Source organism: Bufo bufo, chromosome 10, assembly GCF_905171765.1.
Source record: "Bufo bufo chromosome 10, aBufBuf1.1, whole genome shotgun sequence".
Taxonomy (NCBI): Eukaryota; Metazoa; Chordata; class Amphibia; order Anura; family Bufonidae; genus Bufo; species Bufo bufo.
In genome coordinates this window covers 19322738-19444633 of record NC_053398.1, presented here as the reverse complement: position 1 = coordinate 19444633, position 121896 = coordinate 19322738, and the positions used below count along the sequence as shown (strand labels likewise).

At 45.8% G+C, this 121896-nt stretch overlaps 3 protein-coding genes and 1 long non-coding RNA gene across 4 annotated transcripts; all 4 read left to right on the top strand.

Annotated features, from left to right (window-relative positions):
* Positions 1-201: 201 nt before the first annotated feature.
* On the top strand, positions 202-18167 carry NADSYN1 (NAD synthetase 1). The gene is made up of 21 exons (XM_040410131.1): positions 202-364; positions 1213-1273; positions 4539-4655; positions 5376-5429; positions 6696-6785; positions 7490-7541; positions 8033-8121; positions 8441-8558; positions 9143-9274; positions 10261-10335; positions 10589-10713; positions 10802-10850; positions 11172-11274; positions 11362-11530; positions 13210-13345; positions 13871-13977; positions 15474-15605; positions 15687-15756; positions 16133-16258; positions 17203-17379; positions 17557-18167. Exons 1-21 carry the CDS (start codon positions 280-282, stop codon positions 17608-17610), a joined length of 2121 nt encoding a protein of 706 aa, XP_040266065.1. The 5' UTR covers positions 202-279; the 3' UTR covers positions 17611-18167.
* Positions 18168-22524: 4357 nt separating this feature from the next.
* On the top strand, positions 22525-59124 carry TPCN2 (two pore segment channel 2). Its single transcript, XM_040409518.1, has 25 exons — positions 22525-22693; positions 25961-26022; positions 31890-31966; positions 33376-33553; positions 34773-34889; positions 36114-36220; positions 36906-36978; positions 39235-39334; positions 42505-42570; positions 42689-42753; positions 43685-43788; positions 45320-45401; positions 45494-45580; positions 46853-46972; positions 47376-47435; positions 47512-47640; positions 49061-49110; positions 49712-49811; positions 50418-50489; positions 50903-50976; positions 55744-55822; positions 55899-55981; positions 56631-56712; positions 58313-58410; positions 59002-59124. The coding sequence occupies exons 1-25, from the start codon at positions 22525-22527 to the stop codon at positions 59078-59080; spliced, it is 2313 nt and encodes a 770-aa protein (XP_040265452.1). The 3' UTR covers positions 59081-59124.
* A 759-nt stretch (positions 59125-59883) lies between these two features.
* On the top strand, positions 59884-77521 carry LOC120980415. Its single transcript, XR_005774523.1, has 3 exons — positions 59884-61960; positions 65878-65885; positions 77511-77521. It is a non-coding gene; the product is annotated as an uncharacterized LOC120980415 (long non-coding RNA).
* Positions 77522-79347: 1826 nt separating this feature from the next.
* Positions 79348-80826, top strand: SMIM38 (small integral membrane protein 38). The gene is made up of 3 exons (XM_040410675.1): positions 79348-79444; positions 79711-79816; positions 80423-80826. Exon 3 carries the CDS (start codon positions 80596-80598, stop codon positions 80743-80745), a length of 150 nt encoding a protein of 49 aa, XP_040266609.1. The 5' UTR covers positions 79348-79444; positions 79711-79816; positions 80423-80595; the 3' UTR covers positions 80746-80826.
* The last annotated feature ends 41070 nt before the right edge of the window (positions 80827-121896 follow it).

Below are 121896 nucleotides of genomic sequence, written 5' to 3'. Positions count from 1 at the left end.
GCAGTGAATCCCAAGCTGTTGCAGAACTATAACTCCCAGCATGCTCTGACAGCCCTGCTGGGAGCTGTAGTTCCATAGCAGCTGGCTACAATGCACAGTGAAGAAATACGCGGGGCATACTGAAAGAGTCTATGGGAGGAAGTGATGTGAGTGCTGCAGGGAGGTGCCAGGGTCAGGAGGAAGTGCTGGGGCTGCAGCTGTCACACAGAAGATACAAGGTATCAGCCCGAATAGTCCTGCTGCAGAACCTGCTCCTGAGCCTGCTGCTGCTGCTGCACTATGGGCAGGAAGGTCACACTGGCCACCTGCTCCCTAAACCAATGGGCTCTGGATTTTGATGGGAATCTCCAGCGAATCTTACAGAGTAAGTGACATGGGACAAGCATTGCCTGCGTGATATGCAGCGACCCTCTGCTCACAGAACCTCCTTGTTTTACCATAGATATGCATAAGTGTTACATAGTTACAGGACACATAAACAGCAAAGCCTATTCTTCTTATTGAATGACAGCAAGCAGAGATCTTGAAAAACTGGAGGAATGACTATACAAAGAATAACCCCGATAACGGCAGCAAGAATAATGTCAAACAGGATTTTTTTGTATATTTTTTTTTTGAGGGGGGGTTGGTGATTGAACTCATTTGCAGTTTTGCTTGACCAAGAAAGAAATTGGAGAGACCCCCCCCCCCACGTCCAAATATAATCAAAATTTTGCTTCCACTGAATGACTGTGGAAAGGACCCCCTGATCCCCTATCAGTCCTTCTGCCCTACCATACCCGAAAAAGAAAAAAAAAGTAAAAACTATCCATAAACCAAAAATTATCCCTGTTCCGGATGCTGTAACACAGGGGTAGGCAACCTCCGGCGCTCCAGCTGTTGTGAAACTACAACTCCCAGCATGCACACTTGCTCTGCTCTTCTAAGAACTCTCCTAGAAATGAAAGGAGCATGCTGGGAATTGTAGTTTCACAACAGTTGGAGGTGCCGAAGGTTGCTGATCCTGGCACAGAATCGAGCTAATGCACCCACTGATCGTCTGCAGACTGGGCCATGTGACCCCCGAGCACCCCTTCTGGACTCCCCTCCCCCCAAAGAAAAACAGACAAAAAAATTATCCTGAAAATCGTACCACGTGGGAATCACAAGGAGTTCAGTCTTGTAAACTGTAACTTATTATTATTATTATTATTATTATTTTTTTTTTTGCAGGTATTAAAATTGCAAAGGAGAAGAGCGCTCGGTATCGCCTGGGTCCAGAGCTGGAAATCTGGTGAGGGTTTTAGTCCTTTGAAAAAGCTGCTTGATCCGCCATGCTTGTGCTTCTTTCCCAATCCCCTCCACCTCGGTAAATAAGGACGTTTGGCTACAGGTCAAAGGTCCCGTCTATGGACGTTTGTTACATTGTTTACGTCACATTTTTGATTAAAAGGCATTTTTTTCACTTTAATGGGTCCGCGATACGGCCGTTCTGCAAAAAGGTAGGACATGTTCTATCTTTTTGCGGAACGGAAGTACGGGACGAAACCCCGCGGAAGCACTCCGTAGTGCTCCCGTAGGGTTCCGTTCCGCACCATTCCGCATCTCCGGATTTGCGGACCCATTGAAGTGAATGGGTCCGCATCCGTTATGCGGAATGCACATGGAACGGTGCCCGTGTATTGCGGTTCCGCAAATGCGGTCTGCAATACGGCCACGGAGCGCACACGTTCATGTGAAAGAGGCCTAAGGCCTCTTGCACACAAACCTTTTTTTTTTCCGTTTACATTCCGTTTTTTGCGTTCTATATACGGAACCATTCATTTCAATAGATCCACACAAAAAACGGAAGGTACTCTGTATGCATTCCGTTTTTTCGTATTTCGGTTCCGTTCAAAGATAGAACATGTCCTATTATTATCCGCATACCGGACAAGGATAGGACTGTTCTATCAGGGGCCAGCTGTTCCGTTCCGCACAAAACGGAATGCACACTGACGTCATCTGTATTTTTGTGGATCCGTTTTATGCGGACTGCAAAATACTGAAAAAGCCATACGGTCGTGTGCAATAGCCCCAGTGTCAGTGTCACGTCCGTGAAAAATAGCATCCGTATTTCATCCGTGAAGGATCTGTGGTTGGTCCGTGTGTCTGTTTTTTACCATCTGTGTGTCATCCGTAATTCACGGACGTTGCTCAGCTGAAAATTACAGACGCAATACAGATGCCATCCGTGTTGTGTCCGTGATTTTCACGGACCCGTAGACTTGGTCTTGCGTTTGGTCCGCATCACGTATCATAGTAGTGCATGTCTCCGTGATTTTTTTTAATGACTGTTAATGAACAGACACATTTAAATCAATGGCTACGTCTGCTGTCCGTGGAAAATCCGGACAGCACACATCAGTAAAAAACGGAATATGTAGGTTATGACCGGTTTAGTTGGCCACTATTTTAATTATCCGCCATATTCCATATCCTAGTAGGACTACATTCACACGACCGTAGCGTCCCATCTGCAATTTTTGCACATCGCGCGTGAACTCAAAAAACGTTGACAGCACACGGAGGTCATCTGTGTGCTATCCACCTCCATGCAGCCACTCCGCAAATTATAGAAGCGTTTCTTTAATAGGACTCGCGGAAAGTGCGGGATGTACATGGCCCGTATCCGTATTTTGCGGCCTGCACAATGGATGCGGACGGCTGTGTGAATATAGCCTGACAGTCATATATGTATATGTTTGGCTATTGATGCAGATGGTGATTTGACTCCGCGCCATGCTCCTATAAGAAGGGTGAAAAGAGCCGCAGACAGGAGGTGTTGTCATAGGGACGTGGCAGTAGAGTATCTCAAAGCTTTGCATTTTGGAAGAGCCGCTTTTAGAACAGCCATGGTGCCTATAGATAATGTGTTCATTATTTATCTATATACACTGCTCAAAAAAATAAAGGGAACACTTAAACAACACAATGTAACTCCAAGTCAATGACACTTCTGTGAAATCAAACTGTCCACTTAGGAAGCAACACTGAGTGACAATCAATTTCACATGCTGTTGTGCAAATGGGATAGACAACAGGTGGAAATTATAGCCAATTAGCAAGACACCCCCAATAAAGGAGTGGTTATGCAGGTGGTGACCACAGACCACTTCTCAGTTCCCATGCTTCCTGGCTGATGTTTTGGTCACTTTTGAATGCTGGCGGTGCTTTCACTCTAGTGGTAGCATGAGACGGAGTCTACAACCCACACAAGTGGCTCAGGTAGTGCAGCTTATCCAGGATGGCACATCAATGCGAGCTGTGGCAAGAAGGTTTGCTGTGTCTGTCAGCGTAGTGTCCAGAGCATGGAGGCGCTACCAGGAGACAGGCCAGTACATCAGGAGACGTGGAGGAGGCCGTAGGAGGGCAACAACCCAGCAGCAGGACTGCTACCTCCGCCTTTGTGCAAGAAGGAGCAGGAGGAGCACTGCCAGAGCCCTGCAAAATGACCTCCAGCAGGCCACAAATGTGCATGTGTCTGCTCAAACGGTCAGAAACAGACTCCATGAGGGTGATATGATGGCCCGACGTCCACAGGTGGGGGTTGTGCTTACAGCCCAACACCGTGCAGGACGTTTGGCATTTGCCAGAGAACACCAAGATTGGCAAATTCGCCACTGGCGCCCTGTGCTCTTCACAGATGAAAGCAGGTTCACGCTGAGCACATGTGACAGACGTGACAGAGTCTGGAGACGCCGTGGAGAACGTTCTGCTGCCTGCAACATCCTCCAGCATGACCGGTTTGGCATTGGGTCAGTAATGGTGTGGGGTGGCATTTCTTTGGAGGGCCGCACAGCCCTCCATGTGCTCGCCAGAGGTAGCCTGACTGCCATTAGGTACCGAGATGAGATCCTCAGACCCCTTGTGAGACCATATGCTGGTGCGGTTGGCCCTGGGTTCCTCCTAATGCAAGACAATGCTAGACCTCATGTGGCTGGAGTGTGTCAGCAGTTCCTGCAAGACGAAGGCATTAATGCTATGGACTGGCCCGCCCGTTTCTCAGACCTGAATCCAATTGAGCACATCTGGGACATCATGTCTCGCTCTATCCACCAACGTCACGTTGCACCACAGACTGTCCAGGAGTTGGCAGATGCTTTAGTCCAGATCTGGGAGGAGATCCCTCAGGAGACCGTCCGCCACCTCATCAGGAGCATGCACAGGCGTTGTAGGGAGGTCATACAGGCACGTGGAGGCCACACACACTACTGAGCCTCAATTTGACTTGTTTTAAAGACATTACATCAAAGTTGGATCAGCCTGTAGTGTGTTTTTCCACTTTAATTTTGAGGGTGACTCCAAATCCAGACCTCCATGGGTTAAAAAATTTGATTTCCATTTTTTTATTTTTATGTGATTTTGTTGTCAGCACATTCAACTATGTAAAGAACAAAGTATTTCAGAAGAATATTTAATTAATTCAGATCTAGGATGTGTTATTTTTGTGTTCCCTTTATTTTTTTGAGATATATATATATATGCTATTATTTATTTATTTCCTTTTTTCCATACAGCGGATATGGCTGCTCGGATCATTTCTTTGAATCTGATACCATACTGCATTCATTTCAAGTTCTGGCTAAACTCCTGGAGTCTCCTATAACTACTGACCTCATCTGCGATGTGGGAATGTGAGTATGAGTTTCTTCTCTCTACCTATTCAGGACACATGCATGCCTGGCCGAGCCCAGTGTGCATGTGTTTGGGAGGGGGTCAGCCAACATCTAATATGTATAGCAAATGGATCAAAGTAGAGTTGAGTGTACAGGTTATTTTTTTTTGGAGTGCACAAGTGTTTACCAGACACAGTGCCACACTTTTAGTAGTGGCTGTGTCTGGTATTGCAGCTCATACCCATTCAAGGGACTGGACTGGACTGATCGACGCGGGGGTGTGCAGAGTCAGACACCCCCCCCCCACCTGATATTGATGGTCTGTCCTATCAGTTCTGTAGTCCTTTAGAACTGTGTTAATCTTCCTTGAGGTTCAAGACGCAGACAACAGATATTGCAGGATGACTTGTAATCCGTGGTTTGTGGCAGCCCCTCCGATAAGAAGAAAGGATTGGGACGTAGGTAAGGTGCCAATAACAATAACCAAAATCTATAGAAGTCCCTGTGCTACAATGTTTCGTACATGTGTTTCTTAATGGAACAAACTGATACAATGTATACTGGTGTAGAGTCCGAGGGGCGGAGCATGACACCGGTATTCTCACTGGTGTTATTTGAATTCCAGCCTCATGTGCCGACCCCTCAGGCCCTGCACTAAGCATAACACAATATATTGGGGCCGACTATACGTGTAATCTGCTTGCATATAATGTAATGAATGCTTTCTGTTTATTACAGGCCGGTGATGCACAAAAATGTCCGATACAACTGCAGAGTCATATTCCTCAACAGGTAATTCCCTTTTACATGGTTCAAAAGGAAATAACCAAGTAACGCCTAAGGATGGAACTGATCCCTTATTTTTACTTTAAGACATATGACGCATCATTTTCTTGCTGTGGACAGAGCTTAGTTGTCACATGACTTGGCGCACCTGCTGTGTAGAGAGAATTAAAGGAGTTGTCCACATTTTTTATATTGATGGACCCATCCTCAGGATAGGTCATCCATATCAGAACGGTGGGGGTCCAACAGCTGACACTCCCTCCGGAAGAGGCCGCGGCGCGTCAGGGAGGTCTACGGCCTCCTCCTAGGCCGGTGATGTCACGTTCTTCGGTCACATGGCTTAGGCAAGTGAATGGGGCTGAGCTGCAATACCAAGCGCAGCCACTATCTGATGGGCGGCGCTGTACTTGGTAAGCCGGGGGGGTCGCAGCACAATGCCCTCCTGAAATAGCTGGTGCGGGAAAAGAGGCGTCATGTAGATAAAGCTGCGTTTTTTTCTGCTTTTGAAATGCAAAGAAAGTTGCAAAATTGATCGCATTTGTACTACAAACTGAAGCAGTTTGTGATTCGGTTATTGGCCGGACATTTTTAAAAGCAAAAAACATACTTTAACATGTTTTACCCGTAAAAGCGAACAGCCAATAAATGCAGAGCAAGCTGCGCTAAAATACATTCCTTTTTTTTTTTTTAGGTGTTTTTCCTTGCATTAAAAAAATAAATGTAAAAAAAAGGCAAGAAAAACTCCAGCATGTGAACCCAGCCTCACCGCACCACACTGTAACAGGGACCACACTGCCTCCACACAGTCCTATGTACAAGCTACAGGGGTGTCTCACCATATCTACAGGATAGGTGATAAATGTATGATCGCTACTCGCCCCACCACTGGGACCCCCACTCTGATGATCTTTATCAGCATGACAGCATTAAAGGGGTTGGCTCATCTCAGACTCTGATGGCATATTGCTAGGGTGTGAGCACGCTTGGTTATTTCTGGAAATCCCATAGCTGTAAATGGAGAGCGCACTGCGCAAGCGCGGACACCGCTCCGTCCAGCGCTATGGAACTGCCAGAAATAGCTCAGCTGGTGCTCGGCTGTTTTTGGAACCTAAAACAAAACAAAAACCTTCTGGGGTTACCGGCTCCACTGCCGTAGTCCTGCCCATTGGTACCGCCAAGGGTAAATAAACCCCATAACTTCAGCGCAGCATATACCAGGTCAGAGCATTGTTGCCCAGTGTATTTTTTATTGAACTGATGTATATTTTGCAGAAAAATACTTCTTATTCGACCAAAAATGGTGCTGGCTAATGAAGGGAATTACCGGGAGCTGCGGTGGTTCACACCATGGAATAAGTCAAGGTAAAGTCCTACAGTAATATGTATGTACAAGTGATGTGCTGTATTACACATAGCCTAACCTGTGAGATGTATCACGTAAATCACATGGTGGTGGATGGAGATGACATGGTGGTAGATAAAGATGTCATGGTGGTGAATGGAGATGACATGATGGTTGGTGGTGGATGGAGTTGACATGGTGGGTGGTGGATGGAGATGACATGGTGGTTGGTGATGGATGGAGATGACGTGGCGGTGAATGGAGGTGACATGGTGGTTGGTGGTGGATGGAGGTGACATGGTGGTTGGTGGTGGATGGAGGTGGTTGATGGAGGTGTTGAATGGAGATAACATGGTGGTTGGTGGTGGATGGAGGTGACACAGTGGTGGATAGAGATGGTGAAAGATGCAGTTTACATGGTGGTGGATGGAGGTTACAGATGATGACGCATTAGTAGGAGGGTATGACAATTGTTTTCTAAATCATATTGCTGATCAGTTCTGTGCAAATTACAAATTTGGACCACAAAAGGGGTGGAGTTTATGCATGTGTTGCCCTTAAGGGGTTTTTCTACCGTTTTGGGGGCATTTCAGTTAGAAATGAGGTGGGGCTTACAAATGATCCAGAGTTTAGGATTCCAATTTTAGTAAACATACACATTTGTTGCTTCATGTGACATGACACATTTCATGAATGCCGTGTTAACCTTTTTCTTGCCTTCTAGAGAAATCGAGGATCACTTTCTTCCAAGGACTATCCAGAAGATCACAGGACAGGTCTGATCTCTACTGCTTTACCTATAAAGAATGCCTTCAGTGCAGATGTCCACATGAGCCTGCAGTATAAAAAGGGTTAAAGAAGACCAATTCTGGAGCATCTTCTCCAATAACTCTGTTTTGTGTTGTTCCTCTGTTATTCCTCCTAGAAATGTACAAATAAATTGACCACTGGGTGGTACCAGTGAAAGGGAGGAGGGTGTCCCTGCACAGTCTGACATTATCCAACCAGTGCTGCCAGTATCAGACTGTGCAGGGACACATGGTAACACCCAGCAGCTAATTTATCCGACATTTCCAGTAGGAATAACAGAGGGATATGGCACAATACAGAATGATTACATCATGGTGAATACAAATCTTTTCTAAAACAGACTTGTCAGGAGAGCAGACAGGCCATACATAAAGTGAGAGGGGACAGAATAAGTAATACATGTCCAAATGTCCCGTTTCCAGTGTCAATGGGATAAACTGGTTTCATCACCTTGTAGGACACGGTACCGTTTGGAGATGCAGTCCTGGCGACCAAAGACACTTGCCTGGGGTCTGAGATCTGTGAAGAGCTGTGGGCGCCCAATAGGTAAAATATTATCCTGTAGGCAGTTGAATTTTTCCTATCAAATATAGAAGAGAGGGGCCCCGATGCCAAAGTTCAAAATGGGCCCCTCATCATGGTGCTGGGGTTGGACATCCAGTATAGACGGTACTGATATTTATTTCAACTTTCTGACCCATTTCCAACATGCTTGGGGCAAACAGTGCCCATTTGGGAATAGGACCCATCACAATTGGGCCCCTTCTCTCTAGGGGCCACATGGTCTGTCTCTATGGTATGTACACCCTTGCTTTCATGACCGTTGTGCAATGAGACGCGTCTATCCTTCTCTCCTCTTCTGCAGTCCTCACATCGAAATGGGCCTGGACGGGGTGGAGATATTCACGAATGGTTCTGGGAGTCACCACGAATTGAGGAAAGCCCACCTGAGAGTTGATCTGGTCAAGTCTACAACTACTAAGGTACCGTACAGGCCACCCCTGATTTTCTTGTTTTCTATAGGTGCCTGACACTGGTTTTATTTTATCTATATAAGGCCTCTTGCACACGACCGTATGGCTTTTTCAGTCTTTTGCGGCCCGCAAAAAAAACAGATCCGCAACAAATACGGATGACGTCCGCGTGCATTCCGTCTTTTGTGGAATGGAACAGCTGTCCCCTGATAGAACAGTACTATCCTTGTCCGTTATGCGGACAATAATAGGACATGTTCTATCTTTGAACGGAAATACGGAAATGGAAGGCATACGGAGTGCCTTCCGTTTTTTTTGCGGATCCATTGAAATGAATGGTTCCGTATACGGAACGCAAAAACGGAATGTAAACGGAAAAAAAAACGTTCGTGTGCAGGAGGCCTAGTAGAAGGAGGAGGTCGGACCTCTGCTTCTCCCCTATGGAACTACAATTTTCCTGCTCCTCCACTAGGTGGCGCGGACAGATGAAGGAATCCTACCGATCCATTTGCGTTTGGACTTTTTTTTATTTTTTACAATTGCCTTTTACACAGAGCATTATTCCTCTTTCTTTGCATTTACTTGTTTTGCAGAATGGCGGCATTTATCTTCTCTCCAATCTGAGAGGCTGCGACGCCGACCGACTGTATTACGATGGCTGCTCAATGATCTCCATCAATGGAGACATCGTAGTGCAAGGGTCACAGTTTTCTCTTGAAAATGTGGTAAGGTCCTCTTGATATTTCTGCAGTAAATGACTCTCATCTATTAGTCTGAGCAGAAAGCAAATAGAAAGAGGGTCTCTCCCTCTGGAGGATCCCTTATGTCCGTGCATTACATTGAGTTCAATGGCCACTGTGTAATGCTTCACTTCCCCAGTGGTGGCGCTGCAAGGAGATTTTCATGCTACCGGATTCCACGATAGATTACAGCTGACCGTTGTGGGATGCAGCTGCAAGACAGTGGGATTGTCCAAAATGGACAGCCCCTTTAAGGATAAATATATAGATAGATTTGAGATAGAGAAATAAATAAACAAACAAACAAACAAAAACATAAATATAAATAAAGCATAATAACAATAATGATAGCAAAAACAAGCTATAATTACTCTATATACTGAGAAAAATTAAAGGGGGTTGTAGAGAACTAGAAAAAGATGTCTGCTTTCTTCCCAAAACAGCACCACCCCTGTCCACAGGCTGTGTACGGTATTACAGTTCAGCCCCATTTACTTCAATGGAGCTGAGCTGTAATACCAGGACAACCTGTGGACAGGGGTGGTGCTGTTTTTGGAATACAGCAGCCAAGTTTTTCTAATCCTGGACAACCCCTTTCATAACATGTAGCGTTAGACACAATTCACGCTTTTTTTTTTTTATAACTAAAAGCAGGAATGGAGCCCTAGAAGGGCATGTAGAACCCCAATGTTTGATCATGGGGGATCTGACTCTTGAGATGGGGGAGGGATGACCTCTTGCCCAAATGTGACAAAGCTGCAGTACCAGGTACAGCCATAACTGAGTGCACTGCTCTGGAAATACAGGGACGCACCCCCTACATTCTATGGACTGGTAAGGGTCCCTCTTATTGGACGCTGACCAACCAATTTTTATGACCCATCAATAATAAATTCCTAGAAAACACTTTAAAAAAACTGCATGACACCCCAGTGTGAACTGGATCTTATCACTCATTTTCTTGCCCACAGGAGGTTCTTACGGCCACTTTAGACTTGGAGGATGTCCGCAGTTACCGGGCTCACACGTCTTCACGCTGCATTTCTGTAAGGCACTTTTCAGCTCAGATCTTAAAAACAAAGAGTTACATTTAGAATTTTTTTTCTTTTTATCGTGATACATTTCATGCAGACGATCATATATTCTAGCTGAGCTTAATTTACTTGTATGAGCCAGAGATGCAATACTAGGCACAGCCCCATATGGATAAGAGTATCGCTGTGTTCAGAAAAATCAGCCGACCTGCTTTTGTAAAAACTAAAATATTAATTCATTAATATTAATGTTGTTTTTTTGTAGGCAAGCAGGGTGCCCCCATTTTACAGAGTACATGTGGACTTCTCTCTGTCCTCATTTGATGATGTGTACACCCCGACGTCTGAGCCAATCCAGTGGAAGTACCACACCCCCGCGGAAGAAATAAGGTAATGAGAACAGATTTACTTCGGGTGGGAAGATTAGATATAAAATGTAGTCATTTGTAATATCTCACCATTATGCTTGTGATTACAGCCTTGGACCTGCATGCTGGCTCTGGGACTATCTACGACGCAGTAAACAGGTAGAGTGCTTGGACCCGCACAGCGCCCCCTATAACAGCAGTCTGCATGTGTAGTCTGGAGCGCCCCCTATAACAGCAGTCTGGATGTGCGGTCTGGAGCGCCCCCTATAACAACAGTCTGGATGTGTAGTCTGGAGCGCCCCCTATAACAGCAGTCTGGATGTGCAGTCTGGAGCGCCCCCTATAACAGCAGTCTGAATGTGTAGTCTGGAGCACCCCCTATAACAGCAGTCTGGATGTGTAGTCTGGAACGCCCCCTATAACAGCAGTCTGGATGTGTAGTCTGGAACGCCCCCAATAATATCTAACCTTGTGTTTCAGGGGGGCTTCCTCCTTCCGCTCAGCGGGGGCGTGGACAGCTCTGCAGTGGCTTGTATTGTATACTCCATGTGTCGTCTGGTGTGTCAGGCCGTAAATTCGGGCAGTAAGTGACATTCATAGAAACTTTCCATTACTTTCTGTAAGTCTGTTCTCGGTACCGACCCGAATATCTGCTTTATAATTTTGTAAGATGAAGATGTTCTAAACGATGTGCGTCAAATCATCGGAGATGCGTCGTACGTGCCCAGCATGCCGCAGGAACTGTGCCCCCATCTTTTAACCACCTGCTACATGGCAACAGAGAACTCTTCACATGAAACCAGGGAGCGGGCCAGGATGTTATCAGAACAAATAGGCAGGTACTTTTGGGCTTTCACATGTTGATATTATCATCCAAGGTGCAATTTAAAGGGGTTGTCCTGTTTAGAAATTACATTTGCATACCCCCGATTAGGGACTTCTGAGTTAACAGAGGTGAGGGGGTCCTCTGTTCAGGATCAGAGTGGGGAGCGGGTATGAAAGGCATTTCTCACTCTGGAGGACCTGTCCTGCGTCACATCCATTGATTTGAATGGGAGCTGTGTAATACTTCATTTCACCTCCAGAGGAGCTGCAGGAAAAACGTACTGGTCAGATTTTACCATGGATTACAGCTGTTGGCTGGGGATCCCACTAGGAGAACATTTTAGGAGTAGCTTTGTATTATCGTGAGATCGGAAGTTCGGGGAAAAAAAAGACTTAAGGGGGGGTTGTCCAGGTTCACAGCTGAACCCAGACATATTCCCTTCTTGGCTCAAGCAGCCCCTCAGGCTTTATCGTGCAGGGCGAGGCCTTTTTTGTTTACATTTTTACACTGCTAGGCAGAGGCTTTTGCCTAGCAGTGTTGCCGGTGACGTCACCGGCACTGATAGACGGGCTTTAGCGCTGCCCTAGCCGTTTTACAGGCTAGGGCAGTGCTAAAGCCCGCCCATTAGTGCCAGTGACGCCACCGGGAACACTGCTAGGTGGAAGCCTCCGCCTAGCAGGGACCCGGTACCTCACCGAATGTGCAGAAAAAGCTCTGATGCTCATCTCAGAGGGGCTGCCTGGGTAAAGAAAGGGATATGTCCGGGTTCAGCTTTGAATCCGGACAACCCCTTTAACACGAATTAGGTGCATAAACCTAAAGGTATGTTTCAGGCGGTCAGTAATTTGCGATCAGTATTTGTAAGCCAAAACCAGAAGTGGAACCTACAGAGAAAAGGTATCATAGAAATATTTGTGCCTCTTCTGTGTTTTGGACCCACTCCTGATTTTGGCTCACAAAAATACTGGCCGAATACTGACTGTGTGAAAGAGGCCAAACTATGATAAAAGATATATACAAAGATAAAGATTAAGTAAAGTAACACCCAGAGTCGTCAACAAATGGGCGGGCTCCATCAACCATTGCCCAACATGGTACTTGGCTGATGCCCCTAGGATACAAAGAGAGGTGATGATAGCAAGACACATCTACCCTGAGGATGTCTTCCATGGAGCTGCGCTCTCTCTTCCAAAATTAAGGGGGTCATTTACTAACTAATATACACCGGTTTTCTAGAGTATTTGTGTCGCAGATTGTGATGCAGAGGTTATTTGCACCGCAATCTGTGACTCCACCCCAGGTCTAAAAAAGTGGGCGGGCCATCAGGCCCCTCTCATTTACCATTTTCTAGGCCTGTTTTAGGCGTAGAAAATGTTCTAAATCTACGGCAGCAAGGAAACTGGTGTAGATTTAGACCGGCGGTGCAGCCACCGCCAGAGCAGGGGTTATTAAGACCGGCGTCTTAATGACCCAATGGACATCACTAAAAAACTTCATGAAGTTTAAGGGGAAAGAAGCAATTAAAAACCTCGCTGTGTAAGTATGTTGTCAAGAGAGCCCTCTAACAAGTAGGGATTGTCCAGAGAGGAGATCCTCTTAACCCAGCCCTGCTAGGAATTTACTGTGCACTCGTATGGCGGATTTATTAGTGAGCCTGGATTACAGTGGGTGATTTTTTTCTTGTATCTTTAGCTATCACCTGACCCCAAATATCGATGCAGCTGTTAAAGCGGTCATCGGGATATTTACAATGGTGACTGGTAAAGTTCCACAGTTCCGTGTCCATGGAGGAAGCGGCCCAGAGAATCTCGCTCTTCAGAATGTTCAGGTAATGGATAGAGGAACTAACAGAAATCATAAATCCCTTATTACCCTCTTCTTCAATCATCTGTCAGCAGACTTGTACACTGTCTGACCGCTTGGCAGCTGAAGGCATCTGTGTTAGTCCTATGTTCATATGTGCCCGCATTGCTGAGAAAATGATATTTTAATATATGCAAATGAGCCTCTAGGAGCAATGGGGGCGTTGCCTTTGCACCTAGAGGCTCAGCTTTCTCTGCAACTGCCACACCCTCTGCACTTTCACACTGCCTGGCCCTGTCAGAGTACAGATGGCACAGTGGTTGCAGAGAGAGAGAGCAGAGCCTCTAGGTGTAATGGTAACGCCCCGGTTGCTCCTAGAGGCTCATTTGCATATAATAAAACATCATTTTTCTCAGCAATGCGGACACATATGAACATGGGACCAACACAGACGCCTTCAGCTGCCAAGCGCACATGTAACAGGTCAGCCAGTGTCATAGGGACAAAACTGCTGACAGATGCCCTTTAATAACCCCTCTCGTCTCTCCAGGCTAGGATACGAATGGTGGTCGCCTACTTGTTTGCCCAGCTAAGTCTTTGGACACGTGGCTTGGCCGGTGGTCTGCTGGTTCTGGGCTCAGCTAACGTCGATGAAAGGTATTTAACCTTGACCCCCCCAACCCAACAATCCTAAGAAATGGGGACAAATGTTGTATGAGATCTCAAAAACATGGCTTATTTCTTCCCAAAACAGCGCCTCTCTTGTCTATAGGCTGTGCTCAGTATTGCAGCTCAACCCCTTTCATTTTAATGGGTGGCAGTTGCTGTGTCAGACTCAGGGCATAGAAAAGATTTCAGAGGATTTCTAAATATTAAAAAGGGGTATTCCCATCCCAGACATTCCTAGCAATACGCCATCGATGTCATGGGGTCTCACCTCTGGTACCTGATCCTGTCTCCAGAATGGGGCTCCTGATGTGAAGAAGGTGCACCGTATAGGAGCAGTGTGCTCTCCATTCACTGCTATGGGAGTTCCGAAAATATCCAAGCAAGCGCGCTTGGATATTTTTGGAACTCCCATGGCGGTGAATGGAGGGCAGCCATTCTTGGGTTCTTTATTCTTGCGCTCTACTTCACTTCGAAGGGCCCGTTCTGGAAAGGTAGGTAGGTGAGACCCACACCTACCTGACATTGACGGCATATTGCTAGGAAAGTCAGAAATGGGAATACCCCTTTTAATAAGAAGATGTAAAATTTTTAAAGGTGTTCTGTATGTTATAAAAATTCTTAGATCCTTCCATTTTAATTAAGGATATTGACTCCTAACAGACACTTTATCACCTCCGTATGTTTTTTCTCTCCTCCAGATCTCATTACTTCTGCAGCAATGTGAATGTTTTTCTTTTTTCCTTAGGCTGCCATGTTAACAGACTTCTCTATTGGAACTTCCTGCCATGTGACCTCCACTTCCAGCATGGAGGTCACATGACAGGAAGTCTGTGCACATAAGGCTTTTGAAGCTACCATGGCGACCTCAGAGCGAGTTAAATATTTTGATCACTGCCGCACTTAGGAGATTAGGAGAGACGAAATGTCCTCACCAGTGGCATTCATAACGTACCCTTATCGTTCAATGCCAACCTAAGATAGGGTGGAGACCCTTTTAAATTTCCTACGGGGAAATATAAGCCTTGGGTTCAGTGAATTGAAACTCCCAGCCTCCAGGGATCCCCAAAAATTGTTCTAAGATTCCCCAGGGTTCCACACAAGCCCCATGCCTGCTACTGGGCCTATGCAAAAACTAGACCTGACTCAACGACCTTGCCTTAGTGGAGGACAGCAAGGTCTTCTGTCCTGTAAGCAGAGGTGCACCTAGCCTTTTTGCTGCCTGAGGCGAGAACTGAAACAGCGACCCCCCCCCCCCCTCCCCAATGCCAATTTCTTAACCTAACCACTTCACTTCAGCCCATGGCCCTTTGGCTGCCCCCCTCTTGCGTCTACCTGGTGCTGCCTGAGGCGATCGCCTCACCTGGCCTCATTGGTGGTGCACCTCTTCTTGTAAGCAATGGGACGGGGAATGGGGCCCTCGGGGAGACCATTTTAATAGGTGCTCTCTACAAATGTAACCCTCCTGCCATTCTTGTCTTCTACAGTCTTCGAGGATATCTCACCAAGTATGACTGCTCAAGCGCCGATATCAACCCCATTGGTGGCATTAGTAAGACAGACCTGAGAGGTTTCATCCAGTATTGTATAGACAGCTTTCAGCTCACCGCACTGACCAGGTGGGTAGTCACCCATGTTCTGGCCCTATTACCGTCACTTATGATTGGATCCCTTTAACCGGTGGTCTTCTTCCGTTTCAGCATCTTATCTGCCCCACCCACGGCAGAACTGGAGCCTCTTAAGGATGGACAAGTGTCCCAGACAGATGAGGTAATATGCCCAAAATCCCACTGGGGATGCTCTCTACGCAAGTGTTAATACCCCCCTATCCCGCCAGCAGTCAAAATGGGGCCACAAGTGGTATTTCTATGTAGCTTTGTTCATAGGGGGCAGTGTTGTAAATAGGTCCAATTCTAATGCCATGCCAAACTAATTCTCTTATAGCAGGAATCGCGGCACTCCAGCTGTGGTGGAAGTACGACTCCCAGCATGCACACTTGCTTGGCTGTTCTCTTCCGAAGAAGTGAATGGAGCATGCTAGGAGTTGTAGTTTCACAAGAGGTCGCTGAACCCCTGACTTATGGTATGTAATGCTAGGACATTGTAGTTTTATCTATTTTATGATTCTCAATTCTTCCCCCCGCAGGATGATATGGGGATGACATATAACGAGCTGTCTGTATACGGGAAATTGCGGAAAGTTGTGAAAACCGGGCCCTATAGTATGTTCTGTAAACTGTTGCTCCTGTGGAGGATAATTTCACCAAGACAGGTAAGTAAAGCCGGGATCTTCCTTTATATGTCCTGCAGTTATGAAAATAAAGCAAGCCTGCGAATAGTCTTTAGATTAAATGTCTCCTGCCGTTTTATGTACACAGTTCCGGTGCAGACCTATGTGCAGCAAGGTGGCTGCTACTCCAAGGAAACCATTTACAACCAAGTACTGCATAGCATGAGCTAGTTTTCTTCTGCCTCCTGCTTTTTGCTAATCTACAGACTTTCTGTGGCGCATAGATCTGCACGAGAGCTGCATACACAGTAAAAATAGGATGTTTTCTATCCAAAATTTGGTGGCAAAATGAATGAAGCCCTTAGGCTGTGTTCACAATGCATTGTAGCTGCGGTGTGTTTTCTATTTGCAGTGTTTTTTCCAAAATTGCAACCAAATATGCTGTGTTTTTGCCACAACTTTGTAAAACCACGTCAAAAACTGCACGGCAGCTGTAATGTGTGAACAACACCCAAATACCACTATGTTCTATTGTGTGCAGAGGATATAATAGAGAAACCTCTTTAGGTTATTCCCTGGAGCTCCACCGGGAGGTATCTGAAGATACAGTAATTTTTTCGCTTTCTGGACGGTATGGGTAACAGATATACACAGGGACGTAGCTATAGGGGAAGCGGCTGCTTTGGGGCCTGAACTCACAAGGGGCCCCCACAGGAGGAGGACTAAAAGATGCTATTGTCAGGACCCCCTCAATAGTATTATACAGTGACATTATATACAGTGACATTATATACAGTGACACTGTAGGAAACGGACTGAGAGGGCTTCTGTAAGAACAATCCTGACTAGCCACATGAGTTGGGGTTGCAAAGAAGTTGCTGGGGAGAGGGGGGGGGGGGTACGTTTAAAAATTTGCTGTGGAGCCCGGTCAGTTCTAGTTGCGTCACTGGATATACATTTACTGTATTTGTACATTTTACCGTCAGGTCGCTGAGAAGGTGAAGCACTTCTTTCGCATGTACTCCATTAACAGACACAAGATGACCACGCTGACACCTTCTTACCATGCCGAGAGCTACAGCCCTGACGACAACCGCTTCGACCTGCGGCCGTTCCTGTACAATGCAGCGTGGACGTGGCAGTTCCGTTGTATTGATGAACAGGTAATACTAGATTTGTAGAACTATCTATCTCATATCTACTGTATCCATCTATCTCCTATCTATCTATCTATCTATCTCATATCTACTGTATCCATCTATCTCATATCAAGACTTTTTCTTGAACATATGAACTTGTGGATCTAACGTGGCTTTACTTCTCAATGTTTTTCATTTCAGGTATCCTGCCTGGAGGACAGTAAGAAGGGGGCGCTGTGTGAAGAAGTAGATTGACACTCATCTCCTTAAAGTGTAACTGCCATTTATTTCATTTTATTTTTTCCAACGTGTAAGGCCGGTGGTCAGAAATGTTAAATGTTCTTAAAAGCTATGTACACCTTTAGGGGCAATTTTCTTTTTATTATTGCATTGTACTCATTTTGAGCTAAAAATACAATTTAAATTGGTCTTTATTAAAAATATGGAGCCCTTTTTTCTGTACAGAACTAAGATGCTCAAGTGTCAGCCTCTGGATTTTCTGTCTTCTGTCAGACCAGGAGCTGACAGACTCCTTATCTCTGCTCTCTGACATTATAAACACTCATTATAGCTCAAGCATTACCTTACTGATAAGCATGTGGCCTAAATAAGTGTTTATGTCCTCTTAGACCCCTGTCTCCCTGTGGACTTGCAGCAAGGCACCCGGAGTGAACTCCTATTACTGCCGGGATCGTTATAGCATTATACTGATTTATGATGCTATGTAACCCTTAGGTCCCTTTCAGACGGGCGAGATTTCCGCGTGGATGCGATGCGTGAGGTGAATGCATTGCACCCGCACTGAATCCGGACCTATTCATTTCTATGGGGCTGTGCACAGGAGCGGTGATTTTCACGCATCACTTGTGCGTTGCGTGAAAATCGCAGCATGCTCCTCTTTGTGCGTTTTTCTCGTAACGGTTATAAGGGAAAATAATTGCATTCTGAATACAGAATGCATAGTACAATAGCGCTGGAGGGGTTAAAAAATAAATAAATAAATAATTTAACTCACCTTAATCCACTTGTTTGCGCAGCCGGCATCTCTTCTGTCTTCTTATGTAAGGAAAAGGACCTGTGGTGATGTCACTGCGCTCCTCACATGGTCCGTCACATGATCCATCACCATGGACGCATCCAGAGCCAAAACGTGACGCCCGTGTGAAAGAGGCCTTACAGTTCTGGAATGTATTAGATGACACTGACATAATGCTGTCAAAGTATACTTTTTTTTTTACCATTTTAAAAAACAAAAAAGTATATGATGCTAACATATAATTCTAATGGAGGCATAAAATGTGAAGTGATCCCACCGTTAGCGACCTTCATTTAAGGGGAAAGTTTATAGTAAGTTGTTTTTACATAAAAATGTAAAAAAAACTCTGTAAATAAAGTGTATTAGGAAAACATTTCTGATCATCAGCCTTATACATGAGAAAATAATAAATAAATAAATGGCAGTTACACGTTAATACATTTCAATATATGGCTTTCAATTAGCAAATGATTGTTTTGGTAAACTCAATATAATCTGATTATTAACCAAAATAAAATGACTTTCCTTTTTTACTTAATGTGTGAGCCGTGTCATTTAGTAACAAGAGTTATTTTTTTGGAAATGAGGTTTAGAAATTTTCACGGTCACATTCAGTGGGGCAGGAGCCTCTGCGGTGGAGCGGCAGTGAATAGGTGAGTGCCTTTTTTTATTTATGTTAAATGGGGATTTGTGAGACTTGTATACTGATGACCTATTGTCTGGATAGGTCATCAGTATCTGATCGGTGGAGGTCTGGACACCTAGGACCCTCACCTATCAGCTGTTTGAGAAGACACCGGCGCTCGCAGTAGCGCTGCGGCCTTCTTGCTGCTTTTCTTTGGCCAGTGACGACACATTCATCGGTCACGTGGTCCAGGAGCAGCTCAGCTAACCGCGATACCAAGCACGGCCGCTATACGATGTATGGCGCTGTGATTGGTGAGCACGGAGAAGGCCGTAGCGCTCACTGCCTTCTCAAACAGCTGATCGGTGGGGGTCCCAGGTGTCGGACCCCCCCCCCCCCCCCCCCCCCGATCAGATCAGATACTAATCACCTATCCTGAGGATAGGTCATCAGTTGTAAAGTCTTGAAAAACCATCTTAAAAAAATGAATTGGTTTTGGGGTCGGACCACCCCTTTAGGACTGACAATCTAACGTGTATGGAGAGCTTCCAACTCTCCCCCATAAGATGATCAGAGAAGAAACCAGCAGGATTTCTTGCCACTGTCATGTCTTGGTGGCACAACTTGTGGACTGCAACTCCATCCCGTTCACTTACTTGTGATTCACATAGCGAAAAGTTACCACATAGTCCCAGCCTTTGGCGTTTCAAAGACCAGTCTTAAAGGGGTTGTCTAGGATGTTCATTTTGATGACCTATTTTTGGGACAATCCCACCCCCCCACATCCCAACTAAAACAAGTAGGAATTAGATGCATAAATCTTAGAACGTAAGGTCCGCAATGCATGGGCACCAACCGCGGGGCAGCCGCATGCGGATCATGGACCCATTCGCTTGAATGGGGTCCGCGATCTGCATCCAACGGTCCGCACCGCAAAAAGGTAGTGCATGCACTACTTTATTGCGGTGCGGAGGCACGGCCAGAAACACCACGGAAGCACTCCGTACTGCTTCCGTGGGGTTCCGATCCGTGCTTCCGTTCCACACCGCATCTCCTGGATTGCGGACCCATTCAAGTGAACGGGTCCGCATCCGTGATGCAGGGTGCACACGGCCGGTGCCCCGTGTATTGTGGACCCGCCGTATGCAACGGCCGTCTGCATGAGCCCTTATTAGGAGTCCCCTATCTCTACCGCATCTTGCAAAATTTACGGCTGCTAGGATCCTCCATTTCTAGCATAAATGATAGCAAATCTGAAGGTCCAAACCACGCCAATCTTTTCATCACTTTTCCAAATGACGAGTGACGCATAAAAACAGCAAAAGTGGCAAATTATTGCATAAATTGTGGCATGTCTTCATTTTTGACTTCTCAAAGCCAGACTTGTACCATACACAGAGCCACTGACCCCAAAAAATGCACCAAAAGTGAAAAACATCCAAAGAAACCCGTGCTGTTTGTCGTGCATTTTATCTTGCCTAATGACTTGCACCAAGTATCTGGCCTAGGGCTTCACACGAGCGAGTTTTCCGTCTGGTTATGATGCGTGAAGCAATCGCATAGCACCCGGACTGAATCCCGACCCATTCATCTCATTTTTCACGCGTCTTCTCTGCGTTCAGGAAAAATTGCAGCATGTTCTATATTGTGTGTTTTTCACACATCCCAGACTCCATAGAAGTCAATGGGGCTTGTGCGAAAAACAGAATCCAGATACAATGTGTTTTCCACTGATAATTGCTGGAGATATAGATCATTATTCTTCAGTCTTTCTTGACGCACGTGAAAAATGCATCAAAAAACGGATTGCCTGGAAAAAACACTGAACGCAGTCGCGGATTGAACTTAAACAAAAAACCATCAGTGTTGGGGCTCGTTCACGCGACCGTGTGAAGCCCGTGCTGTGGACCGCAAATTGTGTTCCCCCAATGCACGGGCATCGACGGTGGCCCAGCCGCATGGGGGTTGGCGATCCCTTCGTTCCGCAAAAAGATAGAGCAAGCTCTATCTTTTTGCTGTGTCGGAGGCGCGGAACGGAACCCCAGAAAGCACTCCATAGTGCTTCGTTCCGTGCTTCGGTTCCGCATCTTCGGGTTTGCGGACCCATTGAAGTGAATGGGTCCGCATCCGTGAGGGGGAATGCACACGGAACGATGCCCGTGTATTGTTGATTCGCAAATGCAGTCCGCAACACGGCAACGGGCAGCACACGCCCTTATACTGGACAGACCCTGGACAGAATCCGAATCGCTTGTGTGAAAGAGGCCTTAGGGTGGTGTCATATGTATTTTCATTATTTTGCTGGGCTCAGAGGTAGTTTTTGCATTTTTTGTGCTGTTTTTTTTGCATTTATAATGCCAGCTGCGGATGTTGGATGAAGGTCTATGGGAAATATGTTATACAGGACAGACAACCGTTTTGTTTGTTTTTTTGCTACTGGAGTTTTTGTTAATTAGGAGCAGTTTTTGAGCCTTTTTTTTTTTAGCAGTGTGTTCAAGTTTTGGCATTTTTTTTGTATTTTGGCATCCCCTTTTCTATAGAGAACAAACAACATGGTTTACACAGTTGATGAGAAAAAAAGTCCCTAAAAAAACATAAAAACCACACTCGATATGAAAAAACACAGGCGGTTTATATATATATATATAAACTGCTACAGCAAAACTGCATGTATGGGCCCTTCCAGCGTTTTTTGCAAGCAATTTTTCCACCTATAGTGTATTTTTGAGGCGTTCGTCTTCATTTACGTTGCGTTTTTTGTGGTCCATGACACAGCCCGCTCTGGGTATGGCGTATCTTTTTTTTCCATACTTTTTACTACACACATTTCTATAGGGGAAAAAAAAAAACAGAAAAAAAACTTTAAGACCAAACCAGACACAAGGAAAAAAAAAAATATCTTGTAAAATAAAAAAAAACGCATGAATTTGATGGTCCCCCAAAAATGCTGCAAAAGATTTTTTTTAAAACTGCGTGAAGAGCCTATGGGCTGTGATGGTTAACCTCTGGCACTCCAGCTGTGGTAAAACTACAACTCCCAAGATGCACACTTGCTTCACTGTTCTCAGAACTCCATAGAAATGAATGGGGCATGCTGGGAGTCGTAGTTTCACCACAGCTGGAGGTGCCGGAGGTTAGCCTTCATCACAGGGCCTGTGGTGTTCTGTTCTTACAAGTCATATTATCAAAACTGAGCTGTTCATGAGAGGACCACCACCTTTCTTGAACGTAACAAGTGTGGTGTCTTTTCTCAATAAAACTTAATCAATTCAAAACCACAGTGACCCCTGGGAAATGTAGTTCGGTCTATAGCGAAGGCCGACGCTCTGCGTGGCAGTTTTGACTACAGCTCCCGGCGTGCACCGCGCGAGTCTCATGTTCCGTGTTTCTGGCAGCCGGACAAGTGGCTGTGCTGCTGTGAGAGTTTAGTTTGCTGCTGTGAGTTTTACGTTTTACAGATTATTATTTCGGTCTTTTCCGGGGTGGTCGGCCGTGTCCAGGGGCCGGGATGGAGTCCGACCCTCTCCTGGTTTCTGTGGAGAAGAGCTGGTGTGCAGACCCGGACTTCAGCTCCCAGGAGAGGCTCCAGAAGCCCAGGACCGACTCGTACTCCTCCACCGCATCCTCAGGAGCTGCGGTCCTGCTGCAAGGAGAAGCAAGATCTGAAGTAGCCAATGGTGGGTATATACAAAATGCAGTGTGACCCCTTAGGGCTGCACCCCCTGCACTGGGGATCACTCTCATCATCCATTGTATGCCTATTTCGTATGACCTGTAATTCCGCAGATATGGCGGTAATAACCCTTGACCCTCCTATATCCGCCCGTCAGGCTGGATACGTAATAATAGCTCTGCACGTAGACGCGTCCGTTTTACCGCAGATCTGGTATTGTCCATTTTTAAAGGGAGAATGTGAAAAATTGTTGCAACTCGTCTCACGTGGTCCGCGTCGTCAAAGCGTGAAATCGCTATTATTATGTTATTCGCGTATCGCCAACCTATTCCGCAGAGCTGCACGCCTATTGACATCACTGATATTGGCCCCTGACTCCATTGGAGCTCATCATCTAAAGCCCAAAATGAACCTGTCAGTACGTTTCTGGGGTGTGCGAGGAAAAACCGGAGAACATACAGACTCCATTCAGATGAGGTCCTTGGTTGGATTCGAACCCGGGACCCCAGCAGGGAAACCTACTGAACGCTGAGGCACCATGCAAGGACTAATGACCTCTATCCCCTGTGTACAGCATAGGGGATGTCTGATGAGTTGGGGGTTTACCAGCTGGGGCACCAACCGATCATGGAGGGTCCCATGTTCCCACGTGTCTGCTCTGCATTTCCATAGGGTAGGCTGGAGTGCGGTGGACACGCCCGACCACCACTTCCTTCAGGTCTGGAAGCATGGGACCCCTGTTCACATCATTAGGCTTATTGCACACGAATGTGTGCGCTCCGTGGCTGTATTGCGGACCGCATTTGCGGATCTGCAATACACGGGCACCGTTCCGTGTGCATTCCGCATCACGGATGCGGACCCATTCACTTCAATGGGTCCACAAATCTGGAGGTGCGGAGCGGAAGCACGGAATGGAACCCTACGGGAGCACTACGGAGTGTCTTCCGAGGGGTTTCGCCCCGTACTTCCGTTCCGCAAAAAGATAGAACATGTCCTATCTTTTTGCGGAACGACCGGATCGCGGACCCATTAAAGTGAATGGGTCCGCGTTCCGCTGCGGCTGCCCCACGGTGGGTGTTCGTGCATTGCGGCCCGCAATTTGTGGGCCACAGTATGGCCACGGGGCGCACACGTTTGTGTGCAGCAGGCCGCGGTCGGGAGAAGTCGGACCCTCGCAGATCAGACAGTTGTCCCCTATCCTGAGCAGGACATTGCCTTTAACAGGAAATTCCACCTTAACCCTGGTTTCACACCTGAGCGTTTCTGAGACGCGCGTATTTGTCGCTCGTTTTTATGCGCGTTTTTTTGCAATAGTAAACGCGCGTTTGCCGCGCGTTTGTGTGATTGACAGCAGTGTCCTATGGCCGCAAACGCGCGTCAAAACGCCCCAAAGAAGCTCAAGAACTTGTTTATACGTCGGGCGTTTTTCAGCGCGTTCGAACGCGCTGTAAAACGAGAAAATGTGAACCAGTCCCATAGGGAAGCCTTGGTTTGCATCGGTTATGCGTTTTACAGCGCGTTCGAACGCGCTGTAAAACGCGCAAGTGTGAACTTAGGGTAAAGGGTTATTCCAGGATTTCCTTCTTTCCCCCGGACCTGTGAAGGGACGCGTACGCCTCTGCTCCCTGCCATTCGGTTCTGGTTCCCTGGATCCACTGCACTTTGTAAAGTTTTGACCCCGATGGGGAACATCATGTCTCCGCTGTGGTCAACGGTGCCTATATGAGTGGACCAAAGTACAGTGAAACGGCAGTGGACCAAGGGAACCAGAACCAAGCGGCGTGGAGCAGGTATGATTTCCTTCACAAGTCCGGGGGGGATATTGAAAAATAAAATAAAAAAATAGGATATGCCCTTTAAAGAAGAACACCTATGGGGTTGGGGCTCCTGGTTAGCCATTGTAAACCCCTTTTGTAAAACCCAATCAATAGAAATAAATTTCATGGGGGTCAGACTGCCTGGACCCCAATTCTCCTTTTTTTTTTTTTTTAAATATATATATATTTTTTTAGAGCAACGTCATATCGCCGTGTCAATGGGGCGGTGTTGCTACTCGTGTATAACGCTAGGTCAGAGGTCATTGATGGGGGGGGGGTGACACTGATGATATCTCTCATTGATCTTCATCCATCTACTGCGCCGTCGATTATCCGCTCGCTCCCACTATGAGATTCTCCTAATCCATAGATAGCAGGCAATTGCTTTAAATGCAACTCCATAATGTATGTGCCCGGCTGCACACAGGACTTCAGCTGTCTTGGCAGTGGTCCCTGGGTTGGGCACATATCTGGCCGTGTCCATATGGTATCTCTTACCCTGGGGGAGGCGATAGCTGTGGCGGTTTATGTGCAAGGGCTGATAAGTCTGAACTCTTAAAGGGAAACTCTAGAGTGCTCTCTAATTGTAACCCTAGGAGTGAATACTTATAAATTATGCTATAGAATTGCATAAGAAGCAATTACATAATGTACCTGGTTTATATGAATCAGTCTGGGTGTGAGCGGCAGGAGAGTCGGTGATCTGACCCCTCCTGTGTATAAAGGGCGCCGCCGTATAGACTTGAGCTCTATGTGGGAATTGCCTTTTATGCAACTCTCTAAAACGCCAGCCTGAATATGTAATCTAAAGAGTGAAGTTATTGCACTTATTGTTCAGAATGAGAGCAGCGAAGGCAAGGACCGAAGAGGCGGCTGTCAGTGACGTGAGTTGTAGTCACTACAGCGATTGTCACCCTTTATTTCTCGAAATGATGACCTGCTCTTGAGACATGTCATCCTGCAGAGGCCTATAAATACTCATGAGACATGTCCGTGGCCCGCAGAGGCCTATAAGGATCGGGGGGGGGGGAGATGTAGCACAGAGTTCCGAAACGCTGACTGATTTCAATGGAGGGATCCCCAGCCGGCTCTTCTCTCTATCCCATCCTGTATGGCGAACCCAGTGAGAGTTGTGATCCGATGACATCAGCAGCACAAAGCATCCCCCTGTCCTGATTGTTTGTGACATTGTACCTGAATCGATACATTGTATCAGCCAGACACAAAGGACACAATTGTAGCAAAGGCCGAGCTGTGAGGTATTAGATCTGTACTGGTTTTACTTCCTCTGGATCCAAATGTTGATTGGGTTGCCATTCACTGACAGCAAGGAAGATCTTGTATGGAGCGCTGCAGGTTTTAAACATGATGCAAACATCTGTACTGTGTTTGGTCACATTGACTAAGGGAGAAAGGACGTATAACATGGGAGACTTTTCTATGTTCTCCAGGGGTGGCGGATGAAGACCTCTACGTCAGCCAGGCTGTGGTGTTCATTGAAGACGCCATCCAGGTAAGTGTCCGCTGATTGACCGGAAAACTTGTTGTTTCCTGTTGAAAAATATTCATTTTGAAGTTAAAGGTTCATAAAGTTTTTATATACTATGAAAACCCTGCCTTATAATTCAGCTTTCGGGCTTTTGCAGGCTTCAGAGCTGAAATCTGATATGCATTATATCAAGATCTCTTTACATCAGGCACTGGGATCTGCCGAATGTAGGAAAAACTGTGCCCGGGGCTCTTCTCCAGCAGAATCGGGTGCATGCGCACATAGTATAATGCAGGGCGTGACTCTGGATCAGTACATGATAAGTAATGTATGTACACAGTGATTCAACCAGCAGAATAGTGAGCGCAGCTCTGGAGTATAATACAGGATGTAATTCAGGATCAGTACAGGATAAGTAATGTAATGTATGTACACAGTGACTCCACCAGCAGAATAGTGAGTGCAGCTCTGGAGTATAATACAGGATGTAACTCAGGATCAGTACAGGATGAGTAATGTATGTACAGTCGTGGCCAAAAGTTTTGAGAATGACACAAATATTAGTTTTCACAAAGTTTGCTGCTAAACTGCTTTTAGATCTTTGTTTCAGTTGTTTCTGTGATGTAGTGAAATATAATTACAGGCACTTCATACTAGGGCTGCAACGATTAATCGATAACTGGATTCGTTGTTGACAAATCCAGTTATCGAATAATCGCCGATTCATTGCTATGCAGGCGGGCGGTTTACTTTAAGTCACTGCATCTTTATTTTACCTTACAATCGTGACGCTCCAGTAACAACTCTGCAGGCAGAGCGGAGGGCGGCGTAACGTCACTTACTCATGTGACGCGCCTGCTCCGCCTCCGTCATTCATAAAGTGGGCGGAGCAGGTGCGTGACGTGACGCCGCCCTCCGCTCTGCCTGCAGAGTTGTTACTGGAGCGTCACGATTGTAAGGTAAAATAAAGATGCAGTGAGGGATTAGTCTGCTGTGAGCAGCAGGGCCGGGGCTGTTATGGGTAGGGGGATCGGTCTATGGCACTGCTATGGGAGGGGGAAATCTGTCTATGGCACTTCTGGGGAGGTGGGATCTGTGCACTGTTATGGGGAAAGGGATCTGTGCACTGTTATGGGGAAAGGGATCTGTGCACTGTTATGGGGAAAGGGATCTGTGCACTGTTATGGGGAAAGGGATCTGTGCACTGTTATGGGGAAAGGGATCTGTGCACTGTTATGGGGAAAGGGATCTGTGCACTGTTATGGGGAAAGGGATCTGTGCACTGTTATGGGGAAAGGGATCTGTGCACTGTTATGGGGAAAGGGATCTGTGCACTGTTATGGGGAAAGGGATCTGTGCACTGTTATGGGGAAAGGGATCTGTGCACTGTTATGGGGAAAGGGATCTGTGCACTGTTATGGGGAAAGGGATCTGTGCACTGTTATGGGGAAAGGGATCTGTGCACTGTTATGGGGAAAGGGATCTGTGCACTGTTATGGGGAAAGGGATCTGTGCACTGTTATGGGGAAAGGGATCTGTGCACTGTTATGGGGAAAGGGATCTGTGCACTGTTATGGGGAAAGGGATCTGTGCACTGTTATGGGGAAAGGGATCTGTGCACTGTTATGGGGAAAGGGATCTGTGCACTGTTATGGGGAGAGGGATCTGTGCACTGTTATGGGGAAAGGGATCTGTGCACTGTTATGGGGAAAGGGATCTGTGCACTGTTATGGGGAAAGGGATCTGTGCACTGTTATGGGGAAAGGGATCTGTGCACTGTTATGGGGAAAGGGATCTGTGCACTGTTATGGGGAAAGGGATCTGTGCACTGTTATGGGGAAAGGGATCTGTGCACTGTTATGGGGAAAGGGATCTGTGCACTGTTATGGGGAAAGGGATCTGTGCACTGTTATGGGGAAAGGGATCTGTGCACTGTTATGGGGAAAGGGATCTGTGCACTGTTATGGGGAAAGGGATCTGTGCACTGTTATGGGGAAAGGGATCTGTGCACTGTTATGGGGAAAGGGATCTGTGCACTGTTATGGGGAAAGGGATCTGTGCACTGTTATGGGGAAAGGGATCTGTGCACTGTTATGGGGAAAGGGATCTGTGCACTGTTATGGGGAAAGGGATCTGTGCACTGTTATGGGGAAAGGGATCTGTGCACTGTTATGGGGAAAGGGATCTGTGCACTGTTATGGGGAAAGGGATCTGTGCACTGTTATGGGGAAAGGGATCTGTGCACTGTTATGGGGAAAGGGATCTGTGCACTGTTATGGGGAAAGGGATCTGTGCACTGTTATGGGGAAAGGGATCTGTGCACTGTTATGGGGAAAGGGATCTGTGCACTGTTATGGGGAAAGGGATCTGTGCACTGTTATGGGGAAAGGGATCTGTGCACTGTTATGGGGAAAGGGATCTGTGCACTGTTATGGGGAAAGGGATCTGTGCACTGTTATGGGGAAAGGGATCTGTGCACTGTTATGGGGAAAGGGATCTGTGCACTGTTATGGGGAAAGGGATCTGTGCACTGTTATGGGGAAAGGGATCTGTGCACTGTTATGGGGAAAGGGATCTGTGCACTGTTATGGGGAAAGGGATCTGTGCACTGTTATGGGGAAAGGGATCTGTGCACTGTTATGGGGAAAGGGATCTGTGCACTGTTATGGGGAAAGGGATCTGTGCACTGTTATGGGGAAAGGGATCTGTGCACTGTTATGGGGAAAGGGATCTGTGCACTGTTATGGGGAAAGGGATCTGTGCACTGTTATGGGGAAAGGGATCTGTGCACTGTTATGGGGAAAGGGATCTGTGCACTGTTATGGGGAAAGGGATCTGTGCACTGTTATGGGGAAAGGGATCTGTGCACTGTTATGGGGAAAGGGATCTGTGCACTGTTATGGGGAAAGGGATCTGTGCACTGTTATGGGGAAAGGGATCTGTGCACTGTTATGGGGAAAGGGATCTGTGCACTGTTATGGGGAAAGGGATCTGTGCACTGTTATGGGGAAAGGGATCTGTGCACTGTTATGGGGAAAGGGATCTGTGCACTGTTATGGGGAAAGGGATCTGTGCACTGTTATGGGGAAAGGGATCTGTGCACTGTTATGGGGAAAGGGATCTGTGCACTGTTATGGGGAAAGGGATCTGTGCACTGTTATGGGGAAAGGGATCTGTGCACTGTTATGGGGAAAGGGATCTGTGCACTGTTATGGGGAAAGGGATCTGTGCACTGTTATGGGGAAAGGGATCTGTGCACTGTTATGGGGAAAGGGATCTGTGCACTGTTATGGGGAAAGGGATCTGTGCACTGTTATGGGGAAAGGGATCTGTGCACTGTTATGGGGAAAGGGATCTGTGCACTGTTATGCCCATAACAGTGCACAGATCCCCTTGCCCATAACAGTGCACAGATCCCCTTGCCCATAACAGTGCACAGATCCCCTTGCCCATAACAGTGCACAGATCCCCTTGCCCATAACAGTGCACAGATCCCCTTGCCCATAACAGTGCACAGATCCCCTTGCCCATAACAGTGCACAGATCCCCTTGCCCATAACAGTGCACAGATCCCCCTCTCCATAACAGCGCCACCCACAATTTGTTTTAGTATGGCCTTTGAACATAATTTTTTAAGTAAAATCATATAAACTGCTTTGTTTTGTAATTTTGTTGTTTTTCCCGATTAATCGTAGAAATTAATCGGCAACTAATCGATTATTCAAATAATCGTTAGCTGCAGCCCTACTTCATACGTTTCAAAGGCTTTTATCGACAATTACATGACATTTATGCAAAGAGTCAGTATTTGCAGTGTTGGCCCTTCTTTTTCAGGACCTCTGCAATCCGACTGGGCATGCTCTCAATCAACTTCTGGGCCAATTCCTGACTGATAGCAACCCATTCTTTCATAATCACTTCTTGGAGTTTGTCAGAATTAGTGGGTTTTTGTTTGTCCACCCGCCTCTTAAGGATTGACCACAAGTTCTCAATGGGATTAAGATCTGGGGAGTTTCCTGGCCATGGACCCAAAATGTCAACGTTTTGGTCCCCGAGCCACTTAGTTATCACTTTTGCCTTATGGCACGGTGCTCCATCGTGCTGGAAAATGCATTGTTCTTCACCAAACTGTTGATGGATTGTTGGAAGAAGTTGCTGTTGGAGGGTGTTTTGGTACCATTCTTTATTCATGGCTGTGTTTTTGGGCAAAATTGTGAGTGAGCCCACTCCCTTGGATGAGAAGCAACCCCACACATGAATGGTCTCAGGATGCTTTACTGTTGGCATGACACAGGACTGATGGTAGCGCTCACCTTTTCTTCTCCGGACAAGCCTTTTTCCAGATGCCCCAAACAATCGGAAAGAGGCTTCATCGGAGAATATGACTTTGCCCCAGTCCTCAGCAGTCCATTCACCATACTTTCTGCAGAAGATCAATATGTCCCTGATGTTTTTTTTGGAGAGAAGTGGCTTCTTTGCTGCCCTTCTTGACACCAGGCCATCTTACAAAAGTCTTCGCCTCACTGTGCGTGCAGATGCGCTCACACCTGCCTGCTGCCATTCCTGAGCAAGCTCTGCACTGGTGGCACTCCGATCCCGCAGCTGAATCCTCTTTAGGAGATGATCCTGGCGCTTGCTGGACTTTCTTGGACGCCCTGAAGCCTTCTTAACAAGAATTGAACCTCTTTCCTTGAAGTTCTTGATGATCCTATAAATTGTTGATTGAGGTGCAATCTTAGTAGCCACAATATCCTTGCCTGTGAAGCCATTTTTATGCAACGCAATGATGGCTGCACGCGTTTCTTTGCAGGTCACCATGGTTAACAATGGAAGAACAATGATTTCAAGCATCACCCTCCTTTTAACAGGTCAAGTCTGCCATTTTAACCCAATCAGCCTGACATAATGAGCTCCAGCCTTGTGCTCGTCAACATTCTCACCTGAGTTAACAAGACGATTACTGAAATGATCTCAGCAGGTCCTTTAATGACAGCAATGAAATGCAGTGGAAAGGTTTTTTTGGGATTAAGTTAATTTTCATGGCAAAGAAGGACTATGCAATTCATCTGATCACTCTTCATAACATTCTGGAGTATATGCAAATTGCTATTATAAAAACTTAAGCAGCAACTTTTCCAATTTGCAATATTTATCTTATTCTCAAAACTTTTGGCCACGACTGTACACAGTGTCTCCACCAGCAGAATAGTGAGTGCTGCTCTGGAGTATAATACAGGATGTAACTCGGGATCAGTACAGGATAAGTAATATATACAGTGACTCCATTAATGTGATTTTATCTGTATATAAACAGTCAGATGCCGGTCACTAATAATCTGTAAGATAATGAATGTCTTCTATGTTTTATCTCTCAGTATCGGGCACATATCTTCTTATGATAGTCCTGTAATAAAATATTTCATTCCTCGCCTCGGGTGTATTATGTACCGAAATATTTTAGGAGAGAGCAAGGATAGCTTGTGACATGAGGGCGGAGGGTTTAGTCCAGTCCTCCCCACTGTTTTCTTACATTTATTGGACAAAGAGACCTTTTTATTGTGCGTGAATTGGGGTCTCGGCCTAAATTAACCTCCTATCAAAAAGACTGATTTGCAGACGTCAGCAGTTCCCAACAGCAGCATCGCTCGCCCGTGTGCGGGATTACCTCTGGATAAAAAACAAACAAACATGAAGCCACTTTGTAAATAGTCTTAATGTATACCGCTGCTGTGCAGGCCTGTCTCCATGGTTACAGACTACAAACACACCCTGTGTAGTCTGATCCTGCAGTCCGCTCTCTTTTCCTGACTTCTACCATCTATAGATTAGCACAGTAGGGGGGACATACTGGTTATATCTGTATCAACAAGGCTTTCTCTTTGTGTCTGCAGTATCGCTCCATAGACCATCGCGTTGACCAGAACTCCCTGCAGTTGTATCGATGGTATTATTCCGACTTGTGCCAGAGGTGAGCCGTGCAAATTTACAGTAAATGATAAAGATTCGCCATCATCCCTCAAAGACGCCACATAAAGGTTTTTTGGGGGATTAGATATTGATGACCTCTCTTAAGGATAGGCCATCAGTATCTGATTGGTAGTGGCCCAACCCCCCCCCATCGATCTGCTGTTTTGGGCAGTGGGCGGAAGGCCGTTAATGCCAGCTGAGCTGCAGTACCCCTACATGGCCACTACGTAGTGCACAGAACCGTTTGCTTCTGGCTCCCTCCACTGCGTAGTTTCCAGCGTTAGCTCCTGCCCTGTACAGCGGATCAACGCGGAGTTGTCGGACTGAGAGTAGGCCATCAATGTCTAAACCCTGGAAAACCCTATTCTAGGAATGTCATTATCTGAGTATGTGGAATTAAAGGGCATCTGTCAGCAGCTTTGTACCTATGACACTGGCTGACCTTGGTAGCTGAAGGCATCTGTGTTGGTCCCATGTTCATTATGTTTTAATATATGCAAGTAAACCTCTAGGAGCAACGGGGGCGTTGCCGTTACACCTAGAGGCTCTGCTCTCTCTACAACTCTCTCCACTTTGATTGACAGGGCCAGGCAGTGAAAACAATTCTGATTTATTATGCGGTACCACCCTCTTGTCCTTAAAGGGATTTTTCTATCATGAACACTTATCAACGATGTAGAGAAGAGGCTGGAATTGCCTGATCAATGGTGGTCCGACCACTGGGACCCCCACCGATCACAAGAATGGAGCAATGGTCCAGCATACGTGCTACCACCTTTTTCAATCTCTGTCGGACCGGCACAGGTAGCCAGGTGCTGTGCTACCTCTGTCAGTCCCTTAAAAGGGACCCTGCTCTCATGATCAGTGGGGCTCCCGGTGGTGGAGAGAGATGTGTCATTTAGGGCTCATGCACACAAACCTATTTTTTTTTTTTTTTCCTGGTCTGCGGACCCATTCACGGGTGTGCTGTCCGTATCTGATGAAACCCCATTGAAGTGAATGGGTCCGCATCCGACCCGCAAAAACTGCAAAAATAAAATACGTTTGTGTGCGTGAGCCCTAAATGACCTGTGTGCTGTCCATATCCGTATGCCTGTTCCGCATTGTGAAACACTTGCAGCCGTGTACATGACCTCATGACCTCTAGATCAGTATGTGCTGCATCTATCAGCAAAGCATTTGCAGTGCTGTTGAATGCCGTCAATTGTCCTCTGTTATCAGCCATTTCAATCACGTCAGGAATTAACTCTTTAAGGTTCAGTTCAGTCCAAAACTGCTCATTTGTCTCCCGTATTTCCGGTTGTAATGACGTTTACATGGGAGCGACCGATAGGCGCCGTTGCACTTGGGCAGTGCCTGCTCCTCAGGGTGACGTCTACTTCTTCTATTCCCCTCTTCCCCCTTCGGAAGGATTTTAAATGTGACGATCTGTGTGAATCTGGCGTTGGCCTTTGTAGAGAGTCCGTCTTCGCTGACGCTCACATCGGATGTCCGTTACCGCAAGGCTGCCTGGGAGCCGCCGTGTGGCCTGACTGAGAGCATCGAGTTTATCACCTTCCTGCTATTTGTTGCTGACCTCTCTGTGAAGGTAAGTGCCCGGTGCGGCAGGAGGCCTCCCTATAGTCCCTCCTCCTAAGAAAGATAACCCCCCCCGCCCTTAGTTATAGGAGCAATCAGAGTATTAAAGGGGTGCACCACTTTGGACAATCTTTGTTTCTTATAAAACTCCTTTAGTAGCTGATCTAAAGGTATCCTCCTGCCCTGACCCCAGAGATCAGTTGTAATGTGTGGAGGAATCAGGCAACAGGTGTTCAGTTTCTCTGCAGCGCCTCCACTGGGTAAATGGTGTATTACACCGTTGGAGTCAAACTGAAATCAAAGTGCTGTCTGTCTTATAGTGGTTTCACACTGTAAATGTATCCATAGCTCCCCCATTCACCTAATGAAGGCCAAAAGAGTCACTTTTTTTTAATTTTTTTTATTTTATTACTGGCATAATGCTGTTATCCAATACATTCCAGAAATGTAAGGGTTACATAGCATCATAAATTAATATAATGCTATGTGAATCCCGTCAGGCTGCGATGCGGACTCGCTGCGGGAGGAACGCTTGTCTGCAAGGGGCCTAAGAGATGTGACGGCAAATAAATACTCAGAATTACAACACCACACAAACTAAATAACAATAGTGTTTATTTATTTTAAATATTTTATTTAAACACAAAAAGCAGAGTTCATGCACAAATATCTCCCTCCCTCCAGTTATTAACAATAGCCATTGGTGACCGTGTTCCACTGTCCTCTGATAGTTTTATTTACACATGATTTTCCTTTTTTTAACATTTTTATAAGGTTTTAAGGATGACAAAATAAAGATGTAGTTTTAATTTGTACATATATTGGGTTGGGACCCCTAAAGAGATTTCTTTTTGGTCAGTTGACCGTTGGGGATTTTGTTGAAATTATCCCGAGGGTCCCATCTAGGGCCTTCAATTTGATTAACTCCTCAAAGCATACTGCGTACATTGTACGGCGCTGTTCTTGATATTGCAGCCCAGGCTCATTCACTTGAGTGGGACTGAGCTGCACATAGGCCAAGTGACTGATGACGTCACTGGTCTAGGAAGAGGCCACAGTGCTTACTGATCGACAGGGGTTTTGGGAGTCGGACCCCCCACCGATCAGATACTGATAACCTGTCCTGAGTATAGGCCATTAATATTGTACGCCCTAAAACCCCTTTAAAAAAAGTAAAGCAAGGACTGGAAATGTGACATGAAATTTTATTTTCTTTTTTCATTTTTTAGAGTTATTTAATTGGGTGGAATGAGTTCATGAAGAACAAATGGCTGCTCTGCTACATCGTGACTCTTTCGGTTTCCATTGCGGATTGGACGGTGTCTTTGTGCTTCATGTGCAGAGAGGTAAGAGGTGTCCCCCATGACTAAGCCGGTCTTGTGTGAAGACAGAACACGTTGCTTGTAATTTCTGCTCCTCATTGTAACGCCCTGCGCAAGGACGAGGGTGCGGCTCGAGGAAGCTCCCAGTGCAAACAGGCACTTGACCCTTAAAGGGACACACTGTTAAATACAACTAAAGAAAATGCTGGATAACACTCATCATTGATCCAAAGGGTAAACTACACCTCTAAAAAGTATTTTTTATGTTTTCCTAGAGCTGTTCATTTTGCTCCCCCTCCAATGCCTGAGCATATAAACTATTGGTTTGTGGCAGAGACGGTCTGTGACTAGGAGAGGCAGCTGCTCCCATGTTCTGTCTGCATTGAAACCATCAGGAATAAATGGGTTATCGCACAGATTTACGGAAAAACACTGTATTTTACTGACAGAGTGGAATTTTCAACCACTTTTTATCTTGTTTTTTTCTTACCCCTCTGCAGCTCTGATATCTTCATTTTCTGAGGATGGACAGCAGCACCTGCATCTCTCGGGAGTGCACTGCAGTCGGCTTTTGTAAAAGGGGTATTGCCATCTCAGACATTGAAGGCACAGCAGCGCACGGCGAGTGGCTGCCAGAATAAAACTACGACATGTCCGACATTCATTCCGGCAGCCTCTCGCCGTGCCTCCGCCGGAACTCTGCACCGCCCCCATTATAGTCAATGGGGACGGAGCGGCAATCCGGAGGCACACAGTCACCAGCGGCAGAACGGATCCGACAGGCTGTTCACCCGACGGAACAGCCTGCCGGAGGTCCGTGCCGCTAGTGTGAAAGTAGCCTAAGCAGATGGGAATAAGCTGCTGCCGGACATTTCTGGTGGTGGCTTATCTCCTGTGAGAACTTCTCACAGGAGATAAGCCACCACCAGAAATGTCCGGCAGCAGCTTATTCCCATCTGCTTAGGCTACTTTCACACTAGCGGCACGGAAAGGGATTTGACCTGTTAAAACCCAAATGCCCGACCCTTCTTTCCCCCCAATATCTGCTGCCTGTGGGGAGGGAGATTCGGGAGGCCCACATACACATTAAATGGTCGCCCGATGAGGACAAAATCAAAGGGTTCAGTTGATGTTGATGTTCTAATTTTTATGGCCAGCTTTGGCTAAGGGGACAAGACTGACGGAGCAAAATCACCACTGTCCACACATGATGATAATCGCCTGAATTTCCGTATTCCTTATTTAAAGTGGGTGAGAATCCGGAGGCTCCTGCGACCGTTCTTCCTTCTCCAAAACTCTTCTCTTATGAAGAAGACTCTCAAATGCATCAAGAGAACATTACCGGAGATGGGCAGGTACGAGGGCAAACAGAAGGCTTTGGGGGGTGTCTTCAGCCATCGCTGTGCTAGGTGTTTCAGTCAAAGCTTGGTGACCATTAATGTCTGCCAGTATGGCTTCTCTTCACTTCGGTTCTTTCCCACTCATTACCTTGTGCATCGTCCCGTGTATATGGGGTCGTACACAGGACTACAGGCTACACACTGGAGTGGTTTGTAGTCTGTTACTATAGAGACGCATAGGTCTGCAGAGCTGTATACACAAAACTGTAGGATGTTTTTGGATCAGCCACCTGATAGCAGCCAGCTCAGCGCACAGTTGTTCTAGGCCTCATGCACGCGGCCGTTGTTCTGGTCCGCATCCGAGCCGCAGTTTTTGCGGCTCGGGTGCGGACCCATTCACTTCAATGGGGGCCGCAAAAGAGGCGGACAGCACTCCGTGTGCTGTCCGCATCCGTTGCTCCGTTCCGTGGCCCGGCAAAAAAAATAGAACCTGTCCTATTCTTGTCCGTTTTGCGGACAAGAATAGGCTTTTCTACAATGGGCCGCCTGTTCCGTTCCGCAAATTGCGAAAGGCACACGGGCGGCTTTCGTGTTTTGCGGATCCGCCAAAAAACGGAACGGTCGTGTGCATGAGGCCTTATTGTGATGTGCAAGTGTCTTGTTTGTGCAGCGTGTAACCCACGGACTTGTTTCCTTATAGTGTGATGCTGCTCCTGGCTTTGCACCTCTGCCTCTTCACCATGTTCGGTATGCTGCTGTTTGCTCACGCAAAGGTAACCACCCAACTAATTAGAAAGCTGCTTTGCCTATTACTTGCGCGGCCACTAGGCGCCCTGCGCACCTGCAACTGCCTCTTTGGCATCGTTTTAATGGACTTTAAGCTTAAAGGGGTCCTCTGCTTTGGACAAACTGTACTTTTCAGAAAGGTCCCTTGACAATAAGCAGATGACAAAGTGTCTTCCTGCTGGGAACCTCCAGCGAGTGGTTGTAATCTGTGAGGAAACCTGGCAGTAAGTGTTCAGTTTCCCTGCAGCGCCACCACAGGGGGAAATGAAGCATTACACAGTGCGCATCAATGGGTTGTGCAATACAAGACAGGACAGGTCCTCCAGATCTAGAGGAGCTCATTGTGATTGCTCTTTCCTCTGGCCAAGAGATGAGGACACCTCTGTTCACTTTTGAAGGTGGTATGAAACTGGGCAACTTTAAGGAGTTGTCCCATGCCAACGTATCCCCTAGTCACAGGATTGACGATAGATGTCTGATGGGAGTTTGACCAATGTGGGTGCCCCCCTGCCAATCAATAGAATGGGGGACCTAGACACCCATCCCCTATCCTGTGTATAGCGGATCATTTGTCATAGGACAACCCCTTTAATCTAGACCATCCATGCTCAACCTGTGGCCCTCCAGCTGTTGCAAAACTTCAACTCCCAGCATGCCCGAATAGCCTACAGCTATCAGCCTACAGCAGGGCATTGTGGGAGTTGTAGTTTTACAACAGCTGGAGGGCCGCAGGTTGGGCATCCCTGATCTAGACCATCCCCTTTCATAAAGATAAACCCTTTCAATATGCTGCATCAGGGAAAATGGATGCGTGACCCCCCCGTCCCCCCATCTACTCCCAAAATGCGCCTCTGGCCCGGCCATTTGAAGCGGTTGTCGCTTCCCCCATAACCCTTAGAAGTTTGTACCAAATACATTACTTGGCACATAGTGATTCAAAGCACCAACCTTACCAGGGTATGGAGAATTTAACCTCTCTGCTCTATCCTGACTCATGATGGGAGTAGTAGTTATGTCGGTCTCCGGTATGATCTTGCTGTATAATTATATTATAATAATAGCTTTCACCCGATTCATAAGCTCCTTGTGGGTAATGTGATGTTGCGATGCCTGATGATTTGCAGGTTTTCTTCTTTTACGCTCTCCTGCAGTCAAGAGGATGATCAGAGTTCTACTTTCACCCATCCTTTGCTGTCCCGAAATGTCCACGTTCAGATGTTCGAGGCCTGCAGTAATAGAAGACCTATGCTTATTATTAGCACCCACCTATAGTCCCGTATACTGCATAATCAGGCACCTTGCCAGACTTTTGGAATTGTACTGTATTTAAAGGGATTACCCCATGGTTAATGTGAAAAAAATGAAAATCAGACATCATATAGTACATGACAACCTCTTTCTAATAAAGCTAGAAGCAGCCCTGTGCCTCACATGGGTCCAGAGATCTCCACATTTATTGCTGCAATTGTTCTGTTACATTTATTTCAGGCTGGCAGCTCAGGGGGGCGTGTCCTTTCTCATGGGGCGTGTCCTTTCTGCTGCAGCTGGTGGCAGTTGAAGGATGGAACTGTGCATGTATATCAACCTTAGTGAGCTGGGCAGGCAATTTAGAAAAAGGGCAAACAGCAGGTGGCGCCGTGCTATGTCTGTATTTGTGTTTATTCTGTTTTCCTTCCAGTTCCTTGTGAAAAGTGGGCACTAATTCTAGGAATTGTCTAATCTGCTGTTTCCCCGTTATCCGCTGTTTCCGTCTGACTGTGTAATGAATGATTAATTCCGCTTCAGCGGATAAGGGGTCATATTTATACTTGTCCTGTGCGCTTTAATGTTAACGCGATGTAGCGGTTAGGAGCCCTTTGTTTGTGAACCAAAAACGGCACGATTTGGTGCACATTTTACGGTGCAGTTTTCTGCCAGATCCGCTTCGGCCCGCTACGTGTGGCTGTACCCTGTTTATGCCATTGAGCTACTCGAAACCCATTCATACCAACAGTTGTCTCCGTTTGCTCTCGTTTCTGTGTAGGTTGACAGCCCTCTGCTTTCCTCTGTTGTCAGGACTAAGCTCTCCTGTATGTAAGCACCTGATCTTCTTCTTTTCTTTAGACTGTCAGCTCTTGGTCACATTCTCCCTTCTCCTTCACCTGATCCGTAGATATAACATCTCATTAATTGACTTCATCCTTTATCTTGGGTGTTACATGGAATATTTCTTTATCCCTCACCACGCCTGTGTCCGCTGCCAGGATTCGAAGGTGGACGTTGAGTGGTTGAGATACTTTCGCAATCTGCCGGACTCCCTGACCTCCCTCCTGGTGCTGCTGACCACCGCCAACAACCCCGACGGTGAGTCCAAGGCGTCTTATACCTAGCCAATGGGATATATTGTTAAAGGGGTTTTCTGAGACTTTTATACTGAAGACCTCTCCTCTGGATAAGTAATCAGTATCTGATCCGTGGGGGTCCGACACCCTGGACCCCCGCTGATCAGCTGTTTGAGAAGTAGCACGGCAGCCTTCTCTCAGCCCACCAGGCACAGCACTGTACATTGTATAGCGGCCGTGCTCAGCATCACCTAGAACAAGGATTCTCAACCTGCGGCCCTCCAGCTGTTGTAAAACTACAACTCCCCCCATGCCCTGCTGGAGGCTGTCCAGGCATGCTGGGAGTTGTAGTTTTGCAACAGTTAGAAGGCCGCAGGTTGGGCATCCCTGACCTAGACCATGTGACCGATGAACATGTTGTCACCGGCCTAGGCTAAGCTGCGAGGAGGCCGCGGCGCTACAGTGATCACTGGTGCCGTCTCAAACTGCTGATCGGCGATGGTCCTGGGGGGTGTCAGACCCCTACCAATCAGATACTGATGACCTATCCAGGGGATAGGCCATCAGTTAAAAAAATCTCATTTCAAGTAGCAATGCAGAGTGACTGTTTTGTCTCTAGGTGCCTCTAGAGTTTGGGGTAGCCTATATACTGTACCTGGAATCCAGCTGAAAAGGACATTTAGGAGGAGCGTTGTGAGGAGAGCTCTGTCTGAGCCAATTGCTATTGCTCGAAACGCACCTCATGTCGCTGATTGGCTGAGAAATGGTAACTGGCAGAACACGCCCACTGTGCTCCTTCTTAATGTCCTTTTCAGCAGGATGCCCAGTTTAATAGATCGCTCTCCAAACTCCTGTTCAGGGGGCTGTAATGTGTATAGTCTGGGCTCCTATTTTACCCTTTTATGAGCATTTGTCAGTGGCTTATAGATGACCATAAATCAGTCAACTGAACACTCGTTTGGCCCCCTCCATACACATGCATCCTGGGCTTAGCTGAGCATGCATTTGTTCTCAGTATAGAGAGGGAAAATAAACTGCTGCCAACTCTGCCTGCGGCTTATCTCCCTTATGGGGGCCATTCGGAGGGATCCTGACATCACCATAATGCCTCCCCGCCCGCAGTACCTCACAGCTATGGTCGTCATTAGAGATGAGCAAACTTCTGTTTTAAGTTCGGCGTCTAAAGTTCGGCTTCCGGTTAGCGGAGGATCCCGATATGGATTCCGAATTCCGTTGTGGTCCGTAGTAGCGGAATCAATAATGGCCATTATTGATTCCGCTACCACGGACCACAACGGAATTCGGAATCCATATCGGGATCCTCCGCTAACCGGAAGCCGAACTTTAGACGCCGAACTTAAAACAGAAGTTCGCTCATCTCTAGTCGTCATGTCTCCAGCAATGTCTTTGCCTGTTTCATCCAATGGAAAACTTTGCCCAAAAAAAACTTTATTGAATGCCGGCTCAGTGCTTTTTTTTTGGTCTTCAGACGCCAGGCACCTTGGACCCTGCACATGCGCCATTCTGTTTTATTTTCAGCGTCTGCGCGGCAAGCCAGTCTTCAGTATACTTGGCTTCAGAGGTTCACTCATGGGAGTCGGCGCCTGCACAGCGAGGCTCTGAGGCCAGGTACACTAAAGATCAGCTCACTGCGCCGACTTTAATAAAACAGAACGGCACATGCGCGGAGTCTCGGGCACATCGCGTCTGAAGAGGAAAAAAAAAATAAGGCTACTTTCACACTAGCGTCTTTGCTGGATCCGGCAGGGCTCAGCAAAAACGCTTCCGTTACTGATAATACAACCGTCTGCATCCGTTATGAACGGACCTGGTTGTATTATCTTTTAACATGGCCAGGACGGATCCGTCATGAACTCCATTGAAAGTCAATAGGGGACGGATCCGTTTTCTATTGTGGCAGAGAAAACGGATCTGTTCCCTTTGACTTGCATTGGGGGTCATGACGGATCCTTATTGCTCCGCATCCCAGGACTGAAAGCAAACCTGCAGCATGCTGCTCTCCGGTATGAGAACGGAACAGAATGCATTTTGGAGCATTCCGTTCTTCTTGGTTACGTTTTGTCCCCATTGACAATGAATGGAGACAAAACGGAAGCGTTCTTTTTCCAGTATTGAGACCCTATGACGGATCTCAATACTGGAAAATAGAAACACTAGTGTAAAAGTAGCCTAAGGCCTCCTGCACACGAACGTGTGCGCCCGCTGGCCCTGCAAATTTTGGGCCGCAGTGCACGAACACCGATCGTGGGGCAGCCGCAGCGGATCGCGGGCCCATTCACTTCAATGGATCTGCGATCCTCCTGTTACTCAAAAGGATAGGGCATGTTCTATCTTTTTGCGGAACAGAAGTACAGGACGAAACCCCATGGAAGCACTCCGTAGTGCTCCCGTAAGGTTCTGTTCCGCAACATTCTGCATATCCGGATTTGCGGACCCATTGAGGTGAATGGATCCGCATCCGTGATGCGGAATTCCCACGGAACGGCGCCCGTGTATTGCAGATCTGCAAATAGGCAACGGGCAGCACACGTTCGTGTGCAGGAGGCCTAAGGCAAAGACATGGTTGGAGACGTGATGCCCATCGCTGTGAAGTACTGGGGAGGCATTATGGCGATACTGTTGGTTATTACCATCAAGCCTTGGGCTCAGTTCACATGTCAAGGATTTACCTGTGGCAAATCCAATATGTATTTACTAGATGCAGACACTCCAGCTATTGTGGAAGTATAACTCCCAGCGTGCACACTTGCTTAGCTGTTCTCAGAACTCCCAGAGAAGTAAGTGGAGCAGGCTGGGAGTTGTAGTTCCACAACAGCAGGCAGTTGCTGACCCCGTACTGACGGATCTGCGGCAGAAATCCCAGGATGACACTCTGATGTCTGCCGCACATCTGCACGAGCGTCAGCCCCGTCGTCATTCAGCGGGGCTAAACTGCTTTCCCTCGCGGAATCTGCAAGAATGATGAACCTGTTCTGTGCAGATTTCTTCTCCCCGCACGTACGGTAACTAGGGGGGCGGACGCTCCATCCGCTTGCATTAAAGTGGACTGGGCTCAGATTTGATGTGGATTTCTGCGCCTCAAATCCCTGACGGTGTGAACTTCACCTTAGCAATGCAAGATGATACCGGATGTTTATAATGGAGTAACCTGGAGCTTTCTTCCCACGACAGTGATGATTCCGGCGTATTCCTTCAACCGGGCGTACTCCCTCTTCTTCATCATATTCACAGTCATAGGTAAGTGGGAAGTCTCTTGGGGGTAGACCTTGGTTTTGGTTCCCGTGTCTGTCGGTAACGCCTGACGTATCCCGGCCATAAATGTTCCATAATTACTAATTTCCTCTTTGTCACACAGGAAGTCTGATATTGATGAACTTGCTGACGGCCATTATATACAATCAGTTCCGTGGCTACTTAATGGTAAAGTGGTTTCTGTTTTTTCTTCTTTTTTTTCTGCTACAACGTATCCTCACATGGTCATGGCCAACCTGAGGCTCTCCAGCTGTTGCAAAACTACAACTCCCAGCATGTCCAGTCTGCCTACAGCAGGGCGTGGTGGTAGTTGTAGTTTTACAACAGCTGGAGAGCTGCAGGTTTGCCTTGCCTCGGGATAAGCCATCAATATCTGATCGGCTGTTTTAAAATGTAGCATCGTGCTTCATCTCCGCAGCGCCATCTCCTGTGCAGTGGACAGAACTGCTCCCATTGACGTGCATTAACCAGCTCTGTCCACTGCCCAATGGATGGAGCTGTGGAGTTCTGTTGCCAGAGCTGATCAGTGGGGTTGTATGATCTGATATTGGTGGCCTGACCTGAGGAGGATAGGCAATCAATAATAAAATACCGGAATGGCCCTTTTTTTAGAAAAACATGGCTGCTTTAGTCCACGCCTATCCACAGGTTGTGTGTGGTACTTCAGTGGAACCGAGGTGCAATACCAGGCACAACCTGTAGACAGGTGTGGCGCTGTGTGTGAAAGAAAGTAACCATGTTTTTTTTTTTTTTCCATCATACACAACTCCAATATGGAAGCTGTATATCGTAATATATTACACACGTGAGAGCGGCCATATTGTTGAAGCTTATCGAAATTGTATTAGTGGCAATGGTTGTTTGTGCATTTATCCCCTGGCGTTGCGAATCCTTCGTAGTACATAAATACACACTGGCGTTCAGTAGTGGATGGCAACGTTTTCTACAGCAAGTGCAGTGCAGAAATCCGGTGGAGACCCCCGACAGGCCCCGCTATAGTCAATGAGGTTCTGTCCGATGTCGCTGTGTGATGAGTTCTCTTGTAAACGGAAGCCATGACGCCAGTGTGAACTGAGCCTTACTGGGTTGTGTCCTCCAGAAATCGGTACAGACGTCTCTGATAAGAAGAAGACTGGGAATTCGAGCAGCGTTTGAAGTTCTCGCCTTCTACAGGGAAGTCACATCCCCCACTCGTGACCGGGCGTAAGAGATTTACTTATATTTGTATGTATGCACTCACTAATGTATTGTGATTCTCCATATTGCCTCCCATTCCATCACATTATGCACTGCTCGTTTCCATGGTTACGACCGCCCTGCAATCCAGCAGCAGTGGTCGTGCTTGCACACTATGGGAAAAAGCAGAGGCGGGGACCATGGGAGCGCACGTAGTCACTCGTGCGCAGTAGCTCCCATCCCGACCACACCGTATCTGCACTGCAGTGGTGGTCGTAACCCCTGGAAACGAGACGTGTATCATGCGATGGAAAAATGAATCCAGCCAGCAAAGGAGGCAATATGGACAATCACAGTACATTAGTAAGTGCCTTGTATTCACTTTCTCTACATGATAAATTGCATTTGCTGAATTGAGACACAACCCCTTGGAGTGGTTTCACACTGCGTCTTTTTTTGAAGAATACGACAGAGGTCACAAGCTGGCCAATGAAATCTTCGAAAACGCCCTCTGTAGTGGCTTTTATAGACCGTGTCCTAGCAGTTTTTGTCCCCTTGCATTATTATTATTTTTTTTTTTTTACATTGCAGCATGCTGAGAGGTTCTCGGAAGTTTTGCCAGTTTCTTTTTCCTATAAAAAAAATTGTGAAAAAAATACATTCTGGGACTATAAAAGCTTGAAAAAAAATTGCATAAATGCAAAGAAAAAAAAAACGTAGCGTGGCAGAAGTGGGACCTGATCGGTGCAGGTTAGGCTACTTTCATACCAGGGTTTTTGCCTGATCCATCATGGATCAGCAAAAACGCTTCCGTTACTGATAATACAACCGGCTGCATCCGTTCTCAACGGATCCGGTTGTATTATCTTTAACATGGCCAAGACGGATCCGTCTTGCTCAGCACCACATCGCAGACAGAATAATGCTGTTAGCAGCGTTATCCTGTCCGCGATGGGGATGCAACCAAACGGAATGGAAGCCATTCTGCTGCACTCTGTTTGGTTCAGTTCCGTTCTGACGGATATCAATAGCAGTAAGGGAAAGCGCAAGGGTGTCTGCATACGTATGTCCGTTCCGTAGTCCTGCAAAAAATATAGAGCATGTCCTATTCTTGTCGTTTTGCGGACAATGATAGGCATTGTTACAATGGATCCGCCAAAAAAAAAACCCGGATGCAATACAGATGCCAAAAGGACGTCCGTATTTTTTGCGGATCAGTGTTTTGCTGACCACAAAACACATACGGTCATGTGAATGTAGCCTAATGAGCATTTTTTTAAATTATTATTTTAAAATACTCGGGCAATGCAGAGGGTAAAATCCACAATAAATCCGTGGCAAAATCTGCATGTCACTCATACAGGATTGGACACGGATTTTCTGCAGCTCAGTACCCCCTCTGTGGATGGCGCCTGCGTATAGTGGTGGCTGCACTGTATAGCGTTGTTGTTTAGGCGGTATGGCAGCGCTATAGTTTGGGCACCCGCTATATTGGGGAGGGGTGCAGCATGAAACGTGAGGCCTGCCCTGTTCCCAATCCTGTGTCCTTTTGTCATAGGGCTTGTGTAGACTGTGAAACGTTCATTAAAGTCTTACAGAAAGTCAAACTGGAAGCCTACTGCAAGATGGCCATCATAGAGGTAAGGGCCGCACGCGGCGCCGCATTTATTTTGGGTTCGTTATATTTCATGTTAATTACGTTGCTGTAACTCTTGCTTTTTTTTTTTTACAGCAAGCGAAAAGCTGCACTAGCGGCTCCATCTCCGCCGAGCGCTTTCAGAAGCTCTTTGATGAGCTGGATAAAGATCCAGTCCGACAGGTATTGCGTTTATTCCTGTTATTCCATCTCTTTTTTTTTTTATATATATTATATCTGTTTTGAGGACAACCTCAGTATGTGCCCAGCTTTACCAGACTCCTGAACAGCATTGATTTACGTGATTGTCTCTGTACTGCCACCTAGTGGCGGTCTTTTTCTAATGCTCAGTATGTTAGCTTCTTCCACTAGGTGGCGCTACAGAGACAGCTGTCATTTTTCTGAACAGAGCCAAAGTGCATAACCTGTTTCCTAGCGAGCGTCGCCTGACCTATAGGAATCCGCATGCCAGTCCTAGCGCTCCGCAAGGAGAATCGGTACCTCTTGTGATTGTCCAGTTTTTCGTCCGACTCTTCGAAGTCTGTGCACTTTTGCCATTCAGGCGTCTGGTACAGCCAACCGTAACCCTTTGCTGTTCGTACATCTGAGAGTTTGTTGCAATGTATACGGACAATCCTGCTTGAGATCAACACAGCAGAAGAACAAACCTCTCTCCAAGCTAATGGCCTCAGGTGTGAGCGCTCCCCGTTTTTTGCAAAGGAAGTCGTAGGCGGGAAATACCGTGAAATCAATTAAAATAAATAATCCAGGGGACATGATCTTTATATTATCCGAAGATTCAAACTGAGTGCGTGCGACCACTTCAGCGAGGTGGACATAAAAATAAGGAAAAGGGGTGAACAGCAGGTGGCGCTATACAGATAGATTTTATTGAATAACTCACTGGCTATACTACATTTTTTATTACATGCAATAATAAAAACAATTCAGATCCCGGTGCTGGTATTCAGATATCCCCTTGAGTGCCCTATCCTTGTATGAACTGCAGCTGTATGAGAATGACTGGCCTCAAGTGTCTGAATTAGTTTCCATTCACTGAAGGCAAGCAGAGTCCTAAAAGGTTGTGTAACTCTTCATTGCTCAGTACAATGGTTACGTTGTCTTTTGGAGGGAGGGGTTTCTTCATCTTATATGATTGCACTGTGTGTTTGAGCGGTGACTCCTATTAAAACTAATAAAAATAATGTAATAAAAAAAAAAAGGTCTGTAAGAGATTGATAAAATACGCCTGATTTCTTACAGGAACTGTGCCGCCCTCATTTATAGGCCGTCGGGTATTGCAGCTCAACCCTATTGGGGCTGAGTCGCACTACTGGACGTGGCCTGTGAACAAGAATGGCGCTGTTTCTGGAAGGAAGCCATCGCGTTTTTCTAATTTCATGCAGCCAGACAACTGCTTGACCTTTCATATGTCGACTTCTTCTGTTTTCATAGCACCCGCCCCAACCCATGTACCAGTCCAGGTTCCTTCAGATTTTGCAAGTCATTGGCAGCCATCGATACTTTGACTTCCTTGGGAACGTGGTTGCTCTGGCCAATCTCCTGTCTATCTGTGTAAGTAATTAGTGCAGCGTCTAAATTGTATCTTGCATTTACACATCTTGTAGGGCCTTGGAAACGAAATAACACACAGCAGTAGCTTTCGCTCCGGCTAGTAGAGTGGGGGGGGGGGGGCTCCCTAGTGGGGGAACCAAACTCTGTGATGGCCATCTATCCTTGTAGTTGTCTTGTTTTCCCGGACTTTCATATTGATGGTCTATCTTTTAGGATTGGCCACCAATTTTAAAAATGGTTGGGGTCCTACTCCTGACTGAGGGGCCTGTGTTGATCCGGTAAGCGCCATGTCCCTTTCATTCTCTGAACCCCAAGATTGAGGCTCTTAAAATGTCCTTGTTCCTATTTGACCCTTTGGCTACTGCACAGAATGTGATCTTTATGGCGTTTCATGTCTTCACAGATTGTTTTGATGGTTGATGCAGAGAAACCTGGGAGCGACAGAGATGATTTTTTCTTAGGGGTTAGTATCTTTAATGCAGTTGCAGAGGCTGCTGGGAGTACAGGAATGACCTAAAACTACTTTCATTAATCTGCAGGCCATAAACTGCTTCTTCATCCTCTACTATGTCCTGGAAGTGGCTCTGAAGGTTTTCTCCCTGGGGATTAAGAACTATGTCTCTTACCCAAGCAACATTTTTGATGGAGTACTCACAATCATTCTACTGGTAAGTCAACCACCCTCCTTGGTAATCTGTACAGCTCTGCGCAAAAGACTGAGCTCAGCGAGGTGTAGTGCAGGAATGTTGACCGATCGTTGGTGGTCTGGCTGACTAAATTCAGAGTCGAAAATGTGTATGACCGAGCCCTGCTTGCGCAGATGCAGTTTGTTACTGTGTGTCAGTAATGAACATGGATTCAAGGTAAGTGCATGCTGCTGTTGCGTTGTCTAGACCAGGAGTCGGCAACCTTCAGCACGCCAGATGTTGTGAAACTACAAGTCCTAGCATGCTCTATTAATTTCTATTAGAGTTCTAAGAAGACCAGAGCAAGTATGCATGCTGGGAGTTGTAGTTTCACAACCGCTGGAGTGCCGGAGGTTGCCTACCCCTGGTTTAGACATATAATATCTAACAGACCCTTCAGTGGTGCAGTCAGGACCAGGTCAGGCAGGTTTTGAGTTTATGCATGTAAACGGTAAATGTTTCTATTCAGTGACAGCAAGAAGAGACCTTGAAGATGGTAAATTTCAACATGAAGTATATTAGAACTCCATAGCTTTTTATTATTTATTAAAGAGGTGTCCCAAGATTTTAATATTGATAGCCTATCCTCTGGATAGGCCATCAGTATCTGATCGACGGGTGGTCCGACACTCCGCACCCCCAAAAATCAGCTGTTCTCTAGTAGCTCTGCTGCTTGATCTACACTGCCTCCTCCATTGTGTAGTGGACAGAGCTGGTTACTGCAGCGCTGCTCCCATTCACTTCAGTGTGACAGTGTTAGTAACCCGCTTTGTCCACTACACAACGGATTGGAGTTGTGTATTTCCAGCACCAGAGCTCCTGCAGAACAGGTGATAGGCGCAGGTGTGTAGTGTCCGAGCCGATCGCATTTTTAAATCCTGGAAAATCCCTTTAAAGGGCTTGTCTCACTTCAGCAAATGGCATGTATCATGTAGACAAAGTGTAACACAAGGCACCTACTAATGTATTGTGATTGTCCATATTGCCTCCTTTGCTGGCTTGATTCATTTTTTCCATCACGTTATTCACCGCTCGTATCCAGGGGTTACGACCACCCTGCAATCCAGCAGTGGTGGTCGTGCTTTCAAACCACATGAAAAAGCGCCAGCCTCTCTGATGACCGGGAGCGCCCATAGGCCCCCGCTTTTTCCTGTAGTGTGCAAGCACGACCACAGCTGCTGGATTGCAGGGTGGTCGTAACCATGGAAACGAGCCGTGTATAATGTGATGGAAGAATGAATCCAGCCAGCAAAGGAGGCAATATGGAGAATCAGAATACATTAGTTAAGTGCCTTGTATTATTTTTGCCTGCATGATAAATGCCATTTACTGAAGTGACACGACCCCTTTTGTGACCTGTAATAAGCAGTCATTAAGGACACCCTCTGTCATTCTCTTGTAGGTTTTGGAAATTGCTACCTTTGTGATATACAAGTTCCCACATCCCGGCTGGTAGGTTCTTATAAAGTTATATCTCTTGAAATGCTAATTCTAAAGGGTCATACAGGTAAAGCCGCGTGTAGACGGCGCATTTCAGGCAAAATGCCGGCAGAAATTGTGCAGAAACGGACGATTTTATTCCAAATCATTGTGGTTTTCAGATGCATGTGTCTGTGTACTGCTATGAGTGGCCCTTTGGTACAGGCTTGCAGAGGGTGCAGGGTGGCGGAAAACCGTAGCGGCGTGCAGTTTTACTGCAGATCGGTGCATTTTTAAAAAAAATTGGAGTGAAGGTCAAACTGCTGTTCGATTTGTGGTAACAACACATAGCAGCGCAGTTTGTGGACAATAGAGGCCGTTACTTGTGGCGTTACCCATATGATCTCCAATAAGGGCGACGTTTCCAGGTGATTATAAAGCCATTGCACTCTGTATAATTGGGGTCTCTAGGAGGTTACTTCCTTTCTTATACAGAAGTGATGTTCCGAATGCCAGGGCTGACATTTGCCCGCTGCTCCAGACTTTATACTTGGTGTTGGCTCACTTGACCCCTTTAAGAATGGACGTTAACATAACCCTTGTAACGGAGAGCGATGTGTTTGGTGTGTTGCAGGAAGCCGGACATGCAGGGGCTGCTGTCTCTCTGGGAAATGGTCCGTCTCGTCAACATGTTTATAGTCTTCAGATTTCTGAGAATCATCCCAAATATGAAGGTAAGTGTAGGGCCCGCGTGATGAGTTGGCAGCGCCCCCACTTGGAAGTCCGCTGCTGCAACGGCTACCCAGTGCACAGTACAGCGCATAACACCCTTAGGACTCCTTCAGAATGGGTCCGCAAAATGCAGGACACACGCGGCCGGTATCAGTGTTTTGCGGACCGCAGAACGCTTACGGCCGCCTGAATGTAGCCTAAGACACACGGTCAGTTTTTCATGGCCACTTTGCATGCCATCTGTCCTTATTTAGCAGCCGTTTTGTATCCATTTTGCATCAGTTTTTAATGGCCGTTAAAAGCGTTCATTATAAACGGATACATTTAAAAAAAAAAATAATTTTACATCCAAAACCCTGAAGTGCCCTCATGGCATACATAATGCCACCCACAGTGCTCCCTGGACATCACATGGCCCCCATATTGCCCCTCAGTAAAAAAAATCACCTTATCCGATTGTACGTGCAGGGACGGTCGCTCCTCTCCTGATGCAGAGGAAGGGCAAGATGAAAAACTGACGGCGTTCAGATTTAGTGGAGCAGCCGAATCGCTGAGCGACCTGGCACGCGCTTTATACAACTATCAACCTTATTCTTCTTCACTCGTAGGTGATGGCGCTCGTGGCGGGCACGGTGCTGGACCTAGTAAAGAATTTACGGGCGTTTGCTGGCATCCTGGTGGTAAAATACATCATTTAATACAAGTTTTTTGGTCACCAGTTAACTTCAGTGCTCTACCATGCAGTGTTTGTAACGAAAGAAACTTTGATAGTTATACTGATTTATTATTGACTTCTATGGGGGCTGTAGGCAGAGAGCTCCCTCTAGTGTTGGCTGAAGGTATTGCTCTATAAGTTTCAGCGTTGCTTTTGTGTTATGAAGATATTTTGTACATGTCTGGAATGTCAGATGGCAAAATATAATTTTTGAGCTGATGCATGCGTCATATATCCCAGTACAGTACTGTGTGCTTGTGAGACCCAGACTACTATGGGTAAAGCTGCAAAGGTGTCCACTGACGTAGCCCCTACTGTGGTCATTCTCAGATTTATACCCATGCTGTTGGATACTGATGTGTGTTGTCCTCCATATAGGTTGTATACTACGTATTCGCTATCATCGGTATCGACCTGTTTAAAGGTGTCATCCCTAATCCTAGAAATGCAAGGTAGGTGAGAGTGCAAACGCGGTTTAAAGGGGGATTCTTTATATTGATAGAGTGCAATGTTTCCTTTCCTGTGGCTCTCCAGCTGTTGCAGAACAACCATCGACATCATGCGCTCACAGCCTGCGATTATCTAGGCATTATGGGAGTTGTACTTTTGCAACGGCTGGAGAGCGACAGGCGTGAGATCACGGCTCTGTGCCATTACTCTGGGACCCCTACCGACCCCGAGAATGAAAGGGCTGCCACGTTGCGTCCTCTTCTAAGTTTTCCTTGCTCTGTGGTGGTCCCGGGCACTAAACTGTCAGGACTTTGCTGCCCACTATATTTACTTGAATGGGGCTGGCCGCAGTTCCCCGTACATCGGAGGGGTGGGGTGCCACTGCGCAGGTAAAATAGTGAAGATGATGCTGTGCGCACTCGGCAATGTGGCACCTACATCCTCGGAATTGGTAGCGTTATGCTATAGGTAGGTTATAAGGGAATACCCCTTTAACCACTTCCCATCTGGGCCCTTTGTCCCCTTCCTGACCAGGCCAAATTTTGCAAAACTGACATATCTCACTTTATGTGGTAATAACTTTGGAACGCCTTTATTTATCCAAGTCATTCAGAGATTGTTTTCTCGTGACACATTGTACTTCATGATAGTCATAAATTTGAGTCAAAATATTTCACCTTTATTTATGAAAAAATCCCAAATTTACCCAAAAATTTGAAAAATTCGCAATTTTCTAAATTTCAATTTCTCTGCTTTTAAAACAGAAAGTGATACCTCATAAAATATTTATTATTTAACATTCCCCATATGTCTACTTTATGTTGGCATCATTTTGGAAATGTCATTTTATTTTTTTAGGACGTTAGAAGGCTTAGAAGTTTAGAAGGAATTCTTCAAATTTTTAAGAAAATTGCCAAAATCCACTTTATAAGGACCAGTTCAGGTCTGAAGTCACTTTGTGGGGCCTACATAGTGGATACCCCCATAAATGACCCCATTGTAGAAACTACACCCCTCAAGGTATTCAAAACCGATTTTACAAACTTTGTTAACCCTTTAGGCGTTCCACAAGAATTAAAGGAAAATGGAGATCAAATTTTAAAATTTCACTTTTTTGGCAGATTTTCCATTTTAATCAATTTTTTTCTTTAACACATCGATGGTTAACAGCCAAACAAAACTCAATATTTATTACCCAGATTCTGCGGTTTACAGAAACACCCCACATGTGGTCATAAACTGCTGTATGGGCACACGGCAGGGCGCAGAAGGAAAGGAACTCCACATGGTTTTTAGATGCCATGTCCCATTTGAAGCCCCCCTGATGCACCCTTACAGTAGAAACTCCCAAGAAGTGACCCCATTTTGGAAACTAGGGGATAAGGTGCCAGTTTTATTAGTACTATTTTTGGGTACATATGATTTTTTGATCATTCATTATAACACTTTATGGGGCAAGGTGACCAAAAAATTGGTTGTTTTAGCACAGTTTCTATTTATTTATTTTTACAGCGTTCACCTGAGGGGTTCAGTCAAGTGACATTTTTATAGAGCAGATTGTTACGGACGTGGCGATACCTAATATGTATACTTTTTCTCATTTATTAAAGTTTTACACAATAATAGCATTTTTGAAGCAAAAAAATTATGTTTTAATGTGTCCATGTTCTGAGAGCTATAGTTTTTTTATTTTTTGAGAGATTTTTTTATGTAGGGGCTCATTTTTTGCGGGATTAGGTGACGGTTTTATTGGTACTATTTTGTGGGACATACGCATTTTTGATCACTTGGTGTTGCACCTTTTGTGATGCAAGGTGACAAAAATTGCTTGTTTTGACACAGTTTTTATTTTTTTATTTTTACGGTGTTCACCCGAGGGGTTAGGTCATCTGATATTTTTATAGAGCTGGTTTTTACGGACGCGGCAATACCTAATATGTATACTTTTTTTTATTTGTTTCACTTTAACACAATAATAGCATTTTTGAAACCAAAAAAATGATGTTTTAGTGTCTCCATGTTCTAAGAGCTATAGTTTTTTTATTTTTTAAGAGATTTTCTTATGTAGGGGCTCATTTTTTGCGGGATGAGGTGACGGTTTTATTGGTACTATTTTGTGGGACATACGCGTTTTTGATCACTTGGTGTTGCACCTTTTGTGATGCAAGGTGACAAAAATTGCTTGTTTTGAAATTTTTTTTTTTTTTTTTACGGTGTTCACCCGAGGGGTTAGGTCATGTGATACTTTTATAGAGCTGGTTTTTACGGACGCGGCGATACCTAATATGTCTATTTTATTTTATTTTTTCTATTTTTAATTTTTTTTTTTTATTCCTTACTTGGGAACTTTTTTTTTTTACATGGGAAACTTTATTTTATTTTATTTTTTCAACCCATTATTTTTTTTATTTTTTTTATTTTTTTTTACACTTTTCGTCCCCCATAAGGTCATACAAGACCTCTGGGGGACATTTGCTTCACTTTCTCTTTTTTTTTTCACAGTTGATTTCTCCTGTAACTGGGGCTGACATAGTAGCCCCAGTTACAGGACAAATGCACCCCTATAGAGGCTGTACAGCAGCAATCCAGCGCTGTACAGCCTCAGAGCAGGGCTGATCGAGGTCTCTGAGAGACCTCACACAGCTCCTGCACACTCCGGTCACGGCGGTCACATGACCGCCGGGCCGGAACAGGAAGCGCACAGCGCTTCCTTCTCTGCAGACACAGCGCTCGGTGAGCGCTGTGTCTGCAGCGATCGTGAAGGCAGGGACACCTGGGCACTGTCCCTGCCTTGTCTTAGGGTTGCCCTGCTGTCACTGACAGCGGGCAACCCGATCAGCAGCTGCACGATTAGCGTGCAGCTGCTATTTCTGACAGGACGTTCTAAAACGTGCTGTCAGAAATAGACGTCCACCCATAGGACGTTTATATCCTATGGGCGGACGTGAGGCGGTTAAGCATGTATGTGTTAACCCTAGAGCAGGGATCAGCAACCTTCGGCACTCCAGATGTTGTGAAACTGCAGTGAGCTGGACCGGGGTATGCACTCTGATGCCAAATTATGCAATGGCTGGGTCAGGTGTAGGTGATAGTCTATAGTTTTTTTTTGTGACGCCAATTGCAGCGTGCGCAGGGTACTGTCACAAGGCCCTCCAAGGTGTTATAACTCACGTCCCAGGTTAGGAATGCCAGAGTGGTGTAAAGTCTCTGTATGGTAGTAGTAATAGTGTCAACGGTGTCTCCTGCCTGGGTATGGCTGGACTCCTGGATCCTGGCTCACTTGCAATATAGTGCTAGTAGGAGTAATAGAGGAATTTGCAGCAGAAATTGAGATCCAGACCATGGGTGAAGTTCAAACTTGTCTTTACTGATTCAAGCAAGATACAGCTTTAGTCTTTGGTCCCAGCAGGTATTGGCAATGGTTGGCATGAATTTATCTTCTGCTCTCTCATGTACCTGGAAAGGACGTCTGCTTTGTAGCTCTATACTGTGGCAGGAATTTGTCTTCTGCACTCTCTATCTTCTGCTGTCTGGGGACTGACTAGCTGAGGGGAAATATGGCTTTTCCTGGGTCTCTGGACTCTACTCACAGTTATGCTTTCTTCCTGGAATTCTGGAGTTTGTCTGCTTGCTTCATCCAACCGAGGCTGCAGGGCTCAGGCTTGGGATGGGGATCAAGGTCTCAGCCGAGACAAGATCCTGGCTTGGTTCCCTATGCAGGGGGACTCCTGAAGACTAACACACAGCCTTCCCCAACAGGGGTGCCTGGCACACTGACTCTAACTTCCTTCTCTCCCCATGGTGCAGGATGTGGGCACAGCCCACTCTGCTCACAGAGGGGGGAGCTAAGCTGTAATGAACTATTCCAGCCTAGAAATACTAAACTGAACCCTAACCCTTACCAGAACATTGCTGTCATCTGCTGGTGAACATGGAAATTGCAACAATATACATTTAACATAGTTTATAATGCACAGTTGTGAGGACATACTGTAAAATTACATCAGATGACAAAGTTAATGCTCTTAGGAGATTGTAGCGGGGTAAAAGAGTTTCGTAACACAACTCTGGGGTGTTACAAAGCTACAATTCCCAGCATGCTCCATTAATTTTTATGTGAGTTCTTAGAAGAGCAGAGCAAGCATGCATGCTAGGAGTTGTAGTTTCACAACAGCTGGAGTGCCGGAGGTTGCCTACCCCTGTTCTAGAGTTTAGACTATTTGGTGTGAGCAACCTGCTGCAGGGGACCTTTATAAGCGAATGGGTTTCTATCAAGACCTTGCTAAGGATGACCGCCATTACCCTGCAGATTGCTAGAATGAAGTGACAGTGGCGCCAGCCCGTTTTCCTCCTTACTGCTCCACTCAGCCATTTCTGGGAAGGTTTATGGTCAACCATCGAATATTTTGATGCATTTGCATAAAGCTGAGCCAAGCGGAGACCACAATTTTAGCCTAAGGCTAGGGCAACACGTGCCATTTTTTTATGATTGCTAACCTGCGCCTCCAGCTGCTGTAAAACTACAATTCCCACCATGCCCTGCTGTAGGCTGATAGCTGTAGGCAGTTTTTGCATGCTAGGAGTTGTAGTTTTGCAACAGCTGGAGAGCCACAGGTTGGCCATCCCTGCCCTAGCCTAAGACATAACCATAAAGGTGCCCGTACACCTGCAATAGCTGTCGGCTGCACACTAGTTTTAACGCCATTGCTAAATCAGGTCGTTATATCCATTAATGGACTAATGACCTCTCCCGCTGTCTCGAATTTCAGTTCATCTGCTAATGAGACGTTACCGTGTGGATCCTTCGAGCAGCTGGAGTACTGGCCCAACAACTTTGACGACTTTGCAGTGAGTCCTGCGTCTCCTCGTAGTCTCACCAGGACAGAGGTCGATAGGGCTTACATGTTCTCCTTATGTGTCACAGGCGGCCCTGGTTACCTTGTGGGACGTGATGGTGGTGAATAACTGGCAGGTCTTCCTGGATGCTTACTCCCGATACTCGAGCCCGTGAGTGATGTGCAGAGCGAGTTCTAATGTCCTAACCGTGCGTAATAAGTCATTTAGGAACTTAAAGGGGTATTCTCATCTCAACGATATCACAAGGATATGCCCCCATAGTCTTATAAGGTGCGGGTCCCACCTATATCGGGAACGGAGCCCCGCAAAGTGGTGGCTAGAGAACTCCGGTCCGGACACCACCAAGCGCTCTCCCCATAGAAGTGAATGGGAGCGCACCGCGCATGAGCGGCCGCCGCTCCCAATCACATCTGTGGGCCCGACGGAAATGGCCGAACCAGGTGTCAGCTATTTTTGGCGGCCCCCATAGAAATTGAATGGAGGGCGGCTGCGCATGCACAGTGCGCCCTCCACCGCTTGCTTACGGGGCTCCGTTCTAGATATAGGTGCAGGTCCCCGCGGTGGGACCCGCACCTATAAGACTATGGGGGCATATCCTAGTGATATACCCCCATTGTCTGAGATGAGACAACCCCTTTAAAGGTACTGTCCAGGACTAGAATGTTTGTCTCTAGTGAAATGCAATGCTGGGATTTCAAAGTACATTTTTTTAAGCTATAGCGCCACTCCTGTCACTTGGCAGTATTTGGTATGGCAGCTGCAATGAATGTGGCTGAGTTACTTGTCTCTTTATTTCTAGATGGTCAAAGCTGTACTTTGTGGCTTGGTGGCTGGTCTCCTCAGTGATCTGGGTGAACTTATTTGTAGCTCTGATTCTTGAGGTAAGTGACTGTTGGGAGCGTGCATGGGATAGATTTACTAACGTGATGGCACCAGCATGCATCCTCGGCTCTAGTGACTGGGAGGAGGGGGCGCAGTCCATGTGTCGCAGGGAGTGCTCTGCAGCAAAATGGTCACGGGACGTTTTTCTTTCCTGTGCTGTAGCTTTTCCAGTGCTGTAAATCTGCACCCTGAGCATTACTGGTCCCCCCCCCCTATTTTGGGCTTACCAGGTACTGAGCTGTACGCTAGCAAATCATACACTTTATCATTGTGTCTGACTGGCAGCACGACGTCTGAGATTGTTCAATGTAGAAACATTAAAAGGAACCCTAGGGGAGCTAAATAATTAGAACATCTATAAAATCTGTGCGTGTAAATAATACGCAATGTAACAATTCATTTATTACACCTGTGTCTTAGGCCTCATGCACACGACCGTTGTTGTGGTCCGCATCTGAGCCGCAGTTTTTGCGGAGTTGATGCGGACCGATTCACTTCAATGGGGCCGCAAAAGATGCGGACAGCACTCTGTGTGCTGACCGCATCTGTGGTCCGTAAAAAAAATATAACCTGTCCTATTCTTGTCCGTTTTGCGATACAGGGGTTAAAATCAGTCTGTTTGCAGAGAATCACTTCTCGGTCCGCTCAGCTGATGGCTCTTTGACCTCTTCAAACACTCAGTTAAGGCCTAGTTCACACGAATGTATGGCTTTTTCAGTGTTTTGCGGTCCGTTTTTCACGGATCCGTTCCGTTTTTTGTTTCCGTTTGTGTTTCCGTTTCTGTTCCGTTTTTCCGTATGGCGTGTACAGTATACAGTAATTACATAGAAAAAATTGGGCTGGGCATAACATTTTCAATAGATGGTTCAGCAAAGAACGGAAACGGAAGACATACGGATGCATTTCCATATGTGTTCCGTTTTTTTGCGGACCTATTGACTTTAATGGAGCCACGGAACGTGATTTGCGGCCAAATATAGGACATGTTCTATCTTTCAACGGAACGGAAATACGGAAACGGAATGCATACGGAACACATTCCGTTTTTTTTTGCGGAACCATTGAAATGAATGGTTCCGTATACGGAACACAAAAAAAGGCCCGTACACTCGCAAAAAAAAGGTTCGTGTGAACTAGGCCTAAGTTGTATTCCTATCAGTTTGATGAGTTTAGCTATAATGACTGTTTAGGAGGTCAGGAGGTCAGAGATAAGGCTTCCTATGAGTAGTCAGCTGATGAAATTTAGAGGGGGCAATCTGAGTTTTTTAACTGCATGCATCACAAAAACTGCAGATTTTTTTTTATAAAGACCAACTGAAAAAAACAATAATTTAGCCCAAAATGAGTAAAATGCATTCATAAAAAAAAAAAGTGCCCGAAGGTGTCCATAGCCTGTACTTTCATGCTGCTCTAGTTTCTGAGTCGTATGAATGTCATAAATTGGAATATGTATGAATAGTAATGGGGTTCAGAAGATCATCCACAATAATCGGAGTCAATTTGATTGTAGGAAAATCCAGACGATCGTCGCCGCAGCTCTTACTCTTTATAAGTCTTTGCTTTGCAGATACCTATGTTGTTGTTTTTTGTCTGTTTTAGAACTTTATCCACAAATGGGATCGAAGTTACCGACACGCGGCGGCAATGACTCCGTCTCAGGAAGTAGAATATCACATGACCGTTCAGCTTATGTTCAGGTAAACTACACAAGAATGTGTCCTCTCTTTTAGACAGTCCCTTTTTTTGTTTTTGTTAAAGAATTTTTATGCATGTTTTTTTTTGTTTTTTCCTTTTCCATGCCACTATCTATATAAAAAAAATAGAGTTTTTAACTCTGGGCCCGATAAAAGGCTGACACTTCCTGTTCTGTAGAGATCCCTTCCCAGCAATCATCTTCTTATTATCACGGGCAGGATTACAATGACAGATGACATCTATATATAGATAATGCAGTATACGGCATTCACAAAAAGTGACGTCACAGCTTATCTACTCCACCTCCCTGCGCAGTGACCTCTGCACCAGTCACGGAGCATGCTCACAACACTCTGGTCTTCAGGTTGCTATGGTCCGTGTGGCTGCCGTAAAGCGCATCTCTAAAATGCTGTTAACAGCAGCTACGACAAGATGGCTTCCCCCATAATTCGGTACAAAAAATAGATTAGAAACAAAAAGAATGTGTCGGTGAATAGGGTGCTGGCCACCTCTGCCAGCTGCCTATGGTGCCCCTTTGGAAACGAGTCTGCCCTACTGATTCTTGATTTATTTTTATTTTTTCCGCTCAACAGAGAAGACTTGGAGGAACCGACGGACGAGGAGCTATTGGACCGCTTACATCATCACCCTCATCTCCATCTCTCCAGATGACCTTCGCTTCGCACAGGTCACTTTAAATACTGGACAATCAGGAATAAACCACTCAAAGCTGCCAAACCAAACCTGCTGCTTGTCACATACCAGAGACCCCGCTTTACTATTACCCAGGGCAGGCCACCCCGAGACGTCTTCGGACTGTCCTCGGCACAGGACACATGATTTTTATTCTGCCGCCGTGAGGCTTTGATTTTACGCCCTCTCGATTGTTCAAAGTGCTTTCCATCCCCAGTGATCGCTTTTAGTTTACACGTTTGTTACTTTAAAGGCATTGGTAACGCGTGGCTACTTTCCTTCAGAAACAGCGCCACACCTGTCCACAGGCTACATGGGGGTATTGCAGCTTAGCTCCATTCATTGCAATGGACTGAACTGCAATACCAAATTTAAAGGGATATTCCCATCTGGCCACTTATGGTATTACATATCCAATAGGAATTGCCTTAAATTGTCCGGTTGGTGCGGGCCCTACTTCTGGGACCTGCTCCTGTCTCAAAAACAGGGCCCCGATGTGAATAGAAAGCATGCCTCGCACTGCTTTCACTGCTATGGGACTATCGCATTTTCACGAGCGCACTCGCTTGGCTATTTTCGAACAGGAGAAGAGGCCATGTGCGTGCGATGTGGACCCTTTCTTGAGATAGGAGCTGGTGGTCCCAGAGGTTGGGACTAGCACCTATTGGGCATTTATGGCATATCCTAGCAGTAAATGCCCAGGTGGGGGATACCCCTTTAACTCAAGGTGCTGTTTTTGGAAGTAAGCCGCTGTGTGTTGTTGTTGTTTTTTTTTTTTTTTTTTTTTTTTTTTTTTTTTTAATCCTGGACAGCCCCTTTAATCCATTTTTTTTTTTTTGGTTTCCTTATTTCTGAGTCCTGGGATACATTACAGAACACAGTGTTACAAAGCTGCTCGTAGAAATTACGCTTTACCTGCCAGTTTCCATTGGATCTGCCAATAATGGCTGCTGTAGAAGAGATTTTCCTTTTTAGAGATCAGCGGCATTGAGTGTATCCGGCAGCTGCTGCTTTCCAACTTTACTCATGGTAAAGGAACTCTAAACTGATCCTGTGTTATGCCTAGTGCAAGGGGGTGGAGCATGACATAGGATTCTGTCTTTGTTTTTTCATCACTGTCATGCTCCGCCTCCTCAGGCCCTGAGGGTGAGTACTATTAAATGACCGATGCAGGTTTTAAGCCTAGGCCATTTAGCAAGACCGGCACGATTTCCATCCCCATTTTGGAGTAAAGCACCACTTTAATGGAGCCGAGCCGCGATACCGACGAGCCGCCGCGTTTTTCGTAATCCCGTACAACCCCTTTAATAATGGAAATATATATTTTTGTCCTTTTTTCTGATGTAGTTTTATGCACCAGATTAAGTCCAGCCTGAATCTGCTGTTCACAGGGTTCCTTTTTTGTGTGAAGATTGTGTTTTTTTTAGTTTGGCTTTTGCTGGGGCTGCGCGTGCGATCTTGGGCAAGACAAGTGTTGCGCGACCAGGAATCGCGGTTCATCCATAGAAATGAATGGGGTCACTGTGCGGCTGGCACGTATTGCAAAAAAATCTACTACCGCTGCGTTTTATGCGATTCTAGCATCATGGTCGCAGCAGCCTGCAAGTCGCACTGAGACTCCATTCATTGCTATGGCTGCAGTGAGATCTTACACGTGTCTCGCGCAAGATCGCCGCGTAGCCCCAGCCTTATGGGTGTTTCGAGGGAGGGTTCATATAACCCAGCACTAGGCATGCACTCTTTTCCCCGTGCGAAATTTAGTTTCCAAATGTGTTGGGTTCTGGTTTTTACATTTATCTTTGCAAAAATCTGATTACTACGGCAGAATTAAACGGCGAAATGTTGTAAATGTATCCCTCCGAAGGCCTGCTCGTCATATCTCGGTGCACGTTGGATCTTCAGTGGGGTGTACTGTACTAGAAAAACATGGCTACCTCAAACACAGCACACGCCTGTCCATAGGTCGTGTGTGGTATTGCAGCTCAGCCCCGTTAAAGGGGTGTTCTGGTTTCACGGTATCCTCAGGATAGGTCCTCACTTTCAGGCCTCATGCGCGCGAACTTGTGCCGGCCGGGCCCGGCGCTGCGGACTGCAATTTGCGGTCCGCAACGCACAGGCACTGACCGTAGGGCTGCCGCATGCGGATGCAGGACTGATTCGCTTGAATGGGGTCCGCGATCCGTGCCGCAAAAAAGTAGTGCATGTGTGGGGTTCCGTGCCTCCGGTCCACACCGACCTTCCAGATTGCAGACCCATTCAAGTGCCCGTGGCCGGTGCCCGTGTATTGAGGACCCGCTGTTTGTGGGCCGCAATACGGCCACTGCCGGGCAATGGCTGTGTGCATGAGGCCTCAGACTGGTGGCGGTCCGACTGTTGGCACCCCTGAGCTGCAGTACTAGTCACAACCCATGGACAGATGTGGCGCTCTTCTTAATTGACCCGAGTAGCCTGAAACGGGCTGGATGCCACACAGCAGACATGGGTAAGCTTAGACTGACAGGTTGCTAGGTGAATGCAGCCTGACAACCCAATATAAAGGGCTGTCAGACAGTCTCTTCATAGCAACCATGTGAAAGGAGGAGCAGTAGCTTGGCAGCAGGCAAGTCTCCATCTCAGCCTGCATTAGTAATCAGATTTTTCTAAAGGAATAAAATAATTAAAGGTAGGGAGGCTCTTTAAAGGAACATTTAGGGGTGAAACACATACTGTGGACTATGACGAGTGCAGGGCTTGAAAGGGAGGTGCCCATAAGAACCCCAAAGCACAAGTCCCTGTGTCATGCTCCGCCCACTGAGGCCCTACACTTAGTATAACACAATTTTTTCTTGAAGCAACTTTTTTTAAAAATATATATATAATGTTTCTATTCAGTTTTTTTCTTGTTTTTAGCACTTTAGGCTGAAGGGGTTTGCGATGGAAAAGCATTGTGTTCTGTATTTTTCTAAATTATTGCACAGGGGGGGGGGGGGGCTGTCATGGGCTTAATTGTGGTTCCTGCGGTCACAGGAGGATGAATGGGAGAATTCCATTACTTTTTGGATTTGCACTTTTTTTTTATTTTTAAACAAAATAAATATTTTCAACAAATTAAGTGTCTTGTGATGTCATCGTAAAGAAATAGAAGAACCGAGAGTCTGAAAACTACAATTATATCATATAGTGATGTCAGCTGCGATCTGTGGGGAAAGCCTGCAGAAAGTGATCAATTTCCCTGCAGCGCCACCACAGGGGAAATAAAGCATTACATGGTGCCCCTCGAAATCGATGCGTTGTCTGTGTAATGCATGGACTTACTGGGTCCTCCAGATTGATTGAGGTCCCAATAACTCAGAATGACCTAATGAGGTATTGATTTTCTGAACCCCTTTAAATACATAAAATATTATTATGACCCCCCCTCACGCATTGTTTATTGCTGACCGGACATAAGTTTAGCTTCTAGATCGGAGATCAGCGACCTCCGGCACTCCAGCTCTTCTGAGACTACAACTCCCAGCATGCTGCATTCACTTCTGTGAATTCTTTATTTCCCCTGTGGTGGCGCTGCAGGGAACCTGGTCGCTTTCTGCACAGATGGCAGCTGATCGCTGGGGGTGGAGGATACAGATATCACTGTGTGCATGCTGGGAGTTGTAGTTTTACAACATCTCAGGATAGGTCAGTAACATAGTTATCATGTTATCCTGCAAGTTGATCCAGAGGAAGCCAATTTTCCCCGCTTTAGGGGAATAAAAAAAACTCCTTCCCGACTCCAATTAGGCAATGAGAATAACTCCCGGGATCAACGACCCCTCTCTAGTAGCTATAGCCTGTAATATTATTACACTCCAGAAATACATCCAGGCCCCTCCTGAACTCTTTTAGTGACTCCACCATCACCACCTCCTCAGGCAGAGAGCTCCATAGTCTCACTGCTCTTACTGTAAAGAATCCTCTTCTATGTTTGTGTACAAACCTTCTTTCCTCCAGACGCAGAGGATGTCCCCTCGTTACAGTCCTGGGGATAAATAGATGATGGGAGAGATCTCTGTACTGACCCCTGATATATTTATACAGTTATTAGATCTCCCCTCAGTCGTCTTTTTTCTAAAGTGAATAACCCCAATTTTGATAATCTTTCAGGGTCCTGTAGTCCCCCATTCCAGTTATTACGCGATATCACTGGCCTAAGAAGAGACGGCAGTGCTCGATGGAGCGTCGCGGCCTCTTCAAGCAGTTGATCAGAGGTGGTTCCTGGATCCGATTCCCCACCAATCGGACGGTCATCGATATTTTACTCCTGGAAAGGTCACCCTGTATTATGGGGGCCTCAAGTACTGTCCTTGTTTTCATCAAAGGGCCACATCTCATGTTCAAGGAGCACATCTATCCTAAAACACCGGTTTGGGATCATTGGTATAGTGGGTACTAAGCTCCCCTAACATGATGGGTCAGCCGGAGAACAAGAACCCTGAACGGACTGTCTTAAAGTACCCTGCGAGCAGCTGTCTGGTGACGCTTATCTCTCCGGCCCTTTGATACGGTCTTCACCTGCTCCTTGCAGATAGCGCATGCAGCTGCCAGGACATCAACAAAAAAGGTATTGACCTTTGAGACGTTCATTGTATGCCAGGGTGCAGCAATTTCCTTCGCACCTGTCTGATTTATTTGTCCAGAGTTGTGCACTCAATGCCAAGAAGGTGCCCTGCAGGTCAATGGGAAGCTTTCTGTCTGAAGGCGTTATACACACGAAGCAGTTCTTACACCAGACTATAAAATTAACAAAAAAAATCAGACATTGCCGAGCAGTGATGGTCAGTTCGCAGTGTTCGCCAGCGAACGCTTGCAGGCTGCCATCTTTAGTAAGGTAGACTCGCCCGTCCGGCGATGCACAGGTAAACCCTTACCTGTGCCGGTCTTAAATCAAATGCAGGCAGTTCCGAGAACAGCCGCCGGGGGCCTTCATCGGGCTGTTCTCGTAACTGCCTGCTCCTGGTGACTGCGTTTGATTTCAGACCGCCACAGGTAAGGGCCTACCTGTGCATCGCCGGACGGGTGAGTCTACCTTACTAAAGATGGCAGCCCGCATGTGTTCGCTGGCGAACACTGCGAATTAACCATCACTGTTGACGAGTCCAAAAAATGCGCATAACATTAAAATTGAAAAATATTTATCCCATATGGCATAATGGGGGGGGAAAAATGGCTGATTTGACTTTTTTTTTTTTTCCCGTCACTTAATCTCCCCCCCCCCCCAAAAAAAATTTAAAAATTGCAAAAAACAAGCCCTTATACGGCTATGCGAACGGAAAAATTAAAAAGTTGTGGCTGAAAATGCCTAAAATAGAAAATCGCAGGGTCCTGAGGGGGTTAAAGTAGAACTCCAGCCAAAATTCTCAGCCTCGTCCAATCACTGCAATCAGAAGTGATGATTCAGCCACACTGCTTTTCTCCTGTCCATCAGCTGGTATTGCAGCGAGTCATCCCCATTCACTGTAATAGCTCTTACTTGCAGTACCACATGCAGCCTGTGAACAGGTGTGGCGCTGTTTCTAGAAAGCATTTTTTATTTTTTTTCCCCCCAATCCTGGACAACCCTTTCTTGTCATTCCTCCGCCACTACGTCTCTGCCGTCACTCGGACCCTTTGTGCCCAATATCCCACGTTACAGCCTGATACAGTAGCCAGCAATGTTCCCGAAAACGCCTTTCTGCGGCTTCACGGTTAATTCCCCCCCCCCCCCCCCCCCCCCCCCAGTGGGTGCGTTCTTGTATTACAGCACAGCACTAAGACGACCTGGTGTCCTGTGTCCCACGTACGGTAATTGCAGTTTTTGTTTTTCACACCGGTGAAAAGCCCGGAACAATGACTTTTACTGAAGAAAGCAAAGAACAAAAGCTTCAAGGTGTTTAAGTCGAAGAAGAAAAGGTGCAGATCAAAGCCGGGGACGGAATGGCGAAAAAAGGGAGCAGATTGTCCTTTAAACTTTAGCACCTCGCGCCATTATGTTCGCACATCGGATTACGTGAAAAGTGAAAAGACGGCAGCTCTTTATGTAATTCAATCAATGCTGGCGGCTGCCTCCGAACCACCGCCACCTGCTCGCAGCAACTTTCTGCAGGCTGATAGCAACTAGTTCAAAGGGTTAACCCACAAAAACCATGCATGATTGCTGGGGTCCCAAGCCTCCGATCCGGGGGGGGAGCTTCAATGGAGCGGTGGCGATTACTGCGCCATTCAATGTCGGTGGAGCGGCGCACATTTTTTTTGAGCAAATCTAAAGCACACAATGATTGTTCCCGCACACACATTTGACAAATTACCCTTTCCACTGGTATAAAATATGGACCAGTGGGGTCCGATAAATTTGGCGCCGTGAGCTCCGTTTCCCCCCCCCCCCCCATGTGCAGTCTGTGTCAAAATTCTTGATAAATTTTCCCTCCTTGTTCTTGGAATTTTTTCATATTCTGCCATGTCCTGGAATCGGAGTCCAACTCCGACTGTATGGACGCCTCTACGAAGAGAAAGGCATCCAAACATATGGCCACTAGGGGTCAGCGATGCACCGGTGAAGGATGGCTCTTCTGCGGGCTATGTCATCCTCCGTGTGAGCGGGTGCGAGATCTGGCAGATGGCTCCGTTTAGAGAACATCCACACTGGGCCCCTGTGCAAAAACCACCGGGGGTGGGCTCCGGGATTTACAACGATGTCTTTGTGATGTCATTGCCGTTTGCCTGAGTGATGCAGATTTGTGATGTCATAGCATGTGATCTGTCTGAAATCCACTTGGGATCAGATAAATATGTGATAGAAACGGAGATTCGGGCAGCCCCATCAATAGCTAGATAGGCGGAGTGCCTGCAGTCCAGATGTGTGCCAACCGCAGCACATCCAATACCAAACCCAAAGGCCTCATGCACACGACCGTTTTTCAGGTCCGCATCCGAGCCGCAGTTCTTGCAGCTCAGGTGCGGACCTATTCACTTCAATGAGGCCGCAAAAGATGCGGACGGCAGTCTGTGTGCTGTCCGCATCCGTTGCTCCGTTCCGAGGCCCCGCAAAAAAAATATAACATGTCCTATTCTTGTCCGTTTTGCGGACAATAGGCATGTCTACAATGGGCCGCCCGTTCCACAAATTGCGGAAGGCACACGGGCGGCTTCCGTTTTTTTGCGGATCCACGGCTTCCTTTTATATTAGATAGATATTAGATCGATCGATCCTTTAATTCCCACGTTCTGCCCTGGCGGTGTCATGTTTTTTTACATCTCTCCTAGTGCGGTACATCATGCGGCGGCCGTAAATATTACTTCGGAGCTGCATATCTCATGTGGCTGCAGAATTCAAAGGATTTAGCCTCTGGGTTCATCTCTGTCATTGCTCGCGGAGTCTGGTCAATACTTGTGGAAATGGTATTCCGCTTCTAGAAATAAAAGAAAGAAAAAAAACCTCTTGTGTTGTCAATGGCAAAAAGTATTTTCACCAGGCAATGTTTTTCAGTGTCATAACTATGCACCCCCTCAGTTATGAAAGCACATGCAGTGCAGCAGCTCAGCTCAGCTGGGGTATGGTATGTCTGTCCACAAGATTGTCGACTGTGTCCAGTAATAACCAGCAGAATAGTGAGTGCAGCTCTGGAGTATAATAGATGATAAGTATTGTATATATACAGTGACTCCACCTGCAGAATAGTGAGTGCAGCTCTGGAGTATAATACAGGATGTAACTCAGGATCAGTACAGGATAAGTAATGTAATGTATGTACACAGTGACTGCACCAGCAGTATAGTGAGTGCAGCTCTGGAGTATAATACAGGATGTAACTCAGGATCAGTACAGGATAAGTGATGTATGTACACAGTGACTGCACCAGCAGAATAGTGAGTGCAGCTCTGGAGTATAATACAGGATGTAACTCAGGATCAGTACAGGATAAGTAATGTATGTACACAGTGACTCCACCTGCAGAATAGTGAGTGCAGCTCTGGAGTATAATACAGGATGTAACTCAGGATCAGTACAGGATAAGTAATGTAATGTATGTACACAGTGACTGCACCAGCAGAATAGTGAGTGCAGCTCTGGAGTATAATACAGGATGTAACTCGGGATCAGTACAGGATAAGTCATGTAATGTATGTACACAGTGACTGCACCAGCAGAATAGTGAGTGCAGCTCTGGAGTATAATACAGGATGTAACTCCGGATCAGTACAGGATAAGTAATGTATGTACACAGTGACTGCACCAGGAGAATAGTGAGTGCAGCTCTGGAGTATAATACAGGATGTAACTCAGGATCAGTACAGGATAAGTAATGTAATGTATGTACACAGCGACTGCACCAGCAGAATAGTGAGTGCAGCTCTGGAGTATAATACAGGATGTAACTCAGGATCAGTACAGGATAAGTAATGTAATGTATGTACACAGTGACTCCACCAGCAGAATAGTGAGTGCAGCTCTGGAGTATAATACAGGATGTAACTCAGGATCAGTAAAGGATAAGTAATGTATGTACACAGTGACTGTACCAGCAGAATAGTGAGTGCAGCTCTGGAGTATAATACAGGATGTAACTCCGGATCAGTACAGGATAAGTAATGTAATGTATGTACACTGTGACTGCACCAGCAGAATAGTGAGTGCAGCTCTGGAGTATAATACAGGATGTAACTCAGGATCAGTACAGGATAAGTGATGTAATGTATGTACACAGTGACTGCACCAGCGGAATAGTGAGTGCAGCTCTGGAGTATAATACAGGATTTTGCTGAGGATCAGTGCAGGATAAGTAATGTATGTACACAGTGACTGCACCAGGAGAATAGTGAGTGCAGCTCTGGAGTATAATACAGGAGGTAACTCAGGATCAGTACAGGATAAGTAATGAATTTACACAGTGACTGCATCAGCAGAATAGTGAGTGCAGCTCTGGAGTCCTGCACACCTAATAATGGGGTAGCTGCTGCATTGTTGTAGGGGCAAATCTGAAATCTGACATTGGGAACACCAGCATACGCATCAGACGGTCGGCCGTTCCTGGTGAAATCGGTGGTTTTGGTTGACATTCATGGCCGCCTTTAGGCACGCCCTGGATCACAGTAAGGGTCCATTCACACTGCGGACCCTTTCATTTCTATGGGGCAGCATGATGTGCTGCCCGGATACGGAATTGCGGGTCCGCAATTCCGTTCCCGAAAAAAATAGAACATGTCCTATTCTTGTCCGCAATTGCGGACAAGAATAGGCATATTCTATTAGTGTCGGCAATGTGCGGTCTGCAAAATGCGGAACACACATTGCCGCTGTCCGTGTTTTGCGGATCCGCAAAACACACACGGATGTGTGAATGGACCCTAAGGCTACATGACCATATGTGTTTTGCGGTCCGCAAATAGTGGATCTGCAAAAAAAAAAACGGATGACCTCCATATGCCATCAGTTTTTTGTTTTTTTTAATTATTTGCGGATCCATTGTAACAATGCCTAAAACGGACTGTCCGCATTTTTTGCGGACCCATTGAAATGAATTGGTCCGCATCCTATCTGAAAACGGACACGGAAACTAACAACGTTCGTGTGCATGTACCTTATTTCGTTATAATGGATGTTTGTAGCCAGACACTAAATAACATGGGAACCAATAGGTTTTTAATGTCAGCTGGAGGGATAATCGACTCGACATGAAGCCCCAGCCCAACATGGAAGCTTCTACTCCATGACCTATAATGTTTCTTTGTGATCTCATTTTAAGGAAATGTTTGAGCATTAAACATTTTCCCACAGGGCTGAGACAATATCCTTGCCCTTTGCCAAAAAACGCATTCACATTGATCTCTCCCAGCTCAGCATTTCAAGGTATGCTACTGGAAAAAAGAAGAAAAAGCCTTCACTCCTTGCCAGCTCCCTCCTATTGATGGTTATCAGGTAAGGAGAGCAGCTGACTTCCAAGACCTGGAGGTGTCCCTCCGAATGCTGCACCTTGAGCCTGGCAGGAGCCCGGGTGTCTCATGGGAGACCTGCAGTAAAATGGTAATCCTGTGCAAATACCAGATCGAATTGTGCAAAGTGACAAGCTCAGCTGTTCTGTGAATGGGGAAACGTGCATTTTTCACATAGGAGTGTTCAACTATTTTTTTTCACTTTGAACCTTTTATTCACTTAGTGCGAGAATTTGCAGATTTTGCCAAGGGCTGAACTATTTCGTTATGGCCCCGAAGGTAAAAATGTCTTTCCTCCTAAGCATCAAGGTGCATATTCAGTTATTGAGCAGATGTCAAAGAATACCTAGAATACCAATCTATAAAAAAGCTGTCGCTGTCTAGATGCTGTACATTGCATCACTACTGTACTAAGGGCTCTTTCACACTTGCGTTGTTCTTTTCCGGCATAGAGTTCCGTCGTCGGGGCTCTATGCCGGAAGAATCCTGATCAGTTTTATCCCCATGCATTCTGAATGGAGAGAAATCCGTTCAGGATGCATCAGGATGTCTTCAGTTCAGGACCGGAACGTTTTTTGGCCGGAGAAAATACCGCAGCATGCTGCGCTTTTTGCTCCGGCCAAAAATCCTGAACACTTGCCGCAAGGCCGGATCCGGAATTAATGCCCATTGAAAGGCATTAATCCGGATCCGGCCTTAAGCTAAACGTCGTTTCGGCGCATTACCGGATTCGACGTTTAGCTTTTTCTGAATGGTTACCATGGCTGCCGGGACGCTAAAGTCCTGTTTGCTATGGTAAAGTGTAGTGGGGAGCGGGGGAGCAGCATACTTACCGTCCGTGCGGCTCCCGGGCGCTCCAGAGTGACGTCAGGGCGCCCCACACGCATGGCTGACGTGATCGCATGGATCATGTCATCCATGCGCATGGGGCGCTCTGACGTCATTCTGGAGCGCCCCCGGGAGCCGCACGGACGGTAAGTATACTGCTCCCCCGCTCCCCGCTCCTACTATGGCAACCAGGACTTTAATAGCGTCCTGGCTGCCATAGTAACACTGAACGCATTTTGAAGACGGAGCTGTCTTTAAATGCTTTCAGTACACTTGCGTTTTTCCAGATCCGGCGTGTAATTCCGGCAAGTGGAGTACACGACGAATCCAGACAACGCAAGTGTGAAAGAGCCCTTACTCATCCTGAGTTACATCCTGTATTATACTCCAGAGCTGCACTCACTATTCTGCTGGTGGAGTCACTGTGTACATACATTCCATTACTTATCCTGTACTGATCCTGAGTTACATCCTGTATTATACTCCAGAGCTGCACTCACTATTCTGCTGGTGCAGTCACTGTGTACATACATTACTTATCCTGTACTGATCCTGAGTTATATCCTGTATTATACTCCAGAGCTGCACTCACTATTCTGCTGGTGCAGTCACTGTGTACATACATTACATTACTTATCCTGTACTGATCCTGAGTTACATCCTGTATTATACTCCAGAGCTGCACTCACTATTCTGCTGGTGGAGTCACTGTGTACATACATTACTTGTCCTGTACTGATCCTCAGTTACATCCTGTATTATACTCCAGAGCTGCACTCACTATTCTGCTGGTGCAGTCACTGTGTACATACATTACATTACTTATCCTGTACTGATCCTGAGTTACATCCTGTATTATACTCCAGAGCTGCACTCACTATTCTCCTGGTGCAGTCACTGTGTACATACATTACATTACTTATCCTGTACTGATCCTCAGTTACATCCTGTATTATACTCCAGAGCTGCACTCACTATTCTGCTGGTGGAGTCACTGTGTACCTACATTACTTATCCTGTACTGATCCTCCGTTACATCCTGTATTATACTCCAGAGCTGCACTCACTATTCTGCTGGTGGAGTCACTGTGTACCTACATTACTTATCCTGTACTGATCCTGAGTTACATCCTGTATTATACTCCAGAGCTGCGCTCACTATTCTGCTGGTATCATCGCTGTGCACATACATTACTTATTTGGATTTACATTCAGCTTTTTTTTGGACACAAGTTCCTGGGTGCAACTGAAAATTCACAACCTTCTAAGATTATGAACGCACTCTGAACCACTAGGGGGAGCCTATTCTCTGGAAACAAGCGCAGTGGATTTGTAAGAGCAGCTTCTCACCTGGTTCACTCTTCCGAACCGAAAAATTTAAGTAATGGAGGTGAAGAAGACAATCACATAAATGCTGAGCGGCTTCAATTCTGCAATCTGATTAGTTCTGCATGGGAGCTGCGTACACAGAACGATATTGTTTTTTTTTTTATTATAACCAAGACTTTTTAAGTTGCTTCATATGTTTTTTGTTTTTTTCCAGATGCACTGAAACAATAGAAAAAAAAATTCTTGCAAAATTGCAGCTACCTATTCTGAAATCAAGTGCCCCATAATTTCCACATGGTCTCCGTCTGGTTGGAGGCTATAGATTGAGGCTGGATTCCAGGACATGGACTGTGGCGGGCATTGACTGATGGGCAGCTCTTTAATTGGGACATGCCACCCGGCATTTTACTGTTGGCATTGATACCAAAGCCTAATAGCGGGGAGGTGAAGGGACACGGTCATGTCTGTGCCAAGTATAATGTATGCGATGACGAGCTTTTTGTTTCCTTCGACGTGTGCCATTCTAGCCTCTAATTGGCGAGGTCTTTGGGCGGCTGGGCTCTCGTCTTTGTGTAGAGATCTGGGCATGAAACTGAGCAGGCGGGGAGCAGAGAATGGATGGGACATACATGTCAATCAGTCAGTTATCACTGATATTATTATAGATTATCCTAATTTATACCTACATAAAATGATCATAAATCATAATAATAAAAAAAAAAAGACATGCACCCATCAAGATCAACCTGAGATGATGATTAGAGGTGTTCTCTGGGTCTTTAATATTGGTGACCTCTCCGTATCCGATCGGTGAGGGTCTAATGGTCAGCTGTTTGAGGCTGGCCTCCTCGCGGCTTACCTTGTCCATTGGATAGCGGCTGTGCTTGGTCCCACTTGAGCTGTCCCTAGGCCGTGCGACCGATGGCACCGCGGTCTCTTCAAACAGCTCATCAGCAGGGGTGTCAGGAGTCGGACATGCGCCGATCTAATATTGATGATCTATCAATATCAAAATCTCAGAAAAGCCTCTGTCATTATTATCACCTCGATAATCATCAGTCGTAGTTACGTAATATGACTGCAAGAAGACACGTGGTCAGAATCAGCATGGTGAATACGTTTAGAAAAATTTGATTCGGCAACTTTGCTGAAGTTGGCCAAGGTATTCAATTTGTTCTGAATTAATTTGTCATGAATCGCTATAAATCGGGTATACCCAGGCCACTCGGCCTTAGGGTACGGCCACACGAAGCCGCGGCCAATTAGCCCACAGCCGCCTTTCATGTAAACAGAAGACCGCACTGTATAGTCCTTCCTCATTGTTAATGGCCGCGCGGCACCTTTAAAGGGGGCCTGTTGCTGGTCTGGGGTTTGGCTGGTTAGGTGGGGGACAGTAGGCATATTATCGCTGTTCCTGCCTGCAATCTCATGCAGGTTATTTGACAGTGAACACAGGATATTAATCAGCTCTGACATACCCACTTCTCCAACCCCAGCGCTCTCCGGCCCCACAGGTGGGGGCCCTTCTTCTGCCGTCTGCTTTTCCTCCTTTTCCACATCATCTAATATCAATGATAATATGTTATCAGGAACATCCAGCTCCTCCTCTCTCTGCATCTTGATGGCTTTTCTAGAACATGGATGGCATTGAAGGATGATTTAGGCTCCTTTCACACTAGCGTTAAAGATTTCCGGTATTGAGTTCCGTCATAGGGTCTCAATAACAGAAAAAAACGCTTCAGTTTTGTCCTGATGCACCCTGAATGGAGAGCAATCCGTTCAGTATGCATCAGGATGTCTTCAGTTCCGTCCCTTTTACGGTACGTGGCCGGAGAAAATACCGCAGCATGCTGCGGTATTTTCTCCAGCCAAAATTCCGGAACACTTGCCGGAATGCCGGATCCGGCATTAATTTCCGTTGAAATGTATTAATTCCAGATCCGGAAATTGCTGCATTGACGGATCCGATTTTCTGGTCTGTGCATGCGCAGACCTTTAAAAATATGGAAAAAAAAATCTATACCGGATCCGTTTTTTCCTTATGACACCGGAGAGACGGATCCGGTATTTCAATGCATTTGTCATCGCATCCGGATCCGGAAACAAACTATCTCTGTTTGCACACGGATGCGGCAGGCAGTTCCAGCAACGGAACTGCCTGCCGGAATCCAACAACGCTAGTGTGAAAGTAGCCTTAGAAGAAGTAAAGCCAGCAAAAGATGAGGATGGCCATCACTAAGGGGCGCAGACTGGATGGTATTGGTTGGCACGCTGGCACCGGAATAATAAAGGCGTCCATCTTATTGTTATTGAATTACATCTCTTAGTTTACAGCTGATGTAGGAATAAATGAATAAAACTGATGCAGCATAGTTCTCCCTGCGCTCTCCCCGCACTCTCCCCGCACTCTCCCCGCACTGTCCCCGCACTCTCCCTGCACTGTCCCCGCACTCTCCCTGCGCTCTCCCCGCGCTCTCCCTGCACTGTCCCCGCGCTCTCCCTGCGCTCTCCCTGCACTGTCCCCGCACTCTCCCCGCGCTGTCCCCGCACTCTCCCTGCGCTCTCCCTGCGCTCTCCCCGCGCTCTCCCTGCACTCTCCCCGCACTCTCCCCGCACTCTCCCCGCACTCTCCCCGCACTCTCCCCGCACTCTCCCCGCACTCTCCCCGCACTCTCCCTGCGCTCTCCCTGCACTGTCCCCGCACTCTCCCTGCGCTCTCCCTCTCCAATATTCTTCCATTGATCACTTTCAGCAACACTGTCTCTAGTGCATGAGCGCTTGCCTCGTCTCTCCCTATGCTCGGCTCACAGGACAATGGCGGAGACCACTCTGGATGAGTTTTTTTTTTTATAGGGCTGTGACATCACAGGGGCTGGCTATCTGCGGATTGGCTGGCTGCATGGCATTATGGGTGATCTCGCGCTCCCAGGCTTCTTACTTTCACTTTGTAACACGTGCAACTGCCATCTTAGGAAAAACTGATTCCATGTTACCATGAAGCGCAAGGAAATTCGGATCTGTTGTGAATCAAAGTTTTCCGAAACGTTGGACTGAATTCCGCCTTTGAATGCTTTGCTTCGCTCAACACTAATCATCATGATCAATAATCATCATCAATCTTCATCATCCTTATCATTAAGCATTATTATCATCGTCATCAATCAATATGATCATCAACATCAATCACCCTCATCATCCATCATTAGTCAGAGTAGGGTCGGACGAAGAGAAACACTTGATCATTAAGTTAAACAAGAAATCATCATTATCGTTAATCACCAATTGTGAGCAGCAACTTCAAAATTATCAATATCATCATCAACATCATGAATCATTAGTATCATTATCAGCATCAATCAGCGTCCCCACCTATCCCTTGGTTGGACTTGATGGACTTGTGTCTTTTTTCAACAATATTAACTATGTAACTATCATGAACAGCTTTATCATCAATTATCATGATCAGTAACATCAGCATCGTCAATTAATATCAATTACCATTAATGGTTATCATCATCAGCACATTAATCATCAATCCTCATGATCAATATAGTATCATCAGTCGCCATCATCATCAATTATAATTAATCATTAGTATCATTATTATCATCAATCATCACCAGCAACATTAACTTCAACATCATCAATTACCATTAATCATTATCATCATCATATCATTAAACGTTATCATAATCATCAACAGCGTCATTTACATAATCCTCATCATCTTCATCAAGAAATCATCATTCTCAATCATTTGTAGGGGCAGCAAATCTGTTTTGCGGATTGCTCTGATTTGCTATAGAATATAACAGGAGATTTCTTTTCATACATTTTCATAAAATCAGTTAATTCCTCAACGCCTCCTGCAACTATCCATATAAAGATACTGAAATATTGCATTTTTTCACACTGGCTACTAGAGCAATAACAATAGGCTGCTATTTCTTGTTTTCTGCAGCTCACTTCTCGGCTTTGCTGTATAGACTGGGACACCGTCAGCAGAGTCATCTCGTTATCATTATAAGGCAGGGGGATTTAATGACAGCTCTGTTGTTCTGCTGGAGGTAAGGCAGGATAGTGATACTACAGACTATGCACACAGATAATCCTCTGTAGACTGCGCCCCTGGTCTTTTTGGGGGAAGGTGGTGGTACTACATGACTTCCTCAGAATGTAATATTGTATCAGTTGATTTGCCTTCATTTCATCTGCCATAAAGCGCTCACCAGGGATGCCCAACCTGCGACCCTCCAGCTGTTGCAAAACTACAACTCCCAGCATGCCCGGACAACCTAAAGCTATCAGCCTACAGCAGGGCATGATGGAAGTTGTAGTCTTACAACAGCTGGAGTGCCGCAGGTTGAGCATCCCTGGTCTATACAGTCAACATAGAAAGGAAGTGAGTCTCCAATATGGCTGCCTCTTCACCACGGATCTTGCAGTAAAATCCATCTTGTATTTGCAAATCTGACATGTGTGAACATAGCCTTACAATCCAGTTAGCAGACATGTTCCCCAACTTTTCCAGAAACAGAGATAACTACGGAAAAAAAAAAAAACAGAACAAAATTTTACCCTCGAAGAACAACTGTCAAGTTTTTGTAAATCTTTTTTAAGTGATTTTGATTTAAAAAAAAAAAAAAGCACTTTTTTTTTTTTTTTTTTTTTTTGAGCTCCACGCTTCATAATGCCCCTCCGCAAGCTGCTGGCCGTCTCAGATCTCGCTTTTGTGCCAAGCCTCACACAGTTAGTCTCTGCCACAACCAACAAGCTGTCAACATTTTCTTAGCTGCGAGCTTTGTGCCTTTGTTTCGCTGGCCCGCACGAGCCTTGCAGCTGGTGTTAGAAGCCACTGGAGCAGCCTGTGATCAATCGTCTGTGAAATTCCCCCTGAACAGCCATGTATCCCTCATTTCTCATCACTAATGACGCCCAGATTCCAGTCTATTCACTGGCAGTAAAACTTTACAAGGCCTGTGTGTTGGGGGCACACTGAGCCTACAAGAATAGCAGGACTAATGGCTTAAAAAGCAACTGTGAACGTTAAAAATGATCGCACGCATGGGGTCCCCCGCATAGGCTCCTTTTACATCCCAGCAGATAAAGCTGATTTGATTATTTTAATACAAATGCAATGGTGACAATGAGAGAACAGTTGTTAAATATAACAATCCGATAGAGCCCGGTATTTTCATGCTGAAAGTGATTCTTGTCTTTTTTTTTTCCTCCTTTCGAGCATCGCAGATACAAAGTAACATAAATTAGACGGGGAAGGGGGGATAGAGAAAAGTGATGTCCTACAGACACTTGTCGGAGCCGGAGGGATATGGTCATTTGGAAACATTGTAACTTTTGGAACATCATCAGGAATTGGAAATGTTATAATATGAGAGATTGGAGTTTGGGCCCCTTCCATTGGACGGGAGTTCACTAGGTGGGGCCCATACGGGGATCTCTTAGGGCCCCATAGCAAAAGTGAAAGGGGTTGTGCCAAGTCTATAAGTTTTTCCCTATCCACGGGATAGGGGACAACTAGTTGATCCTTTTCCCCAGTTCTGATGTAGAGGCAGGTCATGCATGTGTATTGCTACTCCACTCATTCTGTATAGAAGTGCCGGAAATGGCCGAGCGCGGTACACTACGCTGACAATGAATGTCTAGAATGGGAGAAAGGGAACCCCGTTCTTGGGATTAAAGGGGGTTGGGTTCTCCAATGATCAACTCGTTTTCCGATATCCTGTAGATAGGGGATAACTTATAAACTTAGCGCAACCCCTTTAATATGCTCCCCCTTACCAGTTTTCCCAGTTTGCATGCTTCAAATACTCTCGGGCAATGCAGAACATAAAGCACGATCCCTGGATTTTTATGAATTTTCCTTTTTTTTTTTTTTTTTAGGTGGAAGACATTTTTAAGAAATAAAAAAGTCACAGAAATGTGGTGCTTCAGGAATCTAGTGCTTATTCTGAACACTATCATCAATACATTGCAAAGTCTCCCCATGCAGATCTATGTTTGCTCCCTCCTTTCCTATACCATATTATAAAACTGTCTGCCTGCAGCCGCCACTAGGGGGAGCTCAGTGCATAGGAATGTATACAGTCAACATTGATATTATAGATAATTTATTTTGCACTGAGCTCCCCCTAGTGGCTGCTGATGAGAAGTGCAGTGAACCTACCTACCTAGGAGAAGCAGTTCCTTTCTGCACCCACCAGGACCCATAGCAGGTACATGGTCTGCCTCTATCCTAGGTACATAGGGCAGCCTCTTAGGGTGGGTTCACATACATACTTACAGCCATACCATAGAGTTCCATTGTAAGAAATATATATAAGTTAACATTTACGGTTTTTACCAGACTCTTCAGAAAATTTGGTTTGTGCTGCGCTTTTATATCCTCTTTTCCAAAGTATATGTTAAACTGATAGCAAAAACGTGATGTGAACCAACCCTTAGTCACACAGAAGATAGTGCCCTGCATCGGACTAAAGTCCATGGGGTCCACCAGAGGAAATGATTCTGAGGGCCCACCCTCTGTGTATATAGGACCTTAAGGGTCATGTTTTATTAGGGATCCATTATTGTCAGAGCTTGGGCCCACCGGAGCCCCACCAATCACAAGAACAATGGGGGAATGGGGGGGTTAAATATCTATCTGCCCATATATATGAAGCGTTGGTCTAGCATGCGTGCGGCCACTCCATTCATCTCTATGGGACTACCAGAGATAGCCAAAATTTTGAAGTTGAATGGAGTGGTAGCAAGCATCCTGGGTGCCAAGCTGACACTCTAATCATACAAGGAGACACAGATCATGATTGGAAGAGGTCCTACCTGTCAAACCTCCACTGATCAGATTCATCCCCTATTCTGCAGTTTAAAACTTGCCACTTTCCCTTCCCTAGTCTTCAATTTGAACACCCTAAGCCAGCAAGTAGCCACCAAGACCTAAAAGCTTCAAGAACACCCCAACTGAGGTAAGATCGGTCTATTGCAACATCCGAATGAGGAATCCAACTTGCATGATGGCTCATGAAGTCAACTGACCATATTGTAGTAAATACTGGACATCAACAAAACCTTTACCATAGTTCCTTAGCTGGGCAAGTTGGGAAGCAGGTGAAACCACCCTACCACAACAAGAGCCATACCTTCAAAGTCTTCAGATTTGATGCTGGTTTTGAAGCCACTACCAATGGTGCAAACTGGATTGCCAAACCTAAGAAACCTGAAATAAATGTCAACATAATAAATCAAGCAATCTATATGAAAATTGACTTTGGTGGATGACTGAAAAGTATATCTCTGTGAGCATGAAATGTTCTTCTCCATAGCTCATCCAACTTGAACATGTTTATTGTCCTTCATGATTGATTACTTCAGAGGAGCGTCAAACTCTCATTGTTACGCCTATTTCTATTTTTTAGCCTGACAAAATCTATAGATGCTTTGAAGTAAAGATCATGAGTATAGGGTTCAGTTTTGAGGTCAGTGACCTGTGTGGAAAGAAAGGTGTATGTGGCTTCCATTTCCAAAACTGTGTCCCCAAGCTGCTGGCTGTCAGTCTTAAGACTCATGCACTTATGGCCGTGTTACAGATTCATATTGCTGCTCTATTGTATGGGGTGTCATACCTGGTGGAGGGGAGGGTCACTATGAATTAAGCTGGCTCCTGAAGAAGACAGTACTGAAGGAAAAGCAGTGGCTGCCATATTGAAAGGAGACTTGTGTAGCATTGGAGTCAGATGCCAACAAGGATGTGGGAGGTGGCATTTTGCTAGATGGAGCTCCTGAGCGGGCTGGTAACAAATGAACCACAACTTGATGCTAACAGAAGGAGGGCAATGGAGAAGGTGCCAGGTAGAGGGTGGCAATGGGTATTGCAGGAGTTATGGTCTGTTATGGGAAGTTAGGGCTGCTATTTCTCCTTCTTAAATGGATTTGGTAGAAAAAGGCAAACAAAGCATAAACCTATCACGCAAAATACCATTTCCAATTGCTTCCAGTCCATTCAAGTTTAGTCGTAATTTCCTTGGTGCTGCTATCAAACAGTCTCACCTTGAGGTACTAAGAAAGTCTCAAGGTGACACAAGATATCAGCTACTTTCTTACAGCCCATGTGTTGACTTTTGTGTGCCCTAATCATTTTACATTGCACGATGGGAGTTTGCATAAAGCCGAGAAATGCGTTAGTTTCGTGACTTACACCTGAATCTAAATGAAGAACAAGCAGTCAGTAGGACGAGCTTCCACCACGTAAGTCATACTGATTTTCTTCCAATTAACGGTTCATAGTTAGTTGCATTTCGCAGTAAATGGATCTTCTTTTAGAAGTCATATGTTAAGAAGACCATGTTGACTACCGATAATGATCAAAACAACAGATCTTTAACGGTCTGAAGGAACGTTTCTGGCATAAAGTGTCCTTCAAACGCTAGTGGTCTTCTAAAGAACATCATGACCACTGACGTATCTACGAGTGCTCTAGAAATGTTCCATTGTGTATCTCTTTTGTTCTGCAGGACATACAGTTCCTTTGGTTGGCATCTGAATCTTCTAATTCTCCATTAGCCAAGCCAAAAGTATTTACTTCAGTGGGACTCTGAAGCAACCAACTGTGCTGTAAATGTAAGGAATAAGTAATAATGTCTTGGAATGTGAAATCATTTCTATTTCTATCTATAACCAATCCAGGTTCCTTTTTCTGTAATTTCACCTTGACGTACAAATAAAGTCTCAAGGTGATGCATGATTTTGTAATATCTGGATACTATCAAGTTAGCGAACAATTGTAGTGCCCTAGCGAATGGATATGTTTGTGTCTACAGCTCACACGCAAACCTATGTGTCCCCATTGCTACAGACTACAAGCAAACCCAGTGTAGTCTGAGCCTATAGTTTTCTTAAGCTCTCTCATCTCTCCAGTACTTCTTCTTAAGATACATTTGGTAGACTACCAAGAAGTAGGGGACAGATCAAGGGCGTATATATACTATAGGGAGAACCCATAGAACTTCTATAAGGCCCTTGGGGAGATGTAGCACTCCTTTGGTGATTCCTTCCCCTTTGCTTTTGGGTGACAAGCACCTAAATAGTATGAGGAGGTGGGGCCCTACTGTCCTGGGTAGTAAAACCTGTCTGGCACCAAATTGGAGGCCCATAATGCAGTGGAGCTTCAAAGTATGCCTCTGACCACTGATCGATTTACATATAGTCAATGTGATCTTTTGATAGATCTTTCATAAATTGAGAAGGACAGATCGAAAACTGATGCAACAGGGAACCAAAGACCGTGTCTGAGAAACCAAGACCTGCACCCGATACTTATTGAAGCCAGCACCGGTGGAGGATACAGACTGGCTAAAAACTGAGAACCCGGTCTTAATAACTTTGCCCCTCTTGGAAGCATGGAGGATTGGAAAATGGAATCGTGGATCCTGATGTTTTTGCTTGTTATAATTATCCTGTCAAGGTTCATATTATGGTCGTGTCTGAGCAAATACATAGACTATAAACTCTCTAAAAGATTCCCAACTAGACCAAAGAAAGACTTTTAAATGTTGGTGAAAAGGAATGTATCATCAGAACATGACGTATTTAGCAAAGGTTTTTGTTTTAAGCAGATTTTTTTTTGTTTATTATTACCGTATTTTTCATCCCATAAGACGCACTTTTCCCCCCCAAAAGTGGGGGGGAAATGCCCCTGCGTCTCATGGGGCGAATGCTGCCATTTTACATCGCAGACTGCGATGTATCAGCTGGAGGGGGGAGGGAGGAGGGGCCGGTGTCATGCAAATGCAGCGGGGCCGGTGCGGTCACTGTACTCCGGCCCCGCCACTCACTCACTTCCTTAATGCCTAAACCTTTTATAATAATAACTTTAATTGAAGTTCCGATCCCCAGCCCCATCTGTACTACTTACTAAATGTCCTGTAGCAGGCAGAGCAGGGTGGGCGGCCGGCCGGCCGTAACTCACTGACATCACGTGCCTGCGCCGCATACTTCATTCATAAAGTAGGCGGCGCAGGCACGTAACGTCAGTGAGTTACGGCCGACCGCCCGCCCTGCTCTGCCTGCTACAGGACATTTAGTAAGTAGCACAGATGGGGCTGTGGATCGGGACTTCAATGAAAGCTATTATTATAAAAGGTTTAGGCAATAAAGCAGTGAGTGAGCGGCGGGGCCGAAGTACAGTGACCGCACCGCCCGCCGCATTTGCATGCCACCGGCCCCTCCTCCTTCCCCCCTCCCACAGGTTTAGCTCCGGTATATTGGGGCATCTGTGGATGCCACTATTATGGGGTGGGGGATATGTGGATGGCACTGTTATAGGGTGGGGGGATCTGTGGGTGACACATACAGTTGCAAGAAAGTGTGTGAACCCTTTGGAGTGATATGGATTTCTGCACAAATTGGTCATAAAATGTGATCTGATCTTCATCTAAGTCACAACAATAGACAATCACAGTCTGCTTAAACTAATAACACACAAAGAATTAAATGTTAACATGTTTTTATTGAACACACCATGTAAACATTCACAGTGCAGGTGGAAAAAGTATGTGAACCCCTAGACTAATGACATCTCCAAGAGCTAATTGGAGTGAGGTGTCAGCCAACTGGAGTCCAATCAATGAGATGAGATTGGAGGTGTTGGTTACAGCTGCCCTGCCCTATAAAAAACATACACCAGTTCTGGGTTTGCTTTTCACAAGAAGCATTGCCTGATGTGAATGATGCCTCGCACAAAAGAGCTCTCAGAAGACCTATGATTAAGAATTGTTGACTTGCATAAAGCTGGAAAGGGTTATAAAGGTATCTCCAAAAGCCTTGCTGTTCATCCGTCCACGGTAAGACAAATTGTCTATAAATGGAGAAAGTTCAGCACTGCTGCTACTCTCCCTAGGAGTGGCCGTCCTGTAAAGATGACTGCAAGAGCACAGCGCAGACTGCTCAATGAGGTGAAGAAGAATCCTAGAGTGTCAGCTAAAGACTTACAAAAGTCTCTGGCATATGCTAACATCCCTGTTAGCGAATCTACGATACGTAAAACACTAAACAAGAATGGATTTCATGGGAGGATACCACAGAGGAAGCCACTGCTGTCCAAAAAAACATTGCTGCATGTTTACAGTTTGCACAAGAGCACCTGGATGTTCCACAGCAGTACTGGCAAAATATTCTGTGGACAGATGAAACCAAAGTTGAGTTGTTTGGAAGAAACACACAACACTATGTGTGGAGAAAAAGAGGCACAGCACACCAACATCAAAACCTCATCCCAACTGTGAAGTATGGTGGAGGGGGCATCGTGGTTTGGGGCTGCTATACTGCGTCAGGGCCTGGACGGATTGCTATCATCGAAGGAAAAATGTATTCCCAAGTTTATCAAGACATTTTGCAGGAGAACTTAAGGCCATCTGTCCACCAGCTGAAGCTCAACAGAAGATGGGTGTTGCAACAGGACAACGACCCAAAGCATAGAAGTAAATCAACAACAGAATGGCTTAAACAGAAGAAAATACGCCTTCTGGAGTGGCCCAGTCAGAGTCCTGACCTCAACCCGATTGAGATGCTGTGGCATGACCTCAAGAAAGTGATTCACACCAGACATCCCAAGAATATTGCTGAACTGAAACAGTTCTGTAAAGAGGAATGGTCAAGAATTACTCCTGACCGTTGTGCACGTCTGATCTGCAACTACAGGAAACGTTTGGTTGAAGTTATTGCTGCCAAAGGAGGTTCAACCAGTTATTAAATCCAAGGGTTCACATACTTTTTCCACCTGCACTGTGAATGTTTACATGGTGTGTTCAATAAAAACATGGTAACATTTAATTCTTTGTGTGTTATTAGTTTAAGCAGACTGTGATTGTCTATTGTTGTGACTTAGATGAAGATCAGATCACATTTTATGACCAATTTGTGCAGAAATCCATATCATTCCAAAGGGTTCACATACTTTGTCTTGCAAGTTGCAACTGTATATAACAGTGCCATCCACAGATCACCCCCCCCCCCCATAACAGTGCCATCCACAGATCCCTCCCATAACAGTGCCATCCTCAGATCCCTCCCATAACAGTGCCAACCACAGATCCCCCCATAACAGTGCCATCCACAGATCCCCCCATAACAGTGCCACCCACAGATCCCCCCCATAACAGTGCCACCCACAGATCCCCCCATAACAGTGCCACCCACAGATCCCCCCCATAACAGTGCCACCCACAGATCCCCCCATAACAGTGCCACCCACAGATCCCCCCCATAACAGTGCCACCCACAGATCCCCCCCATAACAATGCCATCCACAGATCCCCCATAGTAGTGTCATGCACAGACCACCATTAGTTCAAAACCCACCAAAAGCACACCTTTTGGTTAAAAATTTTTTTTTCTTATTTTCCTCCTCAAAAACTTAGGTGTGTCTTATAGGGCGAAAAATACGGTAGTTTATGATATGAGCCTTATGTGACTGTGAAATATAAACATCTTAAAATATTCCAGATTGCACACTGGCCACTAAAAACACACAATACACTGAAATTTACTGTTTTCTGCAGCTCATTTGTCCGCTTTGCTGTGTAGACTGGGACAGAATGAGCAGAGTCACCTCATTCACAATAGATTGCAGGGGATTGAATGACAGCTCTCTCTTGTAGCTAAAATTAGGCTATTTTATGTCTATAATATATTTTACGTGAATTTATGATATGAGCCTTATGTGACTGTGTAATATGAACATCTTAAAATATTCCAGATTACACTGGCACTAAAACCACACTATACACTGACATTTACTGTTTTCTGCAGCTTATTTTTTAGCTTCGCTGTGTAGAATGGGACAAAATGAGCAGAGTCACCTCTAACAATAGATTGCAGGGGTTTGAATGACAGCTCTCTTTTGTACTGCTGGAGGCCTAGGTAAGACAGGATGGCAACACCATACACACAAATTAGGCGCTGTATCCAGCTCCCCTGTCACTCTATGGTCAATGGGGGATGAGACTGGGCTTTCTCTCTTCGTGGGGACTGTATCAGTCTGTATGGACACTTTTTTTTTAAACTAAAATCTTCCATTCATTGCAGCTGCCATAAAAACACACCCTATTGCACTGCCTATAGCAACATGTGTGCGCCCAATATAGCAACCCACACAGAATTGTTTTGTTTTCCTGTGGTTAAAGGGGTCGCCTAGGAATACATTATTTCTACAAGTTGCCATACTGAAAGGATCATACTTACCTGCTCCCTCCTCTCCGGTCCTCCGCACTGGCTCCCGCATCTCTATCTTCTGGTCCAGGGTTTGTTTTCTTCCTCCCCAGAGTAGTCATGGTCACTGGAGGCAGGCTGTTGGCAATAGTTAGAAATAATGTATTCCCGGAAACCCCTTTAAGAACCTATTGTGTTTAGCGAACTTGCATTTGGGGGAGAAATGCAAGTTCTCTATACACAATAAAGAATTAGTGGCCACAGCATGTAAAAGGACCATAGTAGTGTCTTTTCTCAAAGGGTTAGTCCTTTTTGCTGCAGCTCTCTCCCTTTTACAGCTCAGTGGGTGTGTCCTTTAGGCTGTAGCTTTCTCCCTACTACACTAGGGCATGTCATTTCTGCTACAGCTGTCTCCCTGTAACTTTCATAGCTTCCAGGAGGAGATACAGCTGGTGGCAGTTGAAGGATGGAACTGAGCATGTGCGACCACCTCGGCAATGTTACCGAGGTGGACAGAGAAATAAAGAAAAGAAGAACCAGCAGGTGGCGCCCTACAGCTACATTTTATTGAATAACTTAGCAACTATACAAAAATTTTAACTACATGCACTTGCAACAGTATTTAGATCAATGTGCTGGCTTAAAGAAAGTTGAATATTTTTATTTTTTACAGGACCACCTCCTTTAAGCGATTCGCTAAATGTTTTCAAATGTAGAGGTTTCATTTCACGGGGAATAGAAAAACATGACTGCTTTGATCCAAAAAGAGCACATCGCCTGTCCATGGGTTGTGTCTGTTATTGCAACCCTGTTCTAGTGACGTGAATGTGACTGAGCTGCAATACCACAAACAACCTGATGACGAAGTGTGGTGCTGTTTATTATTATTTTTTAAATCAGCCATGTTTTTATTTTCAACCTTGTGCAACACTCTTTAACCACTTACCGTCACGCTAACGCCGAAAGGCGTCATTTCTGCGGCGCTCCCAGGTCACACTAACGCCAATAGGCGTCATCTCGCGTGAGCCGAGATTTCCTGTGAACGCGCGCACACAGGCGCGCGCGCTCACAGGAACGGAAGGTAAGAGAGTTGATCTCCAGCCTGCCAGCGGCGATCGTTCGCTGGCAGGATGGAGATGTGTTTTTTTTAACCCCTAACAGGTATATTAGACGCTGTTTTGATAACAGCGTCTAATATACCTGCTACCTGGTCCTCTGGTGGTCCCCTTTGTTTGGATCGACCACCAGAGGACACAGGTAGCTCAGTAAAGTAGCACCAAGCACCACTACACTACACTACACCCCCCCCCGTCACTTATTAACCCCTTATTAGCCCCTGATCACCCCATATAGACTCCCTGATCACCCCCCTGTCATTGATTACCCCCCTGTCATTGATCACCCCCCTGTAAAGCTCCATTCAGACGTCCGCATGATTTTTACGGATCCACTGATAGATGGATCGGATCCGCAAAACGCATCCGGACGTCTGAATGAAGCCTTACAGGGGCGTGATCAATGACTGTGGTGATCACCCCATATAGACTCCCTGATCACCCCCCTGTCATTGATTACCCCCCTGTCATTGATTACCCCCCTGTAAAGCTCCATTCAGACGTCCGCATGATTTTTACGGATCCACTGATAGATGGATCGGATCCGCAAAACGCATCCGGACGTCTGAATGGAGCCTTACAGGGGCATGATCAATGACTGTGGTGATCACCCCACTGTCATTGATTACCCCCCTGTAAAGCTCCATTCAGATGTCCGCATGATTTTTACGGATGCACTGATAGATGGATCGGATCCGCAAAACGCATCCGGACGTCTGAATGAAGCCTTACAAGGGCATGATCAATGACTGTGGTGATCACCCCATATAGACTCCCTGATCACCCCCCTGTCATTGATTACACCCCTGTCATTGATTACCCCCCTGTAAAGCTCCATTCAGACGTCTGCATGATTTTTACGGATCCACTGATAGATGGATCGGATCCGCAAAACGCATCCGGACATCTGAATGAAGCCTTACAGGGGCATGATCAATGACTGTGGTGATCACCCCATATAGACTCCCTGATCACCCCCCTGTCATTGATTACCCCCCTGTAAAGCTCCATTCAGATGTCCGCATGATTTTTACGGATGCACTGATAGATGGATCGGATCCGCAAAACGCATCCGGACGTCTGAATGAAGCCTTACAGGGGCGTGATCAATGACTGTGGTGATCACCCCATATAGACTCCCTGATAGCCCCCCTGTCATTGATTACCCCCCTGTCATTGATTACCCCCCTGTAAAGCTCCATTCAGACGTCTGCATGATTTTTACGGATCCACTGATAGATGGATCGGATCCGCAAAACGCATCCGGACGTCTGAATGAAGCCTTACAGGGGCGTGATCAATGACTGTGGTGATCACCCCATATAGACTCCCTGATCACCCCCCTGTCATTGATTACCCCCCTGTCATTGATTACCCCCCTGTAAAGCTCCATTCAGACGTCCGCATGATTTTTACGGATCCACTGATAGATGGATCGGATCCGCAAAACGCATCCGGACGTCTGAATGAAGCCTTACAGGGGCATGATCAATGACTGTGGTGATCACCCCATATAGACTCCCTGATCACCCCCCTGTCATTGATTACCCCCCTGTAAAGCTCCATTCAGATGTCCGCATGATTTTTACGGATGCACTGATAGATGGATCGGATCCGCAAAACGCATACGGACGTCTGAATGAAGCCTTACACGGGCGTGATCAATGACTGTGGTGATCACCCCATATAGACTCCCTGATCACCCCCCTCTCATTGATCAACCCCCTGTCATTGATCACCCCCCCTGTCATTGATCACACCCCTGTCATTGATCACCCCCCTGTCATTGATCTCCCCTCTGTAAGGCTCCATTCAGACATTTTTTTGGCCCAAGTTAGCGGAATTATTATTATTTTTTTTTCTTACAAAGTCTCATATTCCACTAACTTGTGTCAAAAAATAAAATCTCACATGAACTCCCCATACCCCTCACGGAAACCAAATGCGTAAAATTTTTTAGACATTTATATTCCAGACTTCTTCTCACGCTTTAGGGCCCCTAGAATGCCAGGGCAGTATAAATACCCCACATGTGACCCCATTACGGAAAGAAGACACCCCCAGGTATTCCGTGAGGGGCATATTGAGTCCATGAAAGATTGAAATTTTTGTCCCAAGTTAGCGGAACGGGAGACTTTGTGAGAAAAAAATTAAAAATATCAATTTCCGCTAACTTGTGCCAAAAAAAAAAAAATTCTATGAACTCGCCATGCCCCTCATTGAATACCTTGGGGTGTCTTCTTTCCAAAATGGGGTCACATGTGGGGTATTTATACTGCCCTGGCATTCTAGGGGCCCCAAAGCGTGAGAAGAAGTCTGGTATCCAAATGTCTAAAAATGCCCTCCTAAAAGGAATTTGGGCACCTTTGCGCATCTAGGCTGCAAAAAAGTGTCACACATCTGGTATCGCCGTACTCAGGAGAAGTTGGGGAATGTGTTTTGGGGTGTCATTTTACATATACCCATGCTGGGTGAGAGAAATATCTTGGTCAAATGCCAACTTTGTATAAAAAAATGGGAAAAGTTGTCTTTTGCCAAGATATTTCTCTCACCCAGCAAGGGTATATGTAAAATGACACCCCAAAACACATTCCCCAACTTCTCCTGAATACGGCGATACCACATGTGTGACACTTTTTTGCAGCCTAGGTGGGCAAAGGGGCCCATATTCCAAAGAGCACCTTTAGGATTTCACAGGTCATTTACCTACTTACCACACATTAGGGCCCCTGGAAAATGCCAGGGCAGTATAACTACCCCACAAGTGAACCCATTTTGGAAAGAAGACACCCCAAGGTATTCCGTGAGGGGCATGGCGAGTTCCTAGAATTTTTTATTTTTTGTCACAAGTTAGTGGAAAATGGTGATTTATTATTTTTATTTTTTTTTCATACAAAGTCTCATATTCCACTAACTTGTGACAAAAAATAAAAACTTCCATGAACTCACTATGCCCATCAGCGAATACCTTGGGGTCTCTTCTTTCCAAAATGGGGTCACTTGTGGGGTAGTTATACTGCCCTGGCATTCTAGGGGCCCAAATGTGTGGTAAGGAGTTTGAAATCAAATTCTGTAAAAAATGACCTGTGAAATCCGAAAGGTGCTCTTTGGAATATGGGCCCCTTTGCCCACCTAAGCTGCAAAAAAGTGTCACACATCTGGTATCTCCGTACTCAGGAGAAGGTGGGGAATGTGTTTTGGGGTGTCATTTTACATATACCCATGCTGGGTGAGAGAAATATCTTGGCAAAAGACAACTTTTCCCATTTTTTTATACAAAGTTGGCATTTGACCAAGATATTTATCTCACCCAGCATGGGTATATGTGAAAAGACACCCCAAAACACATTCCTCAACTTCTCCTGAATACAGAGATACCAGATGTGTGACACTTTTTTGCAGCCTAGGTGGGTAAAGGGGCCCATATTCCAAAGAGCACCTTTCGGATTTCACAGGTCATTTTTTACAGAATTTGATTTCAAACTCCTTACCACACATTCGGGCCCCTAGAATGCCAGGGCAGTCTAACTACCCCACAAGTGACCCCATTTTGGAAAGAAGAGACCCCAAGGTATTCGCTGATGGGCATAGTGAGTTCATGGAAGTTTTTATTTTTTGTCACAAGTTAGTGGAATATGAGACTTTGTATGAAAAAAAAAAAAAAAAAAATCATCATTTTCCACTAACTTGTGACAAAAAATAAAAAATTCTAGGAACTTGCCATGCCCCTCACGGAATACCTTGGGGTGTCTTCTTTCCAAAATGGGGTCACTTGTGGGGTAGTTATACTGCCCTGGCATTCTAGTGGCCCGAATGTGTGGTAAGGAGTTTGAAATCAAATTCTGTAAAAAATGACCTGTGAAATCCGAAAGTTGCTCTTTGGAATATGGGCCCCTTTGCCCACCTAGGCTGCAAAAAAGTGTCACACATCTGGTATTGCCGTACTCAGGAGAAGGTGGGGAATGTGTTTTGGGGTGTCATTTTACATATACCCATGCTGGGTGAGAGAAATATCTTGGCAAAAGACAACTTTTCCCATTTTTTTATACAAAGTTGGCATTTGACCAAGATATTTCTCTCACCCAGCATGGGTATATGTAAAAAGACACCCCAAAACACATTCCTCAACTTCTCCTGAATACAGAGATACCAGATGTGTGACACTTTTTTGCAGCCTAGGTGGGCAAAGGGGCCCATATTCCAAAGAGCACCTTTCGGATTTCACAGGTCATTTTTTACAGAATTTGATTTCAAACTCCTTACCACACATTTGGGCCCCTAGAATGCCAGGGCAGTATAACTACCCCACAAGTGACCCCATTTTGGAAAGAAGAGACCCCAAGGTATTTCGTGATGGGCATAGTGAGTTCATAGAAGTTTTTATTTTTTGTCACAAGTTAGTGGAATATGAGACTTTGTAAGAAAAAAAAAAAAAATCATCATTTTCCGCTAACTTGTGACAAAAAATAAAAAGTTCTATGAACTCACTATGCCCATCAGCGAATACCTTAGGGTGTGTACTTTCCGAAATGGGATCATTTGTGGGGTGTTTGTACTGTCTGGCCATTGTAGAACCTCAGGAAACATGACAGGTGCTCAGAAAGTCAGAGCTGCTTCAAAAAGCGGAAATTCACATTTTTGTACCATAGTTTGTAAACGCTATAACTTTTACCCAAACCATTTTTTTTTTACCCAAACATTTTTTTTTTATCAAAGACATGTAGAACAATAAATTTAGAGCAAAATTTATATATGGATGTCGTTTTTTTTGCAAAATTTTACAAGTGAAAGTGAAAAATGTCATTTTTTTGCAAAAAAATCGTTAAATTTCGATTAATAACAAAAAAAGTAAAAATGTCAGCAGCAATGAAATACCACCAAATGAAAGCTCTATTAGTGAGAAGAAAAGGAGGTAAAATTCATTTGGGTGGTAAGTTGCATGACCGAGCAATAAACGGTGAAAGTAGTGTAGTGCCGATTTGTAAAAAAGGGCCTGGTCTTTAGGGGGGTATAAACCTGTGGTCCTTAAGTGGTTAAGAACAAAGGTCGGGCTGTAACCTGTCATGGGAAATGGATTCTTTACGGCAAAAAAACTCAGATGCCTATGAAAAGGAACAATGCATTTATAAAGCTATAAAGTCTCATTGGCAAGTCTGACATGACTAATAGTCTTAACCACTGGAATGAACACAATGTATCTCAATCTGGAACGCTGCTCTGACTCACACAGATCTACCCTGGGAGGATAAACATAAATGTAATGGATTAACTGAAAAGGTCAATGTAAAACGAAGCTTGGCTCAAACTGGACCCAACTGGGGGAAAACCATTATAGCACCTCCACGTGGCTGGGTGAAGAGACTGTCTTCACCGAGGACATAATGACATCCTATCATCTTGATGTGACTTTCTTAAGACAGTACAAGAGTCGGGACTTGTTTTGCAAACTGGTGTCCATTCATGGGATTATACTGTATACAGAGTGACCTCGTGACTATAACCGGACTAGATCTGGCTATGTCATGTCGTATGACCATTTCTCCATGGTGTCAATTAGCAGTCTCAAATGTGTAGCTGTTGCAAAACTACAGTTCCCAGCATGCCCTGACACCCAGAGAACACAGAAAAGCGTGTTCGGTGGGAAGTGGTTGTGGTTATACCTTATATCCGTACAGGGCAGCTCTTGATTTCTGTTGTGATCAATGATATCATCCTGGTTGCACGCAGTCACCACTAGGTGGAGCTGACTGTATATTGATGTATACAGCTAGTACTGAGCACAATTGGCACTGTGTGGATCAGCATGCAGTGAGCTCCCCCTAGTGGTGGCTGTATTTGGTCCGCCCTCAGATTGGCAGCCAATCAGTGGTTTCAGTTGTGATGTATGCAGGCATGGGACATGACAATTTCCACCACTGATGCCACAGACTGGTTGGTAGCAGAGACGTGAGCGTAGAAGGCACGTCACATTTCCAGTAATTTTTAATCCTTGCACCAAGCCTGCAATTATTAAAAGGGTTTCTCAGTCTCGGAGAACTCCTTTATAAAACAACATGTTTGGAGGGGAGATGCATAGTGCCTAATATGTGGAAGACGTGATACTACTGGTGCTAAACCCCCATGTGCTCCCATTCCCCACTTTTACCCCTTAAAGAGGAGCTGTTGCCTCTCCTGACTTCTGTTTTAGCAACTCCTTGCATTCCCCATGTAATAACAAGTGTTGCCAGTGTCAGACTGTGCAGGGACACCCGCCCCAACTGGTAACATCCATCTGGACCTTCATTGAAAACTGCTAGCAATTAATTCATATCTTCTATATACATGCTCCAGACTTGTTATTACATGGAGGATACAAGTAGTTACAGACACGTCAGGAGAAGTGACAGGTCCTCTTTATACCCTCCTCCACCATCACCACCATCACCATCACCATTACCACCACCACTACCATCACCACCACTATTACCACCACTATTACCACCACTACCATCACCACCACCACTATTACCACCACCACTACCATCACCATTACCACCACCATCACCATTACCACCACCATTACCACCACTACCATCACCATTACCACCACCATCACCATTACCACCACCATTACCACCACTACCATCACCATCATCACCACCACCACTACCATCACCACCCCTATTACCACCACCACTACCATCACCATCATCACCACCACCACTACCATCACCACCCCTATTACCACCACCACTACCATCACCACCACTATTACCACCACCACTACCATCACCATTACCACCACCATCACCATTACCACCACCATAACCACCACTACTACCACCACAGCCATTACCACCACCGCTACCATCACCACCACCTTCACCATAACCACCACCATCATCACCACCACCACCATCACCACTACCACCACCACCATTACCACCACCACCACCTTCACCATTACCACCACCATCACCACTACCACCACCATAATTGATCTCTATGGTTGAAACACAGAATACCTCTCTAGAAACCTATGGAACGCTCTGAAGATATTCCAGCCTTTGGGTGAGATTTGTCCACTCTTCCTTATTTCGAGATGTGTGGTGATAAATGGAAATGAATGTGTTAATAATGGAGGTTGTTAGGTCCGAATCCCTTGTAACTCACCAAATATTTGTCAGAATCCTTCCTGAGGCCTGCTATCCGTATGCTGCAGGAGACAGGCACAATATCTTCTTCCAAATAGTCAGTGACTCACTTCTCCTTCCAGAGCCTCCTGAAGAGTTTGGGATTCCCCACATGTTCAGAAAGGAGCAATGTTTAAATTACGTAAAAGAGTCATGAGAAAAAAATCCTCATCTCCGGCCGATGATACAGTCATTCAAAATGTATTACTGTATGCCTCCTGCCAACATGAACATAGAGACGGGGCCCCACAGCAGGGTCAAGGGTGGCCCCTACTATCTAGGACAGACAGTGTTTCCCTTTCCTTAGACCCTTGAGCCAATTCCCCATCTTCTGGAACACTGCTCAGGTTTACACCACCAACTATCATCACCTCTTGTGTCATCTGTGGCTGCAGCTCTATTTGCCCCCCCTCCCCCATGCTTTAAACTGCAGCTCATGTCCTCAGATTGGCCATTGTGGATAGACAGGAAGTCAGGCTGTTAAGATAACAAACACCAGGGCATCACGGATTCGGGGGAGTGAACCTCAATACAAGGGTAGTTTACTTTAAATGGGCAACCCCCTCAGAACCATTCCTTTTCTATAGGCAGACTCACTGGAACCTCTGATACCCATTCAGGGTCCCCCAGAGCGGTGTATCTCATGGCTGCTCTTATGGGGCATACAAAAAGTGATTTCAGAGATGGGAAAACTCTTTTAAAGTGCAGTTTTCTTGATACAAAGCTCCAAATCCCTTCATAGTCAAAAAGTTACATGATAACATTTTGTCTGCCTGTAGTCTCCACTAGGGGGAGCTTAAGAGCTTACTGCAGGCTGAACTCAATGATTACACAATATACAGTGAGCTCCCTAGGGGTGGTTATGGGATTTTATCATTTAAGGATTTTATCATGTAAGAGTGTTTCTGTCAGCAGTTCTGATGCTAAAATGCTCACAGCATTGGGTAGGGTTGTGATGGCTAACCTCCGGCACTCCAGCTGTGGTAAAACTATGACTCCCAAGATGTACACTTGCTTGGCTGTTTCCAAAACTCCACAGAAATGAATGGAGCACGCTGGGAGTCGTTGTTTCACCACAGCTGAAGTGCCGGAGGTTAGCCTTCACTGCGGTAGGGGCTAGGACAGCAGTACACACACACACATTATATATATATATATATATATATATATATATATATATATATATATATATATTATATATATATATATATATACAGTACAGACCAAAAGTTTGGACACACCTTCTCATTCAAAGAGTTTTCTTTATTTTCATGACTATGAAGGCATCAAAACTATGAATTAACACATGTGGAATTCTATACATAACAAACAAGTGTGAAACAACTGAAAATATGTCATATTCTAGGTTCTTCAAAGTAGCCACCTTTTGCTTTGATTACTGCTTTGCACACTCTTGGAATTCTCTTGATGAGCTTCAAGAGGTAGTCCCCTGAAATGGTCTTCCAACAGTCTTGAAGGAGTTCCCAGAGATGCTTAGCACTTGTTGGCCCTTTTGCCTTCACTCTGCGGTCCAGCTCACCCCAAACCATCTCGATTGGGTTCAGGTCCGGTGACTGTGGAGGCCAGGTCATCTGGCGCAGCACCCCATCACTCTCCTTCATGGTCAAATAGCCCTTACTTTCAACGTTTTCCCAATTTTTCGGCTGACTGACTGACCTTCATTTCTTAAAGTAATGATGGCCACTCGTTTTTCTTTACTTAGCTGCTTTTTTCTCACCATAATACAAATTCTAACAGTCTATTCAGTAGGACTATCAGCTGTGTATCCACCTGACTTCTCCTCAACGCAACTGATGGTCCCAACCCCATTTATAAGGCAAGAAATCCCACTTATTAAACCTGACAGGGCACACCTGTGAAGTGAAAACCATTTCAGGGGACTACCTCTTGAAGCTCATCAAGAGAATGCAAGAGTGTGCAAAGCAGTAATCAAAGCAAAAGGTGGCTACTTTGAAGAACCTAGAATATGACATATTTTCAGTTGTTTCCCACTTGTTTGTTATGTATATAATTCCACATGTGTTAATTCATAGTTTTGATGCCTTCAGTGTGAATCTACAATTTTCATAGTCATGAAAATAAAGAAAACTCTTTGAATGAGAAGGTGTGTCCAAACTTTTGGTCTGTACTGTATATAAATATATATATATATATATATATATATATAAATAGTGGAGCTTCCATTATCAGGAGTAGTGTGGTTATATAGATTTATTCTGCAAGGTTCTGCCCCTGCAAGTGCAGTGGAGGCAGAGGTTCACTGAAGTGCTCTCTGCACTGAGCTCTTCTCAGCTCTGAGTGACAGATGTAGCATCCCATCAGGATGCTACAGTGAAGCAGCTCAATGCAGATAGCAGAAAGCACTTCACAGCAGCGCTCCACCTCTAGGGCACTTACGGGATCAGAAGCGGGCAGAATAAAACTACATATTCCCACTACTCCAGATAATAAAAGCTCCACAAAAGGTATGTTCTTTTGCTGCTTTCTTCAGCTCCTATCTAGCGCTGTGAGAAGTTTAGCACGGTCAAAACTGCTGATAGATTTCCTATAACCCTAGTTCCGCCTGTAGCTGTGACCACTGCAATAAGAAATTTACTGGCACAGAATTTTCTGGTGCGTGATAAGTCTGGTGCAAGTATATGGGAAGGATTCTAGTACATAGCGCACATGTATTAATATCCGCCCCCCACCCCAATGTGTTATCAGAGTGCACAGTGACAAATTCGGCTCTGCTACATCATTATATTTGCTTTGGAGAGGAAATGGTTAATGGCCTCTGTTGTGTTCACCATAATTTGAAGGCTGTGTGTTTATTTTGTATCTCTCCCAGAATATGTACAGCACAGTGGCAGTAACATGACAAAAGCTATTCATTGCTGCCAGGGGCGCGGCCCTCTCCCGTGTCTGTAGGCAGCAGGACTTGGCTTCTTCTCCGTCTCCACATGTTTGAGGGTATTTCTGTCCGTCCTTCATATTCCGCTCCCAGTGAAAGCTATTCCGGTAGAATTTAAAGCGGTCTTTCCATCTCAGGCTTTCATGGTCTATCGCTAGGATCGAAGTCAGATGGGTGCAGCAGGTCCCACCTCTGAGACCTGCAACTATCTCCAGAACAGGCTCCCCGAAGTGAAGGCGAGCATAGGAACTCCCACAGCGATGAATGGAGGGCAGCCGCGCGTGTGAGGTGTGCTCTTCTTCACTTCGGGGGCCCCGTTCAGGAGACAGGAGCGGGTCCCAGAGGTGGGACCTGTACCTATCTGACACTGAAGGTGTATCCTGATCATCCAGATTTGAGTTCTGCACCCCACAGACTGGGAATTGCAAGGGTTAATGAGAATGGAATTGCACTCCTGTGGTTATTTGGGAATATTGCAAAGTGTATCTGCAGAGACTCTAGAGGGACTACTACTACCATCATTGCTACTGCCTTTGGGAAAAGCCTGCTGCATGATATACCTCAGACTTGCGCCTACAGCATATACTTATACTTATACTCCAACTCCCAATATCTGCTCCGTAAAGAGAGACTTTATTTATTTATTTGACTCACCTTCCATATTCCAGCCCTTACGCCCACCTTCATGCCTTGCACCCATCTACCTAACAACAAGGCTATCTCAGCCACCATCAGGCAGGAGAACCCAGAAGGTCAGGGTGTGCCCAAGTGCACCCTCAACACATGCAGGGAGCGCTAGGGAGAGGTATTAGCCACCACGAGGACTACAACCTCCCACTGTGCCATTGCCACTACTCCCATTCTCTCCAACAAGCTCCACCACACCTTCCTCTGCACCATGAGGACCACAACCTCCTACTGTGCCATTGCCACTACTCCCATCCTTTCCAACAAGCTCCATCACGCCTCCCCCTGCACGCTTCACAACTAGCCAAAGTGAATGGGGTCACGTTGCGGCCCACAAGCTGTTGCGGTGTGCCTAAGTCAGTCTCATCCTCAGATAGCGATTTCATCCAAGCGGTTGTCCTATTAAAGCACATAGGATGGTGCTAAGGAACATCCTCTATTAGCCAGAAAGAGAAGCTGCTGCAAAACCCAGCTCCCGCTCTAGACGGGCGTTGCAAAATTTGGCTTGCCACTGATTTCTGGCTTGTTGGCAGGAGCTGTAATACTACCTGACGATGAGCTATAATCAGAGATGTAACTTGAAGATCATGGGCTCTAATGCAAAATCTGTAACAGGGGCCCCAACTAGCACGCATCTTGATATAGGGCAGACTTCTCATAGCCTGGGAGCAACTGCAGTGATCCCCTGATGGGCTGGTGTAGAGGATGGAAGTGGTAGTGGCCCTGATGAAGTGTTGTGACACTGTGTAATATACAGGGTGAGTCAAAAGTTTTGACTCACTCTATTATTTCAGAAACGAAAGGGAAAAATGAAATATCTGAATACCCTGGCAAGTAATGGGTCAGGGGGGCCTATCTTTTAGGCTATGCCTGGAACATTGCCGCCATATTGGATCAAGGGCAAATTTTTCCAATGGGAAGAGGGCATGTCACAGATGGCCAGAATTTTCTCAGAAATCGCTTGCCACAATCAGATTTGCAATATCTCTTGTGGTTCAAAAGTTAGCAACACAGAAATGCTCAATGTGTTGTCCCTGGAGCTGAACATACAACTTTTAAGTTTTGAACTTTCTGTGTTGATAACTTTTGAAACACAAAAGATATTGAATATCTGATGGTGGCAATCGATTTCTGAGAAAATTCTGGTCTTCCTTGATATGCTACATGAACCACTTCCTATTGAACGAAATTTGTCCCTAAACCAATACGGTGTCTTTCAAGATGCGGCGATGTTCCGGACATAGCCTAAAAGATAGCCCCCTCACCCATTACTTGCTGGGGTATTCAGATATTTAATTTCCCTTTCGTTTCTGAAATAAAAGGGTATTCCGAGACTTTTGACTCACCCTGTAGTACTGAAGAAGGAAGCCAGAATCAAACGTGACAAAGTCTTTTTAAAAACTGCAACGTAAAACTTCAAATACATTCAGTCCAGTAAGGATATGGAGGCAGGTTGGATGGCTACAGTTTAGCAGTTAGGCTATACTGGCCTAACAGAAGACTGGTGATGGGTGTCTTGACTGTAATCCCACACCTTGCAGCAGTGTCTTCAATGCTGGATGTAGCAGTTCACTCTGCTGTCTAGAATCTCAAGACTTTACTTTAGGAAGTTCTGAGTAGTTCTCTCTGGAGAATCTGTAACAGGAGCAGGAGCTCTGCAGGGTGTTTCCTCTCGCCTCTGTTTCTGGACAGGAACTCCCCCTCCTGGCAGGAAGCAGGACCAGCCCACTCTTTCCAAGAGGGGGGAACAGGGTGGTTAACCCTGTTCCTGGTGAACCTTTGCCATCCATATACTCTGCTGGTAGGCACAGGCAGAAACTTAAAAAATACATAAGAATATGTAACAATACAAACTATATACAAATTTTAGTACCCCCCAGGTCTGGGGTACTACTCAACCTTTGCATCCCCTATAGCTGCGCCTCTGGGTATAATGTTGCCTCTCCTAAAGCGCATCAATCGCACTTATTTAAAGAACACACGACCGGATGCAATTGAAAGGGGGATGAATGATAGTCATTAAGATCATTCATCCCCCATTCACTATGCATATCGTCAACAGTATATCCCCTGTTTACAGAGAGCAATATACTGCTGACAAATGGTGATTTTAGGTGCGGCGTGTAAGATGGGATTACTCCACAAATTAACATTTTGCTCGGTTGTCGGGGGACTGACGCGACCTTTACACATGGCCAATTTTCGGGAACGAGTGTTCGTATGAATGTTCGTTACCGATAATTGACTTGATCCTCAGTGGCGGATTATAATAGGGTCGTTCGGGTCGGTAGCCCTGAGCCCGGCATCCCTGGGGGGCCCAACGCCGACCCGAACGCCCACATACTGTGACAGGGCACGGGAGCAAATTGTTCTCTGCCCCGCCGCCGATCACCGCCATAGGCTTCAGGCCTAGTAGGCCTGAGGCCTATGCGGTAGTGAAATCCCGGTGCAGGCATGCGTGATGACGTCATTGCGCGCCTGTGCCAGGAGGTATGCAGGACAATGAAGAATGCGCGCCTGCCTCACCATGACGGACACAGGTAAGTATTAGCTTTTCATTTTGTTTTTGTTTCTGTGTGTGCCAACTTTTGGGGGCAGAGGAGGACATGGGGCAGTGTGGTAGCAAATCAGTTGGGGGGGGGACAGATTATTAAATGGGGCAAATTACTTCAGGGGGTGCAGTGTGGGGGCAAATTACTTCATAGGGCAGTGAGGGGGCAAATTACTTCATGGGAGTGCAGTGTGGGGGCAAATTACTTCATAGGGCAGTGAGGGGGCAAATTACTTCATGGGGCAGTGTGGGAGCAACTTACTTCATGGGGTGCAGTGTGAGGGCAAATTATTTCATGGGAGTGCAGTGTGATGGAAAATTACTATATGGGGGCAGTGTGGGGGAAATTACTATATGGGGGCAGTGTGGGGGAAATTACTATATGGGGGCAGTGTGGGGGAAATTACTGTATGGACCAGTGTGATGGAAAATTACTATATGGGGGCAGTGTAGGGGAAATTACTATATGGGGGCAGTGTGGGGGAAATTACTATATGGGGCAGTGTGGGGGAAATTACTATATGGGAGCAGTGTGGTGGAAATTACTATATGGGGCAGTGTGGGGGAAATTACTATATGGGGGCAGTGTGGGGGCGTTTCAATTAGGGGACATTATTTTTGAGGACACTCTACAGGCATTATTACCTGGAGCACAATATAGGGTGTTATTATTACTGGGGGCACTCTAGGGGACATTATAATTGCTGTAGACACTATAGGGACCTTTGGGGTAATTTATCAAACTGGTGTAAAGTAGAACTGGGTTAGTTACCCATAGCAACAGATTTTACCTTTCTTTTTTCACAGCTCCTTTGGAAAATGAAAGGTGGAATCTGATTGGCTGCTATGGTCACCTAAACCAGTTGTACTTTACACCAGTTTGATAAATGACCCCAATTATGAGAAGTCTAACGTGTCTGTGTAACAAACTCTGTAGAGACGAGATGCGGCTGAAAGAATTTGTCATGGCGGTCTGGGTCAAACGGAGGAGAAGAGGAAAGAGAAGGTCTACATGACAGGAGATGTCACTGGATGTAGAGGTATGTGGTGCTGTATTCCCCTATATGTAGAGCGGGCTCACTACTGTGACCTGCGTCTCATCTTCTCCTCCAAGTCTTTTTTTTATCATAATCGTATGTATTTTAAATTTGGCAACTAAAATTTTTATTTCTCCCCTGCAGTCCTATGTAACAGCCCAGATAACAGTGATAACTTTCTGTGTGCAGATAATGTAGTAGATGTTCCATGCAGTCCTATGTAACACCCCGAATAACACAATAGTTCACTGTGTTATGTGGGGTGTTACATAGGACTGCAGGTAACATCTATGAAATCTGTACTCAGAGAGTTATGAGATGGTGGGGGTCTGACTCCTGGCGAGTTGGGTAAACAGCCTCGGGCCTATCATGCACTTAATCGGCCCCTGTTGATCCTGAGTCCAGGTTAGAGGTTTCTCCAGGTCCCTCAGTAGATCCCTGGTTCCTTACCTTGCAGGACAATTTGGCTCCTGGGCAGGGGTTAACGGCTGATTGTACGGAAACGCGTTGCGTCTCGTTGCTTTCTGTTTGTGTTTTGGCTGTTGCTATATCTTAAGCCCTTCAGATAAGGCAGCTCCCAGATTTTGGTTCTGATACAACGACTGCACTTCCTCCAGGATTTCAATCCTTACAGCCCCTGAATCTCTGCCAGGTTTGTCTAAGCAAACGAGATATCATTTGATTGCGGGTTAGTAAAGGTTAGTCAGGTAGACGGAGTTCCTCATAAAACCGAACCATCCTCTGATGCGTCATCTTTGCTCCTTATTGTTCATTCTGCCCAAGAAAAGTAAATATTTACTGAAATATTTTCACTTTTGAAGCCTCCGCTGGGTTCGCCCAGAGCAACGCGTTTCAGCACATTCGCTGTCTCAAAGCTGCTAATGGATCTGATGACCAACATGGTGGTCGGTAAATTTGGGGCATGTAAGCCCCGCCCCCCACCAAGCCTCCAGACCCAACCAGAAAACCAAACTGGTGGGCAGGGCTTACATAAGTCCCACCCATTTTCAGCCCGAAACAGCCGGAATTTGTTGGGCCTGCTTTGAAAATTAGGGACAGTCCCTGCAAATTCAGGACTTTTGGCAACCAGGTGATTATGAATCCCATATCCGATCTGACACTTTTCGGAGCTGCATCACTGGGCTCCACTCCATGGTTGTCATCACCAGTTTTCACTGAGATAACGTGGTCTTTTGAGAAGAACTTGGAGACACAGATACATCTGAGAAGTATTTGACCAAAAGCTACGCGTTTCAGGCTTGGACAATGTCAGGTTTATCTATAGGTATGGTAGGCTGGTGCCTATAGACCTGGGGGAAGGAGCCTGCTGTAGTGAAACTTTGCCGACAAGTAGAGCAGCACATGTAAAGTATGGGTATTTATATGTTAATGTAATATGCGAAGAGGAGACGTATAAAGTTGTCTAAAGCAGAAGCTCTCTTCGTTGCCCATAGCAACCAATCACTGCACAGCTTTCATTTCTCATAGAGCTCATACAAAATGAAAGCTATGTTGTGATTAGGGTTGGTGATTAGTGACCCAGAATTAATAATGCCCCCATTAGGGTCCCACAGAATTAATAGTGTCCCCATTAGTGCCCTCAGTAATAGGAATGCCCCCATTAGTGCCCCCCAATAATAATAATGCAACAATTAGTGCCACCCTAGAATTAATAGTGCCCCCATTAGAGCCCCCCAGTAATATTAATGCACCCATTAGGGCCCCTGGTAATAGTAATGTCCCCATTAGAATTACTAATGCCCCCAAATATTAATAATGCCCCCTTATCTGCTTGTGAAAAAAATAAAAGAATCCTCCATTTGATGGCGCCGCGGTGAACACTCGCTGCTCACTGGAAGCTCAGTAAAGGACCTGTGCTCCAGCGTGATGTCACGGTCCCTCCAATGACAGAGGTGAGAAGATCTGAGAGACTGGCGGCACGTGAGGGTATCCGACAGTCTCTCTGTTTTCACCTTGCAGTGTGGTTGTTTGGTAATGACCACACCTCTTGTCAGGTGCAGCTTGTGGTCATTACTGAGGCTCTATTTAGTTCTGACTCACACTGCTTGCCATGCGGTTGATATTTCCTGCTGGAGTTAGTTGAGCTGGAGTGTTGTTCCTTTGGATCTCCTGCTCCTCCATTCTTCTTTAAGCTAAGTGCATTTTGTTGTTCACTTGTGTTTATTGTTTTCTAGGCCTCAGGGAGATGCTGGTTCCTTCATCTGGGGAGGAACCAGTAGTCTCATTCCCTGCCACCACTTCTAGGGATTTCCAGGGTCACCAGGGCTTAGGTTCCGGTGTATGAGTATTTCTACCTTCAGGGTCTACTCATATTGGCAGGAGTCAGGGAGAGGTCTAGGGATTCCTAGGAGGTCACCATCCCTCTCCCTTAGCTTTGAGGCCTAGACTCTGGTCTATTTCCTTCTGTTTGTTATCTGGTGCTTTCCCCTCCCCAATACTCGTGACGACGTCGGGGCGGGAGTTAAAAGCTGTACTAATGAGCGCACCACAATGGAAGCGCTCATTAGTAACAGTCCATATAGGAAAATAAATTACCTGCATCGGCAGGGGCACTAACTTACCGGCTTGGCCGGTGAATTACCGGCCGGGTGACAACCCTAGTTGTGATTGCTTGCTATGAATGTGCCCCCATAGTGGTTTGGGAGTGAGAGGAGGACAACATGGAGAGGTCTCCAGAGAGTACTAGGTGTTGGGATAGATCATTGCTCTAGTCTGTAAGAGCTGACACACATTATAAAGCTCTACATGACTGTGGGTGTGGCCTACTTTATGGGCGGAGCAAAAAACTCCACAGGCACCGATACTGTGTACATAGCTGCTGGTTGCCATTGGAAACATCAGGGTGATTAGCTCCAGCTCTCTGCTAGTCATGTGACTCTGTTAGTCATGTGACCTGACAGCTTTAACTCCAGCTGTGTAATTGTTCCTTGAGTTCCCAGAATGCACTGCTCTCTGGAAACCTGTATGACTGGGGAAGACAATAGCTTGTAACTCAAGGTCATTGCAAAATAAACAAAGCAAAGTATTCACAAAGTTACTCAACATTCAATGTAGATTCTAACCACTGAATGTTGTCAAATTTTGCCCCAAAGTGGAGTTATCCTTTAAGGCCTGATTAAGGTGGCTGTTCCAATATCCCTACGTGTATGAAGGTTCAGATGGCGTCCATTTTCCCCCTTACCCGGCCCATTAATATAAATAAATGAGTCTTGGCTGGAAATTGGATGCTGGACCTGAATTGTACCATTTACTATAAAAGGGCATCTGTCAGCAGATTTGTCCCTATGACACTGGCTGACCTGTTACATGTGCCCTTGGCAGCTGAAGGCGTCTGTGTTGGTCCCATGTTCATATGTGTCTGCATTGCTGAGAAAAAGGATGTTCTAATATATGCAAATGAGGCTCTAGGAGCAACGGGGGCGTTCTCTGCCCGGTCTTGTCAATCAAAGTGGAGAGGGTGCGGCGGTTGCAGAGAGAGCAGAGCCTCTAGGTGTAACGACAACGCCCCCGTTGCTCCTAGAGGCTCATTTGCATATATTAAATCATCATTTTTCTCAGCAATGCCGGCACATATGAACATGGGACCAACACAGACGCCTTCAGCTGCCAAGCGCACATGTAACAGGTCAGCCGGTGTCATAGGGACAAAACTGCTGACAGATGCCCTTTACTATGCTCAGGTTCAGTCAGGACTGTCATGTGAATCAGGCTTAAGATGCTAGGTTTGCATTGTACCATAGAAGTGACAGATTTATGATCTGTGCCTTGTACCTCTGAGGACATAATTGAGTTTATATAGGCAGATACAATCATCTGACCCATTCTTTCACTGTATATTTCTTAGGGAGTTTCCAAATCAACGTCATAAGTTGTAGAATTTTCTGTTACAACAATCAATTATGCATGAATATACAGTGGAGGAAATAATTATTTGACCCCTCACTGATTTTGTAAGTTTGTCCAATGACAAAGAAATGAAAAGTCTCAGAACAGTATCATTTCAATGGTAGGTTTATTGTAACAGTGGCAGATAGCACATCAAAAGGAAAATCGAAAAAATAACTTTAAATAAAAGATAGCAACTGATTTGCATTTCATTGAGTGAAATAAGTATTTGAACCCTCTAACAAAAAAAGACTTAATACTTGGTGGAAAAACCCTTGTTTGCAAGCACAGAGGTCAAACGTTTCTTGTAATTGATGACCAAGTTTGCGCACATTTTAGGAGGAATGTTGGTCCACTCCTCTTTGCAGATCATCTCTAAATCCCTAAGGTTTCGAGGCTGTCTCTGTGCAACTCTGAGCTTGAGCTCCCTCCATAGGTTTTCGATTGGATTAAGGTCCGGAGACTGACTAGGCCACTCCATGACCTTAATGTGCTTCTTCTTGAGCCACTCCTTTGTTGCCTTTGCTGTATGTTTTGGGTCATTGTCGTGCTGGAACACCCATCCACGACCCATTTTCAGTTTCCTGGCAGAGGGAAGGAGGTTGTCGCTCAGGATTTCACGATACATGGCTCCGTCCATTTTCCCGTTAATGCGAATAAGTTGTCCTGTGCCCTTAGCAGAAAAACACCCCCAAAGCAAAATGTTTCCACCCCCATGCTTGACGGTGGGGACGGTGTTTTGGGGGTCATAGGCAGCATTTTTCTTCCTCCAAACACAGCGAGTTGAGTTAATGCCAAAGAGCTCTATTTTGGTCTCATCAGACCACAGCACCTTCTCCCAGTCACTCTCTGAATCATTCAGGTGTTCATTGGCAAACTTCAGACGGGCCTGCACATGTGCCTTCCTGAGCAGGGGGACCTTGCGAGCCCTGCAGGATTTTAATCCATTGCGGTGTAATGTGTTTCCAATGGTTTTCTTGGTGACTGTGGTCCCTGCTAATTTGAGGTCATTAACTAACTCCTCCCGTGTAGTTCTAGGATGCTTTTTCACCTTTCTCAGAACCATTGACACCCCACGAGGTGAGATCTTGCGTGGAGCCCCAGAGCGAGGTCGATTGATGGTCATTTTGTGCTCCTTCCATTTTCGAACAATCGCACCAACAGTTGTCACCTTCTCTCCCAGCTTCTTGCTAATGGTTTTGTAGCCCATTCCAGCCTTGTGCAGGTCTACAATTTTGTCTCTGACATCCTTGGACAGCTCTTTGGTCTTTCCCATGTTGGAGAGTTTGGAGTCTGCTTGATTGATTGATTCTGTGGACAGGTGTCTTTTATACAGGTGACTAGTTAAGACAGGTGTCCTTAATGAGGGTGACTAATTGAGTAGAAGTGTCTAACCACTCTGTGGGAGCCAGAACTCTTAATGGTTGGTAGGGGTTCAAATACTTATTTCACTCAATGAAATGCAAATCAGTTGCTATCTTTTATTTAAAGTTATTTTTTCCATTTTCCTTTTGATGTGCTATCTGCCACTGTTACAATAAACCTACCATTGAAATGATACTGTTCTGAGACTTTTCATTTCTTTGTCATTGGACAAACTTACAAAATCAGTGAGGGGTCAAATAATTATTTCCTCCACTGTACATATATACAATGGGGGAAGTTTTCCCTCCTACAAAGAATGGAGACGTCTGTAATTTTTATCGTAGGTAGACTTTAACTGTGAGAGACAGAATCTAAAAAAAATCTAGAAAATCACATTGTATGATATGTAAATAATTAATATGCATTTTATTGCATGAAATAAGTATTTGATACAATAGAAAAACAGAACTTAAAAAGAGTTACTAAACTTTTATAATAATTTTAAACATGCTGTCCCTAATCCCCTAAATACATTTTTTCTAATATACTTTATTAATTTTCAGTTTTTACTGTAATTTTACATCCCTGAAGCGCACCATTCAGTGTGCGCCTAAATCTCTGTCCTCCCTACACTGCTGACAGCTCAGCGGGGTACGGAGTACTCATTTTATGAATAGGGCCGCAGCAGCGCAGGACTGTCATGCAGTACTCCTAGCTTAGCGGAGCAGGCAGAAGCAGGACCCCATTCGGCTCAGCTAATCCTGGCATAGTACATGGGTACAGGGTACCCATGTACTATGCCAACAGTTAGTAATTGTCCGGGGAGCACGGGCAGGAGCAGCAATGAGCGCTCCTGCCCGTACTCCCTGCGCTGCTGCTGCCCCATTCATAAAATGAGTACTCCGTACCCCGCTGAGCTGTCAGCAGTGTAGGGAGGACAGAGTTTTAGGCGCACATTGAATGGTGCGCTTTAGGGATGTAAAAGTACAGTAAAAACTGAAAATGAATAAACAAAGTATATTAGAAAAAAATTATTTGGGGGATTAGGGGCAACATATTAAAAATTATCATCAAAGTTTAGGAACTTTAATATTTGGTACAGAAACCTTTGTTTGAAATTACAGAGATCAGATGTTTCCTGTAGTTCTTGACCAGGTTTGCACACCGTGCAGAAGGGATTTTGGCCCACTCCGCCACACAGATCTCCTCTAGATCTGTCAGGTTTTGGGGCTGTCGCTGGGCTACATTGCGTTTCAGCTCCCTCCAAGGATTTTTTTTAGATTCTGTCTTTCACAGTTGACGTTTACCTACGATAAAAAATACAGACCTCTCCATTCTTTGTAGGTGGGAAAACTTGTAAAATCGCGTATCAAAGACTTATTTGCCCCACTAATATTATATATATATATATATATATATATATATATATATATATATATATATATATTGTGGGAATTCGCTCTGGTAGGCAGGGTAAGCGGACGCAGAACAGAGGCAAAAAAACTGTTTGTAAAAAAAAAACTTCAGTGTTTATTCACACACAAGGCAAAAACAAAGCGACATTTTTCAGTCTTAGTGTTAGTTCACACAAAGGAAAGTCCAAAGAACAAAACAATCACCTTGTTGGCAGTTTTTCACCAGTGGTCCACAGCAGGCTTTAGGGGGCCTGTTTCCCCAGCGTGCGGCTCTCAGCCCTCAAGTACGGCACCATACCTCAGATCCCAAAACATAGACACCTTGCTGCTGAGCCCAGCTGTCTTTTAAGGACAGCTAGGTGTTGTCGAAACCCGGACCGGCACTTAAAATCCAGTCCGGTGTTTGACCCCAGCAGCACACACTGGGAGGAAAATACCTGTCCTCCCAGACCATACCCATCACTGTGTCACATACACCCCCCCCTTTGTTCAACCCTGAGGGGGTGAACACTCACCAGACAATGTACTCGGGACAGGGCATCCACGTTTTCCTGTAACCGGCCGGCCCTGTGTTCCACTGTAAATTTAAAGATCTGTAGGGACAGGAACCATCGGATGACCCGGGCATTGCTGTCTTTGGCCTGGCTCATCCACCTGAGAGGGGAGTGGTCGGTCACCAAGCAGAAATTTCTCCCCAACAAATAATAGCGGAGAGATTCTAGTGCCCACTTGACAGCCAGGCACTCTCTCTCCACTATACTATACCGGGTCTCGGGTGGGGTGAGCTTACGGCTGAGGAAGACAACGGGATGCTCCTCCCCGTTGACTTCCTGGGACAGTACAGCACCGAGGCCTACTTCGGAGGCGTCTGTCTATACTATGAATTCCCGCTTGAAGTCAGGCGTCACCAAAACTGGGGACCCGCACAGGGCCAACTTCAAGGCGGAGAAAGCCTCTTCCGCCCGATCATCCCAGAGAACCATCATGGACTTATGTCCCTTCAAAAGTCCTGTCAATGGCACGGCTATCGTAGCAAAGTGGGGGACGAACCTCATGTAATAGCCCACCATCCCCAGGAACGACTTTACTTGCCTAGAGGTGACAGGTCGGGGCCAATTCCGAATCGCCTCTATTTTGTTTACTTGGGGTTTGATGACTCTGCACCCAATGACATACCCTAGGTATTTTGTCTTTTCTAACCCTATCGCGCACTTTTTTGGGTTAGCGGTTAAGCCAGCCTTCCTAAGGGAGTCCACCACAGCCTGTACCTTAGGTAGGTGACTTTCCCAGTCGGTGCTGTGGATAACGATATCGTCCAGGTTCGCCGAAGCGTACCGACAATGTGGACGGAGCACAATGTCCATTAGCCTTTAAAACGTGTAGACCAAAGGGTAATACCTTGTATTGGTACAGGCCCTCTGGTGTGATGAAAGCCATTTTCTTCTTGGCAGCCTCCGTCAAGGGTACCTGCCAGTACCCTTTGGTGAGGTCCAAAGCAGGGAAATACCGGGCTTGGCCTAACTTCTCAATAAGCTCATCCTCTCGGGGCATGGGATACGCATCAAACTTGGAAACCTCATTAAGTTTGCGGAAGTCGTTACAGAATTTTAACGTCCCGTCCAGCTTGGGTATTAAGACTATTGGACTGGCCCACTCACTTTTTGACTCCTCAATGACGTCTAGTTGCAGCATTAGCTGCAATTCCTCCAAGATGGCCTGTCGCCGAGCCTCGGGTACCCGGTACGGCTTTAACCGGACTTTTGCCTGAGGCTTAGTGACAATGTCATGTCGGATGATAGAAGTGCGTCCAGGAAGGTCCAAGAACACATCCGTGTTCCGACTAATGAACTCCCTGGCCTCCTGAGTCTGTTTAGAGGAGAAGCTGTCAGCAATTTTTACTGTGGCAACCGATTCTCTTGCATCAGACAGAGGAGCCGGAACCTACTCGACCGTGGGCTGTCTTCAGTACCGGTTTTTCTATCTTTCCAAGGTTTTAGTAAATTACCATGATAAACCTGCTCCGGGTTTCGCCGCCCTGGCTGGTGTACCTTGTAGTTTACCTCTCCAACTTTCTAGAGTACCTCGTAGAGCCCCTACCACCTAGCCAGGAACTTACTGTCCAGGGTCGGTACTAGAACCAAAACCCGTTCACCCGGGTTAAAATTCCGAACCCGAGCCTGGCGATTACAGACTCTACTCTGGGCTCGCTGAGCTGCCTCCATATGTTCCTTAACCAGCAGCAACACTGTGTCCATCCGCTCTTGCATCTGAGTGACATACTCAATCACACTTTTATGCGGTGTGGGTTGTTGTTCCCATGCCTCTTTGGCTATGTCCAACAAACCACGCGGATGTCGGCCATACAGCAGTTCGAAGGGCGAGAACCCAGTAGAGGCCTGGGGCACCTCTCGGACGCAGAACAGAGGCAAAAAAAACTGTTTGTAAGGCCTCATGCACACGACCGTGGTGTGTTTTGCGGTCCGCAAAACACGGGTGGCATCAGTGCACGTTCCGCAATTTGCGGAAACGGCACCGACAGCCTTTAATATAAATGCCTATTCTTGTCCGCAAAGCGCGGACAAGAATAGGACATGTTATATTTTTTTTTGCGGGGCCACGGAACGGAGCAACGGATGCGGACAGCACACAAAGTGCTGTCCGCATCTTTTGCGGCCTCATTGAAGTGAAAGGGTCCGAATCCATACCGCCAAAACGGCGGCTCGGATGCGGACCAAAACAACGGCCGTGTGCTTGAGACCTAAAACAAAACTTCAGTGTTTATTCACACACAAGGCAAAAACAAGTCTTAGTGTTAGTTCACACAAAGGAAAGTCCACAGAACAACAAAATCACCTTGTTGGCGGTACAATCTCCAGCGGTCCACAACAGGCTTTAGGGGGCCTGTTTCCCCAGCGTGCGGCTCTCAGCCCTCTAGTACGGCACAAGCCTCAGATCCCAAAACAGAGACTTCTTGCTGCTGAGCCCAGCTATGTGTTGTCAAAACCCGGACCGGCATCTAAAATCCAGTCCGGTGTTTGACTCCACCTGGCTGCAAATCAGCCCAGCAGCACACACTGGGAGGAAAATACCTGTCCTCCCAGACCATACCCTTCACTGTGTCACAATATATATATATAATGTATATTTGGGGTAACCTTCTTTCTGTGTGATAGAAATGCATTAAAGGGATTGTCTTGGATTATACAAAACAATCATTAAAAGCAGGTAATGTCGAGGCTGGGTGAGATGTCCAGCTCTGTTCAAGCGCCGGGGGGAAGGGGGGGGGCCTCTTACAGGTGAAGAACTCTCGCTGATGAGACAAATCAATTTGCTCATTTCTATTTATTTATTTATTTTTGGTAAATCTCCAGCGGCCCCAGCACTGGAAATTTCATCTCAGTTTAATTCTGTGCAGTGATGACGTGTCATACGTGCACATGTGACCGCTGCAGCCAATCACTGGCCTCAGAGGTCTACATGCAGCATCACTGCTGAGGCCAATGACTGGCTGCAGTGGTCACAGGTGCATGTATGACACGTCATCACTGCACAGAAGTGAACAGAGACTGGCACAGGATTTGAGGTGCTGGAGAAGTTGTAGATTTATCAGATGGGTACAAGTTATTTTTTGACCACATTCTCTGCTATTAGCAATAAAATGAAAAAAAATTTTTGCACAACCCATTTAATTCCTGAGCACAAATACAAATTATGTTTGTGCCATCTGGAATGTCTAAATTAACGCGTATGGGTTCAGAGAGGTATGCGTTTTTTTGAGCAGAGGGCCTTTTTAACTATGTTTTCATTTAATTCCATTAATTTATGTTATTTATTTATTTATTTATGTCATTTATTTATTTATTTTTTACTATAGGGTTAGCAGGGAACCTATGTCCACACAGTGAGGTTAGTAAAGAGTTATTAAAAGGTCTTATGCACATGGACGTATCATGGGTCTGGGTTATATGGATCCATAATTCAGCACCAATAAACCACTATGAGGTCCCACCGTGCCTCCATATGCCTCCGATTTCATTTTCAGATGCAATAACCATGCAAAGTGCCTCATTATATAATTACAGTGTGACCGATCTCCCGTTCTCCTCGATACATTTCTGCAAAATCCAGATAACGGATGATATCTATAGTTCTACGTACGTCCTATGGCCCACTTGATATCATTGATGACGGCTCTATCGGACCCAGGTGCTCGTACGCTAATGTCATTCCAGCCGCAGGGTCACAGTGACATCACAGGGTGCGTACTGCCACCATTACAAGTCCCCTTCTATTATCTTTAACACGATTTCCATTCCCCATATATAAATCAGCGAGGTCGTAAAACGCGTCACGAGCCAGAACATAAAACCGTCCAACTTGACAGGCAGTTGAGATGGATGAGCTTGTGCTCCTGTGTAACTGCATCAGCAGGCTAAAACTGATAAAGAAGCCGATAGCAAGAGCTTGCAAATACCCTCAGGCAACGGGGGGGGGGGGGGGAGTACGAGCAGGTGCATTGGGCAATCGGGGCAGCTGGGCAAACACTGTAATAGTGTGTCCCTGCAAGTCAATTGGTTTTCGAGGATCGATACGGTGAAGAAATGCAGATCCATTAACGAAAAGTCATTCTCGGAAACCAATAAAGCATCAGGGGCTATAAAACGTCAAGTTGGGTAACGTGGCAGTAAGAGAATGAACAGGTGGCATATGGGGGGGGAAGGGGGGTTTAGGGCGACTAACGCATTTCAGTACATAATCACAATGTCATAAATATTCCATTGAATCTAGCGTAATGCGGTCTATGACAGCACCCACGGGCAAGTGCATGGAGTGCGCCAGAAGCACCTAGATGTAGCCTCATAACCCTGTGATAGGTCACTTTGGTCACTGATACCCCGGCGCTGACACCCTTCTGGTAAAAGTTAAAAATTATAACAATTAAAAATTACAGAATGTTTTACTAAGGCCTCATGCACACGACCGTTGTTGGGTTCCGTGTCTGTTGTTCCGTTTTCCGTGATTTTCTGCGGACCCATTGACTTTCAATGGGTCCGTTGAAAACTCGGAAAATGCACCGTTTGTCATCCGCGTCTGTGATCCGTGTTTCCAGTCTGTGAAAAAAATAGGACCTGTCCTATTTTTTTCACGGACAACGGTTCGCGGCCCCATTCAAGTCAATGGGTCCGTGAAAAAACACAGAGGCACACAAGATTGTCATCCGCGTCCGTGATCCGTGTCCGTTTTTTTCCTATCATTTTCAAGGCAAACTTGACTTAGATTTTTTTTTCACTTTTCATGTCTGGTGATCCTCCAAAAATCAAGGAGGACACACGAAAAAAAAAACGGAAACGGATCACGGAACAACGGAACCCCGTTTTGCAGACCGTGAAAAAATACTGTCGTGTGCATGAGGCCTAAGGGTGGGTTTACATCACGGTTTATGGGTTAGGCTACTTTCACACCTGCGTTAGGCGCGGATCCGTCTGGTATCTGCACAGACGGATCCGCATCTATAAATGCAAACGCTTGTATCCGTTCAGAACGGATCCGTCTGCATAACTTCGTCAAAAAAAAATCTAAGTCTAAGTGTAAGTCAAACGGATCCGTCCTGACTTTACATTGAAAGTCAATGGGAGGCGGATCCATTTTCAATTGCACCATATTTGTGTCAATGTAAATGGATCCGTCCCCATTGACTTACATTGTAAGTCAGGACGGATCCGTTTGGCTCCGCACGGCCAAAAAGCAGCGTTTTGGTGTCCGCCTCCAGAGCGGAATAGAGGCTGAACGGAGGCAAACTGATGCATGCTGAGCGGGTCCGCATCCATTTAGAATGCATTGGGGCTGAACTGATCCGTTTGGGGCCGCTTGTGAGAGCCTTGAAACGGATCTCACCGGCGGACCCAGAAACGCCAGTGTGAAAGTAGCCTTATATGTTAGACACAAAAACGCGCAGCACACCACGTTCTTGTATCCTGCACTTACACGTTTGTTTTTTACAATGGTAAAAAATATATACTTTTTTTTTTTTTACAATTGAACTTTATGGGGAATGAATGCCACTGTATGGTATCAGTCGGAGCTATCCGTTTAACGTATACGTTTTTTGCATATTTTAAACGGACAGGAAAAACGTGAAGTGAACCACGCTTAGAATGTTTGACTGATTAATACCAGATGCTGATACATATTTAGGTTGTTTTTATGTTCTAATTGAAGATTTTTTTATATTTTTTATTTTTTATTTAAAGGGATTGTCTCTCTTCAGCAAGTGGCATTTATTATGTAGAGAAAGTGAATACAAGGCACTTACTAATGTATTGTGATTGTCCGTATTGTCTCCTTTGCTGGTTGGATTCGTTTTTCCATCACATTATGCACTGCTCGTTTCCATGGTTACGACCACCCTGCGAACCATCAGCGGTGGTCGTGCTTGCACAGTATAGGAAAAAGTGACCGCCTCTCTTTTGGCCGGGATTGTGGGTGCGCACATAGGCTGGCGCTTTTTCCTATAGTGTGAAAGCATGGCCACCACTGATGGTTTGCAGGGTGGTCGTAACCATGGAAACGAGCAGTGCATAATGTGATAGAGCCAGCCAGCAAAGAAATACGGACAATCACAATACATTAGTAAGTGCCTTGTATTAACTTTCTCTACATGATAAATGCTATTTGCTGAAGTAGCAAAACACCTACTGTAACTATGGGGGCAACCACCTTGCCTAAGCTCTGTTAACAGCATTCAGAAATCTGCTTTGTGGCGGCAACATGGACCATAGGGACCTGTAGTCTGTTGGCGACGCATTGCCTTCTATGGGAGGAGTGTTTTGGGCATGCTCTGTGACTTGTGCAGAGGTGATTGTGCAGGGAGGGGGAGGAAATGAGAATGGTGAATCTTGTTTACTATATGTAAACAAGGGAACCTGTCATGATAGCAGTACACACCCTGTGTTAAGGTTATATATGTGTGGGATGATAATGAGATGACTGCTGAGAAGTCATCTCTACAGAACAGGAAGTTTTGACATATTATTGGTCAGTGTAGAGACTGCACTGCAGAATTTTAGGATTATTTTTTAATATACAGTAGATAGTAAAATGGAAAATTTTAAAAAACTATTCACCAACAAGTCTTAAAAATATTTTTCACTTTACACCTTCCCTTTAAGAGACAAATGGCAGCATACTTCTAGATCTGGCCTTATTTCGTCTCCTCTACTGTAATACATCTCTCGAGCAGGGCCGGCCTTTGGGGTGTGCGGGCTGTGCGGCCGCACAGGGCGCCATAGCAACAGGGGCGCCGGGCGGCCGACAGCTTGCAATGTAATATGCGGCAGGCGAGGCGTCACTTGTGTTCTCCCTCGGGGTGGGCGGGGCGGGCCCCCCGCCCCCTCCATCTCCCCCTCTCTTGTCTGACCTGATTCCTCCTCCCCTGTGTCTGACCTGTCACCTGATGATCCTCCGTGCCGTGCGTCTGGCACGTCTGCACCATTTCACAGTTCACACTGGCCAATCAGCTTTTCGCAGTGCAAAGATCCTGCTGCTGATTGGCCAGTGTGTAGGACTGGAGCAGCTCCGCTCGCATCCCGCTTGTTCCTGTGTCACTTACCGCGTCAAGGTCTGCCGACTACAGCCCGCCCCAGCCCAGACAGACTGAAGGACTGCTCCGGAGACTGATGAACCGGACTATAAGGTATGTTACCTTATAGTAATTTACATGCACTAGAAAGCTGATCCGTACCCTGCCCAATTTAGCAAAGTGGCAAGATTGAGCAAAAAGTCACAATTGTTTGAGCAAAACAAAGCTTGTGCAAAAATGTGTGGCTTCTTAGTGCCACAATTCTGGTGCAGGGGGAATGATAGATCTTCCCATTGTGTTTTCTAGCACCTTCTGAACTATGTTATAGGCACAGGTGCTAACATTGTTGTGCCCATGGAGGGAAAAGTAGGGTAAATTAATGATGGCACACCAGGGCCGGTGTAACGTTATACTTCCCTACCTAGTGAGATTTCCCTACTCTCGTCACTTCCGGTTGCACCAGACATGACGTGAGGAGGTGTGCAGCGCCGCGCAGGCGCACAACGACGAGTTAGGGAAATTTCACAGCAGAGTGCGCATGCGCTGGGAGCCTCGCAGGCGGTTAGGGTAGGGAAAAATTATGGGCCAGTGCACAGGTGCGGTGATCGGATGGATGTTCTCAGCTGGACACCGGCCGACACTGCGCATGCGCTGGGAGCCTCACCAGCGGTTAGGGTAGGGAAAAAGCACTGGCCCGTACGTAATTTTTCCGTCCCCTAACCGCTGGTGAGGCTCCCGGGGCATGCGCAGTGTCGGCCGGTGTCCAGCTGAGAACATCCATCCGATCACTGCGCCTGCGCACTGGCTCATAGTTTTTCCCTACCCTAATCGCCGGCAAGGCTCCTGGCGCATGCGCACTCTGCTGTGAAATTTCCCTAACCTGTCGTTGTGCGCCTGCGCGGCGCCACACACCGCCTCACGTCATGTCCGGTGCGACCGGAAGTGACGAGGGTAGGGAAATCTCACGAAGTAGGGAAGTATAACATTACACCGGCCTTTGGGGTGTGCGGGCTGGTAACTACTTGGTTGGATAGTCAGCCAGCCTATGCCATGATGCCAGCAACAAGCAGTGTTTTTTTGGGGGGGGGAAGGGCGCCACAAGGTTAGTTCGCACAGGGCGCCTGAACACCTAAGGCCGGCCCTGCTCTCGAGGGTTGCAAGAAGTACCTCTTCAGTTCTACCACCTGGGTGAGGAAGAGTCAGGATCCCCCTCCATAGTCCTATGACTCTATGTGCATGGAAGACCTAATCAGTCTCATCTTCTGGGACTGCTGGCACCAAGTGGTACTGTTTGATTGAATTTCAAAAGGGTACTGACAAAATATCCTACCTAATCCTTTAAATGTATCCTACCCTTGCCGATTATGCCTTTCCCACTCCCTATATTACCTATGTGAATAAAAAATTTAGGCTGGACCCATCATTTTCGGAGATACCTAGGTTCTCCAGCTATGAGTCACCATGCAACCTATCACGTACCGTTTCTAGTACTGGTGTCCTCTTATGTGGAAGACAGACCTTGGGACACCTTCAAGCACCAGACCTGGGTATGACTGCCGCCGACGCCAAGGGTTGTTCCACCTCAGAGATTGTTTGGACATTTTTATATGGAAAATGAATGACTGGAGTGGACAATTTTCCCATAACATAGCTAAGAGATTAGTAATACCGTACATTATATATCCCCCTTACACCTTACATTATTGACTTGCTCATAGTCATTACAGATTTCTAATGGGAATATAAATCCATTCCAATTTTTGTTTTCTATCTCTGCAGGCCACAAAAGTCATTGTTCTCCAAGGCCTAGAAGACATAAGAAATTCTATATGTAATCCTTTAATCTTCCCGGGTGTGAAACCCATTAGTGTATAGGATTTAATTTCATTCTTTGTCATACAACACCATGATGAACATTACAAATGTGCGGTAATCATGCATTGAAACATGTCAGGAGCAGCATGGGCAATTCATAGCAGCGTCAGGAATTTCTTCCCCTTTTAAGAGGATTTCCACAGAGATATTGGCCTTTTTTCTATTCGGTAGCCATGGCCATTTTTGCTAAAGTAACTAAAGGATGTGCAGCCATGTTGGTTGTGACCTTTGAAGTAACTGCTCAGAAAGTGGACCATAATCAATAACCTTTGGTATTTGAGTTACATACTTATGGCCAGTTTTATATTTTGGATGAAAAACATCTTAGTTAACTGTGCTCATACTTGAGATGAGTGGGTCATATTCAGTGTTAGACTGGGGTTCTTTGGGCCTACCAGAGGAGATGATTGTGAGGTCCACCTCCCATTTATACAGAACATGTACGTGTCTATTTCTGATTGCTTTGTGATAATTCTGTTGCTATTGTTGTGCATCATCTATAACATCTTCTAGGTTATTTGTGATTCTTCCATAAGAAACATACCATAGAAACAAGTAATTTACTCCAAAGTCATCTCCAAATGGGGTTGTCTTCTACTGGATCATTGGCATCCATTATGGTCCTGCAGCCTGGGCATGGAGGAGAGTCCTCCAGTGCTAGTAGAGGGTAAAACAGCTATTTGGGTTCTATTAGTAAGTTCTTCAACAGCCATTTAGTTGCCCCCAGTGACAACCTCTGAAATGGTTCCTTATGGTTGCCCATATCACCTGTACTGTAGTTCAGGAATGGTGGTGGGCAAGACTTCTTCCCAAGAGAAGTAAAGAAAAAGTCAGAAGCTCAGAGCTTTGCAAACTATGACCTCTCTTTAGAAGATAAGACAAATCCTGTTGTATTTCATCATAGACACAACACCATAGAAGAGCCTTCTGGTTTCTGCTAACTCCTGGAAACCAAGTCACAGGATGGGCACAGTAGGTGACAAATTTGGAAGATTGGATAAAAGGACGAGGCCAAGACAGGACATCCTTCACACTACTGGCAACCATTGATTCTCCTTCAGTATACTTTGGGAACCATTAGTTGACCACCACTAGCTTTGCACTATGGCACCAGTGCCACCTGGTCGAAGGAATGAGGGCACAGATTGTTCTGATCCCATACACATTAGAATAAGATTGTCTGAACCCAACAATTTTGGTTGTACCATCTAATGTCTATTGGGAGGTCAACAAACACCAGAGGTGTCTGTCAGTGGCTCTCTTCATTCAGAGCCTATGCAAACTTGGGCATACATGTGCATGGTGAGATAGTGCCTCAGCTGTTTCACCCATCAGGTTATGGTGTATACAGCTTATTGGCACTAGGTACAGTATAATCCCACTTTCCCTGTATTATCGAGCTTTGATGCACCGGGTATCACAGACACTATTTGTATGTACAGGAAGGGCTAAAGAGGCCACCAAAGCTTTCCAACGCTGATATTTAGACTATGAACTCATGCAGAAGCGGATTCTACTTTGTTCTTCCGAGCTTTTGTTTTATTAAGTTACTGTCATAATACCCTCATTGTGTTTGCCATGGTTTATTCTGTGTGTAAACAATCCCTACGATCATTTGTTCTCTCTCCCAACAGTATCTCTCCTTGCATCTGATTGAACTTTTGAACAATGTAAGACATTGTCTTTATCATACAAGATATGTTCTAATAGGTCATCAGGGCAAGATTCTGCAAAGGGCATACTGCTTTAGGATTCTTTCTCACTTCCTTTCACTTGAGTTTTTACAGAAGCGTATCGTCCCTGCAGATGAGGGCGTATAATATTTGAGAATTGTTTTAGTGGACCCACAGGAAGTATGTGTAATAGGACCATGGTCCATAGAAAAACTATTTCTATATTTAGTGATACATGGGGTGTGAGTGAATGTCTATTACATATAAGGGGGTAGCTTACCTCTGATGAGCCCAAGGTGAATCCACAGTTTATATTGAGTAACTGTTATTGTGAAGAAGGACACTATTATGGGAACTGGTGGGGACATTTTGATAGTATAGGAGATAAACCAGAGAGGTAGTTGGCTTGAGGCTCCCACTAACCATATGCCATTGATAAAACTTGTGTCTTCTTATTTTGAAAAAGTACCTTTGGACCAGGGGCGTAGCTAGAAATGACTGGGCCCCATAGCAAAAAATTTTATGGGCCCCCCCTCCCAGATCTCCCACATACCCATCGGACCTCCCACCCCTTCCAGAGCTCCCACCCAAACATCCCTCCAGGACCTCCCACCCCAACATCCCCACACCCCTCCCTAGATCCCCCTGAGTGTCGTTCACAGATCTCCCCCTCAGTGTCGTCCACAGATCTCCCCCTCAGTGTCGTCCACAGATCTCCCCCTCAGTGTCGGCCACAGATCTCCCCCTCAGTGTCGGCCACAGATCTCCCCCTCAGTGTCGTCCACAGATCTCCCCTTCAGTGTCGTCCACAGATCTCCTCCCCACCCAGAGCCGCTTCCTAGCTAATTTATTCACTGCACTTGCCTCTGTGAAATTTAAGAGAAGCGCCGTAAACTAGCACAGGCGCACTGGCAGAGGCCAGGAAGACGGTGCATGCGCACTTCGATGCCTCTGCCAGTGCGCCTGTGCGAGATTACGGCGCTTCTCTTAAATTTTACAGAGGCAAGTGCAGTGAATAAATTAGCTAGGAGGCGGCGCTGGGCGGAGAGATTGCTGCCTGTGCCGTTCGCAGCGCGCCCTGCGCGGGCCGCATGACACGGCTTCGCGGGCCGCAGGTTGGGCATCACTGGCCTAGAACATCACACTGCCTCCACCAGCTTGTCTTCTTCTTATAGTGCATCCTGGTGCCATCTCTTCCCCAGGTAACACGTGCTCTCATAGCTGTTTTTTTTACATAAAAAAGACATTCAGTGGACCAGACTACACTCTTCCATGGCTCCATGGTCCAATTCTGATGCTCCTGTGTCCATTGTAGTTGCTTTCAGTGGTGGACAGAGAGTCAGCATTTTTCCTTGACCGGTCTGGAAGCTGTCATGCTGTGATGCTCTGCATTAAGCTGTGATGCTCTGCATGTACTTTTAAGCAATTTGTGTTGCAGTAGCTTTCCTGTGGGATTGGACCAGATGGGCTAGACTTTGACATTGAGTTGTGTTAATGAGCATTAGGTACCATGATTGCTGTCACTGGTTCTTCCCTCTGTGGACCACTTTTGGTAGGTGCTAACCTTTGGATACCAGGAATCTAAGACCTTAAGAGCTGCCCAGGCACCTAGCCATCGCAATTTGGCCCTTTCTCAATGCCACTCAGATCCTTACACTTGTCCATTTTTCCTGCTTCCTAAACTTGCAAACCTAAAACCTAGAACTACTGGGCAGACTCCTGTAGTCATTGACCACCGCTTTCATTGTTTTCTTGTCTCGCCAGAAACTATAGCGAGATGAGTTCTTATAAGTTATCATCTCCAGTTCATATGTGGAGGAACCTCTTCCATAATCATTCTCGGGTAGTGTGTCCTCTCTGAGTCTCCACTGACTGACGCTGCCGCCTGCCGCTTCGGTTGGACAGACTCAGACAGTGACAGACTCAGTCCCACTCTGCTCCCCAGCCAGCCCTCACCTCAGCCACTTGAAGTCTAACCGACCGACACCTGACCGAACCGTACTGCACGCGCGCCGCCCTCCGAGCCAGCCACCCACACTCCAGCAGCTTCCTTGTATCATTGTATGTGCTGCTCCTAGTCTGCGACTCCGCCTACTCCACTTCCAGCGAACCGCCGCCCAGACTGCCTCTCTACCTCCGCCCTCCGAGTCCAACCGCCCCATATCACAGCGCCACCCACGCCCGGCCCACTCGCCACATTTTTATTTATTTTTAATCCTCAGTCGGCGGCGGGCCCCATAGCCATTGCTATGGCTGCTATGGCGATCCCTACGCCACTGCTTTGGACTCCCTCAGGCACCAGGTCCTAATTACTAGCTCTGTACTCCCTATAGAAGAAAACTAGCCATCAGTTGGTGACCTGTATTAGATGGACCACCTTTCTTTCTGGTCAGTTATCTATTTCCCTATGATCATGGATGTTTCCTGTCTAACCATGGATGAGGAAGCTCAGATCAAAGTGGTCAGATGAGACATTTCATGGACATTCTTCTTTCTTCCAAAAGGAGTCATACCTGCTCACTGGTCATGTGTCTCAAAGAAGCTGAGTTTCATTACCAGTTGCAACCTATGGACAGGTGTGGTGTATACTTGGAAAGCAGCCATGTTTCTTTTACACTGGACAACCTATTTAAGTCCTACCTTAAAAAGATTAACATTGCTAACCTGGATGACCCTTGAAGTGTCTAGGCACTTTCTCCTTAAATCGAATTTTATGGATTCCAGCTCCTTGATGGGCAATATGCCCGTTTTGTTCTTTAAATTCTTGATAAAATTAAGACTAAGGCTTTACGAAGCTTTTGGCTGTGCAACATTAAGATCGCAATGTCTATAATCTCAACTAACGATAGAGGATGTCTAGTCATGCTAAAATCCATCAGGTTTGGATTTCAGCTGACTGTCATGTCATAGAACTTGTGGGTTGTAACGTGAATACATTTGCTATCATTATGCACCATGTATCAGTCTGACATTGCTATCAAGTCACCAAGTACCTCTAGCCTAACAGAACTTGCACACAGGAAGAGAGTTAAATTCAGTCAAGTACAATTTAAAATCTTATGTCACCTATACATATTAGATCAGTGATGGCTAAGCCAGCTGGTTTTGGTGGATCTGGCCATCTAAAGCTAGAATTTAAATACATGATCCTTTTGTTCTCAAGGCAGCAAAGCTGCCGACAGATGGGCCTGGCTGGTGCTTTCTCCTATCTCCCGACTGAGAACACCCAAACACTTGGTCAAGCTTGCATGTGTATTTGGGAGTTGGGTGAAATACAGTACCAGAGCAACCTGAGTGTGGAGAGGAAACACAAGCCTGAGCTCCTGCTTCGAAGAGAAGTTCTCCAGAGAGATCAAGTAAATCCTTGAGAAGACAGGCATCAGGGTGAACAGCTACAACCAGCTTTAAATGCTATGTACATTATTACTGCATTGTGCTTATTTTGAGCTAAAAATAATTTTTTCAATTGGCCTTTATAAAAAATTTGGAATCCTTTTTTCTGTACACAGCTGATATGCTCTAGTAGCCCTCTTTGGATTTTCAGTCTTTTCCGTCATTTGGGGAGCCGACGGGCTCCTTATCTTTGCTCTCTGACATTATAAACACTCATTCTAGCTCAGTCCTTATCTACTGATAAGAATGTGGCTTAAATAAGTGTTTATGACCCCTAGTAGTTTAGAGCTAAGGTTTATTAGAGGCACAAAGTGAAAGTGAAAGTACCAGTCACACAGTTAGAAAAACAGTTAACCCTTTGTGACAGAATGGCTCAATATTTTTTTTTAATAAAGGCCAATTGAAAAGATGATTTTTAGCCAAAAGATTTGTGAAATGCAATCATAAACAAAAATTGCCTCTGAAGGTGTACATAGCCTTTAAAGACACTACTGTGAGGTGAGGGACTAAGGCTAAAACACCCTCACCCAGACTATTACTAGGCCAGTACAATACAAGTGCTAAACTGCAACCATCCAACCTGTCACCATATTCCTTACCGGTACCAGAAAATTGCACTTGAAATCAGCTGCTATTGAATACACCTGAAGTTTTATGTTGCACTTAGTAAAAGAGACTTTTATACGTTTATGGGTCCATTCACACGTCTGCAAAATGGGTCCGCAAATGAATGGGTCCGGATGCGGACCCATTCATTTTCAATGGGGCCGCAAAAGATGCAGACAGCACACAGTATGCTGTCCACATCCAC

What these genes read in the sequence shown, in the direction of transcription:
- NADSYN1 (XM_040410131.1), top strand. Translation starts at nt 280, where the DNA reads ATGGGCAGGAAGGTCACACTGGCCACCTGCTCCCTAAACCAATGGGCT. An exon ending in TCTCCAGCGAATCTTACAGA is followed by an intron (nt 365 to 1,212) that starts GTAAGTGACATG and finishes TTTTTTTTGCAG; the next exon opens with GTATTAAAATTGCAAAGGAG. An exon ending in CGTCTTCACGCTGCATTTCT is followed by an intron (nt 10,336 to 10,588) that starts GTAAGGCACTTT and finishes GTTTTTTTGTAG; the next exon opens with GCAAGCAGGGTGCCCCCATT.
- TPCN2 (XM_040409518.1), top strand. Translation starts at nt 22,525, where the DNA reads ATGGAGTCCGACCCTCTCCTGGTTTCTGTGGAGAAGAGCTGGTGTGCA. An exon ending in TACTCACAATCATTCTACTG is followed by an intron (nt 47,641 to 49,060) that starts GTAAGTCAACCA and finishes ATTCTCTTGTAG; the next exon opens with GTTTTGGAAATTGCTACCTT. An exon ending in AAGTTCCCACATCCCGGCTG is followed by an intron (nt 49,111 to 49,711) that starts GTAGGTTCTTAT and finishes GGTGTGTTGCAG; the next exon opens with GAAGCCGGACATGCAGGGGC.
- SMIM38 (XM_040410675.1), top strand. Translation starts at nt 80,596, where the DNA reads ATGGAGGATTGGAAAATGGAATCGTGGATCCTGATGTTTTTGCTTGTT.